Source organism: Capricornis sumatraensis, chromosome 12 (assembly GCF_032405125.1).
Source record: "Capricornis sumatraensis isolate serow.1 chromosome 12, serow.2, whole genome shotgun sequence".
NCBI lineage: Eukaryota > Metazoa > Chordata > Mammalia > Artiodactyla > Bovidae > Capricornis > Capricornis sumatraensis.
Genome location: NC_091080.1, coordinates 15,177,677 through 15,321,855, shown reverse-complemented (window position 1 = coordinate 15,321,855; position 144,179 = coordinate 15,177,677). Strand labels below are relative to the sequence as shown.

Genomic DNA, 144,179 nt, shown 5'->3' with positions numbered 1-144,179 from the left:
GAAAGCTGAGCACCAAAGAATTGATGCTTTTGAACTGTGGTGTTGGAGAAGACTCTTGTGAGTCCCTTGGGCTGCAAGGATATCGAACCAATCCATTCTGAAAATCAGCCCTGGGATTTCTTTGGAAGGAATGATGCTGAACCTGAAACAACAGTACTTTGGCCACCTGATGCAAAGAGTTGACTCATTGAAAAAGACTCTGATCCTGGGAGGGATTGGGGTCAGGAGGAGAAGGGGACGACAGAGGATGAGATGGCTGGATGGCATCACTGACTAGATGGATGTGAGTTTTTTGAACTCCGGGATTTGGTGTTGGACAGGGAGGCCTGGTGTGCTGTGATTCATGGAGTCACAATGAGTCGGACACGACTGAGCGATAGAACTGAACTGAACTGAACTGAAGTTCTCCAGTGTGGCCAGCGCTGGTTAGGATTAAGGGGTTGTAATTTTAACTTGTTGCTAGTTTGTTCACCGCAGATGGGAATAGACAACATAATGTAGAGCATTTCAAGCCTGTGCCCTGAGACTGGGAACCTGGTGAATGAGCCATAAGCCTTATCCTCTTACTGCTCTAAGGGAAGGTATGTCACTGATTTCCTCCCCTAGTCCTCCATAAGAGCAGCTTAGGGTGTTTCCAATGGCAAACACTTCATTAGCATAATCCCTGGGTCAGGAAGATCCCCTGGAGAAGGAAATGGCAACCTACTCCAGTATTCTGGCCTGGAGAATCCCATGGATTTCAGCCTGATGGGTTTCAGTCCACAGAGTTGCAAAGAGTCAGACAGGACTGAGCAACTTAACTTTCAGTTTCTTTCACTTTAGGTAATAACAGAAGGAATGACAAAGGAGTGGGTTATCTGGCCCTGTTAGGGGCACTAAGAGTATTTTAATAATAAGTAGGGTGGAGCAATGTTGCCAACAAGGGGGCAGAGTCCTGGTTGTGGGAGTTAGTAAGTGGCTTAAGAACAAATTGATAAGAGGCAACAGACCAGATATTCCATAAAAGTGGAGTGGAGATTTGATCCTGGGGTATGTTTGTAACTTTAGGAGAAGGGTAGTAAGGCTTTGGGCCCAAATGGCCTGCAGGTCTAACTCCCAAAGTGGCAAACATTATCCCTGGAAGCCCAGTTGCTTTTGAAGGGATGCCAACAGATGGACTTCTAGCAGGCACTGTGTGCCTGTGTGCCTGTCTCCTGCCCTAGCGGGTTCACTGAGAGAGGCTAATATTGCACATGTTGTAGGAAATATGGAGGATAAAGGTATGAATATCTAGAGGGATTGGATATCATACAGTATTTCCCTCCCAAGGGCCAACTATTTTCTGGTTGTCCCTCCAGAAGATTGTAGAGGCAACATTATGGGCCTGGAATGGGCTCAGGAAAAGAGCATGAAACAGGAGGGAAGGGGGCAGGGCACAACTTTTGAAAGAATGACATAGGGCAAGGGCATAACATAAACTGATTAAAATCAAATGGGTCCAAGATAACAAGTCAAATTCAACTAAACTGTGGTCCCCAAACTGCAAGCTAATGACACATCCTGGTGGCAGGACAGTTCCAAGGCTCAAAGATGGAGGAGTGGGTGGTTCCCCAATGGTTGGGATGATCCTCCCACTCATTATCATATGAATTCACCTAGCTGGAAAAAACTAGCCACACCACATTCTTTGGCCAAAGCACTTGCCCTCTGCAATGGCCTACACCCTGCAGAGTGTGCTTCTCTCTATATCAGAACAAATCCACCTCTTACCTATCACTGTTCCCTAACTGAATTTTTGCAATGAGACATCAGAGCCTGAGCTTTATTAGGTCCTGAAGCCAGGCACTTTGGGTTTTGGCCAATCTCAAGTCTTGGGAGAGAGGAGCTGAAGGACAGGAGGAAAAAGTAGTGGGGAAAACATGCCAAGGAATCCCCTTCATAACTTGCTGGAAAATCCGCTAAATACCTGACGTGTGCTCACAGTTTTCATTGACCTGATCCTTGGCACAAAGAAGATTAAGGACAGAAGAACCCCCACTGGCTTAGGTAATAGCTACTGGGGCCCAGCAGATAGTGGAGCCTTTGGGATACACTGAAGAGTAGCCCCTGCCAGAGTCCCACAGTTGCACCCATGGCTGCTTGCCTATTCACGGGGGGTTCAAGGAAGCAAGAAAAGAGAGATTGTAAAGGAATTAAGATTTTGTTAGGCATGTGTCCAGCTGTAGGAGTGGGGATATCCTACCTTAACTGGAGGTCTTCTAGAATCTGAGACTGGGCCACGTGAGATTTCTACTGAGTTTGTTTTTTGCTGTCCTGGTTTCCAGCACTCTGGGCTTCTTGTCACTTCCCCTGCGCCAGGTTTTCTTCTCATTCAGCTTCCACGCGTCTGAGTTGGGCTCCTGCTGTGCTTGGCCTCTTCCTTGCAGGGGCCACGCCAAGGTTGTTTCAGCCAGGTTAAATACGAGTGTATAATTTCCTCAGTTCTGTCTCATGACAACAAAAATTTGAAGCGTCAGATGGACCAGTGTTACAGCTCCATGTTACAGCTCAGTTTTATTTAGAAAGTAAAGGAAAATACATCCTTGAGGTCTGAGGGCATGTCGACCCAAAAGACGTGAAGAGAAGAGAGTCCCCCAACCCAACTGTGGCTCCACTTTTATATGTTTTTTCTCCTCCCCCTGGTCCTGCCTTATGTAAATTGAGCTAGCCAAGAGTGCTGTTTGTTTTACCTGAGATCCTCACTTCCGTCTTTGGACCTCCCTTTGCCCTATTTTCTCAGGCTTTTCCCTTCCTTGTCTTTTAGCCACTGCCATTTCTGAACACCTTTATCCTACTCTAACTACCTAACATACTCATGGAGGAACTTGAGCAGAGGAGAATTCAGCATAGAATTGGGGCAAATGTCAAGAGTCAAAGCTTTAGCTAATTGAAATCGTATCCCTGGTTTCACATCCATGGATACAACCAACTGAGAATGGAAAATATTACAAAAAAAAAAAAAAAAATTGCAAACTGCAGAACTTGAATTTACTGCATGCCAGAAACTATTCACATGACATTTATATTCTGTTCACAACTATCTACAGAGCATTTACATTGTACTAGTATTATAATTTCTCACGTCCACTGTATAATCATAAGGGATTTGATTTAGGTCATACCTGAATGGTCTAGTTCTTTTCCTTACTTTCTTCAATTTATGTCTGAATTTGGCAATAAGGAGCTCATGATCTTAGCCACAGTCAGTTCCTGGTCTTGTTTTTGTTGACTCTATAGAGCTTCTCCATATTTGGCTGCAAAGTATATAATCAATCTGATTTTGGTGTTGATCATCTGGTGATGTCCATGTGTAGAGTCTTCTCTTGTGTTGTTGGAAGAGGGTGATTGCTATGACCAGTGCATTTTCTTGGCAAAACTCTATTAGTCTTTGCCCTGCCTTGCCCTTCCAAGGCCAAATTTGCCTGTTACACCAGGTGTTTCTTGACTTCCTACTTTTGCATTTCAGTCCCCTATAATGAAAAGGACATCTTTTTTGGGTGTTAGTTCTAAAAGGTCTTGTAGGTCTTCATAGAACCATTCAACTTCAGCTTCTTCAGTGTTACTGGTTGAGGAATAGGCTTGGATTACTGTGATATTGAATGCTTTGCCTTGGAAATGAACAGAGATCATTCTGTCATTTTTGAAATTACATCCAAGTACTGCATTTTGGACTCTTTTTTTGACCATGATGGCTACTCCATTTCTTCTAAGGGGTTCCTGCCCACAGTAGTAGATATAATGGTAATTTGAGTTAAATTCACCCATTCCAGTCCATTTTAGTTCTCTGATTCCTAGAATGTCGACGTTCACTCTTGCCATCTCCTATTTGACCACTTCCAATTTGCCTTGATTCATGGACCTAACATTCCAGATTCCTATGCAATATTGCTCTTTACAGCACTGGACCTTGCTTCTATCACCAGTCACATCCACAACTGGGTGTTATTTTTGCTTCGACTCTATCCCTTCATTCTTTCTGGAGTTAGTTCTCCACTGATCTCCAGTAGCATATTGGGCACCTACTGACCTGGGGAGTTCATCTTTCAGTATACTATCATTTTGCCTTTTCATACTGTTCAAGGGGTTCTCAAGTCAAGAATACTGAAATGGTTTGCCTTTCCCTTCTCCAGTGGACCACATTCTGTCAGACCTTTCCACCATGACCCACCCGTCTTGGCTGGCCCCACATGGCATGGCTTAGTTTCATTGCATGATCAGATTGACTAGTTTTCTGTGATTATGGTTTCAGTGTTTCTGTCTTCTCACAACACCTACCATCTTATTTGGATTTCTCTTACTTGGATGTGGGATATCTCTTCACAGTTGTCCCAGCAAAGCACAGCTGCTGCTCCTTACCTTGGATGGCCGCCCCTCCTGACCTTGAACATGGAGTAGCTCCTCTCGGCCCTCCTGCACCAGTGCAGCTGCCACTCCTTATACATGGGATAGCTCCTCTGGGCTGCCACCCCTGACCATGGGTGAGGGGTAGCTCCTCTTGGCCATGCTTCTGCGTGGTCCATCACAGCCAGTGTGCTTCTGGAAGTGAGAAGTAGATTTAAGGGACTAGATCTGATAGACAGAGTGCCTGATGAACAATGGAGGGAGATTCGTGACATTGCACAGGAGACAAGGATCAAGACCATCACCATGGAAAAGAAATGCAAAAAAGCAAAATGGCTCTCTGAGGAGGCCTTACAAATAGCTGTGAAAAGAAGAGAAGTGAAAAGAAAAGCAGAAAAGGAAAGATATACCCATTTGAATGCAGAGTTCCAAAGAATAGCAAGAAGAGATAAGAAAGTTTTCCTCAGTGATCAATGCAAAGAAAGAGAGGAAAACAACAGAATGGGAAACACTAGAGATCTCTTCAAGAAAATTAGAGATCCCAAGGGAACATTTCATGCAAAGATGGGCTCGATAAAGGACAGAAATGGTATGAACCTAACAGAAGCATAAGATATTAAGAAGAGGCGGCAAGAATACACAGAAGAACTGTACAAAAAAGACCTTCATGACCCAGATAATCATGATGGTGTGATCACTCACCTAGAGCCAGATATCATGGAATGTGAAGTCAAACAAACCTAGTGGAGGTGATGCAATTCCAGTTAAGCTATTTCGAATCCTGAAAGATAGTACTGTGAAAGTTCTACACTCAATATGGCAGCAAAATTGGAAAACTCAGCAGAGGCCACAGGACTGGAAAAGTCAGTTTTCATTCCAATCCCAAAGAAAGGCTATGCCAAAGATTGCTCAAACTACTGCACAATTGCACTCATCTCACATGCTAGTAAAGTATTGCTCGAAACTCTACAAGCCAGGCTTCAGCAATACATGAACCATGAACTTCCAGATGTTCAAGCTGGTTTTAGAAAAGGCAGAGGAACCAGAGATCAAATTGCCAACATCCGCTGGATCATGGAAAAAGTAAGAGAGTTCCAGAAAAACATCTATTTCTGCTTTATTGACTATGCCAAAGACTTTGACTGTGTGGATCACAAGAAACTGTGGAAAATTCTGAAAGAGATGGGAATACCAGACCACCTGACCTGCCTCTTGAGACACCTGTATGCAGCTCAGGAAGCAACAGTTAGAACTGGACATGGAACAACAGACTGGTTCCAAATAGGAAAAGGAGTACGTCAAGGCTGTATATTGTCACCCTGCTTATTTAACTTACATGCAGAGTACATCATGAGAAACGCTGGGCTGGAAGAAGCACAAGCTGGAGTCAAGATCCCCGGGAGAAATATCAATAACTTCAGATATGCAGATGACACCACCCTTATGGCAGAAAGTGAAGAGGAACTAAAAAGCCTCTTGATGAAACTGAAAGTGGAGAGTGAAAAAGATGACTTAAAGCTCAACATTCAGAAAACGAAGATCATGGCATCTGGTCCCATTGTTTCATGGCAAATAGATGGGCAAACAGTGGAAACAATGTCAGACTTTATTTTGGGTGATTGCAGCCATGAAATTTAGACTTTTACTTCTTGGAAGGACAGTTATGACTAACTTAGATAACATGTTAAAAAGCAAAGACATTACTTTGTCAACAAAGGTCCGTGTAGTCAAGGCTATGGTTTTTCCAGTGGTCATGTATGGATGTGAGAGTTGGACTGTGAAGAAAGCTGAGCACCGAAGAATTGATGCTTTTGAACTGTGGTGTTGGAAAAGACTCTTGAGAGTCCCTTGGACTGCAAGGAGATCCAACCAGTCCATTCTGAAGATCAGCCCTGGGATTTCTTTGGAAGGAATGATGCTAAAGCTGAAACTCCAATACTCTGGCCACCTCAAGAGAAGAGTTGACTCATTGGAAAAGACTCTGATGCTGGGAGGGATTAGGGGCAGGAGGAGAAGGGGATGACAGAGGATGAAATGGCTGGATGGCATCGCTGACTCAATGGATGTGAGTCTGATTGAACTCCGGGAGTTGGTGATAGACAGGGAGGCTTGGCCTGCTGCAATTCATGGGGTCGCAAAAAGTCAGACACGACTGAGCGACTCAACTGACCTGAATTTAACAGGGAGTAGATAGTGGGAAGGGATGAAATAGGAGTTTGGGACTGAGACATAAACTGCAATGTACAAAGTAAACAAGATAATATGTGTCTATTTTACAACACAAGTAAAGATAGTCATTATTTTATAACTTTAAATGAAATATAATCTATAAAATATTATATCACTATGTAGTACACCTGAAACTAATATAATACTCTAAAGCAACTATATATCAATAAAAAAAACAATAGGGCTTTTGTTTCTGTGCATTTGAAAAGAGAAAATAGAAAAATCTATATAGCACTATTTGAGTTTAGATTTTTCCTTTGTATTGATTTGACATATTACATTAGGTCACATCATGTATCTTTTCCTTATAGGATGATTATGATAATGATGATGATGATGATGATGATAAATACTGAACTTTATTATTACAGCTTCTGAGCTAGGTAATTTGCATTCAGTAGCTGATTTAAAACTGATATATCATGAGGTTTATTTTTTAATAGTGTTGGTTTATTTTATTAGATCAATACCACTTACTTCTATTTTATATTCTAATAATAATAATAAAAACATTTATTTCTCACATTACTTGTCAAAACTTGCATCAAGGTTTTCATATCTGATAGGTCATTAGCTACTTAAGGAACACACAGGCACAGACAGAACGAGAAAGTGGCCTGCAGTAACAGAGCAAGTGAATGGTGAGAACAGGGTTCACACGGGGGAAAACTGGCCTCATAACCTTCAGCCTGAAGCATAAGCTCAGCTGTCTCATCCAGCATTCCCCCTGTTACATTCTTAACATAAAGTAAGGAAAAATAAAGGGCTTCCTAGGTGGCTCAGCAGGAAAGAACCTGCTGCCAATGTAGAAGAGGTGAGTTTGATCCCTGGGTCAGGAAGATCCCCTGGAAAAGGAAATGGCAACTCACTCCAGTATTCTTGCCTGGGAAATCCCATGGATGGTGGGCTACAATCCATGGAGTCTCAGAGTCAGACATGATTTAGTGACTCAACAACAACAAAACAGCAACAAAAAAGGAAAAATTATAAAATAGATTCAAAATGTCATGAATCCTTTGGTTATACATCTGATAGCTCTGTGACACTGGGAAAGTTATTTGATCTCTCTGATCCTCAGTTTCCTCTTTGAAAAATGAGAATAATAATTTCTGATATATCTATTTCAGACGAGTATAAAGTGTTTTATAAAGTGATAGAATTTGAGTTCTAGTTAATATCATATTTACCATTATTGCCCCCTCCAAATGTAAACACATAAATAAAAGTAAAAATTAGTCCAATAGGCCCAGAAAGTTACAACTTAACCCCTCAATTTTCAGTGGGGAAGAAATGCTTCATTTTGGCCTTAAAAAGTGAATAAGTGCATTTAAATATATATTTAAGGCTAAAAAAAACTATTTTTGCATTATTTAAAGTTTTTTTACATTTATTTCAGGTGTTTAAGCTCAATAAATTTATTTAATTCAATACATTGAATATTGTATAAGCAGAGCTGTGTTTTTTTTTTTTTTTTTTTTTTTCCTTTGGGCTTCCCTGGTGGCTCAGACAGTAAAGCATCAGCCTGTAATGTGGGAGATCTGGGTTTGATCTCTGGATCGGGAAGATTTAGATCTTCTTGATAAAGATTTGCGGCTTTATCAAGGTACCCAGTTTTACACAGACAAAAGTTTTTACTAAAAAAAGACAAGTCAAGCATATAATTTATATTTAGAAATGCATGTATTTATCATTCATAGTTGTTCAGTTGCTCAGATGTGTCGGACTCTGCGACCCCATCGAACACAGAACACAGGGCTTCCCTGTCCCTCACTGTCTCCTGGAGCTTACTCAAACTCGTGTCCATTGAGTCAGTGATGCCATTGAACTGTCTCATCTTCTGTCTTCTCCTCCTGCCTTCAGTGTTTCCCAGCATTAGGGTTTATCTAATGAATTGGCTTTTTGCATCAGGTGACAAAGTTTTGCAGTTTCAGCTTCAGCATCAGTCCTTCCAAGGAATATTCAGGACTGATTTCCTTTAGGATTGACTGGTTTGAGCTCTTTGTAGTTCAAGGGACCCTCAAAAAACCATCGATTCTTTGGCACTCAGCCTTCTATACGGACTCTCACATCCATACACGACTACTAGAAAATTAATTCCCTCTTATGCCTTTGAAAAAAAAATTATTTAGGTCTTGAAAATTTACACAAGGTATGCAGTTAGGCCAATACTTAACATGGACCAAAAGATTACAAGATGGAGGGTAAGTCGTGAGAGTAACTGGAAACTCAGATTTTCACAACAGAAAGGGAGATCATGGCTCAAAAAGTAGAGGGTGTTAACTTCTACTGTTAGCATCAGCAACATATTAAGGGGATTTTTAATTTACAGGGGTCATGGTCTGCCATAAGTGTAGGGTCCATATTACAGTATGTCATATTCCTTTATACTTCTGTGCCACATTCCACATCATTATAACTGTTTTCTTAACCATCCCCTTCCCTCTCCAGCATAAAAGCCTACTGATATCTCAGCCTCTCATTTTGCCTTTCTGTAAATCCATCCTTATAGCTGCTAGGGGTGATCTTTTTTTAAATGTGGGCTTACAAATCACATCCCTACACAATATGCTTCAGCATTCAACACCCTGGCATAGTACAGCAAATTTTTCACAAGATTCTCCTTACTTTATTGGTCTCATCTTTTACTGTTTCCTTTCTCTCATGCATGATCTAACCATTCCAACTACCTCTGCATGAATCAGAACATTTTATCAACACAGGTCCTTCTCTTCTAGATCTAGAAAATTGCCCTCTTCTGGGTAGCTTCCCAAACTGAACATGTCTTCTCACAGGTCTTGTGCCTTATTACCCTGAACGTCTCCAGGTGGGGGTGGCTTCTCAGCAGGAACTCTGAGCCCTCCTGCACTGGGCTGACAAGCAACCTAAAGGGATAAATTGGAAAAGTCGCAACTCATGGGACTGCAAAATTCCGGCTTCCCTTGTGGCTCAGCTGGTAAAGAATCACCTGCAATGCGGGAGAACTGGGTTTGATCCCTGGGTTGGGAAGATCTCCCGGAGAAGGGGAAGGCTACCCACTCCACTATTCTGGCCTGGAAAATTCCATGGACTGTATAGTCCATGGGGTTGCAAAGAGTCAGACACGAACTGAGCGACCTTCACTTTCACTTTCAAACCAACAAATGTATCAGCAAATTCACTGGCAGTTTTTTCTGTTGTCGAGTTTCTCCTTGATCCCACTCTGTTCTTAGTCATTCTACATTGAATTCAAATTAATAATTTATATCTTTGCAATGAACTACATTTAAAGAAACTTCTGTTTTGAAAACTGATGAATTTTCATCTTTAAAAGATGTTGCATTTGCATTTAGTTAAAGCGATGAGTGCTTCCCAGGTGGCTCAGTGGTAAAGAACTTGCCTGGCTTGTGATCCTGTTCCTCCCTGTTTGAAGTCAGCAACATTGGGCTAAGTCTTCTTACACACTGATGCCTCTATGATTCTCTCTCTGTTGACTCTTTTTTCACTTATAAGAACCTTTATTATTACATTATAACCACTGAAATTATCCAGGATAGTCTATTTTAAGGTCATCTGATTAGCAACCTTTGTTCCATTTGTAAACTTAATTTTCCTTTGCCATATAGCCAAAAATATTGACATTCTGGGGATATGGGCATTATTCCTTTTACCATAGCCTCTCATTTGGGGTTTTTCCAGTATTTTCTGGAATATTTTCAGTAGGGATATCGCATATGCTGCTTCATTTTATTGCACATCAATGCACAGCACACAATATCTATTTGTTCCTTTATTAGTGGTATTAATATTAATCATTTGCTGATAATAGATCAGCCACTGTAATATTAATAGATTTTGTTAATGTTAGTGATTTTGTTAATAGATAACATTAATGCTGGTAATATATTTTGCCACTGTAATGTTACTTATTAACGGTAATAACTACCTTTGTGAGATTGTTATATTCCTTCTCCAGGGGATTTTCCTGATCCAGGGATTGAACCCAGGTCTCTTGAATTGCAGGAGGATTCTTTACTGCCCGAGCCACCAGGCAAGGCTGGTCTTTATAATCTACTACTAACATTATTTTGATACTCTAACCTATCAGTTTGGCCAGTAGGAATCTATTCAACTTAACTTTACTATATCCCTATCATTCCTTGGTCATTTCTTTACTTTCTTACAAAACAAAATTTGTTTCAGACATTTGTCTCTACCCTAGACCTAGAATCAACCCTTTCTTCAATGATTTCTTAATTGGAGAGTGATACCTGAAGAACAAGTAGGAGCTAGAAGAGCTCACTGATACTGAAGTGTCATATGCCCCCGGCTCTTTTGATGGAAAAGTTGGAAAATGAATATATGCTGATAACCATGAAATCAGTGCTTACAATTTCACTGCAAAACTACAGAGGTCACATTGCCTTTACCCACTTCCAAATTTATGGTTTCCTTGCTGGACTGAGAAATAGAACTCCCGTTATTTCAGGCCTTTTGAGTGTAGCCAGTCTTTCACTGATGCGGGGCTCCAACACCTCACAAAGGGTGGCTCCTATGTTGACTTAAGCCTGCCTTGCCCAGGGCTGCCTACCTCATTTGAGTATGCATCAGGAAACACTGACAGTGGAAGAAAGGAGGGAAGCAAGGAGAGAGGAAGATAGAATGATGTAAGAGGGAAATGCTGTTTAAAGAGAGGGAGGGAGAACAAAAGAGGAATAAGAACAATCTATCTTGCGTTTGGGAGAACTTTTTGTTAATGCCTATTGATTTTTATAAATGTTTACTTAGAAATAATTTCAAACTTACAGAAACATTGCAACAATAACAGTGGTACAAAGAATATTTATATATTGTTTACTAGATTTCCCTTTTATAAATATTTTACAATATTTGTTTTCTTATGTTCTTTATACGGCACATCAGTGCAAACAAATTCATCTATATAAGCATATATGTATTATATATACACATGTGTATACAATCTGTGTATACACACACTTTTTCTTTCTAAATCATTTGAAAGTTTTATATACCATAGACATTTATTTTCTGAATATTGTTATGTATCTTTTCTCAAAATAAGAATATTGCCTTACATAACCCTAGTACAGTTATTGGCATGAAAAAAATGTAACATTGATACTTTTTTGTCTAATTGACTATATGGATTCCAGATTTGTCACTTTGTTCAATAATAGCTTTTATAACATTTTTAAAATTCAGTACAGAATCAGAATTCTGTCTAGAATCAGAACCAGGTATTACAATTGTCATGTCTCTTTAGTTTCCTTTAATCTGAATTATTTCCAAAGCCTTTCTTTGTCATGTATGACATTGACATTTGTGAAGAATATAGTTCTCCTAACTTTTTAGTGTGTGTGCTTAGTTGCAGAGTCTTATCTGACTCTTTCTGTTCCCATGGACTGTAGCCTGCCAGGCTTCCCTGTTCAAGGAATTTTCCAGGCAAGAATACTGGAATGAATTGCCATTTCCTCATCTAGGGGATCTTTCTGACCAAGGATTTAACCTGTAGTTCCTGCATCTCCTGCATTTGTAGGCAAAATCTTTACCACTGTGCCACCTGGGAAGCCACATATCTTTCTAGTACATTATATTTTTTTATTAAAATGTACATCCCTTTCAGTTCAGTTCAGTCACTCAGTCATGTCCGACTCTTTGCAACCCCATGAATTGCAGCACACCAGGCCTCCCTGTCCATCACCATCTCCCAGAGTTCACTCAGACTCACGTCCATTGAGTCAGTGATGCCATCCAGCCATCTCATCCTCTGTCATCCCCTTCTCCTCCTGCCCCCAATCCCTCCCAGCATCGGAGTCTTTTCCAATGAGTCAACTCTTCGCATGAGGTTGCCAGAGTATTGGAGTTTCAGCTTTAGCATCATTCCTTCCAAAGAAATCCCAGGGCTGATCTTCAGAATGGACTGGTTGGATCTCCTTGCAGTCCAAGGGACTCTCAAGAGTCTTCTCCAACACCACAGTTCAAAAGCATCAATTCTTCGATGCTCAGCTTTCTTCACAGTCCAACTCTCACATCCATACATGACCACAGGAAAAACCATAGCCTTGACTAGATGGACCTTAGTCGGCAAAGTACTGTCTCTGCTTTTGAATATGCTATCTAGGTTGGTCATAACTTTTCTTCAAGGAGTAAGCGTCTTTTAATTTCATGGCTGCAGTCACCATCTGCAGTGATTTTGGAGCCCAGAAAAATAAAGTCTGACACTGTTTCCACTGTTTCCCCATCTATTTCCCATGAAGTGATGGGACCAGATGCCATGATCTTCATTTTCTGAATGCTGAGCTTTAAGCTAATTTTTTCACTCTCCTCTTTCACTTTCATCAAGAGGCTTTTTAGTTCCTCTTCACTTTCTGCCATAAGGGTGGTGTCATCTGCATATCTGAGGTTATTGATATTTCTCCTGGCAATCTTGATTCCAGCTTGTGTTTCTTCCAGCCGAGCGTTTCTCATGATGTACTCTGCATTTAAATACATCCCTTTAGATATAGCTAATTAACTTCTCATAAATATATTTTGTGTGAAAATATTTCCACATATATAGAAAAATATATTAATAATTGTGTAAATTTCAATACTTTAAAACATCAAAAGCAATCTTATATCTGCTAAGAATTAGTTATACTCTAATAACACATGATGATGTGTCACACAATAAAACTCAATGTTCTGCTATAGAAAGATGTGCCTGATTTATCATTACTTAGAGAAAAATAAGTGATATAGAAGTGTGATTAGTACTGTAATCACATACCTACCCTACCTATTATTTGAAAAGACCCTGATGTTCATTAGAGAAAATGAAAAGACTCATTGGAAAAGTCTCATTAGCAAAGACCCTAATACTGAGAAAGATTGAAGATGGAAGGAGAAGGGAATGACAGAGGACGAGATGGTTGGATGGCATCACTGACTCAATGGGCATGAGTTTGAGCAAGCTCTGGGAGATGGTGAAGGACAGGGAAGCTTAGTGTGCTACAGTCCAGGGTCACAAAGAGTCAGACATGACTGAGCGACTGAACGACAACAATCCTATCTATATGGTATATCTTACCAATGTGGTATGGTGTTGCTGCTTTTATAAATACTATGACTGAATTACATTTCAAAATATTTTATATTGATATTATTTTGTTCTAAATACTATTTCATATCAAACATACAAATGTAGAATATTTTTCAAATTAAATTTTAATTCCAATCTAAATAATTAAAACTTCTCATTAAAAACTTTAGAAATTTTACTATTTAGCAGTTTTCTGACATTAGATACCTCTAAGAATTTTAGTGACATCTAGAAATATTAATATTATCATAACCTCAAGTACTTGAATCAACATAGGGTTTCTGATAGTAATTCTTCTTACAAATTCAGAAAAAAAATGTATTCACTAGTGTTTTGGAATATGTAAGGTTATTATTAGTTAATCTAACTGATAATTTTTAATAACATGTCCAGTGTATAGCACAAATTGCATGCTGAAGATAAATGTCTATGTGCTAAATGTTAAAACAATATGCAAAAGTTATCTTTTGAATCAACTTACAGATATTAAGCAAAGCAAGCCCCGTGTAGAAATGCCCTCTGTATAATCAAGAAACACGTCAATCCCCATCCCCCAGAAAGAGTCATGCAATAGGAGCAGAATATTGTTGTTAATTAGTATATGTTTTTCTTCTCAAAGTGAAAATTCTAACCTTTTACTTGACAGATGTTTGGGTAAAATGCCATGTAACATTTTGAGAGCTTATCTGTGCTCTTTACAGCTATGTTTATGCTTCTACACATGCAGGAGCAAACAATGAAAAAGTAACCAAAAGTAAGACTGTGACCTACTTAGCTCTCTACAGATAATCATAAATCAAAAGCCAGTTACTTTCAAATACGTAAAATATTTAGTAGATAATCTAATAAAATATTGACCTAGAAAGCACATTTCTAAACATTTGGAACACTTGAGAACAAATGACCTGTAGGATTATCAGAAAATTAGCAATTATAAACAAATATAATTCTAGATTATTACAAGCAACTGTATGCCAATAAAATGGAAAACTTGAAAGAAATGGACAAATTCTTAGAAAGAACAAGGAAGAAATAGGAAAAAAAAGCACAGATCAGTCATAAGTACTGAAACTGAAACTGTGATTAGACAACTGTCAAAACCAGAAGTCTAGGAGCAGATGGCTTCACAGGTGAACTCTATCAAATATGTAGAGAAGAACCAACACCTATCCACTTTAAACTGTTCCAAATGATTGCACAGAAAGAAACACTCCCACAATCATTCTATGAGGCCAACATTAGCCTGATACTCAAACCAGACAAAGATACCACAAAAAAAGAAAATTACAGTCCAATAACACTAATGGACAGAGACACAAAATCCTCAACAAAATATTAGCAATCCTAATCCAGCATATACCATGATTATACACCATGATAAAGTGGGATTTATTCCAGTGATGCAAGGATTTTTTTAATATCTGGAAATCAATCAATGTGATATATCACATAAGCAAATTAAATAATAAAAATCATATGATGATCTCAACAAATGCAGAAAAAGATTTTGACAAATTCCCATACCCATTTATGATAAAAGCTCTCCAGATTGGGCATAGAGGGAATATGCTGCTGCTGCTGCTAAGTCACTTCAGTTGTGTCCGACTCTGCATGACCCCATAGATGGCAGCCCACCAGGCTCCCCTGTCCCTGGGATTCTCCAGGCAAGAACACTGGAGTGGGTTGCCATTTCCTTCTCCAATGCATGAACGTGAAAAGTGAAAGTGAAGTTGCTCCATCTCATCCTACTCTTAGCGACCCCATGGACTGCAACCCACCAGGCTCCTCTGTCCATGGGATTTTCCAGGCAAGAGTACTGGAGTGGGGTGCCATTGCCTTCTCTGAGACGGAACATATCTCAACATAATAAAGGCCATATATGACAAATGTACAGCTAATAAACTTAACAGTGAAAAGCCAAAAGCAATTCCTCTAAGATCATGAACAAATCAAGGATGCCCACTATTATCACTTATTCAACATAGTTTTGGAATTCCTAGCTATGGCAATCAGAAATTAAAAATAAATAGTAGAAATCCAAATTGGAAAAGAAGAAGTTAAACTGTCACTGTTTTCAGATAACATACTATACATCAAAAATCCTAAAGATGTTACCAAAACACCACTAGGGCTCATCAATGAATGTGATAGTTTCAAGTTACAAAATTAATACACAGAAATCTATTGGATTTCTATACTCACAACAAAAGATCAAAAGAGAAATATAAGAAACAATCCCATTTACCATCACATCAAAAAAAAAACAAAAACAAAAAAAACCACCTAGAAATAAACCTTCCAAATGCATGGTGATGAAAGAAATCAAAGACAACATAAACAGATGGAAAGATATGTTCTTAGATTGGAAGAATCAATATTGTCAAAATAACTATAATATATAAGGCAATCTTAGGTACAGACTGAATGCCATCCCTATCAAATTTCCAATGGCATTTTTCACAAAACTAGAACCAAAAAAAATCTTAAAATGTGTATGAAGGCACAAAAGACTCTGAATGGTCAAAGCAATCTTGAGAAAGAAAATGGAGCTGGAGAAATCAGGCTCACAGATTTCAGACTATATTACAAAGCTATAGTCATCAAAACAGTATGGCACTGGCATAAAAATAGAAATATAGATCAGTGAAACAGGACCGAAAGCCCAGAAATAAACCCACATACCTATGGTCATTTAATCTATGACAAAGTAATAAAGACTATAAAATGGAGAAAAGACAGTCTCTTCAACAAATAGTGTTGGGAAAACTAGACAGCTACCCATAAAAATGAAATTAGAACATTCTTTAACACCATACACACAAAAATGAGCTCAAAATGAATTAAAGACCTTACTAGGAGACCAGATACTATAAAACTTTTAGAGGAAAACAGGGACAGAACTATCTCTGACATAAATCACAATAATATCTTTTTCAATCAGGTTCCTAGAGTAATGGAAATAAATGAGAACTGATTCAACTCAAAAGCTTTTGCACAATAAAACAAAACACAAACAAAACTAAAAAACATCCCACCAAATGGGAGAGATATTTTCAAATGTCATGACTGACAAGGATTAGTCTCCAGAATTTACAAACAGCTCATGCAGCTTTATATCACCAAAAGAAACAATTAAAATTAAAAGATGGGCAGAAGACCTAGATAGACATTTCTTCAAAGAAGACATACAGATGGCTAAGAAGCACATGAAAAGATGTTCAGCATTGTTAATTATTAGAGAATTACAAATCAAAACTGCAGTGAGATATCACCTTACACCAGTCAGAATGGCTATCATCAAAAAATCCACAAACCATAAATGCTAAAGAGGGTGTGGGGAGAAGAGATCCCTTCTATATGGTTGATGGGAATGTAAATTGGTGACACCACTATGGAAAACAATGTGGAGGTTCCTTAAGAAACTAAAAGTAGAGTTATGTATGAGTCTGCAATCTCACTTCTGGGCATATAGTCAGAGAGAAAAGCATGGTCTAAAAGGATACAAGCACTTCAGTGTTCATTGCAGCACTGCTTACAGTAGCCAAGACATGGAAGCACCCTAAATGTCCATTGACAGAAGAATGAATAAAGAAAATACAGTACATATTCAGGGCTTCCCAGGTGGCTCAGTAGTTAAAGAATCTGACTGCAATGCGGGAGATGCTGGAGATATAGGTGTGATTCCTGGGTTGGGAAGATTCCCTGAAGGAAGACATGGCAACCCAATCCAGTACTCTTTTGCCTGGAGAATCCCATGGACAGAGGAGTCTGGCAGCTACAGTCCAGAGGTTGCAAAGAGTCAGACACGACTGAAGACACTGAGCACAGCTCAGAACAGCATATATACACAATGGAATATTACTCGGCCATTAAAAAGAATGAAATAACCCCATGTTCAGTGACATGGATGGATTTAGAGATTGTTATACTGAGTTAAGTAGGTCAGACAGAGAAACAAAAATATCATATGACATTACTTGTATGCCGAATCTAAAAATAACAATTTTTAAAAAAAGGATATGAATGAAATTCTTTACAAAACAGAAACAGACTCACAGAGTTAGAGAAGGAACTTAGAGTTACCTGGGGGGAGGGTGCAGGGGAGGGACAGTGAGTGAGTTTGAGACTGACATGTACACATTGGTATATTTTAAATGGATGCCAACAAGGACCTACAGCATAATACATGGAGCTCTGCTCAATACTATGTAACTACTTAACTGGGAAAATAATTTGAAAAATAATAGATACATGAACAGGTATAACTTAGGCACTTTACTGTACATCTGAAACTAATACAATATTGTTAAATAAACTATACTGTTATACAAAATAACAATAAATTTTAAAAATACAATCCTCTATTTTTTACAGAATATCAAATATCTGGTCCCCAAAAATTTGGGACAGAGGAACATCAGATACTTTATTAGTATTTCTGAGATGATAAAATTTAGTCTCGAGAAGTTAGCTGATTTGCTTCCTGGACCAGATGAAACCAGTCTCCCAGTAACATTTTCGACATCATTAGTGAAGCAGTCTATGCTGAACAGTCCACCCGACCCCACACCAATGCTGTTAGAAACTTTTAGGCACAGTTAAGACTGCCAGTAACTCTGTGTAATTTATTATTAAATATGGTTATATTTATGAATGAGTGCTTTGCTGAATAAATTTATCGATTAAAGCTTTTGTTGAAAATGCTCACTAAGACCACATCAAGTGATTAGTGTTGTTTAATTCTTGTGTCATAAATACCTTCACCCCTAAAAGATGAATAACTGTATTCAATAGGAATGAAATGCAGAAAACTGAATTTTAACTATTTAATTCTCACTTTTATAAGAAAAATAACAACTTATTAATATGACACTCATCTAATTGATTCATTAAAATAAATCTATCAAATATTGGACCTTACACAAATAGCAATACTGAGTCATAACAATTAGGATGCCTTATTTGAAAACTTAAGCTACATAAATAACAGTGAAAAGTACTGATTTTTTTTTTCACTTTGAAATCTCATGTTACAGTATACCAAATCAAGGGTTATTATTTCATGTTCATATATATTAATTGTTCTCTTTAATGTTGACTGGTTTCCCAACAATGCACTAAAATAAAACAGAATATTAGTCAAGGGCCTATCCCAAGGATGCTGCTTTTCTACTTAGAGAAAAAATTATTTATGATGAATGCTACAATAGAAAACAAGAGAAATTAATTACTAGCAGTCAGTTGTTTCCTGTAGAATTCTAGTGTTTCAGGAAACTGAATAATTTCTGCAAAGAAAAGACTTGCCAGGTGAGAAGAATAAAAGCAAACATGGAAATTAACATTGTTTATATGAACAAGGGTACATGCTCAGCCACTTCAGTTGTGTCTGACTCTTTGCCTGTGGACTATAGCCCGCCAGACTTCTCTGTCCATGGGATTCTCCAGATTAGAATGCTGGAGTGGGTTGCCATACCCTCCTCCAGGGGATCTTCCTGAACCAAGAACGAAACTCGTGTCTCCTGCATTGTAGGCAGATTCTTATCACTGTGCCAAAAGAGTAAAGTGATTGGAATTAAAGTATTGGTGAGGGTAAATAGTACTACTAGGTTATTAGTGTATATTCTTTTAAAAATTAATTTATTTTATTTGGAGGCTAATTATTTACAATATTGTAGTGAGTTTTGCCATACATTGACATGAATCAGCCATGGGTGTACATGTGTTCCCCATGTTGAACCCTCCTCCCATCTCCCTCCCCATCCCATCTGTCAGGGTTGTCCCAGTGCACTAGCCCAGAGCACCCTGTCTCATGGATCAAACCTGGACTGACAATCCACTTCACATATGATAATATACATGTTTCAATGCTATTCTCTCAGATCATCCAACCCTCACCTTCTCCCAGAGTCCAAAAGTCTTCTTTATATCTGTGTCTTTTTTCTGTCTCACATATAGGGTCACTGTTACCATCTTTCTAAATTCCATATATATGCATTATTATACTGTATTGGTGGTTTTCCTTCTGGCTTACTTCACTCTGTATAATAGGGTCCGGTTTCAGCCACCTCATTAGAACTGATTCAAATGCATTCTTTTTAATGGTTGAGTAATACTCCATTGTGTATATGTACCACAGCTTTTTTATCCATTCATGTGCTGATGGACATCTAGGTTGCGTCCATGTCCTGGCTATTGTAAACAGTGCTGCAATGAACATTGGGGAGCACATGTCTCTTTCAATTCTGGTTTCCTCGGTGTGTATGCCCAGCAGTGGGATTTCTGTGTCATATGGCAGTTATATTTCCAGGTTTTAAGGAATCTCCACACTGTTCTCCATAGTGGCTGTACTAGTCTGCATTCCCAACAACAGTGTAAGAGGGTTCCCTTTTCTCCACACTCTCACCAGCATTTATTGTTTGTAAACTTTTTGATAGCAGTCATTCTGACCAGCAAGAGATGGTACCTCATTGTGGCCTTAATTTGCATTTCTCTGTTAATGAATGATGTTGAGCATCTTTTCATGTGTTTGTTAGCCACCTATATGTTTTCCTTGGAGAAATGTCTGCAAAACACTCTCTGACATAAATCACAGCAGGATCCTCTATGACCCACCACCCAGAGTAATGGAAATAAAAGCAAAAATAAACAAATGGGACCTAATTAAACTTAAAAGCTTTTGCACAATGAAGGAAACTATAAGCAAGGTGAAAAGACAGCCTTCAGAATGGAAAAAAGTAATAGCAAATGAAGCAATTGACACAGAATTAATCTCAAAAATATACAAGCAGCTCATGCAGCCCAATACCAGAAAAATAAACGACCCAATCAAAACATGGGCCAAAGAACTAAGCAGACATTTCTCCAAAGAAGATATAGTGTATTTTCTTTAACATAAATTGTGTTGTGTTCAAAACAGAAAATGTGTATAATCAACAATAGTAAGAAGTTACCCACTGCCTACCACCCAGACATAAATGTTTATGGAATATCCTTACAAGTGTTTGTTGCTTATCTCCCATTTAATTTTTATGTACAAGTATGTATATACAAGTGTTGAGAAAGCTGTAATATTGTACACACTGCTTTATTAAATGCAGTTTAATGTAAATTTCTGGGCTGTTGCCTTTCATTACTTTTTCTTATATTAACTTTGGAGTAGAATGCTAACATACAGCTGTTCTGTAACTTATTTATCCAACCTCTTTGTGTAAAGCCCTGTGTCAAAATGCCACTCCCAAAGATGTCCACATTCTAATCCCTGGAATCTGCAAATATGTTGCAGTATATGGAAAGGGGGACTTCACTGGTGTAAATAAGGTTGTGCTTAGTTGCTCAGTATGTCTGACTTTTTGTGACCCCTTGGACTGTAGCCCACCAGGCTCCTCTGTCCATGGGATTCTCCAGGCAAGAATACTGGAGTAGGTTGACATTGCCTTCTCCAGAGGATCTTCCAGACCGAAGGATCAAACCCAGGTCTCCTGCATTGCAAGCAGATTGTTTACCATCTGAGCCATCAGGGAGGCCTGTAAATAAGATTACAGACTTCAATTTGGGGAGATTGCCTGAGTTACTTGAGTGGACTCAATCTAACAGCATGAGCCCTTAGAAGCGGAGGATTTTCTCCAGTTGGAGGCAAAAAGATGCAACAGATAGGGAAGTCAGAGAGGTTCAAAGCCTGAAAAGAAACGGGCTCTGCTGCTTTGAAGATGGAGAGGACAACGTGACGAGCGATGCAGACAATCTTAGGGGACTGAGGGAGACTCCTGGCTGAAAAGTGGAAACCTCATTCTTCTGGTCACATAGATGTGTACTTGGCCAATAACACTGAATCACAGACAGACAAATTTTCTTGTCTGCGAGGTTAACTATTATAATTCCAGGACCTAAAATGTACATCTCATTTACTAAATCAGTGAATGAATTATATTTCTGCATGTGTAGATTGTTCTTTAATGTCACTTGTACAGGTGTTTGTTTGTTTTTTTTTTCTTTTTTTTTTTTTTTGGTCTCATGTGATGATTCCATTTTTCTTGATTTGAAGGAGCCAGAAGTTCTGTATTAAAGATGTAGTATTGTTAGGATGAGAAATTTAGAAGTAGAATCTATCTTGTAGGAGAAAAAAAATGCACCAAAGTTAGTTACTAGAAATAAGAAAAATAATAATAATCTGTTAAAATCAAGAAACGAATTGCTCAGCTAACATCAAATAAAAGAAACAAAATAGGGAGAAGAAACGTGCATAACTGTGGACATTGCACTTTTACTCTGATACAGGAGAAAAGAAAAGAGAAGGTAGGACTCTGAGTATATGGAGTCAAGGTTTATTTAAGACTGAATGTCACTGGCTGGTTACAGGGAGGAGTGTAGAATGAGTCTATCTAATAAAGGCAGTCATGAGATGAGAAATGTGCATTATTTATAAAAATCTTAAATTGAGTCCAAGTGCTAAGGAGCTTCTGGGGTACTGTAGAGCTCTGTTTTCTACTATAGTTTAGCTCTGATATTTGCCTATGAGTCAAGAAATTCAATGCCACCCCACTCCAGTACTCTTGCCTAGAAAATCCCATGGATGGAGGAGCCTGGTAGACTGCAGTCCATGGGGTTGCCAAGAGTCGGACACAACTGAGTAACTTCACTTTCACTTTTCACTTTCATGCATTGGAGAAGGAAATGGCAACCCACTCTGGTTTTCTTGCCTGGAGAATCCCAGGGACGGGGGAGCCTGGTGGGCTGCTGTCTACGGGGTCGCACAGAGTCGGACACGACTGAAGTGACTTAGCAGCAGCAAGTAATTCAACTTCCAGGCTGTCTTGCTCCTCTTCCCATCAGCTTGCTCTCTAAAAATGTCACTTATCCTACATAGTAGAAGCCCACCCCTGGGACCAGTGGGCTTGGGACTTCAACAAATGTAGCAACTGCTGCTCATTTGCTCTCTCTGCCCACAGGGTGGAGCCCACACAGAGCTGCACTGGGGCGCATGACTTGGAGATAACACAACAATAATTCTTATCATCCTTGAAATTCAAAAATTAAAGGACTATTTCTGACTTGACTTTTACAGTTCACCTGGTAGTCAATAAAATATTTCAATTAATTAAACTGGTTATTTGTTTAGCCCCCAAACCTTTTCCCTCATATTTTCAAGTTTGTTGATCTTCCTCATTTTCCCATGCTATTCTTTGTCTCTTTTACAATTTCTGTTATTTACTATTGTGTTTTATTAATGGATACCCTACACCTGTCATTCTATTTGTTTTTCCTCTGAGTTAATTTCTCTACATTGGCTTCTCTCCTCTGAGTTACAGGGAAAAAACGCTGATCTTTTTCATGTAGTTCTCTATTTTTTTTTTTTTTTTCAGTATTCTTTCCGCTGTTGACTGAACCTACTGTAGTTTTACAAATTGCAGTCATGACTTTTCAAATGTTGTACTGTTTCCCTTACATGGCTACTTCTTCAAATATCTTGGATTCACTATAACCAAAAATATTTTTGAGAATATGAACCAAAATTTTGGAAAGACTTTCTGCATTAGTTCCACTTCACAAGAGAATATATTCTTCCTGAATGTGGTTCTGAAACTCCCCTCTGCAGTACCTGTCTTTAAGAATGATACATTTACCTGGTTCATCTTCACAGAGGGTGAAGACAGATAGACAGCTCCCTAAGAGACTGTGCAGATTTTGATCAGATCCAGACAAAAGCAAAGGCTCAGTCATCTGCTGCAATTCCCAGAACTACTGATAAAATATGCAACCACCCTCTCCCCATCACCTGCTCTTTCAGCTTTTTCTCTCCACTGAGCACAATATTTATATTTTTCCAAATCTCTGCCTCTTACACCCAGGTACATGACTCTGGGAAGCTAAGATTTCAGAAGTTTCCTTCCATCTAGTTCCATCTCAACTGTATCCACAAAATATTCTTTGTTATTCAATTATGTCATTGTTGCCTTTTTCACAAGATGCACACTTTTCTTTATTTTTCCCTTATGTTTCTAATGATATTGTCAATCATAATTTAGGAAGATTTGAGGCAAGGGAGAAATAGGTGACATCCACACATGCCATCAATTCACTTTGAAACTAATATTTCCAATTAAACAAAATTTTAGACTTAGATTAATCAGAAATATTGCCCCCTTTTAATGTATGCATGCATTTCAAAGTACTTTGATTTTCTTTTCTTAAATGCTTTCACTCTTGACTGAAACAACTTGGAGGGATACACTATACTGTCCACAGTGCTCAAGAGTCTTCTAATCTGGAGTCCATGGAGCACAAGGAATTCTATGGGTTTCATCTTTATAAATGCTCCCTTACAAACTATGTACTATTTTCTATGTATGTTTTTATATGAAAATGTGTTGGAAATTGTTTCTAAAGCATTCAGCAGATTTCTGAAAAGGTCCATAACTTAACAATCTAGTGACCACTTTTAGCATATTGCTAATTTATATTTGTTGAAATGGCTGAGTCATAAAATAAACATTCAAATCCTCACCGTGAGTATGTAGTTCTCTAATTGCTTTTGTCTGTTCACAGTAACAGGGCCCTTTACCCCTAACTAGGCAGAATTATATGTCCATCTTTCAGCGGTCAGAGTGAGGAAGATTTCTATATCTCAATGGTCTTTTGGCTGTTAAACCTGAGTAGTAAAATGAAGAGGCTGCTCCCTGGGTAATCTTTTACTTCCCTGCTGCTTGTGAGGATCGTTTGTAGCACAATAGTTACAGTCAATTAAGCTTCCCACTGCATGTGAGGTTTCTGATCAAAGTACAGGAAGCTTTTTCTTTTAAAAAATTGATTTTTCAATTATTAAAATATATCTCATAAAGTGCAGTGCATCACACAAATTCCTATCATTTCTCTTAAAATTTTAATATTAGCAGAGCAAAGCTGCTTTTGTAACATTTTCTAAAAGAGTTATTTCAATATTTGTACACAGTGAGTATGCTAATGAAGTATATACAATTTCTAAAAGTATTTGTGAAAATATTTGTACAAACAATTTATAGATCACCATAAGATTTGTTGGAAAGAGGTTCTGCAGCATTTAGCAGATTCTCAAAAGGATCCTTGTCACAAGAGTTTAATTAACACTGTATGTTATTGATACACTTTCAGAATATTATTCATTTTATTTGTATAAATGACTGAACAGTGCAATAATTTTAAATTCTTTTTTATGCTTTCTTCTGGTTCATATGCCTCAGTCAAATTGTTTAGAATAAAAACATAGATAATCCTAACTCATCTACTTATTATAGCCAATACATTTCAGGATTTAATTTGTCCATTTTTGAAGTTGAGCAGGCCATTATTTAAACAAGTACTCAAGCCTTCAAATTTCTTTTGTTTAATATTATATTTATGGTTGTCACATAACAAACTTACACTGCAGTAACTAATTTTAGTGAGAAATGACACATTGCTCTTTTACCACCAAAGTTGGATTTAAGTTTTTCAGTATTTAATTAAAATACAATACTCCATTATATTTCTTTTATAGTATTGGTAATTTATAAGTGACCATGGCCTTTGTTCTCTCATCTTTTCTAGAAACAGTTAACACTGACTTGGAAAGATGTGGACACTCTCTGAGAGGCTGATGTTAGAAATTAGGTTTCAGCAGCTCCAAAAATCCATCCAGCCATAGTATTTTAAAGATGATTCATTCGAATGATTCCATTTATTTAACATTTAACATGATTTTTAAAACATCACTTCATCACTTGAGAGCAGAAATAATGTTATTAGATATGTACTTGTTTGTGTATGTTTAGAAGGGAAAAGCTAAACAATTTTTCTACCTAAAACAAAAGTGTTATTTCCAGGGTGACAGACAATAGCTGTTTAACAGTGCTCGGTTTTGAATTGAACTGCTCTGAATTTTTAAAAGATAAGGGGAAATAATATGTCTAGCTCACTGAAAAGAGAAATTTGCATAAGTAGGACCTAATTATCCAAGTAAGACCTTGTCACTGAGACTTGGGAGGGTTAATGATTATGATGATAATTAAAATGCAGAGGATTTGTAGAGTACTTATTTGCTTTCTGAAGAGCTCAGTGTACTTCTTATATATTCTATTCTTTTCATTGATCTCTGTGCGATAGCTATACGAAAGGATCTTTAAATACCTCAGAATAATGGAAAGAAACATCTGACCTGTTATAGTAATAAGTGATTATAAGCTTTTGGGTTTTGCCTTACCTGAAAGGCAGGACCTCCAATGACATAGCTTTTTGAAACATCATTTCAGGTCATCATAGCAAAACTGACTCTGAGGAAAGAGTGCCACCTACTGAATCAAATTGCCCCGGTTCCCTCCAAGGGCTGGTCTCTCAGTTTTAGAATTCTCCTAACATGCTTAACTATAAGGTTTAAAATTGTCCTAACATGTTTAATTCAGCATGGAATTGTTGCACCATTCATGAAATAATTATTTTTGTTTTCAGCTTCAGTCATTTTATCTTAACAAATCATCAGTTACATCTGTAAATTAACCATTTCATTCAAAAACTTTTTTATTTGTTTTGAAAACTAGTATACAAAGAATGATTGAAAAAATCTCTGTTCTTTAACGCAGGGAATTTCCTAAACAAATGCCTGTCTTTTTTATTGTCAAAATGGCCACAAGGGGGAGCTAGCATGCAATTTCTTATGGGGCAGGAGAGTGGTGGTTTCACAATTAACTGAACTCTTACTTCTGGCTAAGGCATAAGAAGACATAAATAATGCCATTAGAAATTTATGAAGTTCAAGATAACTTTTCTCAGACTTACATTTTACATGTAATCCAACTCTCCTTTTTAATGTATGCTAATTAATACATTAGACACACTGTAACATATTAGTGCGACAATTCCTGTTTTCTGTATGACCTCTCTCTCAGGTACTCTACACACAAGTACATGCACACATTTTGTTTAAACCACTTCAAATAGTTTGCAACTGTGAAACTTATATACAAAAAGTTTAAATTACCTTCTTAAATTTGTCTCAATATTTTAAAATAAACAGACTAAAATGTATTCAAAAGTTGATCACTGGTGACTAATTTATGAATGTCTACTTCTGATTCATATGTATATAAAATAATGTATATATGTATATAAAATATGTAGCACCAGTTGGAAATTTAGTTTATTATTGTGTGAATTTCAAATTACTAGAAAGTCCAAGTTTTTGTAAGGTTAATCCTGTAACTTTAATTTGACTGTTCTTTGGGAACTTACTTTCTATGTACAGGAGAAAGGTACTGTATGTGACTATATTATATTATATTGTAACATAACATACATATCATATAGAACAGATTCAATATATATCATTTCCTGACAAATTTTTATAGCAAGATTTAATCATTTTAATTAAAATGAGAAAATTTAACATTCAATTTATTATACTATTTATAGATATGCTTTACTCTTTTCTAATTTATTATAGAGGAGAGATTTAATAATCAAAATATTTTAATTATAAAATGTTTCTCTTGAAACTTAAAAATTATACTTAATATTTATTATTTTATTAAAATCATATTTTACTTATCTTTATTCACATTCATAAAGGAGAAAGATGTTTTAGTCATTGTTCTACTAGTAGGATAAATTTGTTATTTATTAAAAGGGGAAGCTTTGATTAAAAGTTAGCAATTTATCAATGGCTGTATGTAGAGGTGAACCTCAAGTATGTCTAACAGACAATGAGAACTAGAGCTAGCTGTAAATAAAAAAGTCACTTGTAATTTTAAATATGATATGGCAATTTCTGATACTTTTAAATCTAAAACAGTTTAGCTGTTAAAGCCATTTTTGAAAATTCTCTGTTAAATAAAAATATATGAAATCAGGTAGTGAAATAATGGTAAAAATGACAGAAAAGGAAATAGTAGGAAGAGAATTTTTCAGTCATATAAACATTTGAAAATAGCAGCAGCAAAGAGTTCTCTTAAGAACTGTGTTTTACTGAATTCAAGAATGTAGCAAGTAGGACAAGTTTTGGAAGAATGTTAAATTGCTGCCATTTTGACAACATGCACAAATTCTTGGAACTATAGCTATAGCTAGTCAATATAAACGTTAAAGAGTCTCTTGGAGGCAAAATTAAGTATCTTCTGTAATTAAAAATCATGAATAATAATGATATTTAATTACTGATTTAACATAGCAGTATTCATCATCCTTTATCAGTCTATAAAAATAGACCTTAATATTTGTTTGAAGCTTTCCAACCCAATCAATTTATTTTAAAACTCACCTACAATATGTTACCTTATTAATTAAATAATGCTATGTCTATGTGAGTATTTCTCAGTACTCTTTCTTAATGATTCATCATGCATCTACATTTTGTTTGAATCACACAAAAGCTTTGGATGTTCGATATATGTGATAATAAAAGAAGAGTACATGGGGCTTCCCTGGTGGCTCAGCGGTAAGGAATCTGCCTGCAATGGAGAAGATGCAGGTTCGATCCCTGGGTCAGGAAGATCCACTGGAGAAGGAAATGGCAACCCACTCTAGTAGTCTTGCCAGGAAAATTCCATGGATAGAGGAGCCTGGCGGGCTATACCGTCCACGGGGTCACAAAAGAGTCAGACGATTTAAGCATTAAACAACAACAAAAGAATAATATGATTTTGGTTTAAGGTTAAGACTATCAATTTTAATTTCAAATCATGATTATCAACCAGTCTTTTCTTGAGAAATATGAGATTCTAGATATCATGAGTTATGCTCAACTTTATGGTCCTCTGGATTTCTTATTAAATTTCATAGGTTCATAGCCTCCTATGATATAAAAACCAATAGGATCTTTGAAATGTAAACAATACTTACATAACCTCATTTTGTTTAAATTGAGCTCAATATTTTAAGAATAGTTAAAAAGAAATTATTCAAAACGATATTGAAAACAGAAAAAAAAATATTTAGGAAAAATAGAATTTGTGTTACAAATTAAGAGAGGAAATGGCAGCCCACTCCAGTATTCTTGCCTGGAGAATCCCATGGACGGAGGAGCCTGGTGGGCTACAGTCCATGGGGTCGCAAAGAGTCGGACACGACTGAGCGACTTCACTCACTCATAGTTTTTAAAATTGTATCTGGTTAAAGGGAAGTCAAACAATGGGAAGTATCATTTGATTCAATTTCCTGTTAAAAGGAAATAGGGATGAGACAAAGATTAGACTTAAAGGCTCCCCTAGTGGCTCAGCGGTAAAGAACTTAGCAACTAAAACGACAAGAAGATGCCTGACATGCAGTATTGTTTTGCTCCCCTTGACTGAAACCCTGGGGTAGTCACCATAAGCATGGTAGTTCTCTTTCCATACACTAGGCGGAGGTGTGACACAATTACTCTGGAGGGGTGATGGGAAAGTTGGTGTCTATGAGGATGTGCTGGTCTTTCTGAGACATTGTGGGTTTCCCCTCATTTGGATAATAGAACATCAAATTAAGAATAATCAATAAATCATATTACCGTTTCCTAGGAAGTTTTTCATTCTCTTGTGTTTGCTTTATTGTAAACCTCAAGTAAGAATATTTTATGAGTTTCCTTGAATGAGTAAGAAATGCAAAAAAAAAAAAAACAGGTTTTTCATATTTAAAAAAGTAATGATTAATAAATGAATGTGTAACCTCTACTTGACGTAAGTTAGTGGCTGCTTTTAAAGCCTCTACACCTCAGATTTCAATATACACACGTTAGGATAGAGTTACTAACCCCTGCTTGAGAAATGTTTCACAGAGCAGTGTGGTTAGGCATCCAGTTGGCAAAATAACCTAGCTTTCAACAAAGCTCTAGCTCTCCTGTCTAGCAAATGAATGTGCATGACAAACTACCTATTCACAAAATGCAAAGACATTTTAGGATTTGAAGGAATGGCTGTAAAAGATTCCTTTTTGCATTTTTAAACTCTGGGGAAAAAAAAAAAACTCTGAAAGATAGTCTTTTAAAGAACTGGTGAACTTTGGATCCAATCATCTGCAAATTCATACTATAGGTTATCTCACTGAATCCTCTGAGAAATAATAGCTCCTTTACCTGAATCTTTAAGCAATTATCCCAGCAACAGTCATCAGAACTTTCTTGTAATTGGTCTGGATTTGATTTCTTTGAAACTTGAATGATTCATATTATAGACTTGTATGTTAGTCATTCACAATTTATAAATGGCAACTTTACTTTAGTATTTATGAATTGCGATAAATACTCTAGCAATCAAAACACTCACCTTTCCTATTTCAATACTTCAGTTTTCTTTTGCATTCTTAACTCTTTCCCATGACTGGATCATGAACAAAGAAGTCCTCCCTCATGGATGTTTGTGATAATAGTTTGGGGAGAATCTCTGAGATGAGGAAGTAAATTTGTAGAAAACGTAGATGAATCAGGAGTGTATTTGTGTGTGTGTTTGTTTATGTATGTGTGTGTGTGTGTGTAGTGGTAGTGGTGGTGGTGTTACTTAGAAAGTACGAATCTTACCGGATTTCCCACTGATTTGTCTTAACGGTTATGTTTCAGTTTCTACGCGTAGAGGCTTTGGCAAATACTATCATCAACATCTACTTGGTCTTAAGGATACAGCATTCAAATTTCCACATGCAACTTTAATAACAAGATCTCGGTAAACAGAAAACCTTGAAAACTATTATGAGTGAGTATATGGATGTCCGCTTTACTTTGAATCTGGGCTGAGATGCTGGCGACTGAAAAGGGTAAAGCTCTAACTATTATTTAGCCAGATTTGGGTTTTAACAAGCTCCAAGCTTGAATTGACCATGAGCCTTTCTCCTTAAAGGAGAGGCGCTTTTTCCTCTGGGGAGACATGGCCTCTCTTTCATTCTGCTTTTCTTCTGAAGCACTTTCATAATCAAGTGACTTTCCTTGCCGGGGGACCGGGGGACCGCTGATTTTTCTGAGGATGCAGAAAGTTACATATTGATTGCTGTTGCTCGCGGTTTGCACCGGCGCGGGCAGAAGCGGGCGCGCCAGCACCCTCGCATTTACACACACACTGAAATACACAACGCACACACCCTGCCTCAGAAACACGTACACACCCCTCTGCACCTCATTTAGATGGGTCCACGCGCAGCCGGAAGATCTACGCCTCCCTTGGTATGGGTGAGTGTACGGTGCGTGCGTTCGTGTGTGTGTGTGTGTGTGTGTGTGTGTGTGTGAGAGAGAGAGAGAGAGAGAGAGAGAGAGAGAGAGAGAGCAGAAGCTCAACAGGAAGACCGCAGCTATCTTATTCTGCAAGCACTCTGCGATTACGGCTTCCGTGTACATCGGATAAAACAATAAATCAATCGCTGTCAAACTTTTTTTTCCAGATTCTCTTTTTTTCCAGAGGAAGACGGAGGAGGCGTTTCTCCCAGTAGTTTAAGACTCGGGGGACCCTGCGGCGAGGCCCGGGGAGCCCCCGCCGCGGCGAGCGCGGGGCTGGGCCAGCCCGGCCGGGCCCCGTCTCGCGGCTCTGATCAATGGCTCTGAGGCGCCGGGGCCACAGGCCCCGCCCCCGCCGTCTGTCCGGCCCTCCCATTGGACGCGGGCTGGGGAGGCCGGGCCTGGGGCCTCGCGCCTATTGGCTGGCGGGGAATCAGTATCAATGTTTAAGCGGCGGCGTGAGGTGAATAGAGTCAGTCAGCGAGAGGCGCTGGGGAGAGAGCGGGGACTGCGAGCCCGGCGGATGCGGCAGCTGAGGGCGGCCGGGGGGACGCCGCTCCAACTGTTGAATTTTCACCTTTCCTTTCCACCGGTGCTGTGCCTGCGGACATGGATTTATTTGGTTTGAAATCCGCACGTCTTTCCCAGGCTGTGAGCTGATCCTGTCAGGCACCAGATTGAAAGAGACCACCCGTGACAGAAAAGGAGGAAAAAAAAAAAAAAAAAGCCTCCACAACGGACTGCACAATTAACTACGCACACCAGTACTGGACTTTGTGAATAGAAAACACTGACAGGAAAATCGTGAACTGTGATGCGGAGCTAAGCTGTGAACAGTCTCTCTAATCCAGATTTTTTTTTTTCTCTTTTTTCCTCACCCAAGATTGAAAGATTTGGGGGTTCCTTTGCGCCTTTATTTTTAAAATAAAAACACCTAGCAAAACAGACGCCTTGCTTTCCAGAGCCTCGGACTCCGGCAGAAAGAGGTAGAGTAAAAGTGCTGCTGGATTCAGCTTCACCTCCCTCCTCCTCTCCCTCCCTTTCTCTCGCTTTTTCTTGTTTTTCCCCCAAAACATGAATCTGGCTTTTCTTTCTGTAGAGTGAGTCAGAGAAAGCGTTAGGAAGAAGCCACAACTAATGTCTATGAAGGGAGGACCATGAGGCGAGAGTGAATTCGATTCGTTCCGCTGCTTCTGACTCATCCGGCAGATCGGAACACCTGCATTTCTGGATGTGTCATTCCCGTTTGTCGAGGCGCCTCGAGAATCCGATAATGTGTAGACAGATCCGTGCCTAGCATCCCCTGGGCGTTAGCTCCCTGGGGCGGGTGCCCTGGCTGGACCGCCGCGGCCGCAGCTCTTCGTCCGCTGCCCTCGCGACTCGCCCAGAGAGACTGCGAGAGCGAGACTGCAGAATGCATCACGCCAAACCTTGATGTGTTCCTTTCATCCAACCCACTCCTACTATAGGAAAAATAATTGAAGAAAAAAGAAAAAGCCCGCACTTTATTCGCTTCAAATATTCACTACTTTTATTCCTCGCCAAGGTTTTCCTTTCTAGATGAAGAGGACTGGGAGGCAGGGCCATTGGAAGGAGATGCTGAATAGAAAGAAAAGAGAGGCACTTGACAGCCCAACCCTGTGAATGCAGAGACTGTTTCCCTTCTAGCGAGAGACAGGGAGAGTGTGTGTGCGGGGACTGGGAGGGTGGCTCCCCCTTCCTTTTTATTCCGCCTCTCCCTCCCCCTTCAAATCTGCACATCCAACCATGAGTTGCCTGTTGATTTCCTTTCGCCTGGGAAGAAAAGCAAACTGGAATTAAACTGCAGGGAGAGAAGTCCTTGCTCGCAGGCAGAGAATGGGATGGTAGCTGCGGCTACTGGCTCAGCGTAGGGAAATCAGAGTGCGTTCTACCAACAGAGGCGGAGATACGTCTCTACATTTTCCCCCTCCCAACAGACTCAAACCGCAAACGCAGATCAGGCTGTGTCTTCCTCGACTTGGGGGAGAGCCTTTTCCGAGGAAGAGAGGGAGGAGCCTCGTGGAGGGAGGAAACTACAAATCCGGACACTAGTTCTTTGCGCTGCATTTCCTCCCCTCCCTTCGGCTGCTCGAAACGGAGAGAGAGAAGGAGGGAAAAAAGAAAAAAAGAAAGAAACACCCTTGGCTTGGAGATGCAGTCTGCCGCCACCGCTGCCTCAGCCGCCAATGCAAGATTAGATCTCTAAATGCAGCAAAACACTGCCTGAAAACAGACCAACCCGAGAAGCAAGCAGACATTTCACAAGGCTTCGGGGAAGCTTCAATATATCTGACTCTTTCTTCGTTGTTCCTTATTCCCATCAATTTCATCACTGGAGAAGAGAAACAAGTAAGGATTTCACTTTCTGATCTGCCTAGAGACACACCTCCCAGCTCCCTCCCCCACCCGATGTGAAGAGTATTCCGGAGGCAAAAAGCTGGAGTGGATTTGCAGCGCCCTAGCGGGAGTGAGGAAAACCTACGGATTCTTCAGCTTATTACCATCCTCCCCAGACGCGATTTCCTTCTTATCGCTGGTCTCATCGCTCAAGTTTGAGTCGCCCGAAGTCCAGGAGGGAGAGACAAAGCCCCGGGCTCGGCCCCAGCCGCAGGGAGTCTCCGCCTTGCTCAGTGCCCCTGCAGCTCCGCTGCACCGCTGCTCCCAGCCCAGTGCGGATGCTGTAGATCAACAGGTTCGGGGAACTTGTGCGGAATAAGGAGAGACCGCCGGGTGCCGCATCCCGGGAGCGGAAGGAAGAGAGGATCCAGAGACTTGTGGCTCGCGTCGGGCGCGTAAGCTGCGCCCGGGGCCCCAAGCTGGCGCGCACTCATCCGCTAGCCCCTCCAGTCCGGCTGCTTCTGCCAACACCCCGCCGGTCTGGGATGTACCTTTCCATCTGTTGCTGTTTCCTCCTCTGGGCTCCTGCCCTGACGCTCAAAAACCTGAACTACTCCGTGCCGGAGGAGCAAGGCGCCGGCACGGTGATCGGCAACATTGGCAAGGATGCTCGACTGCAGCCCGGGCTTCCGCCCTCAGAGCGAGGCGGCAGTGGTGGCGGGCGAAGCAAATCTAGCAGCTATCGGGTGCTAGAGAACTCGGCGCCGCACCTGCTGGACGTGGAAGCGGACAGCGGGCTCCTCTACACTAAACAGCGCATTGACCGCGAGTCTCTGTGCCGCCACAACGCCAAATGCCAGCTGTCCCTCGAGGTGTTCGCCAATGACAAGGAGATCTGCATGATCAAGGTAGAGATCCAGGACATCAACGACAACGCTCCCTCCTTCCCCTCGGACCAGATTGAGATGGACATCTCAGAGAACGCAGCCCCGGGCACCCGCTTCCCGCTCACTAGCGCACACGACCCCGACGCCGGCGAGAACGGGCTCCGTACCTACCTGCTGACGCGCGATGACCACGGCCTGTTCGCGCTGGACGTCAAGTCCCGCGGCGACGGCTCCAAGTTCCCAGAGCTGGTTATCCAGAAGGCGCTAGACCGCGAGCAGCAGAACCATCACACTCTGGTGCTGACCGCCCTGGACGGCGGCGAGCCGCCGCGCTCCGCCACGGTGCAGATCAACGTTAAGGTGATTGACTCGAACGACAACAGCCCCGTCTTCGAGGCGCCCTCCTACCTGGTGGAGCTCCCCGAAAACGCCCCACTGGGCACTGTGGTCATTGATCTGAACGCCACCGACGCCGACGAGGGTCCCAATGGCGAAGTGCTCTACTCTTTCAGCAGCTACGTGCCCGACCGCGTGCGGGACCTCTTCTCCATCGACCCCAAGACCGGCCTGATCCGGGTCAAGGGCAACCTGGACTATGAGGAGAACGGGATGCTGGAGATTGACGTGCAGGCCCGAGACCTGGGTCCCAACCCCATCCCAGCCCACTGCAAGGTCACGGTCAAGCTCATCGACCGCAACGACAACGCGCCGTCCATCGGTTTCGTCTCCGTGCGCCAGGGGGCGCTGAGCGAGGCGGCCCCGCCCGGCACCGTCATAGCCCTGGTGCGGGTCACCGACCGAGACTCGGGCAAGAACGGGCAGCTTCAGTGCCGAGTCCTGGGAGGAGGCGGACCGGGCGGCGGCGGCGGCCTTGGCGGCCCGGGAGGCTCCGTACCCTTCAAGCTGGAGGAGAACTATGACAACTTCTTCACGGTGGTGACCGACCGCCCGCTGGACCGCGAGACCCAGGACGAGTACAACGTGACGATCGTGGCGCGGGACGGGGGCTCGCCTCCACTCAACTCTACCAAGTCGTTCGCCGTCAAGATTCTGGACGAGAATGACAACCCGCCTCGTTTCACGAAGGGGCTCTACGTGCTCCAGGTGCACGAAAACAACATCCCAGGAGAGTATCTGGGCTCGGTGCTGGCCCAGGACCCCGACCTGGGCCAAAACGGCACGGTGTCCTATTCCATCCTGCCCTCGCACATCGGCGACGTGTCCATCTACACCTACGTGTCCGTGAACCCCACCAACGGGGCCATCTACGCCCTGCGCTCCTTTAACTATGAGCAGACCAAGGCGTTTGAGTTCAAGGTGCTTGCTAAGGACTCCGGGGCGCCCGCGCACTTGGAGAGCAACGCCACGGTGAGGGTGACGGTGCTAGACGTGAATGACAACGCTCCGGTGATCGTGCTGCCCACGCTGCAGAACGACACGGCCGAGCTGCAGGTGCCGCGCAACGCCGGTCTGGGCTACCTGGTGAGCACCGTGCGCGCCCTCGACAGCGATTTCGGCGAGAGCGGGCGCCTCACCTACGAGATCGTGGACGGGAACGACGACCACCTGTTTGAAATCGACCCATCCAGCGGTGAGATCCGCACGCTGCACCCCTTCTGGGAGGACGTGACGCCAGTGGTGGAGCTGGTAGTGAAGGTGACGGACCACGGCAAGCCCACCCTGTCCGCGGTGGCCAAGCTCATCATCCGCTCGGTGAGCGGCTCCTTGCCCGAGGGCGTTCCCCGGGTGAACGGCGAGCAGCGCCACTGGGACATGTCGCTGCCGCTCATCGTGACCCTGAGCACCATCTCCATCATCCTCCTAGCGGCCATGATCACCATCGCTGTCAAGTGCAAGCGCGAGAACAAGGAGATTCGCACTTACAACTGCCGCATCGCCGAGTACAGCCACCCGCAGCTGGGCGGGGGCAAGGGCAAGAAGAAGAAGATCAACAAAAACGATATCATGCTGGTGCAGAGCGAGGTGGAGGAAAGGAACGCCATGAACGTCATGAATGTGGTGAGCAGCCCCTCCCTGGCCACCTCCCCCATGTACTTCGACTACCAGACGCGCCTGCCGCTCAGCTCGCCTCGGTCCGAGGTGATGTATCTCAAACCGGCCTCCAACAACCTGACTGTTCCCCAGGGCCACGCGGGCTGCCACACCAGCTTTACCGGACAAGGGACTAACGCGAGCGAGACCCCAGCCACGCGGATGTCCATAATTCAGGTAGGAGACTTTTAGCATCACTGGGACTTCACTTTCTTGCTGGCTTGGGGAGCTGTCCTGAAACCTTTGAAACAGGAAGAGCCACACTGCCAGCAGCTGTGAGAGGGGCACTTACTGAAAAGGATTTCCACTTTGGCCACTGCCTGCACAGCATAGTCTACACATAACCCCTCCCATGTGAATAGTCGAAAATTTATAAGACGTAAAATGTCTTACTTTTGTTGCATTTTAAACGTTTTGTTTTTTTTTTTTTAATAAGTTTTAAAATGTTACCCGGGTTCAGTGTTCACAGTTTATTTTATTTCGCTGGTCTGCATTTCTCTCCACAACAGAGGATTACTAGAGTAGAATATTTTTTTTCAGTTAATTCACTTAAAATTTTTGCATTTCATTAAAAAAAATCTGATGGCATAAGAAACGTATTTCCCAATATTAAGTAGTTAACTACTTTTTAAAAGAAGCTAACTACTTAAGTACAGCATATCAACCAACAAGCCATCAGAATTTTCAGAGCCTGAATCAGTATCAGTTTTAACCACCACCTCCCAGATCAGTGTTTCTATTTAAAAGGTATTCTAAAGGACACAAATCTTATTAATTCTTCAGCTGAAACTGCAGACAGTGCATTAGTGTAGCTTAAGCTTAGAAATGTGAATTATGCTCTGAAGATCTTTGAGAAACTTGAAAAAGTATAGGCTCGAAATATGACTTATATATACCTATGAAAAGTTTATATTTACTTTGTCCTATGATTTTCCTGATCTGTATCCTTACAGTCCTTGAGAGATTAACAGAGTACACTAGAGGGGTGGTCTCATTCTTTACTGTGAAAACAGGAAGCAAAATTGCACTAAAGGCACCTGTACCAAAAAGAATTCCAGGATGCATTTAGTTTGCATACTGCATATTTTCAGTATATCTAAGTGATATTTAATATATATCAGATAGTGGATTCACATTATTGGTATTTGAAAAAAACTAACTGACCCAGCATGGGCGCTAGCCTAACAAACGCAGTTGATTGTACTGTGTTTAGTTACTGCCTAGTTTCTTTATCTACTATTGAGTTGTGTCACTAAACAAACTTAATTTTTGCTTTTCAGTGTGTTGCTAAAGATTACTCAGGATGAGCAATACTTGCAATTTGAAATTGAGTTTACTGAAAGTGACATTTTGGGAGGAAAATTAGTTTGGGGCAAATGAAAATAATTTACTCAGAATTTTGTGCTTTGAAAAAACAAATACCTTTTAGTGATGCTTGACTCAGTAATGTTTTTATTATTAAAAACATTTATTATTATAAAACAGAGTAGTAGAACTTCATAATTTTATCATTTTAAACAGAAGTATAACAAATAGTAAAACTCAGCCAAACAGTGTCTTATAATATTTTAATGTCCTTGTAAATCAGACTCATACTGAACACTACTGAATACTAGAGTATCCACTGTAATTGTAAATCCCATTTTTTACAGTGTTTACTATACACTTGTAATTATGATTTTTGGAGATCTCTATAAAACTGAACAAGAAATTTCTCCCATGAAAAATTATAGTTTCTATGAAAGTCTGTGTGTAAAACTGGTATTTATGATAATTTCTATAAATACACTTGTTTTATACTTTTCTTATAGTTTTACCATTGACAGTTAAGGAGATATCACAGAGGATTAATGCTTAATCTTCCACTTCAAGTACTATGAGTTGAATTCTTATTCAATGTCCAATAAGAATGAAGTTTGTGCAGTGAAATCCTCAGCAAGCCTGATTCCTGATCAGTTAGGGAGGAGCAATCTTGGGTGGAAGTACCCAGGAGGCTTTGATGGACAGGGGTCCCTGTGCAGTGTTTACACCATACTGTTCTTGAATCTGGCCATTGCCCGAGGGACAGATGATGATGATTCCTCTCATTAGCAGTAAAACTTGAGCCAGAGCAAATCACACACAGACACCACACACACACACACACACATGCACAAGGCTGGGGAGAGAGAGTTTAAACAGAAAACAAAGGAGGCAAACTTCCTTGTTTTCCTGCTATTCCCTTTCTTCTAGAATCTTACTTCATGATATAAAGACACAGGATAAGTTTAAGTTCTTGAAATGGTTTCCAGACTGGCTCAGTTGCCCATATTGTTTCTACCTTGGTAGTTTTTGCAGTCTTATAAGGGATGCCTTTTAAGTTCCTAATATGTTAATTTCCTTTCAAGTGTGTCAGGTTTTTCTCAGTGCCTGTTATGGGGAACAGAGTAAATTGAGTACAGTGACCTTGCTTTTTTTCTTTCTTTTTTAAACTAGTGTGCTGCAAACACTTTGTGTTGAAGTGACAAGCTCAAATTAAAGTGTTCAGGCATCCCATATTCTTGTTTCAAGTTCATTTATTAGTGTGTATTTATTTAACACAACCTGCTGAGGAAACATACTATTAAACCCGTGTATTTCTGAAGGAAGAATTTTAAACCACAGAATAAAGATGAAGTAGGAGCTATTGGGTCTGGTTTATCTTTATTTTCCAGCATCTTGGGTGCTGTTTAGAATATTCCCAGTGTATTTCTATTGATGAAATGAAAAAAAAAATCATACTGTTTTGAGATACACTGTTAAAGGGTGGTGAAATGAAATTTAGTAACTTTGGGATTTATAAGACTCATGTTACAACTCAAATTAAAATTTGTCAGAAGATTTTGTGTCAGTTGCAGGCTCTAAAATTTTAGGATTAATATCTATAGATTTTTCAGCATGAATTTTTATTGAGAATAGATGCCGAAAAATGATGTAAGCTGGTGTAAAAACAGTGGTTTGTGAAAAAGTATTGTATTGCAGATTTTCTTCAAGTTGCTCAGCCCATGTGAAGTCAGTCTATAAAATGTTCAAACAATTTGCTAGTGATTAAAACATCCTCAGTAGTGTGAATCAGAATACAATATTATTATAGTGAAATATCTTATTAACTTTAAAGCCACAAAAGTAATTTGGAATAAAACAGGAACACAGATTTTGTGGTCAGTTAGACAAATAGATTATTAGACAAATTTATAAAAGCACTCTTCATCAGAGCAGTTTTCATGTGAATTATTTCATAGTTTAGTATGAGAATCTAAAATCAAGTGGAGGTCATTACTAATTGTCACAAGTTACTGCTAATCGTGACTTATCAAGAATTACTTATTAGGTAACCAGGTAAATTTTCCACAGATATTTTCAGTGATGGCCTGGTTGCGAAGAGGAAGGAGGCTAGGGACTTCTCACTGGTGGGAGAATTTCCAGTTTTGTTTAAACATCTGTGTTTTCAGTTGTTGTTGTTGTTTTTTTTTTTTTTGGTAGCACATAAAATGTAGTCATCTTAATATGCTGTCATAGAAGAAAATATGTTGAGCCAATAGAATAAGATATACTAAAATAAATTTTTGAAAGGAATACATTCTTATACAGTGTTTTACAGTTCAATTCTAAAAGATTCACATTCTGGTTGACTTTAGACTTTTATCCTAGAAGAGGAAATCCTTTTGATATACCTGGATGGCCTTTTCAATAAAAGTGAATTAAACATATGAAAATACCTTCAGTCAATCCAAATATATAAAAATGAGATTGAGGCATATAGGACTCTAGTATCATAATGTAGATAATAAAGTCAGTATCTTAGAATGAAAGGGTGAAAGACAAAATACATCTTTCCTAGCAACATTAACCATTGTCTATCTTATTCCTAGTTCTCTAAGAGATTTTTGGCTTGGGGCCCAGATGAGTTCTCAAGACCACAATTTTCAAAACTTCATACTCTGGTATGGTAGGCATTTCAGTAACAAGCACAGAATATGTGAATAACTTTTTTTTCATTCATGATTTTAAAGAATCTTTTGCAGTGTTATTCCAAGACAAAACCGTTTTATTAGTTACATGCACTTATTTCCATAAACTTGATATGCGTCTCTATTTCTAGGGTTTGTGATGGGCTGAGTAAGAACGGAATATCCCTATCTTACTGCGTGCCTCTAGAATTATCTTGTCCAGTTTCATTTTTTTAAGTCTTTTTTAGAAGATAGGTTTACGTTCTATTTCAAATTCATGTGAATACACAATCATAAAGCATATCTTTCTGTTTTTGAAGTTGAAGTGTTAGTCTCTCCATCATGTCCGACTCTGCAACCCCACGGATTGTAGCTCACCAGGTTCCTCTGTCCATGGCATTCTCCAGGCAAGAATATTGGAGCGGGTTGCTATTCTCTTCCTCAGGGGATCTTCCCAAACCAGAGTTTGAACCTGGGTCACCTGCATTATAGGCAGATTCTTTACCATCTGAGCCACCAGGGAAGCTGGCTTCCTGTTTTTACTATATATTAAAAATAGTATGAATAAAGTAGGGGTAAACTTTAAAAGTTAACTCAGCAGTTAAGGTGGATACGCAGCAGTTTGAGTTTCTTTGGAGAAGAGTTTAAAATTCAAATTATTATCATTCTTAATATGTTATTATTTTTTTCTTAGTTTTCTGTTTGCTTTTGAAAATCTCAGCTGCAGTGTAAATCTGTGTACATTTCTCTATTTTATAATAAATTTTTTTTTAAAGTCATAACATTTTTACTATATGAACTAGAACCCCGAAGCTCAGTTTTAGTATCAGCTGATCTAACTGCTCACGAGGTAATAGTCTCTTTAACCAATATTTTTTAGTTTTCAAAAACATTTTCAAAATATTAACTAGATAGTAGTTTATTATCTTTAAGGTCTTATTCTTACATCTTTATCAGTCTTTTAAAATGTAAAAGTAAGATGATATTTAATTTTATTTAAGTTCTTTGAGTGACTTCTACAATTTTTCTTGAATTCTATGAGTGAATTTTGTAATATCAATAAATGCTATTATATAGAAGTCTGCACAGAGGATTTTATTCTTGGCATCATCTTGTTAGTTAAGGCTGTGTGCAATCATGAAATATAGCAGGCCATAGAAAAGCATGCTCTAAAGTTCCTATTTCAACTACTTGAACATATTTTTAATCAAGAAAATAAATTTACATGTTCTAAAGCATTATCTGTTGCCTATCACTATATTGATCAAGTCAAAGTCAAAAAATAAAATAAGAACATATTTTCTAAAACCTTTTCTTTATAAAGTTGCTCTTATAGTACATTTTATTTACTTTTTTATGATGCATAGATACACATTTATATATGAGGTTAAACTAAATGTTATTTTAAAAATAATCCCAAATATTATCTCTTAAAAGACAAAGAAATATACATATTTAAATCTGAGGATAAATATTTAATATTGTTGAAAAGGGTAATATTTATACTTCATCATGTTTCACTACTATTGTCCAGTTTCAAATTTTTCACTGTTAGTGCTGCTTATGTAATAAATGCGGTAGAAATACATCTATATAAGTAAGAGATGTAAATTAAGAAAATATTTTTTAAAATTTAAGGTTAATAAAGGTTTACATGCCTTAATTCAGTAAAGGCTGGCTCTGCTCATATTTATGAAAATGTGAACAATCAAACTTCCTGGCAAAATTAATGTATGCATGTACATGTGTATATGTCCTTACATTTTCAGTATCATGTATATAAAGGGTCAAGCACAAACATTAGCCCATTTTAATACTTTTTTATTTCAAAGGTAGTTTTCTTTTCTAGGATGAACTCAAACCTTTCTTTTTCCTTGAAAATATTTTTAAACTTGATAATCTCACTGTTTAAAGCTTCAAACATTTTGAAGTTCCTTAAAATAGAGGCAGTTATTCCAGAGTAGTTCAGGAACAACTGGCTTTCAGTGGACAGTAGGTTGGAGTTTATGTAGATTGGGGCTTCCCTGGTGGCTCAGATGGTAAAGAATCTGCCTGCAGTGCGGGAAACCCAAGTTTTCTGATTCTCCAGGTAATGTGGTGGGGTGTCTAGAGGCACTGTGAGAGTATATGCTGGGAGCCTGCTGATGAAACCAGAGAGGAAAGTGAAGCCACTGGAACTGGTCTCATGCCAGTCAGGAGGTGAAACTTAACTCCCCTATGCTGAGAAGTCTTGCAATACACTCAATAGTGGGTAAATTTTTACAAATGCACCTGCTAATTGTGATTTTAGTCATTGCTTCAGAATGTATTCCCCTCAGTGATGCTTCTGTTTAATAAATCCCACTGGGCTAAGCCATCTTTTAGTAAAGTCACTGGGGAGAGGGTATTTTTTTTTTTTTTTTCTATTGAATTCCTTCAACCAATGACTGTCTATTTGCTAGAGACTAACATAATGGTCATCTTGCCTATCAATTTGAAGATAGTGTTGACTTCTGACACCCATCTACAAAACACTTTTAAATCTTCATTGGACCTACACTAACCTATTGTCAACCCGTTTTAGCAAAGGAGATGTTGACAAGAATTCCCTTCAAAGGCACACAGTATTTTACAGTTAGTCATAGCTTTCACCACTAGCTTTGACAGTGATGTATTGCTATCCTTTGGTCTCCTGAAATAAATTATCTCATAATAAAGAAGTTCTTAATGGCATCAACATTCTGTCCTGTGACTAAGCAGAAGCCTGTTCTTGCATCCTTGCTACTGCAGAAGTATAATTTCAATATTTTTAAGGTAAAGCAAAAAAAAAAAAAAAAAAGATGTAACAAAATACAGATGCAAAGTTGTGGAGTGTGGGTGGCACTTTTCACTCTTGTGCACTGTGTTCTTCCAGTGATAGACTGTAAAATTGGTTTCAGACAGTGTTTGAGAGAATCTATTGATACACATGTGACATACTTCTATTTGTTCTGATTACTGGTATTTGTAGGCTCTGCCCTGGATCTATTCCAAGGAGTTCTATTGTAGTGAAATGACTCTTACAGTTCATTGAGCATCTAGCATAACTGTGCTAAAAATGATTGGCATGTTTGCATATATTTATTCAAAAAATAAGACAGTTAAACAGCATAATTATGGGAAAATGAATCATAACAATAAAAGACCATTTAAGTTAACAAGCTTTGTGATCAAAGGATAAATACAGGTTGGATAAATTAGACTTTAGATGTAACTAATCTACATAAATAGACTTTGTTCTGATTAGGGGAATGGAATATATTAAAATAATTTAATGGTATAAGAAATGCATTTTATTTCATACATTATGAAATATTTAAAGATTTGAGTTATTTTCTTTATATTTCTGTTCTCTGAAATGGTCATGAACCATATTTGTGTTGAATGAAAAACAGGCAAGGTAAAGATGGCTATTATCTTGTAAATTTATTTGGTAGAATACACGATGTAAGAAAAATATTTATTTTTTAGGCTTGTAATATTTTTGATTGATTTTTAATTAGTTAAGCATATTAAAGGGCCCATTTAAAGGAAAATTTCTTGTTTACTTCTTTTATCAACTAGAAGCAGCCTTTGTAGAATACGAAAGAGTGAATATTAAAGCTCTATTTCATGTTTTCAAAGCTATATATTCATAATCGTTTCATAGATATATGCTGTTTTCAAGAAACACCGGATACATGTTTGTAAATTTCCAGCAACTGTGGTGCTTAGGTATGCTTTCTTAAGCTTTACTTGGTGGTAACATTAAAAAGGTAATTTAAGCATAAGTCATCAACTGGTATACTTTTACAATATTTATACCTGAGCCAGTAATCATTGTTAAGCAATGATTGGATCATACTTATACCTAGAATTTTCAGGTCCTCCAATTCAGTAAAACTCAAATTAAAATATATACATATATCCCAAATTTTGATAGCTTTTATAAAGCAGAATCATAATTATTTTATTATAGGAAGAAATGTTCACAGGGTCAAAATTTCATTTTTATTTGTATTATCCAATTTTAGACAATCAATGTCTTAGAAAAATTTTTAATTTGTATTTATGTGCAGAACAAACATTTGTATCTGTTTCAAAATGCAAAGCTATAGTTTTCACCCTTGTGATATATTATTCCTTTTATTTTCACAGATTCCTATGTAAAAACCTTTGCTAAAAGCTCTTCATTTTATTTTGCACACAGTATATTTTAACAGAATATACTGAGATTATTTTAGGACTGAATATTTGATAGATTTTTGCTATTTTTCCACAACACCAGAGCAACTGCATATGCAGAACTGATATATATATATATATATATATATATATATGTAAACAACTCACTTATAATTGCCACAAGAGGGATTATCCATCCATAGTATGAGGTTACCAAAATGCACTTTTACTGATGTCCCTATTATAGGTAACAGTAAGAAGTTAGAATGTTTGAGAGATAATATGTTTAAAATCTTAGAAAAACTTGCTAGAAAAAATGTTATCCTTTAGTATTTTTGAAAAAAAAAAAAGATAGCTTCAAAAAGGGAATATTTCCATTTCAAATTTGGCAATTGCTTAGTTATACATCTTTATATAAATATTAGTTATAAAAATTTCTGGGCAACTTGAAAAATAATTAGTTTTGATTTCAATATTCTATCAGCAAAAACCAGGAAACTGCTTGATATTGGTGACTTCTATTACTGTGTCTTCTTAAGACACACAATTTCTATTTTGCTTTGGCAGTTTTGCATCTGTTTTAAAATAGTTTATCCCAAATCAACTTAATGCACTAAGAATGTGAATAAGAGGAGCTATAAACCATGAAAAATGAAAGATAAATCAACCATCTATCATTACAAGCATTCCCATTAAGATAGAATTAAAGATTCTGTGCAAATTTGCCTTCACATAGTTTTAAGGCAAGATGCTTGATTGCTTTATGTTTATTATTTTAGCTTTGGAAGACCTTGTGTAACATTAATGAATTGTTTTTTCTTTTTGTTTTAGACCAACCCTTACTCTCTTACTTTAATCTTGATTGATTAAATCAGAAATTTCTGATTGATAAGAAATGTTTGGAGATATAGGTGACTCTTAGCTGGCATGGCATAGGCACAGAGTGCATTTGTCATTTTAGGAGCAATATATTGGTGCTAATGCATGAATCTAAATGTAGGATAAAGACATTTTATTGCGAGAAGATATTATATGAAAAATAGGAAATATTTTGACATAATACATAGGTTGAAAAAAATAGTTTATGACCTTATACTTTAAGTGTTGGCAGATGCATGGATAGTAATTATTAGATATATTTCCAGATCCTGACCTTCTAGGAAGATAGTATTTATTCTTAGATGATAATAAGGCCAAAAATAAGTGAACTATCTTAGTAAACAAATCCCGCTCCCAGTCAAGATAAGGTTACTGACAAAAGTAACCTCGCAGTGTGGCCCTCACATCAGCTGTGCTAATACCAACAAATGAAGCAAAATGACTAAACTGGGAGAAACAAGACAGGGAATACATTTAAGGAGACTTTTTTTTTTTTTTTTTCTGATTTTGAGCAATAGGTTTTCCATGATTTTTTTTTTTTTATAATTGAGACAATTATATAGTAATTTGGGTTAGAATGCATGCCCAGTTCCCTGTTTCAAAACCCAATTTGTTACCACCTGTGGCTATTTCTATTAAAAAAAAAAAAGAAACATAATTACTATGAGTCTCAGCAGTCTTAGAGTAAATTTTGCAATTACAATGCTTCCCTTGGGCAGATGTGTGAAAATGGCAGATTAATTCCTGCCAGGATCTTTCTGTTCCTTGCGCATTTTTAGTTTTGGTGTTGCCTGCTTATTAGAGTGGCTCTGTTTGGTCTGGTTAAAGGTCATGTCAGTGTTTCCATAATAAATCTCTAGAAATGAAGATTCACAAGTCAGCCATTAAATTTTGCCTTAGGTGAAAAGTTGACATGTAACATCTCAGCAAAGGAGTAGTTATTATTTTCCATCACACTCTGTTGCTGGGTTAAGTTTGAAGTAAATGGTAGCAGGACCATTTGGCAGTGTTGAAAAAGTAGGACTTAGACTAGCAGGCAAAAAGAAAAGTGCAGCCTTTTGACCTATGAAATAATATCTAATCAACAGAAGCTGATGGAAGTGGTTTAATTCTGTGCTTCATCTCTAGCTACTTAATGTATAAGATTTTTAAACAGCCACAATAAAAATATTGAGGCTGGATAGCTAATAAGAGATTTAATACTCCATCAATTTCCGTTCATTCCTTCTTTTCATTATGATGTATTAAGTGAAATTGTTAGACACTCAGTCATGTCCGGCTCTGCAACCCCATGGACTGTAGTAGCCCACCAGTCTCTGTCCGTGGAATTCACCAGGCAAGAAGACTGGAATGGGTTGCTATTCCCTTCTCCAAGGGATCTTCCCTACCCAGAGATCAAATCCTGGACTCCTGCATTGCAAGCAGATTCTATACTATCTGAACCACCAGGGAAGCCCTGAGATGTGTAAACTATATTCTTAATTAAGACCTAATTGATTTACACACAAAATAACTAATGTTATTAAGTTTGAATAGTTTTGAATCTCTGGCTCAGTGTTATAACTCTATTCAACCGCTGCGATGCATGGGGTCGCAAAGAGTCGGACACGACTGAGCGACTGAATTGAACTGAACTGAAAGTTAATTTACCACAAAGTAGTCTAGATAGGAGAATAGTTGAAGACAGTGATCACATCCATCTTGTTTGTCTTTGACAGACCTTAACATAGTTTATTACATAGTAGGCACTTAAAATATGACTTATTTGTGATGTCATATAATCACTGATCAGATGTGAGCTGGGGCTTAGATTCAAACCTAGAAGTTATTCAGGTCAAAGCTAAGGTTGTTTATAGAAACATGCTGAAATATTGATCTGTTGGTAAATAATGTATTTGAAGGTGGCCTATTTGATAATTTTTATTCATAGTTATTACATTTTTAATAACTGCAATGAAAGTCTCTATAAGTTATACTGATAATATTGCCAGTCCATGGGAAAAAAACAGGTGGTCAAGGTTCACAATTTCCACAATATGTTTATATTTACGTCTGTAGGTTTATCAATATGGGCTTCTCAGGTGGCACTAGTGGTAAAGAACCCACTTGCCAATGAAGGAGACAAGAGATGAAAGTTCAATTCCTGGGTCGGGAAGATCTCCAGAGGAAGACATGGCAACCCACTCCAGTGTTCTTGCCTGGAGCATCCCATGGATGGAGGAGCCTGGTGGTCTACAGTCCATAGAGTGGCAAAGAGTCAGACATGACTGGGGTGACTTAGTATACTGGCATACGTAAATATAAATATATATATGTTATCTCTAATTTACATCATATCAACAGAAACAGTATTGGTCAGAATATCTTTCTTTTTTTCTATTACTTGGTACGGTTTATAAAATATCGAAACTATGCAATTCAGATGTTATATGTTATATATTTTAAGGCTTTGAAAACCCTACAGCTGTAGTAAACTAAGAAAGTAGAGATTTTCCTGTCAGTGCAGTGGTGAAGAATCCACGCTATAATGTAGGGGACACGGGTTCTATCCCTAGCTGAGAAACTAAGGTCCCGCACACTATTGAGCAGCTAAGCCTGTGTATCACACCAGATAAACTTAATAAAGACTAAAAAGAGAAATTAATGTGATCCTTTTTTCTATGTTTTAATTTTAAGATAATTATATATATAGACTCCATAAAATATACTTATTTTCTAAATTAATTTTTAATAAAATGAAATTATAGATAAATGGTAACTAGTAAATTTTGATTAAATTTATTTGTATTTATTGACATCTAATTTTATGAGTTAATCATTTTCATACCAGCCATTTGCCGTTTATAAATGGGAGAAGAAAATGACTATGGGCAGTTATCAAATTCATGTAGTAATAATAACCCAATTTACAGAATATTTCTTAAAATTTCAGAATCTATCTTATGTAGGTGATATGATATTTCAGTTCACATATTGGGGAAACATAAACTACACATTCATGTAAACAATATTTTCCCATTTCAGTAGTGTTGTTTAAAATGCATCCACACTCTTCAGAGTTGTTCAAGCCATATTCATTAATTCAAGAGTAAGTCATGAAATATTTTAAAGAGCTCTTAATTGAAATACTTTACTGCCAATGCAGGAGATACAAGAGACGCAGGTTTAATCCTGTGTTGGGAAGATCCTTTGGAGTAGGAAATGGCAACCCATTCCACTATTCTTGCCTGGAAAATCCATGGACAGAAGAGCCTAGTAGGTTACAGTCCGTAGAGCTGCAGAGTCAGACAGACTAAATGCACACATGCATACACACGTTGCTTTTAAACTACTACACGACTTAATTACTTTTTATCTGAATTTTAAATTTTGATGGAAATTTCAGGTCAAACAATTAGGAGGCTTGGTGGAATAAAGGCTTCAAGCAGAATGAGCTTTCACACCATATTACAAATTTAATTATCCTCATTTGACAGAAGAGTCGAGATTCAAAGTTAAGGAAAAAAACAATGGAAAGGAGCATAGAAATATACATTTAGGAAGTTCAGAATTCACTGTCAACTCTCATTTATGAAAAAGCAAAAGACTTTCATAAAGAGTAAACTAACAGTGTCAAATATTACATCAATTAGCCTATGAATAATAAGTTCTCAGAGGGGATATTTATATTCACAATTATATAAACATTATAGTTCAAGTCCATCTGTAAATTCACCCTGGAATATTTGTTATTTGAGGGAAAGAAGGCCCATCAACAGTCAGTGCTATTCTATCCAGATGAGCAGTCAGGCTGGGTCTTGATTCTCGGCACTATTAGATATCAAAGGCCCATGTATCCAGGGCAGACATTCTCCTACACAGTGGATCCAAGCTGGACCTGAAATATTAATATTTCATAATCTGTCTGAATTTTACTTCTTTCCAGAATGTGCTTGTTCTTGAACTATCATACGTGCTTTTTTTTTTTTTTTCTTTTTTTAAGAATACAGCTGAGAAATCCTCTGGAAAGGTGACTTCCAAATAATGTTGGTAGAATGTGAATGTTTTGCAAATATACTAGTTTTCATGAGTTTAATTTCTTTTCACATAAACCAAATAATCTAAACACATGTGTCATCTGTTTATAAACTTCTCAAAAAGTTGTTTAAATAACTGAAAAGTATCATCAAAGCACATAATTTGAGTGAAGCAAATGGAAAGAAATTATTGCTTATATTTTATACTGATCTGTTCTAATTTTTTTCTTCCTATCTTTGCCTTCTGGTATCTTTTCTGTGATATCCATTCAGAAAACATATTTTTACATAGATAGCTTAAGGACCTTCTACATTTATGTATAACTTAAATATTTTTAAATATGTATATTTAATATATTTATATATATAATATATATTTATATATTTAATATATATTTTCATATATTTAAAAGAAATATATATATGTATGTATATAGGTTGAAGAGACCATGGTGGAATTTCTCACCAAATTACTACTTAACTCTACAGTTGCCCATCAGTATCTGTGGGGGGTATATTCTAGGACATCTTGAATTCCAAAATTTAAAGATGCTCAAGTCCCATATATAAAATGGTTTAGTAATTACATGTAGCCTACACATATCCTTCCATGTACTTTAAATTATCTCTAGATTACTCACAATACCAAAGGCAATGTAAATCCTATGAAAATAGTTGTAAATATAATGTAAATGCTAGGTTAATAGTTGGAGCTTACAGCAAATTCAGGTTTTGTTTTTTGGAACTTACTGGAATTTTTTTCCCCAAATGCTTTTTGTTTGAGATTGGTTGAATCTGATGTGTGACCTGACAATACGAAGAGCTGACCATATGTACATTTGGACTTAAGATCATGTAGTTGATTTTACATAGTGGAGCTGTACAGGGGTACATTGAATTTCAGATGGATTGGATTCAAAGTACTATGTTTGGCATCATTAAAATGCACCTCATAGACAAGATACATTTATTTAGTTAAAACTAAAAAGCTTCTTATTTCCTTTAATCTAGACTTGAGTGTATATTTTAAGAAGTAAAGTGTTGATATTCTTTTTATATAAAAACGATAAAATGAACCTCTCCACATGACTCCCTCATTTTGTTCTTCAGGCAAGAGTGTGCTCTATTGAGATATAGTAGAGAAAGGATTCTCCATCTGCCACTCCTGAAAATAGAATGCTTAGCTATTTACCTCTTGATAAATCTTCTTTATTTATTTATGACTATACAAGTCAGAGAAATAGACTAACATATCAGTTCCTAATATAAAGAAAGGAAATTTATAGTTAAACTTTGTCAACAAATTCTTTAAAGTTATTTTCATTTGAAATTTCCTGTTAAGCTTCAGTGAACTGCTTTATTTAAATAGTCATCGTTTAACTAGAGAAATTTAATCTCCAAGGACACATCTGTTATTTAATTATATTATAGGTTGGGTTTTGTTTGGTGGAAGTGTGGGATGCAAAGGTGCTAGGGGTTGGAAAAGAAAAGGGGCTCTAATTCAGTATCCCCAGGTAATATGATATAATAATTGGCAAATGGAGGTATCATTTCAGTTGGTTAATTGTAATAAACCTATTATCTTGTTAGAGGATTAAAGTAGAATCAACATGTTGGGAAATAGATAAAAGGTGCATGAAAGCATTTAAAATTTAATCATTAGATATTATTGCACCCATCTGCTCCCAGGAAATATAATTGGAAATTTGATTCATTGACCTTTAGCTGCCATTTTGGATCATAGTTCCAAAGTCGATGTTTTCAAGTTGGATATTTGAAGTTAATTTGATCAGAACCATACTCAGTACATTTTAAACTCAATTACCTTTTTGAACAAAATTTCAAAAAATAAAATCAGGCTTAATGGCTGGTGTGTATTTGACAATAGCATCAGCATAGTTGTTTAATTCTGAATCTGGTTAAAGCAACTAATGTTCAACTTCATTAAGGTTTCTCTTAATTGAAAGAACTGACAAACTTTTTATGTTGCTTTATTCACAAACTCCTACTTCTCATTAATTATTCTCCAGATCTATATTACACTAATGTATAGTTACAACATCCAATTATACTAAAATTACCTACCATGACATATGAAAAAACAGTATTTAGTAAAACAGGTGATTATCCTTAATTAAAAAAAAAAAATTGGCACTTCTCAAGCCCCTTATGCCAACATAAATATGATGCTACAGAACCCTCCTAAAATATTTCTTACACTTCACTCAGAAGAGTGAAATGTAATAAAATTACATGCCTAACAGAAAAAATAATTATGTAAATTGATCATGATTTCTTGTCAGTGTTTGTACACTGCTCTGTTCACTGAAGTTCATGTAACTTGGAAAAGAATCATGATTAAACAGGTGTTTCTTCAGCCTTTGAGATCAAATTTCTGAAATATTTATATAGTGATGAGCCAGATGTACAAAGCTTAACCTTATAATCCCATTTCGCAGCTTTTCCAAATACTTGGAAACTTGTTAAGTATGAAGCTGATTATTTTGGCAGCATAGTTCCATTAATAGGATTCAGATCTTCCTTATTTACAAGCGAGCGCTGTTAATGTAATCTAGTATATTAAGTTGACATGGAAACTGAAAAAGAATCCATTTAAGGGTTCACTGACAGGGAAGGGTTTCTCTAAAGCTCTTTTTATTATGTGTGTTTTTTTTAAAAATTAACTTCTGTTAGAAAACACATGGTACAGGTGAATGAAGTAAGTGTTTTAGGTACTATGCTACTACTTTGGTGTGAAGCAACTATTACTCTGATTTCTCATACTTTTATCATAGTCTTGATATATACCAAATATGACAATGCATCTGCCCTTTACAAATATCCCCTTCAGCATCATCTCAGTTGTAAAGCCTTGCGTGTCATTTGACATGTGAAATTATTTTAAATGCACTTTTGCTTTTTTTAATGAATAGAGGCAACACAGAGTAATGTAATAATGTGTCATGATTTTCATTTTGCTTATTTATTGGTTCTGCAATAGTAGATGGAGAAATTATTGTTATGCTTTCAGTTTGAGCTGTTTATGCACCATGCAGCTAGGTGCACCATTTCGTATTTGTGACATTCTGTCCTCTCAAGAAAAAAGAGTATCAAGATTCTTAAATCAAATTAGACTAGGAAGAGTTTTATACTTTGTCTTTTTTTTTTTTTTTTTTACTTTATTTTACTTTACAATACTGTATTGGTTTTGCCATACATTGACATGAATCCACCACGGGTGTATACAAGCTCCCAATCCTGAATCCCCCTCCCACCTCCCACCCCATATCATCTCTCTGAATCATCCCCATGTACCAGCCCCAAGCATCCTGTATCCTGTAACATAGACTGGCACTTCATTTCTTGCATGACAGTATACATGCTTCAATGCCATTCTCCCAAATCATCCCACCCTCTCCCTCTCCCTCAGAGTCCAAAAGTCCTTTCTATACATCTGTGTCTCTTTTGTTGTCTCGCATACAGGGTCATCATTACCATATTTCTAAATTCCGTATATATGTGTCAGTATACTGTATTGGTGTTTTTCTTTCTGGCTTACTTTACTCTGTATAATTGGCTCCAGTTTCATCTATCTCATTAGAACTGATTCAAATGTATTATTTTTAATGGCTGAGTAATACTCCATTGTGTATATTGACCACAGCTTCCTTTGTCTTTTTTTTATACTAAGTGCATAGCTTTTATAAACTACCTGACTCTGCTTGAATAATAAACTCATGCTCCTTCAGAGAGAGGAAAAACCTGTTTTTCAAACTATATGTGACCACCCAATTCCCTATTTCATAAAGTAGGAAAAAGGAAACAGACTATCAGTGACTAGAACAATTCTTCAGCTTTTTATCTCTCTTGGGAAATTTATCTATTTCACATCTTATATTTATAAAAAATGTGTCTAATGAACCAAAAATAAAGAGACATAATATTCTTAACATTGCTACTCATCAAGAAAAAGCAAATCAAAACCCTTCAGCTCACAGCTGTCAGAATGGCTACCATCAAAAAGAACACAAATAACACGTTTGCAAGAACGTGGAGAAAAGGGAACCCTATACACTGTGGATGTGAATGTAAACTAGGTGCAGCCACTATGAAAGACAGTATGGAGGGTTCACAAAAAACTAAGACTAGAACTACCACATGGCCTAGCAATTCCACTCCTGGCTATATATCTGCAAAAAAAAATTTTTTTAAACCCACTAATTTGAATATATATATACACCTCATTGTTTATAGATCATAGCAGCATTATTTAATATTGCCAAGATTTGAAAGCAACCTAAGTGTCTATCAACATATAAATGACCGTTAAAAAGAATACATTTGCATCAGTTCTGATGAGATGGATGAAACTGGATCCGATTATACAGAGTGAAGTAAGCCAGAAAGAAAAACACCAATACTGTATACTAACACATATATATGGAATTTAGAAAGATGGCAATGATGACCCTGTATAGAAGACAGCAAAAAAGACACAGATATGTATAATGGACTTTTGGACTCAGAGGGAGAGGGAGAGGGTGGGATGATTTGGGAGAATGGCATTGTCACATGTATACTATCATGTAAGAATCGAATCGCCAGTCTATGTCCGATGCAGGATACAGCATGCTTGGGGCTGGTGCACGGTGATGACCCAGAGAGACATTATGGGGAGGGACGTGGGAGGGGGGTTCATGTTTGGGGACGCATGTACACCCGTGGTGGATTCATGTCAATGAATGGCAAAACCAATACAGTATTGTAAAGTAAAATAAAGTAAAAATAAAATTAAAAAAATGAATAAAGATGTGTAACATGTATTGTATATATACACAATGGAATACTACTTACCCATAAAAATGAATGAAATTTTGCAATTTGCAGCAACATGGGTGAACTTGGAAAGCATTATGCTAATGAAATAAGTCAGAGAAATATAAACTCTGTATGATAGCACTTATATGTGGAATCTTACAAATATAGCAAACTAGTGAAAATCAGCAAAAAAAGAAGCAAATTTGTAGATACAGAGGGCAAACTAGTAGTTACCAGTGGACAGAGGGGCAAGATCGGGGTGGGAGTACAATCTGTTGGGTGTAAGAGATGTTCAAGAATGGGAAATAGTGTAGTTATTGTAAATGGAAAGTGACTTTTAAATTTTTATTAAAAAATTCTTACAGCTCTAAAAATAATCAAAATTGCTTGGAAAAAAAGAAAATCTCTATTTTTACAAGGAGAGGCACCTAGCTATCTTTCATGGCCAAAGATATTAAAAGCTAATTTCCATATTAATTGGCACAGGTCTGAAAACAGATTTTTCTGAAAAGTTAAGTATTTGCAAGTAAACTAGAGAATATTTGTCCAGAAGACCTGGCATACCCAGAAAATATTCAGATAATGACTTTAAATAAAGTTTCAAGAATAATTATATATTTTAATAAAATAAGTGTGCAAATACTGACCAAAAATCCCATATAGAATTAGTAACCTATAAAAAAGAATTCTTCAAGGACAATGGATATGTAAATACATGTTGAATAATAAAGTCTTTGGACCATTATTTTTGTGTGTGTGACATATTAAAAAATACGTTTCTCCATTGAGACTGTGCCTCTATATCTGTGTGGTTAAGACCCAGGCACGGCTGGTCAACTGCCTTTTGGATTTCAACTGCTTTAGAATTGATGCTTTTGAACTGTGGTGTTGGAGAAGACTCTTGAGAGTCCCGTGGACTGTAAGGAGATCCAACCAGTCCGTCCTAAGGGAAATGAGTCCTGAATATTCATTAGAAGGACTGATGCTGAAGCTAAAACTCCAATACTTTGGTCACGTGATGTGCACAACTGACTCATTTGAAAAGACCCTGCTGCTGGGAAAGATTGAAGGCGGGAGGAGAAGGGGACAAGAGAGGATGAAATGGTTGGATGGCATTATTCAATGGACATGAGTTTGAGTAAACTCTGGGAGTTGGTGATGGACAGGGAGGCCTGGTGTGCTGCGGTCCATAGGATCACAAAGAGTTGGACAAGACTGAGCAACTGAACTTAACTGATCATCAAACTGGGAATCTGTAGTCAGCTTCTAGGGACTACATTTCACCACAGGAAAAGTTACTCCCTTCCTGTTTGATTTTTAGCAAGTCACTAGTTTCCATAAGAAGAGAGTTTACTCTTGGAAACAACAACTATTACAAAACCCTGATATGTAAAAATTCAAAGAAATATTAATATGTTTAATTTTGAGTTGTTGTACCAGTCCCTGCTGGGATGGGCAATACATGACATACACACACACACACATATGTGCCCACACACACACAACTAGATTTTTACTTTATAATATTGTAGGCAGCTGTATTTCAATTTTAAAATCTTATATATTCAAAACAATATATTAAAACTGCTTTTTACTCAAATTTATATAAATATAGCATAAATATCTTTCTATGTCCATGATGTATTTTCATATACATGATGGAATTCTTGGCCAATTATGAACATTTTACAATTCATTTAATCTTACTCTCATTGACAGACTCTTTATTTATCCAAATTCGTTTTTATTTATTTATTTTTAGTTTTTATTTATTTATTTACTTATTGATGTATAATTGCTTTACAATGTTGTGCTAGTTTCTGCTGTACAAAGTGAGTCAGCTATATGTATACATAGGTCTCCCTCTCTTGGGCCTCCCCATCTCACTCCTCTGTCTCACTCTAGGTCACCCCTATCCTCCCACCTCCCTCCTGGAGGTCACTGCAGAGCTGAGCTCTTTGGGCTATACAGTCGCTTCCCACTAGCTATGCATTTTACACATGGTGTTGTATATGCGTCAGTGTTATTCTTTCAGTTCATTCCACTCTCTCCATATCCACATGATTGGCAGATTCCTTACAATGAGATTCTAGTTTCAAGGCCTTGGCTTTTAAAAGCAAATAAAACTTGCTTTTCAGTCCAGAGCAAGTTGCTTAACTTCTTTTTTCCTGTTTTCTTACCAAGTGTAATAATAATATTTGTTACTCATCATGCTGTCATAAGTGTTAAGAGTGAAATATGATTGTGCTGAAAAATAATGTTAATGATACTAAATTCCAAATAAATATTAACCCATATTAGTATTTTTGTTAACAGCAAAAGACAGAAAACATTCTGGAGCAGTTAAACTTTGGGCTTTTAATATGTAGACATATTTCCTGCAGAAACAAAATTTCAGTAGGCCTCAATCCTAGATTATTTATGATTATAAAAATGTAATTTTACTGGAATGCAAATTTGTTTTACTGTAAATTTCTATTTTGACCTTTCTAAACTGAGTGATCACTTTTGTTTTAATGTTAGACATTTTAAAATGTGATTGATTTTTGATAGAATTTATCTTGTGAAAATTTGTTTCTAGATGTTTAAAACTTCTTAAACCACCAAAGTAAACTCTGAAGGGGAGAGATATTATTAAGTCTTCCTTAGAATTGTGCTTTTTATTCAGGGAGACCTTGTGAGAAATAAAGCTCACACTGGGTAGAAACTGAAGAGAAGTTTCCATGCAAGAATTGTAGGCACTGAACATTAGAAAGTTAGAGACATATGACAGCATCTGATTTCATTTGCACTTCTTTTCATGTGAGAAAATCGAAGCATAGGAATGTTACCACAGCTTGCCAGGAATAGAGAACTAATGTCATCTGACTCAGAGTTTAGGATGTTTACTCCTACACCAGTTGGGATATCATATTTGACATGCATTTCTATTGAGGTATCTGTAGAGTATGAGAACATCTTATAGCATGAAAATTGCTGCTATGAAGTAATACAACTTACTTCCTAAACTGCATGTCAATTTAAAAGAGAATTAAGGCTTCCACATAGTAAACATCAAACACTCCACTGGAGCCCAGGTACAGCATGTTGTCACAGGGTCTCTCCGATGGGAAACCAGCAGTAGTGTCAAGAGGCTCCCTACTTGTTCCTAAACACTGAAAATACTTTCAAATTTTGGAGACTCTAGAAGCAGCCCTGGAGTCTCATATTTAATCATAGAACTGGCTTTGATTCTTTTATTCTCATCAAAAATTGTCTAGTAGACATCATTATTTTTATTTGTGTTTGATTTCAGGGCTGACCAATTATAGGCATAAAGCCATTCAACTAGATGTGACCTGATATTAGAAGTCTGTAGAGAGTGTTGGTTAACAAGCATGCTTAGAATGAAAATAATCTGTGAGATGTGTCAGACAATGATAAATAGAATAGAACAGAAAGAAAAGGATAATACACACAAAAGCAAGATGAATCATATAGAACTTGCAGGATTTTTATTTGAAAGAGTGCAAAATCTGGAGTCAAAAGAACTTCTTCATATTACTTACTCATACTGGAACCTCTGGCTAGTCTTTCATGAAGTCCACAGGCATCAGTTTCTCCATCCATAAAACAGAAATAATTATAATAGCACCAGTCAGTCAGGCTGAAAGGAAATAATAGACATGGAAGAGTTGAAATACTGTGATGACATCAACCTCTAAAATGTAAAGAAGCACAGGAGACAAAGCTCAGCAAACTGAAGAATTCTTTTCTTTGGGGAGGAATGGGTTACTGTTATCCTTAAGAACACTCTAGAAGAACTTACAATACAGTTCAGGAAACTTCATGCATCTAAGTGCATTTTGCTTTCAAGTGTTCCCATGGTGGTACTGTTTCTGCAGTTTTAAATTGTTTGAAATTGAATATAAACATGCCATAAATCACCTAAGGCCTAAATCCACTTAAAAGTATGATTCGTTTTTCAATCAGGTACTTTCTAAATGCATACTCTGTGAGAAAGTCTGTGTCGCACAGAGGATGAAAATGACTTCTAAATCATGACCTGATGGCTTAGCAGATAAAGAATCCACATGCAATGCAGGAGGCAAAGGAGACACAATTTGATCCATGGGTCAGGAATCCCCTGGAGAAAGGGATGGCTACCTACTCCAGTATTCATGCCTGAAAAATACCCTGGACAGAGGAGCCAGGTAGACTACAGTCCAAAGGGTTGCAAAGAGTCAGACATGAGTAAGCAAGTAATCACATATGTGAAAATGCCTCATTACTATTGATATTTTATATACAGAAGTGAGTAGAGTAAAAAATGTTAATTGTATGTTAAGAACTGAACTGAGTCTTTCTAAGGAGGCTTCAACTTTTTTTTTTTTCTTTTTTCTAATTTTTATTTTTACTTTATTTTACTTTACAATACTGTATTGGTTTTTCCATACATTGACATGAATCCACCACGGATGTACATGCGATCCCAAACATGAACCCCCTTCCCATCTCCCTCCCCACAACATCCCTCTGGGTCTATTCTAAAGTTCAGGGGCAATATGGACTCTGTCACAACTACTGAACTTTGCCATTGAAGGATGAAAGCAGCCAAAGACAACATATAAGTGAAAGGGAATGGTTGAGTTTCAATAAAACTTTATTTTCAAAAACAAAGAATGAGTCCCATAACCATCCAGAGTTCACCAACCAATTTTGTAAGTCATACCTGTTAATAATATTTGTTTTTTTTTTTTTTTCCTATTTGAGTGTCTGTTAAAAAACTGTACTATTTAGACTTTAAATTGTTGTTGTTGTAGTCACCAAGTCATGTCTAACTGTTTTGCCACCCCATGGACGGTAGCCTGCTAGACTCCTCTGTCCATGGGATTTCCCAGGCAAGAATACTGGATTCAGTTGCCATTTCCTTCTCCAGGGGATCTTCCTAACCTAAGTGATAGAACCTGAGTTTACTGCTTTGACAGGCAGGTTCTTTACTACTGAGCTACCAGGGAAGCCCAGACTTTAAATGGTTTCTAACAAAATAAAAATGACTGTTCCTTCAAAACTAGATATTTGATATATTGGAAGAATGCTTTCTTATTACTTCATGAAGTGATTCTCTAGGAAAGAATAGTAGAAAATAAAAATTCTTAGAATTAAAATCTTCAAGCAAAAAAAGAATGGGGGGGAGGGTGCTTGAATTAGGAATTAAGTGACGACCTGATAGAGAGTAGAGATATTTCATTTCATTTTGTGCTAATGTTTAATTAAAAATATGTTAACGTTAGTAAAGACACTTTATTTTAATTTCAGGTAAGAACACTAATCTAAAATAGACTATTTCCTTTGACTCATGCATTTTAAATGTGATACTTATTCTTATATTTCAGAGGGAATTGAAAAATATTCTGATAATCTAATACTCATAAATTTGATTAATAATTAATTTTTCCTCAAATATAGGAATGCTTTTTTCTTTGTAATGTTCATTTCTGAGGACAAGTCTTCCAGATTCCTGTATGTTATCTTCTAATTTCCATAATTGTGCTTTCAAATTACTCTTTTGTTTTCAAGCCAGAAATTCAAATCCAATGGATATTTTTTAATTTACATTTTTATATAATTTTTGTTCTTTGGAAGGAGTTAGTAAATTATCCTTAAATACTTGCAAAATGTTGAAGACTCAGAATTTCTCAAAAGTATATACTAAATACTGTAAAATACACTGTCTGTTTAGCTGGTTGGATGAATCCTTACTTATAAAGAGTTAAAAATTCTCTATGCCTATCAAGTGTTAGAGGAAGGAAATGTGAGAAAGGTGCTACACCATTTAATTTCATCTTGAATTCCTCCTACTTTTTTCTTCTCTTAAAAAAAAAAAAATTGGAATGCACCTATACAGCCAATGACTTGAAAGGCTGATGCAAAATCATATCAGAAACTGATCTTGTTGATAACTTTTTCTTGCATTTGTGAATATAATCATCATTTTAAAAATAATTGACTGTCAATATTTTGAGGTGCAAGACTGGTGAATTGTGCTTACCAAATTATTGCATGCATAAAGTTTTAAATTTTAGCGTATTGTGAAAAAATATACTAATGAAACAGATAACAGCCATAGAGATTGTTTTACTTTTTAGGTTAGTTATTTACTTTTTAGGAATTTTACCTAGTGATTAACTAAATATAATACCTTAAATTTGCACTGTAAAAGTTCAGAAGTGCTTATTTTGACAATTGATAACATATGACTATAATGATGGTAATTATACAGTTAAGCTTACAGTATGCATTATATATTTGATAATAGATGCCATTATTACCTTTTTAGGGCTTCCCTGGTGGCTCAGATGGTAAAGAATCTGCCTTCAATGCAGGATACCTGGACTTGATCCCTGGATTGGAAATATCCCCTGGAGAAGGGAATGGCAACCCACTCCAGTATTCTTGTCTGGAGAATTCCATGGACAGAGGAGCCTGTGTCCATGGGGTCATAAAGAGTCAGATATGACTAAGTGACTGGAAAAATCTAGTCATTAGAATTAAGTATAATATTAAGCATATTAAAATAATTTAATATGAAAGTATAAAAAGAAAGGTACAAATGCCCAAAGAGCCATCTTGTTATCAGGGGTAACAGTAGTACTATTTTGCTTAGTATGTAACAGTAATTTTTAAGATCATTTCAAGGCAATTCACATTAATGTCTCATTAAATTATTTCTGAAAATATTGGAGGATGAAGCATTATTTTTCTCTATTTCTCAGAGAGGCAGTACATTAACCGACGGTTCCTGGCAGTCTTTGGCAAGTGTTACTGTCCTACAATGAATTAGGCATATGACAAGTGACCCTAGGAAAGTCAGCTGTAGTTTTTCTGTTAAAAAAAAAAAAATGTGTACAGTGACTATATTGTGTCTCCTAGGACAACTGAAAAGAATGAATAGTAAATAATAATACTATTTTGTAGATCCTAATGTAGGGCTGCTGCTGCTGTTGCTAAGTTGCTTCAGTCGTGTCTGACTCTTAGTGACCCCATGGACTGCAGCCCACCAGGCTCCTCTGTCCATGGAATTTTCCAGTCAAGAGTACTGGAGTGGGGTGCCATTGCCTTCTCCAGCAGCATACTGCAAATCTCCAAGTATAGAATAGTGATAATAGTGCTGTGATACCATCTACATGCGTTTAGATGCAGTGAGGTAGAGTTTCAAAGCATTTCCATATTAGCTAAGTTAATTGGACTAAAAGTTGGTTTGAATCAAATAATCCAATTTTTTAATATAAATTTATTTATTTTAACTGGAGGTTAATTACTTTACAATATTGTATTGGTTTTGCCATACATCGACATGAATCCGCTACAGGTATACACATGTTCCCCATCCTGAACCCTCCTCTCTCCTCCTCAATTTTTTAAAATTTCCATTTGGTTATGAGCAAGTTTCTCAAAATTAATAAAATTAGATTTTAAAGACATGTATTTTGCAGAAAGACAGCATTCATAGTGATAAGAAGTCAAATAATGTGTCACTAATTTTTCTCCCTCCCTTTTTGTTTTTATCTTCTCATGTGGAGCATTCTAGAAACTCAGGCTTATAATGAATTTCTGTTGGGGATATATATTTGTGTCGTTAGTTTCTTGGAGGCCCAATTGTAGAGAATTTAGTTTCAGATATTCCCTCCGGGGGAAAAATCTTTCCATATTCTTCATAGAGATGGAAAAAGAGTACAATAGGAGGAAAGCAGAGGAGAGTTTCTTAAGAATAAATGTCTGATAAAGAGTTAAAAAGAAAATAAAAGAATATCAAACTTCCTCTGCTGCTTGGAAGAAAAAGGGAACTGCATATTACATAGGGCTGAGATGGAGATGCTTAGCATCCTGAAGAGAATGGATTAATTAGGGATGTTGAAATTAGCAATCTTTCAGTAAACTGGTTAGGATTCCTTTCCTAAGACATCAACTCATGGCCTAATGTGCTGCCCTTGCCAGTGGAATAGTGCAGTTAGCATTTGGTGGATCCCAGTGGTCTCTGGGCTCAAACTTTCAGCAAATATATGAAGAGAATGTGCATTTTTCTCTATTTTGTGCACTTTTCCAGGTAACAAATAGCTCTCATTTTATCTTTTGAGTATTTCAATTTTCTTCTTTCTTGTCAAAGATGACTTTAAGATCAAAAATTGCATAATTAAATTCTGGCATGCCAGCTATTATTAAAGTTATCAATGCCATTTATAAAACGGTTAACATTTTCAAGAGTTTTTCAGATTTAGCCACATCACTTCAAAAATTCATCTAAGTCATCCGAGTTGAATAGTGGACTTAGAATTCTCACTTACAGGATATAGCTTGTTCCCCCATTTTTAAATTTAAAGTAATGTTAGTTTTTGCTCAATGTGGTAAGAATTTCTCTTTTTTTTCCCTTGTGCTTTTAGTAACGTAACACAAGTGTGGACCACACTGTATTTGTATAAAATGTATTATTTTGGAAATCACTGATAAATACAGTTATTGCCATACCTCATGCACTTTAGAAATTTCAAAGCCATAGGTGCTGTCAGATAACTTTATAAGTGGTGGCTTAAAATGTTGTTGCCTATTTCAGCAATGTGTAGAGAACCACACCATATATTCTGTTGAAGGCAGAGCTATCAGAAGCAATGTCAGTATGAAAAGCCTTAAAGTGAATTATTCACCTCTTAACACTCCCTTGTGTTCAGACTGCTGCAAAGAGAATGCTTGTTATCAATGTGAAAAGCAGTGCCTTTGAATTAAGGGAAAAGTTCAACTTGTTTCATTTTGTTTGCAACCCAGTGGCATCAATACATACTATCAATCTTTTGTCCTTAATTCAAAGGTACTTTTAAAATTTCACTCCCCTGTTCCTCTGAATTAGGAAAACACTGATCATCTAAGTATAACTGAAACTATAACTACACATCCAACTGAACATTCACTTTTGAGAAGTTTTCTCTTAATGATGACTTCAAAGAGTCAAGTACACACTTTTGTTTTTCTTCAATAATTCCAATTCTAGATCAATAACACTAGAATGAAAGCTTTCTTTATATTTGTGTTGCAGCCTTTAAAATAATCTTTTTGTATTTGACATATCTGTCTGCTCTCATATGTTATAAAATTACAGGCTGCTGGCACAGATATATAAAGTTTATTCAGATAAACATAAAACATTTATATTATATACACATATATATGTATATGTGTATATATATATATATATATATATATATATATAAAATTGGTGAGGTAGATGCTTCTAGAACTTGGTGCAAAATACTACATCTTTTGTCCCTCATTGTCTAATCTGTTGTCAATATTATTTATTGTATCTTTATTTTCAAATATTATAGTTTTGAATTTTAGTTTTAATTTTTCAATTTTAGAACTTTCATTTTGACCCTATTTCCTATCTTTAGGCCCAAGACGAGGATACCGCAAGAGAGGTTCTTAGGGCTCAAAACTTGAGGCACTTACTCTCAGGGTCATACTTTTACATTCCTGGTCATATTTCCAATATTCTAAGATATTTTAAGGTCCTTGTTGGTTAATTCTGTCATCTTTTTCATGCCAGGGTCTCGTTTTATTGATTGATCTTTCTCCTAGGTATGGTTTATATTTTCCTGGTTTATTGCATGCCTTGTCATTCTTGATTGAATCTCAGATATTGCAAATTTTACATTGTTGAATGCTAGATTTTTATATTGTGCATAGTTGGAGCTAACCATATGCTTCAGTTTACATACTGAACCTCTGTCCCAATGGCCTCCTCTTTGGTAAGAAACAGACATAGAAACACAAAATAATATCAAAAAAATGCCAGCAGTTTTTAAACCACTGTCTTCTGTGTTTCCACAACAACGATTCTGGAAATGCCAGAGCTGTTTGGTTTGTCAAAATTGATCTCTCCATAGGAAGTTTCCTGACTGCCTTATGACTCTATAATGGGAAATGTAAGATATTGCTGGTAAATTAGCACCAAGGTATTGTGTATATATTTATCATATAGTTATTGCACTAATCATTGATTGAGTTCTAGCATCATTTACTTAAATAGTATCTATGATGGTGAAAAATAACTCTGGAGTCTGCTTTCCTAATGCTCACAATGTTTTTTCTCTCCTCCTTTTGTAGGGATACAATTGGAGAATAGTACTCTGATTTTTTCTTAAAGTTCTTTTGAAATGAGACTTGAAATGATGAGGATTTTATTTTTCTCATTCCACAGTTTTCCCATTTTCTAGAAATTCGGTAGTGTTTTACAATTTACTGGACTTTCATCCAGTTATCATCATTTTGAGATTATTACAGTGGTGCTTATAGGATTAAACAGTTTTAAAAGTGGGAATTCCCTAGTTGTCCAGCGGTTAGGATTCTGCGCTTCCACTGCAGGGAGCCTGGGTTCAGTTCCTGGTTGGGGAACTAAGATCCTGCAAGCTGTGAAGTACAGTCAAAAAATAAAAAGTTAAAAAGTTATAACAGGAAAGCTATTATACAACTAAGAATTTTCACATATTATCTCATATAAAATATAAAATCACACATTTTAGATTATTTTATCCTTTGATACCATCAAAGTTGTAAAATTATTTTGACAATTTTTCACACACTTTGGGGCATCTTAGATGCTAGTAATTTCATATTCAGTGTCTTTAGTTTTTAGAAAGATTCACTTATTTACAAATATAGAGTCACTTTCATGAGGTATTTTCTAAATTAAAAGACTCACCATTTCTAAGGCTGGTTCCTACTTCTTCATGATATAGCTACATTTTTTCATGCATTGAAAGGAAAAGCTTCTTTGCCATAAATACAGTCTGAAATCTTTATTTATTTAAATTATGTATTTTATGGCTGGGTAAACAAGAACTACACACAAGAAAATGATCTTTGAAAAAAATGAAAATTAAACTAAATAATTCATATTTAAGATGACTGTCTTATAGAGTGTTGCTTGGGTTTGTTAGTGTGGCCATATAGAGTTTTATATCTCAAATCCCTTTGTAGCCTGTCCAAATAAACATGGGATCTCTACACAGGGTTTTGAAAGTTAACTGTATAGATTTTAAAGACAAAGTTCAGAAATATTCTTTATTGAGACTATTTAATGAAAACAATTTTAGTTTTATAATTCTCTGTGAGACAGAAGTAGCTTCAGTGTGTATGAGATGCAGATGATCACCATATACATTTATACTTAAAATTACCTGTTATTAGCATCCAGTAAAATGAACCTTTTTTGAATGTGTGTGTGTGTGTTTTCATGTATAACTTCATGAAACTAACACCACAGTCAGCATACTAAAGAGTTCTATCACCTTAAAAAGCTTCCCTATGCTCTATCTCTATAGTCAGTCTTAACCCTGGCATCCACTGATCTATTCTTTGTCATAACAGTTTTTGCTTTTTTGCAAAGTCTTATAAATAGAATCATACAGTGTACAATTCTTTTGAGACTGGCTTCCTTCACTCAGCATAATGCTTTTGCGATTCATCCAAGTTGTTGGATCAATTGTTCACTTTTGTTGTTGTTGTTTATAGTTTTCATTCTATATATATACCACAGTCTGTTCACCAGTTGAAAGTTATTTGGGCTGATTCCAGTTTTGGCAAAGAGAACTCTTGAAAAATGTACAGATATCTGTGTGATCATAGTTTTCATTTATTTAAGGTAAATACCAAGTTATTGGGTTAATTTTGGTCTTTTCTTTCCCCTATGGATCATATTTTTGTTATTATGTCAAAGAATTCTGCCTAACACCAGGTCACATAGATTTTCTGCAGCGTTTTCTTAAGTTTTATATTTTCATTTAGATCTGTAATCAATTTAAAGTTTTTAAAGTGTTTTTGTTTTGTTTTAATAAGTTGTTTATTTCTATTGAATTGCCTTTTGCAACCTGGTAGAAAATCAGTTGAATATCTCTGTTGGTTACTTCTGAATAGTCTCCTCTGTCACATTGATCTATGTGTCTTTTCCATTGACAATACTACACTGTCTTAGTGTAGCTTCACAGTATCTCTTAAAATAGGGTAATGTAATTCCTTCAAATTTAATCTTTTTTTTTTTAATATTTGAATATTATAGTTTTTTTGTTTTATTCTAGAATCCTCTTGTCTATAGCTACAGAAAGTCATGCAAAGAATATGAATGGAATTATATTACATGTATAGATTATTTGAGGAACTTTGATGTTTTGATTATGTTGAATTTTTAATCCATAAACATGATATATCTTTTCATTTATTTAGGCCTTTAACTTATTCCATCACTTTTTGTAATGTGCCACATACAGATTTTGTACTTGTTTTTATTTTTATTTTTGTAAATTATCTATTTGTTTAAGTATTTGATTCTCAGGAAAATATTATAAATCTGTTGCTTCAGATATTTAAGTTTCCAAATAGTTCATTGCTATAATATAGAAATATGATTGATTTTTTGTGTGGTGACTTTGAATATGGCAACATTGCTTAATTTATTTGTTGATTTTGAGAAGTTTTGTTTGTTTTGATTTGTCTTGATTCTTATTTTCTGCTTGAGCAATACTATTACGTGAGTATACAACAACACTGTGAGAAAAATTTTTCCTCCTTTTCCAGTTTGTGTGTCCTTCTTTTATTTTTTCTTGCCTTATTGACCATACTGTGGCTTTCGTGCAGTGGTGAATAGAAGTGGTGAATGATTTCAGTCTTTCAAGTTTGGTGTTTGTTATGTTCAAGTCGCTAAGTCATGTTCAATTCATCGCAGCCCTGTGAACTGCAGCATACCAGGCTCCCCTATCCTCCACTATCTAAAATTCCTGTCTATTGTGTCCATAGTGGTATCTAACCATTCATCTTCTGCTGCCCCCTTCTCCTGTTGTCGGCAATCTTTCCTGTCATCAGAGTCTTTCCCAGTGAGCCAGTTCTTCATATGAGGTGGCCAAAGTATTGGAGCTTCAGCTTTAGCATCAGTCCTTCAGTGAATATTCAGGGTTGATTTCTTTTAGGATTGACTGGTTTGATTTCCTTGCATTCCAAGGTACTCTCAGAAGTCTTCTCTAGCACCTCAATTCAAAAGCATCAATTCTTCAGTGCTCAACCTTTGTGGTCCAGTTCTCACATCCATACGTGACTACTGGAAAAACCATAGCTTTGACTAGACGGACCTTTGTCAGCAAAGTGATATTTCTGCTCTTTAATATGCTGTCTAGGTTTCTCATAGTCATGTTAGTTATACTCTTTTTTGATAGATGCTGTTTATACAACTGAAGAAGTTTCTTTCTATTCCTGTGTGCTAAGAATTTTTATCATTAATAGATGTTAAGTTGTGTCAAATGTTGGACATTTTTAAAAATTTCTATTTGTATGCTTCTAATAGTTAAAAAAATCTATTTTGACTCCTTTTGCTATTTTCAGCTCAACTTTTTTATGTGCATATAAGTGGTCATATCAAATTAATCTACTTCCACAAATAAAATGTTTTCCCAATTTCAGGCAACATGGTTCAGCTTTAGTAGGTGCTTTCTTTCTTTTTTTTTAGAGATACTAATTTTTAAAATTGGTATATTATAGATTTATTTTTAGAGTTCTAACTGATGAGCAAGTAGTAGAAAATAGTATATCTTAGGAATAGTTAATCACCACTTACTGCTAATAAAAATTATGATTTCAAGTATCATTTATAATTTACTACAATTTCCTGAGCACTAGAAGATAATACATAAAGACAAATATCAAAGAAACCATTTGTATCATACAGACTTTATCTGCTTTGTTTACTTGATTATTTTTATTTGTTTATGATTTCTATAAAAAAGAATGTAAAGAATATCTAAATTTTTATCTTCATCAAAAATCAATACAAGAAACCAAAAAAATCAAATTAGGAGGGTCAAGCAGTTTTTAAAATTAGTTTAGATTTGTTTTAAGTAATCATTCTGAGCAAATGATCATTTTTTAAAAAAAGTACCAAACATTTGCCATTTTATTTCTGAGTGAAATAGTTTAAAATAATCATCATATCCTACAGTTTAATTCAAAATGTTTACTTTAGAACTTTTCTGTTACTACTCATCAATTCCATAGATCCATTTTTTAATAATAAACAAATTATATGCTTTAAAAATAAATGGTAAAACTTGCTGTGTTCAAGTTTCATTTGAAGGGAAAACATTCTAATGATTCATTTTTATGGAAAAGAATGAAGTTTTCAAGAGTTAAATATATTCATAATTTAATTACTCTGCTGAGACCTAAAAATGTTCATCTTTGACTTCAAATTTTACTTTCTTTCTAAACTTAAAATTTAAGAATTTTAAATGTACAATGTGAAACTCAGTTTTTAGAATACACTGTTGGAAAATAGCTAAAAGCCCTTCTATTTCTAAATTTAGCCCTTGATATATATATGGCTTTTTGTCTTTTTTGTTTGTTTGTTTTACTCTGTAAATACTGTTATTTTATATTTGGATTAATTTTAATGCGTTTTCAGATACCCTTGGAGACTGGATAATGAAAATGTTATTTCTATATTAAAATCACTGTGGTTTTTATAGTGCATTAGTCATAAGTTTGTTAAAGGCTAAATGGCTATTTCATTATGGTAATTATAAACACTCTATCGCTCACATTCCTACCTATTTTAATGGAAAAATGCAGACAGACATTATTAGTAAACTTCTGATACTCTGCTACTATTAAGTTTCAGACTTCTAACATTGTACTTTGTGAAATTCCATAATAATAATAATAATAATAATAAGCCAACTTTTTTGTTTGCCTTTTTTTTAAACTACCCTCATTTCTCCTCCTGTATGTATCTTTCTATTTTACTCTTCCTCCTCTCTCTATTTTCCTCTTGTCTTTCTCCCTGCCTTTATTTTTCTCTCTTCTTTCCTTTCCAAAATTCTTTCTTTTCTAACTGTCTCTTGTTTGTTTTTATTTTCATCAAAACAATATTTGGAAGTATTACCATTGCCCAGTTGTCACAAACACTCTGAGACATACATACAAACATACAAAGACACGTCTGCGCACACACTAGCACATAATTTAAAATAACCCTTCACTTAATTGGAAAATGTATTTTATTTCTTAGTTTAAGTCTCTTATTAGAATTGCTTAGAACTTTGATATTATGCAAAAGTTTTTAGTTACTGTCTCTATTATATCAGGGGAAGAAAAGTTTTCCTAGTCTATCTCCCTGTGTCTAACTAAATAGGGATCCATATTGTATGAAGTTCCACATAACCAAAGCCATTAACATTATAAGATTAGCTGTAATAGCCCTGATATAGCAAATATTAGGGTTTTCCACTTTTCACTTTACATTTTACTCTTTCCGTAATGGGCTTCCCTGGTGGATCAGTGGTAAAGAATCTGCCTGTCATGTAGGACACACAGGAAACCCAGGAGATGTGGGTTTGATCACTCGATCAGGAAGATCCCCTGAAGAAGGAAATGGCAACCCACTCCAATATTCTTGCCTGGAATCCGATGGACAGAACAGCCTGACTGGCTATGGTCCATAGGTTCACACAGAGTCAGACAGAACTGGGCACACATTCTCTCTAATACCCTGGATTCTGTTTCTGATCTAAATACTCAGGCTTAGCTTTCAGCTGACAGCAATAATGGGTTGATTCATTTTCAGCCAATTCAAAAAAATGATTTTAAGTTTATATGTGGAGTTTCTAAGTAATTTTAGTTTTGAAAATTGGCAAAATTCTTTTGCAAACATTTTTGCTCTTGGTGTTGGTTTCCATTACTACTTTAATGGAAGATATTTATCTTTTAAAGATGGATAGCTAGTTATGGAAGCAATTAAGGTGCTTCACAGAATCTGGAAATTTGTAAAACATACTAATAAAATATATGTGCTACCACTACTAGTTAAAATAGATTAGGAGTGAGAAATTAATCGACCTTGTTTACCATCATCTTTGCATTTATCTTGACAAAGGTCATTAGAATCACAACAAGAAACAGATTAAGAAATTTGTGGAAGTTTTTCCTGTCCCCCAACTTCTAGCAGACAGTGAACCTTCGAGAGTACTCTAAGCTATTACTCTCAACAATTTTTTCCAGTAATAGTTTAAAAGGCCAAATAAATTATTAACATGGGACAAGAAAAGAGTCTTATTAGTTTAAATCAGCCTTATTTATAAGGAAAACACATTGCTCTACATTAAGCCTTACCTTGGGTCCTCTGCTTCATGAATTATGCGCTTCTGTGTCACGGATACTTGTATGCTTGATGGTCTTGTAGGAACCCATAGCTGCTTCAGAGCACAATGGTGTGATATGAAGTGAGGCAGGAAACAGGAGAACCTTTGTCGCTGAGTCAGCTGCAAGGAGAAGTAATGTGTATGAATGTACAGTATGGGGAGATCTATGAAAGATCTACTCTCTTTCTCCCAAAAGACTCTGTTCCATGGTACAAGGAGAATTCAGTTCTATTTGGCAGACCTCCATGTCAGTTTGGAAGCAGTAAAAAACAACCACAAAAACAAGTCTTATTTCTCAGTGTCTTTAATTCTCCATGTTTTAAGTAACAGTTTAATTCTCATTTTGATTTCACTTTGTTTTAATAATCAAGAGCTAACACCCCTCTCCCTTGTATTGAGTACAATTTCCAGTGTAAGGATGCAGAGAAGAATGAATCACAGAGATGAGTCCAGTCATAGGTGCTATGCTTGTGTTTGTCACTGGTACAATTTGAAGGAAAGGCCCTATATCTCTTAATTAAGGCGGGGATGACTTTAAACGATGTTACATCAAGGAGGGCAAAGAACCCCAGCAGTTGATGCAAATTTGTTTCAAAATGAGTATTATTAAATAATTCATGTTTTTAATATAGAGAAATTAGGTCATTTTTCCACTCCTCCCACAAATGTTCAATCTTAATATCTAAGTAATGAAACAATACAGAGAGTGTTATCCATCCTGGTACTAACAGAGAATGCCAGTTATGACAGGCTCATTGTTTACTTTAACAGGTAATTTGTGGACTGGAATCATTTAATTGTTCTGAGTACATAATTACATGTCAGCAATTTCCAATTTAATTAAAATGTACAAATCTGAAGATTAAGGGAATTTTTGAATTATTAATCATTTTTCCACTAGGAAATCTTGTTGCTCTGCAGGAGATTTGTCCAGTGTACAACTATACGTATTTTTTTCCTTCTTTTTCGCAGACAGACAATTTTCCCGCAGAGCCCAATTACATGGGCAGCAGGCAGCAGTTTGTTCAAAGGTAAGGCCTATTAAATAACTTTCTCGGCTTCCCCATTTGCATTCGTGTCAAAATTGCTTTGCAAGAGTCTACACTTCAGGTTCAAACTCGTAGAGACAATACTTTCTCTTCTTTTTCTTTATATGTATTTCAGTAGCTCCACGTTTAAGGACCCAGAAAGAGCCAGCCTGAGAGACAGTGGGCACGGGGACAGTGATCAGGCTGACAGTGACCAAGACACTAACAAAGGCTCCTGCTGTGACATGTCTGTTAGGGAGGCGCTCAAGATGAAAACGACTTCAACTAAAAGCCAACCACTTGAACAAGGTGAGTGAAGCCTTCCAATGCTTACCAAGTATAAAGCTTAAGCAATATTAAACCTCAGAATACTAGTTGTAGTTTATCACCTTCGAATGGAGCTTTTATAATATAGCAAAACAAGCAGTAAATCCCAAGGTTGCCTCACACAAAAAGCAATTTTTCAATACTTCAGTAACCACAGAAAAATGAAGTTCATGGATTCTAGCCTGAAATCTTCCTGGAATGAGAACTTTTCCAAAGTCACTAGATTATACTTATTTTTATGAACATTTACTAACCTTTGCTGTTTTGCATTTTAGTAAAGGAAAATATGGTATATGTTAACTAGATATGCACATTTTAATATATTAATATAAAGATTAAATGAATAAATTTAATATATTTAGGTGAAATGAAAACTTGGTTGAAATTGTATAGCTCTTAGCAAGGTTGGTATTATTTTTAGTGTGGGTTTTAGCTCCAAAGTCGTTTTTCAAGAGTCAAATAACAGCTAAGCCAGAGTTCTGGCTCCTTCTTTTGATTTACATCTAAGTCTTCCTGGATATCAAATAGACATGAACTTGTTTACTCTGATGGAGGTAAAAAGAAATGCTTCTTCATGAATATATATGTCTTTTATAAAAGTCTAACTTCAATTTATTAGCTCGATATGTCTTTTTATTAATAGCAATATTTTTATTGTTTTAAACACAGTAGAATGTTTATTAATGATTCACCCAAAGAAAATTAAGCTACTCTTTTGTGTAAGATGCTGTGAAAAAGCTTTTTTATATCCAATTATAAAAAGTAAAAAGAACTGTTGTATAAATTGAATGTCAGAGTTATAAATGCATATTATATTAGTTAATATTAGTTTTCAAAATATTGATGATATGCAAGTATGTTTGATATTTAAGTTTTGAGGAGCTATATTTAAACTATTTGAATTTACTTATTTATTCTTCTAAGTCATTTAATGATAGATGATTCATAGAAATTAAATTTTTGCCTCTAGTGTAATCTCTCCTATCACATATACATCAGCAGATAGCATGCTTTTTAATTTCTCTAATCATGCTGAAATTTTGATTCAAATATGCACATATACACATATATATACATTCAATACAGAAATTAATTAATATATATATTTAAGTTTCTGCACTCAATATAATTACGCTGGCCTTATTTTAAGAATGACCCTCTCCAAAGCCTTCTTTTCTAAGTAATAAGTGCCAGATATTATTGTAGCAAGTTTTTGCATAACAAGGCAATATTGTTTTAAAAGTTACTTTTAACAAAAGTTATTTGAATACTTACCTAATATTTGCAGTTCTTGCAAATTTGAACGATTATTTGATGTGACATACGTGGTCTTTATGGGTTTGACTATACAATGTCATATAAATATTTTAGGCACATTTTAGGTAATGAATGTTTGGATTTTGATATGTGAATACATAGCCTAACAGACTAATCTACGTCTGTGATAAAGTGGTTTGCAGGTAATTCATTGGCTACTGTTTGCAAAGCTGCATAGAGTAAGTAAAGCGTTTACATTTACTGTCATATCTTCATGAGAAAATTTGTTAATTAAAACCAGCCTGCTGCTTACTATGAACTTCTTAATTCCTTTTCATACTCTGAATGAGCAATATAATTGATAAGAATAAAAAAAAAAAAAAACCCTGTAAGGTAAGGACATTTATGTCTGAAAATATAGTTTATACTGAAAACCTGTTATTTTTTCCTATTTTGGTATCAAAAAGTAATGTCTTAGAAGGGTGGCTTTTGTTCTTAAAAGAACATATAGTTGATGTATATTTTAATTAATATTACACATAAAATAACTTCTAGTCTACAAGTAAGAATGCCAATAGAGATGTCTCCTGTAAAAAAAATAAGTAGTTTTCATGTATCCTTATTAACAAACATGAGAAAATTATGAATCTGAAAGCCACACTTAGAAGATAATCTCTGAATTACATAGGAGACTGACTTGTACTTTAAACATGATTTTTGAAGGATTAACTAAAAAAGTATTTCATTGATTGAATGATTGATGGATTTGGCTCATTAATTCATTTAATAAATATCTATTAAATGCTTTCAATAGTAAGGAAAATTAGATACTTTTGGGACATCAGAAATATATTTGATTTCGAGCCTGCCTTCAAGAAACTGTATGTAACTGTGGTAGAGATGGGAGACTCTCTCTGTGTCTCTCTCCTATCTCCTCTCTCATTTACCTGTATCTCTTATCTGTCTCCCTACCTATCTCTCTATCTACCTCCAATCTGTCTTTTTCTGTCCATCACCTAGATCATCTTTTTGTCTCCCTGGCTCCCTTCCTTTAAGTTTTGTCTTTTTCCTATCTATGTATCTTATGCATACATCTATCTATCTACCTATCTAGAGGCAGAGGAGGCGTTTTTACTACTATTGTTTTACTACTATTGTTATTACTTCTATTGTTTTTACTACTTACCGTAAACTATGCTAAATTCATTTTAACGTTAGCTTATTTAACCTGAAAACTCTAAAATTCTAGCATTTGTATCTTACATATAAAAAAACTGAGCTATGGGGAACTTGTTAACTTGCAGAGCAGGTTGGAAGATCTAGATCTGACCAAAATTTATATGTTTTCTGTAGAACTTTATCTCCAAATAGTTGAATTTGCTCAAATATACATTCTGATTCATTGCTATGACTAGATATCAAGTAAACTTTGAAGGTTAAGTTAAAACTTGAGTTCATGTATATGAACCTTGGGGGACAATATCAAAATTACTTATATGCATTGAATTATTAGTGGCTAAAACATATTCTTTTTGGTATTCATTGCATTTATAAATAGATGAATATAGTTCCCCTAACATTTATAGATATTAAGAAACTTTGTCAATGTTCCATGATGTAAGTAGTGAAGTCAGCATTAGAAATAAAATAGCATCCCTCCAGGGTTTGTCCTCTTAACCAATGCTTTATACTATTCATATAACGAATGGTTTACTCAGAAAAATAAATAAATAAATAAATGTTTGAAGAAGCAATCAGCCATTGTCTTGGTCATTGTACTCTGTTAATTTATTTGAAAAGCATCACAAGCACCAATGCTAAATTAATTTAATTCACACCTATAAAGAGTAATTTCCTTTACAGACGAAAGAAGATGACAGCAGTATTCAAATAATTATCTCATGTCCAAGTTTCATATGTTAAACACTAATTTTTAATATCTTAAAAAATCTCCCAGAAAACAGAAATAAATTTCCTTTAAAACAGATATGAAACAAAAAGAAACCTATTTATCATTTTTGCTCATTCTAAAATATTTATAGTAGTGCCTTAATAGTTTTTAAAAAGTTGTATCATGTTATATTTCATATTTTATATTCATTTAGTTGGCTTCTTTCCCTGTTTAAATTATCTCTATTAAGAAAAATGATGCTCCATTTCTAAATTAAAATACTATTTTAACTTAGAAATTAAAATCAATTTAAAAAATAATCTGCATATTTTCAATGGACATTTTCTATGCTAATAATGATTTCCCTTTGCAAATAGCTTACACTTGAAATTTTATTTCATTAACTCAACTGTTGCTATTTTATTTTCTCTTTTGTACCATTAGGTTTTTTCCATTAGTTTTATTCCTGTTATTTGTGTACTTTTACTACCATCAGTTTAAGCATCCCAGATATACAGCACTAGTATGTGTTGCCCATTATTTTAGAAAAAAAAAATTTGAAAGGATTCAGTAGCTAATTGATGGTATGCACTATAGCTGAAGATAGCTTTAAGGACTTTATGTTAATAAACCCTCTTATAGAAAGAAGTTATTTTAGTTTCTCTTAGTGTGATTAAAAAAAAAAAAAAAAACACCTCTCAAAGAATGTACTTAGTTTCTTACTATTTGAGTTCAGTTTTCTGTCTGCCTCTCTGTCAATTAGATTTTCCCCCATATATTCTCCATCAAATATTGAATGTAGATAGGTAGGTTAGTTGTTAGATAGAAAGAGGAGGGAGATAATAGTAAAACAATCTGAATGTTTTGTCATTCATATGGTGTCCATACTAGCATGTTCACACACACACATACACATATTATTTAATGTCATTATCGGAAAATGACACAGAAAATTGATTAAAATACGTTTGATCTTATTCTGCTGATTTTATATTTTGGAATGAGAAAAACTAATTTATATCAAGAACTAATAAAAATGTATAATGTTACTTCAGTAAACAAGAGTCACAATTTTACAAAGAAGAAAAACTCTTTCAAAAATTTGTGAAGGTAATTTACGACTTATACCTCAGAATACCATTTATACTTTGACTTCAAGGAAGTACGGTGCCCTTGAATTTCTATCCATCAGAAACCCCGTAAAGTATTTTGATTGTTAGCAATAATTGCTTTTTTTTTTCTTTTAAAAGATGTAATAAGCTTTCCCTAAAATTCAGTAGTCGCTATTGATTCCCAAATAATAAATGTGCAGTTTTTATAAATGCTGACCAGCAATTTGTCTGAGCTTCTTATTGATAGCTCAGTGACTGTTCTCAATTTTTCAAGGATAATCGGTCTTCTGATATCTTTATAGTTCACTGAAACCAACTCCTTGAATTGAAGTCTGATGCTAGTGGAGTAGCATTGTTCATCGTGAGTACTGATGGCCTGGCTTGTGCTAGAGACTGCAATGGAACACCACCCACATGGAATGTAATACCCTGTGGGAGCCAGATTGTTGGTCCCCTCCCTGATGACTGGACTCCAGAACATTTCAGGAGTTGTTCCTTTCACATTCTTTTTTGTTTCCCATTTTACTTAACTGCCTTATGGTTTCTTTTATTCTGTTCAAGTCTATGTCTCCCCTGTTCTCTCTGCTGCCAGAAAAATCTGACTTCTTAAATTATGTTCTGAATTCAAAACATTTCACAATGGAATCCTTGATTATAATCTAATAAAAATATAATCAGTAGAAAGTTGAGAATAACTGTAATACCAAATAAAGTAGGTTTGCTTTAGTGAATTCAGTTTTAAAACTAATTGCATTCTTAAGGGTTGCCTTTCTTCTTTTCAGAGGACATTCTAGAAAACTACAAAACTAAAGTTAAGGGAATTTTTTTTTTTTTTTTGGTAGCTGTTCCTTTTTTTCTTTAAGTTAGTGTTTAAATGTTGCTTCTGGACCCCATATTTCATAGCAGGTTTATACTAGTTTCAGTGACTGCAGTATTTGTTACATGATTTCAGAGTTTGGTGAGACTCTGAGGTCCACTCCTTTTAATCTCCCTCCCTAATTCACTGCATAATGATTGCAATGGCACCATATTTCTAATTATGTCTGGAAAGGAAACAGTTTCCACAACCTCTGCTTTACCACGAAGGAGCTATTTCAGAAAGCAGTAGTAGGGAAACAGGAGAGTAGAGGTTGAGATCCTTGTTCATGCGAGTGAATGGGGAGCCATGCATTCAGGATCTGGGGGGAGCTTATTGAGACAGAGGACTGGGAGGCCAGACACCAAAGTGACCTATGTTATAATTTCCCCTAGAACTGACCCTGATTAGAAAAGTGCTAGCATAGTACTTGGAGAAGGCAGTGGCACCCCACTCCAGTACTCTTGCCTGGAAAATCCCATGGACAGAGGAGCCTGGTGAGCTGCAGTCCGTGGGGTCGCTAAGAGTCGGACACGACTGAGTGACTTCACTTTCACTTTTCACTTTCATGCATTGGAGAAGGAAATGGCACCCACTCCAGTGTTCTTGCCTGGAGAATCCCAGGGACAGGGGAGCCTGGTGGACTGCCGTCTATGGGGTCACACAGAGTCAGACACGACTGAAGCGACTTAGCAGCAGCAGCAGCAGCACAGTACTTCTATATTCTCAAGCTTCTGCTCTGTTTTCTCTTCTGCATTATGGTTACCTTTGAATCAAGCAGTGTATTTTCCCAGGCCTACCCAGAATAGGCAACAGCAAATCTACTTCTACAGAAGTAAGAACATGAAGATGGTGACTGTGTCCATCTTCTCAGCAGCCATCTGGCAGTCTCTGAAAATAATTTTTAAAAGAAATGTTGCTATAAACAATAGGAAATTTGTCTTAGGAAGGGAATGGAAAATTACAGCCATATATAGGGGACAGGAAGGAACTGTTAAATATTTAATGCCAGAGAGAAATAATTTATGAAATTTTAGAGGAACTTTTGCTTTATGATTTGCATACATGGTGTTTAAGAAATTGTATTATTTGCCAAGAATTCATATTATTTTCAAGCCCTGTGAGTTTTTATTAGGCTGCATCTATCCAAGAACACTGTAATATCATTTTCGCCACCTCCCTGTGCTGTCTTTTAGGACCTTCCAAATTCATCTGGCTTTAAATTTTACTAGAAAAAATGTTTCTCAAACTGTGAGCAGCTTCACTTTATTTTTGCTTACCAGGCTTTGCAACTGTCCCATAGTTCACCTAACTTTAATAGTTTCAATGACATCTCTTTTTCTCATGTGCAAACATCTGCTTCTAGAATTCAGCATCTGGTATCATGAAAATAGAGAGATTTTATCACCCTCACATTTGTTGCTCATCGTAAAGCCTTTCTAACAAGTGTTGCATGATTTACTATAGACTCAATGTGATTTTGAGATTCTCTTGCTTTTAATAAGCACAGCAATGACTTTTACTGAAACATCCCAGTTAGGAAATGTTGGGAGAGTATTTCCCAAACTTTTGAAACTAGTTTTGCCGTATACTAGGGGCAACGGAACCCTCCCCAACCTTAGAATTACACACTCTCAAATATTCCCAATCAACTAGAGGATTTTAAATTTTTAAATAATATTTATAAATAATCCCAATGTATTTTTTAAAATTTTTATAAATAAAATTCTATACAAGTCATATGCATTTTTATGAAACCAGGAGTGTGCCCATAAATGCTAAAAATATAAAATGGTTATCAGCTCCTTTGTTAATTAAGAACTGCAAGAAAATCATGTCATTTGGTCTAAAACCTCCCAGTAATTTCCTGTTATTTCACTTTAATAACATGTTCTAATATTGAAGGTTCTCTATTCTTTTGAAAGCCATATTACAAAACTTCATGGTAGGAATCCTTGAAGTATAACTCCTCTATTGTGTAGATAAGAAAACAGATTGACTTCCATGGGGTCATCAAGCTAGCCGAAGAGGTAGTACTCGTTCCAAGTTTATAATTTTCTGTCTAGAGCCCTTTCCATTCTTCTGTCACTCCTGTGTCACATTAATAGACACCTCAAAATCTCTGAAGAGGCCCTTCAGATTCATCATCATACTTCTTTTCCTTATTAATCTGAAGAAGTCAACTTCCATGCTCCAGAGCTTGATTCTTGCATAGATATTGAATAAATACTTCACATATTCATATATCTTATATATATTGAATAAAAATATTGAATTAAAGTTCCAAAAGGTCAATTCAATGTATCATTCCTTAAGCTATATATTGATGTTTCTGGATTTTTTGCCACCAGGCATTCTGAAATAAATATTCTTTTCAATCTGGATATATTACCTATACCTCTCCTAACTGTGGGTCCTTGATACCTTCTTAGCATGCTAAGAAATGGTGGTGCCAAAAGAGATTTTCATTCATTCATTCAGTATTTTAATAAATGATTGTGTCAGGGATACAAAGATATATGAAAACACAGGCTGGGTCCTCAAGAAGTTCACACTGTATTAAGGGAATCTGACATACAATCCTGAGATTGATGCACTGAGATGTTTGCCCTGAGTATTAATGGAGTCAGGAGAATGGAAACCCTGCCCGGATTTGGAGGATCAAAGAACATTCCTGGAGAAGAAGACATCAGAGCTGATTCTTTAGCATATGTTTAGCTCATTTGGCAGAGTGAAGTTGGGGTGGGTGGGAACATGACAGGCACTCTCAGAAACACAGGAAAGGAAGCAGAGTTTGGCAGGCTGCTTAGAGGCATGTGAGTAGAGATGTGTGAGAATAGTAATGCAGAATAGAGCCTGGGGAGGTGAGTAGAAGCCCAATGATGGGACCACTGAAACGCAGCCCTGGGAGGTAACGGTATGCTAGTTATGGCAGTGTCTTGGGAAATAGGAATACAATTAGAAAGCTGGGCAAGTAACACAACGCAAGACAGTATGAGGCCTAGAGTGGTAAAGAAAGAAATGGAACAAAGTGGAAGATTCAAAAGTTTTAGTATACGTCATTACTTTTATGATTATAATGAATTGCTTAGTATTCACTTGAAATTGATTTTGATATAAGGATTTCTAAAGGAAAAAATAATTTGATGCCCAAGTAAATGGAATATCACTTGAATTATTTAGTGCATTTTAATGCATTTAAGTAAGTCTTATGTAGTATATACCACATATAGTAAATTAACACATAAATATTTGAGATGTTAGCTTTTTCTCTAAAAGATCAATGTTTATTTGTACAGAGGAATCAATTTAATAAAGAAATTTACCATTCAAGAATGCTAGACAGAAAAACAAACAAGGAGAAAACTTCAGTTTGATACATCTTTGAGAAAAGTTTCAGAAAGCAGTGAGGTAGTATACAACTTGGTGTGATAATGAATTTTAGGATTGTGACTTGGGTAACTGAGTTTTAGTAAAGTGGTAGACACAGGGTGAGAGTATCATGGGGAAAGCATTTGGAAAGTCAAAACCATTTAGAAGATTAACAGAGAGACAACTTAAATTACCATTTGGTAATGAGAGGAAAAGACCCTGATGCTGGGAAAGATTAGGGGTGGGAAGAGAAGGGGACGGCAGAGGATGAGATGGCTGGATGGCATTACCGACTCTATAGACATGAGTTTCAGTAAACTCCGGGAGCTGGTGATGGACAGGGAAGCCTGGCGTGCTGCGGTCCAACTCAAAGAGTTGGACATGACTGAGCGACTGAACTGAGCTGAATGAGAGGAGAGGTTGGCGATATAAAGACAGAAACCATTGACGTAGTATCATACTTCAAGTAAACCGATGACAGGGATTATTGAGAGAAAAAACAGTAGGATCCATGCTAGAATCTGGCTAAAACAACAGTAAGAAGTTGGGAAAGAGTAAAGTTCAACAGTTGTTCAATCAGCAGAGAGACAAGGCATAAGCTGTATGTTCTATGACAAGGCAAAATCTGGAGGACAGCTACATGAATTATTTGACTGAAGCCAAGAGTTTTTAGATTTCATTTCCAACCATCATAATCGAGAGACAAATTAAATCAATTCACTAAGCCAATCTAGACAAGTCTGATTTTATTCAAAGCAAAATCTGAGGACAGTTCCGAATACATGATCTCACATAGCTGGCATAAATGTATGATTCCAGAACTCACCACTTTAAAAAAAGGAACATTTACCTGAAATCATATATTTTGAATTTTTACTGTAACTCAGTATTTTTTGTGTATTTATTGTGTATATTTATTATGCATTTCTTATTTATGATGTGTATGTGTATAGTATATGGGGAGATCCCCTGGAGAAGGGGATGGCCATCCACTCCAGTATTCTTTTTTAAAATATTTATTTATTAAAAATTAATTAATTTGTTTTAATTGGAGGCTAATTACAATATTGTAGTGGTTTTTACCATACATTGACATGAATCAACCATGGTTGTACATGTATTCCCCATCCTGAATCCCACCTCCAACCTCCCTCCCCATCCCATCCCTCAGGGTCATCCCAGTGTACCAGCCCCGAGCACCCTGTCTCATGCATCGAGCCTGGACTGGTGATCTGTTTCACATATGATAATTTACATGTTTCAATGCTATTCTCTCAAATCATCCCACCCTTGCCTTCTCCCACCAAAGCAGACCAAAAGACTATCCTTTACATCTGTGTCTCTTTTGCTGTCTTGCATATAGGGTCATTGTTACCATCTTTCTAAATTCCATATATATATGCATTAATATACTGTATCGGTGTTTTTCTTTCTGACTACTTCACTCTGTATAATAGGCTCCTTCTTGCTTGGAGAATCCCTTGGAGAATCCCAAGATCCTGAGGGATTGCAGTCCATAGGTTTGCAGAGTTGGACATGACTGCAGTGACTTAGTATATATAGTATATGACACTGTCTTAGATGTTCTGCTGAATATTTATTCAACAAATATTTGTTAGGTTTCTGGTATGTGTCAGGAACTTCTCCAAATGCTGAGGATGGAATAATAAGCAGAATAAATATTCCTGTTCACATGAACCTTATATTTGAATGAGAATGTGATTCTCAGATGAACCCTCTTCAGAGTCATGACCCCAATTCTCATAGAACTTATAGTCAGAAAATATAAAATGTAGAAAGTAACATGCTATTGATTAGGTATAAATAAAAGTGTGAAAGTTTCAAAAGGAGGGATAGAATATTGATCATTATTCCAGGAAGACTCCATACATAAGATGAAATGAGCTAGGGTTTAAGGAATGAGCGAAGTTTTTACTTTGAGATAGAAGAAATAGAACAAATCCATAAAACAACCATAAGATTCAGAAGTAATATTTAGGGGATAATGAATAGTTCAGTGTATCTAGAGGAAAACCTATAGAAGGAAGAAAATATGCAAATGGAAACAGGAAAGAGTGGCTAGTAAAGAAGGGGAAATAGGCAGTGATAGTGTCACAGTGGTCAAAGAGACAAGAAGCGTGTTGACTCTAGAGAAATTAAAAAAAAAAAAAAAAAGAAGCTCACGGACACCTGTTCAATCTGATTACTACAGGTCTATCTAGGTTTCCATGAAAGAAGTTATGATGGGGTAATGAAAAAGGGAAACAGATTTTTAAAGATTATACCACTGAAGCATCATCAGGAAATGGGGATAGACATTTTTCTTATTTCAAGATAATAATGGAATAAGAGAAAGAAAGGGGGGAAAATATCTAAAGAAGGTGTTATTATAGATGGAAATTGCTTTAATTATTCAAGGTAACTGAGTATCAATATACTGAAGTAAATAATCCACTTAGAAGGAATTATTGAAGAATTGAATTAAATAGATATTATTTGAGCATAAAAGGGGAGGCTAGCTTTAAAGTGAAGATGAACTCTTTTTCTGTAAGGGAAAGATAACAGAAGATTTGAAAAGATAAACAGGAATGTAGAGGCCAAAGTAAAGTAATTGTTGGTTCTGATCTTCTCTATAAAGTGGAAAGCAGATTTCATTAAGCTCATTATTTCACAGAAACAGTTGTATAATATAAATGACACTCGGATTTGTGAAAAGCTAGAGGAGTTCAGACAATTACCAAGATAATCTATTGCAAGATGAACATCTGTCAAAAACAGATACTGCTATTATTTCATATTTATAATTGTTGAAAAAATAAGACCATGTATTATACCAACCCGAAGACATTACCATATTTAAATTATCTCCTCATGTACTTTTCAATTTTATAGCTTGCTTGGAGTTTTCCAGAAAGATGTTTTGATGTGTAAGCCTACAGTCTAGATTTTTCTAGAATTATATTGTTTCAAATTCCACTTAGAAAGATGATATATTGCATATACCATATTTTATGTTTTAGCCCCACTGCGATCTGTGCCAGTACTTGCAATTAAACACATTATCAGTTTTGCAGTCAAAAGCCTTAAATATTCACACTAAATGGAATAAATGAATAATATAGATAAGCCTATGTCAATTCAAGTTTGTTTTTTCCACCAAATGAGTAGCAAAATAACATCCAGACCTGAAATGGTTTTCTGATTTCAAAATGGGCAAGAAATTGTAGGCTTGTACTCAATTTGCATATTGGAGCTTTTCATTCTTTAAACTCTTGATAACTAATAGTATTGATGATGATCCCAGTAGTAACATGATGATAAATATATATATATATATATATATATATATATATATATATACAAGAGAAACTATTTAATCGAGTTTCCTATTAAGTAATAATAGAAATCTCCAATGGGGGGAGTCTTAAGATCAAATGGAGATTAAAATATTCTATAATCATTTTCATGTGATAAATACTTACTTTGGGAAGGACACTTAAATGTTTAATCATATCATAAGAAGATTTTGAGTAGTACTTTTAGGATTTGTAGACAGATAACAAAAGCCCTCCTACCTCTGATACAGGATATACTTTTGAAACAAAATACATATTTCATGGAGATTGATTCCTCTGCCCTGGATTTTTTTTTTTTTTGAGGTTTTGAAAATTCATACTGAGAGATGAAACTCTGTTTTGTTTTTGCCCTGAGTCATTTCCTTCCTAATTTTAATTACTGTGTTTATTACATAATATCCTTTTATAGCCATCTGAGCTTTTACCTCTAAAAGCTGACAGTTTTAAAGATATTTAAAATAAGGATGGCACGAAAACTTCAGAAAATTTTAATATGTGCAGAATGCCTTCATGACATGTGTTCGTCCACACGGTTGGAAAACAATAGACAACATATTGAATCTTAAGTAAATATACCTGATAACTTTATTTTTCACTCTTTGAGTTGTGACTCCTGTTCAGGAATGACTCTCATTAGCATTAATATATGAATGAATTAATTCCATACATTTTATTTCAGTACCCATGTATATGACTGTGCCTTCAAGGTGTTTAGTTTTTGAAGTTGTCATTCCTCTGTCCATCTAGGTATAGTTCCATTTGTTAAATACATAATATATGTAATAAGTAAAAATAGAATTAATTCTGCTGGAGAAATGAATAGAGAATTACTTCATGAATTAGATGAGCCTCTAATAGTGTCTTGTAAGTAGAGTAGGATTGCAGGATATAGGTGAATTGAATGTCTGAAGATAGGATAACAGCAAGATCCAAGATCATGCTAGAAATGTCACAAGTCATAGCATGATCCAGGTTTCCCTGGTGGCTCAGACAGTAAAGCTTCTGTTTGCAGTGCAGGAGACCTGGGTTCGATTCCTGGGTTGGGAAGATCCCCTGGAGAAGGAAATGGCAGTCCACTCAAGTATTCTTGCGTGGAGAATCCCATGGACGGAGAAGCCTGGTGAGCTACTGTCCAATGGGTTGCAAAGAGTCGGACATGACTGAGCAACTTCCCTTTCAATTTCTTTCATAGCATGATCCAGGAGTGGCAGATAAATAGGGATATTTTTATTGGAGTTTGGTGTATAGAGTTATAATGGAGAGTAGTTGGACCAAATAAAAGGACTAGGGTCAGATTATGAACACCTTAAATGCTATACTAAGAATTTTGAATCTAATTATATAGGCCATTAAAAACTTTGAGTAGAGTTACTTGATCAGAATTTTGTTGTAGATGATTCAATTAATATTATACCAGAGAAGGGTTGGAAATCAAAGGAAATCAAAGGCCAAGACTAATCATCCATCAAATTTCAAAGGGACAGTAGCATGTTTAATATTTTCTAATTTTTGTGTATTGTAATGTAGTTTAATTGCTGAGCTCAAGAGTTTTCATTGAAATCATTCTGAGCAGTAAATGTAACTCAAAATACAGATTATTCACTTCAAAGGACCATCTATTTGTGTCTGTCAACTATGAACAAAGTTGATTTTTCTCTTTCATTTTTATTTATAGCAGAGCTGAACACTCTACCTTAAATATCTATCTTAATGAAACCCTTAAAAGATTATAAATGTATAACAAACTGTATAGACTTATCCAATCAGATGACAAAAGAACAGCTAATAGATACAGGTCACTAAAAAGAAAATAAACAGCTACTGTATGTCAAGGACTGCACCAAGCACCTTTATGCAAGTTTGTCCTTATGGCAAGTTGGCGAAATGACTGTTATCTCTAATAGATGAAAAACCTGAGCATAAAGGACTGAAGTAGCTTACCCGTGGTTGATGCCCTCAGCAGTGTAGCACTTGTCGCCCAGATGTCATGTGTGTGCTCTCTTCATTCTGGTCCTTTTTGCTTATTTATAGTCTTCAATAACAATGTGCAAAGGAGAGTTCACAGGGAAGTTATACTAGTATTTCTAAATTGAAAATAGGATATCTTACTTTTGAAAGTAGAGTTGAATCTGATGATGTATGTCTAAGTATACAGAGATATGAGCGGCTCTTCAGCACCACATATAGTCATCTCATTGCCATCATTTTATTATTATCATCATTATGACTTCCTCTGCAGTGGTATCTGATAGTGAGATGATTGTTTTTTCATCCTTATATACACTGTTTGTCTTTACCCCAAATAATATTTATTTCAGCACTACAGATCCTGCAGTTAACCTAGTCATTAGACAAAAGACACAATACTTGCCATGCTAACATTTTAATGCTATTTGAAAAAATACTTTGCATATACTTTGAAAAATCACCTTCATCTGTGAGGGCTATTTTTTTGTATCAATGTGTAATTGCTGTTAAACAAAGAATATAACAAGATAGTTCCAGATATGTGTTCTACCTCCCCATTCATTTCCATCGTTTGATAAAAAAGATACTTTTACTATTTTTGAGTAATAAAATACGTTTTGTTTTTAAAGTGCTATCTGTATCAAGCTCTAGCATTAGTTTACTTTTAAGCCTATGACAGACTACTTCAAGTTATCTATTATAGACACGAATTTAATCACAATCCATAATTTGTAAAACACTAGAGTCCATATACATTCTTAAGAAATGTCACAGTTCTCTAGATATTAGATCAAAGTTTTTGTTCAATTAAAATGGAGCAAAAATGGAACAAATTCTATGAAATACTGGAGACAAATTAGCAAAATGAAAGCTTATCTTGTGAGTGAGTGCAGCAACCAGACCAAGGTTGGGCAGGTAAAGATTCCATAGGGCTTAGAAGTGTTCCTTCATATCACTGGGCCCAGAGCTACATTTGCAGTAAAATAATTAGATTTTAATCCCAGCAGGTAGTGTTCATTTATTTGTGAAATGCTGATGTGTGCATGCATGCATACATATTAGTCGTATCCCATTCTTTGCGACCCCATGGATTATATCCTGGGGTGAAAATACATGGTGAAAATACATTGTTGGTGAAAATACATGTACTGATTTTTAATAGTGTCAGTTTACATAAATCCACCTAAAGTAATAGAGATGTGGTAAAAATAATAGTGGAAATGAAGGCTTTGCCAAAAGTGATAATAGATGATACTAAGAAAAGGCATGAAAGTACTCATACATTGAATAGTTACTAAAAAGAAGAGAAGGTGTAGTTCTTCAGGGCATGATGAGTGATCCCCTTGAATTCATACAAGAAAATATATTTAAAATAATAAAGGTTAAAGAAACAACACTCTGAAAGCCAAAGTCTTCTAGATTTCTTCCTTGCATTTTACTGAGAACGCCAGTAGTATGTTTTTGCTCTCTCTTTGCTTCTATAAAATATTGAGATTTTTTAAAACTAGGCTACATAAAACTCCAGAGGTTAGGAAATACACTTACTACTAGATTTTTTTATGGGATATAACTGTGACTTTCTATCTTTTGATTACTAAATTTATTTTCTGTTTTATACCCACAGAAATTTATTTTCTGTTTTATACCCACACATATTTGTATGAAAACATAGGTGAGTTTGTGTTCACCTGTATTTATCTTCAATATTTAAATGACAAAAGCTTATTTTTTAAAAAATTACACTTAGCCTATATCCATGAGAATATCATTAACTTCTCCAATGTATTGTAATTGTGCTTGGAAATTATATCAGGTTACTAGAGACTTGTCCTTGAAATTACAAAATGTACGAACAATATATAATGTGTCTTCAAATAGATTTATTAGCACAAGAGTATTCAAAAGCCATTAACAACCTAATTATTTCTATGTCCACATGACAATATTTTATTAACCATCATTTACAAAATTTTGAATGTGGAAAAGAATAAAAAGAGAAGCTTATTAAAAAGCCATAAGGCAATTTACTGATTTTTAGGTTATGAATGTACATTAGTTGCTCAGTTGTGTCTGACTCTTTGCGACCCCATGGACTATAGCTTGCCAGGCTCCTCTGTCCATGGGAGTTTTTCAGGCAAGAATACTAGATGAGTTGCCATTTTCCTCCTCCAGTGGATATTCCCAACCCGGGGATCAAACCCTATCTCCTGTGTCTCCTATATTGCAGACAGATTCTTTACATTCTGAGCCATCAGGGAGGCCCTTTTACGTTTTGAGTAATATGTTTTTATGAATAGAGGTTACATGTTTTTCTTAATTTGCTTTTGGAATTGTGTTTTGAATATAAATATGTACATTCATTTCAGTATATTTATTACATCCATTAATTTTAACACTCTGGATACTTTTATTAATACCATTAAATCAGCGTTTGAGTGATTTGCTATCATTTCCTTCAAATATAACCAGTTTTTCTCTGGTATTAATTCAATAATGTTAAACTACTCAATTTCACTTTAAAAATAACACCGTATAGTCAGTAATTCTATATTGGGGAGGAACCTATCTGTATCATGAATTACTTTAAAAGAAGATAGATTTCTATCTTGTTTTAATTCAAAGATGTACTGAAATTCAAATGAGTCAATAGTATGTTGCTATATAAATCCTTATTAACATCTTCAAAGATAAGTAGATGTGATAGATAGTAATTAGTGTGTTATCTATAATTTGTGTCTAATTTAAGGGAGACTAAAAGTAGTTTGTTCCTTTACAACTATAAGTACCCTTTTATAGTTCTGCTTCTGTTCTTAATGTTCAATATCCATTAAAATATTCAAAAAGGTAAATAAACCTACTCAGTAATAATTATATTAATGTACACTTGGTAATAATTATATTGATGTATAAATTAAACTGACACCTCAAAGTGATGCATATGTTTTCTATCTTCTCAAATATAGTTTATATTAAAGGAGTAAACATTTATTTGTTCCAGAAACCATACATGGCACTAGAGAAAGACATTATACACAAAACAAACCTAAGTCCTGATCTTTTGTTGCTCACCTCAGTAGATGTTTGCGCAATTAAAAGTTCTTGGAACATCTAATTTGACTTTTTGTTACTGAGACATATCAGTCTGAATACACAACTTAGATCTACCATGTGAAAAATCAGCAGCTATGTGGAAATAAGCTTTAAAACTTAGGTGAGATAAAAGTATATCTTACCTACACCTGGGAAAGTTGTAGGATGGAATTTATATTCCCTTCAAATCGATAAAAATAGTGAAGAATGATATCCTGCATGGAATCTTTGAAGAGAAAAATGGCATGAGGTAAAATTTGAATAAAGTATGGACATTATTTTATCAGTAAAATAATGATGTTAAGATAGGCCCATTTTGTGAGAGATCCATGCAACTCTCTAGTATCCTCGCCATTGTTCTGTAAATCTAAAACTTCTGAAATTTTGAAATTATTTTAGAAATTATTAACTTTGGAAGAGAAAAAAATGAGGATACCAAATTGTGCAGAACTTTAGATATTAACTGAAGTATTTTAGCATTTTTAATGACAAGTAGGGGGACATTGAAAATGTGTGGGCAGGAGACTAGTGTAATTAATACAATCACTTGGAGACACCATTTCCTACTACTGCACAGACAAATTGTAGGAAGGGAGTGGTGATTTCCAAAAGATCAATCTGATTCAGTAATTTCCATACAAAGTGATAAAGGCAGAATTAATGTGGTAGTCAGTATGACTGGAAAGATAAAGATTTGACACAATACAATCAAGTAATTAACAGTATTTGTCAATTTATTAGATATGAAACCTATCAGAGAAACAAAGTGTGGGTGATTTAGAGGAGAGATGTATGACATCATAAACTGCATATAGAATAAAACTAAAATGTAATTTTAGACTTAGAAATTACAATTGCTGATAGTGTTATATTGGTTAGAGTAAAGGAAGATAAATTTGAGTTCCCAAGGTTAAATGAAAATTTAATCATTTCCTACAGGAATATCCTTTGGTTAAATAATTTGAAATCTCTCAAGCAATGAACAAAGAATGTTTGGAATTTTTGAGCCTAGAATGTCACTGTGGTCTGTTTTACAACTTTTTTTTGTTATGATAATGATTGGTCTTTTATTTGAAATATTCATATTTCCTCATAAGCGCATCATGAACCATACCTCTTAATGCATAAACTAAGAATGAGGAGTAAAATAGGAAAATTTCCAGTTGCCAGACATCTCTTAATCAGTAATCTCTAATACATATTCAGAATATTAATTAATGGTTATAAAGAAGTCTAAGAATGGCACACTGCTCCTATTCCAAATTCATTTGATGAAATGAAATTTTAGGTAGTTAACTTTTATTTTATTCTCATTTACATCTCTACCTTTGATTATTAAAAGTAATTTTATGTTCTGTATTTCACAAGTGGAAAATAAATTACTTCTGAAACTTTTAAAGAAAGGAAAATGGTTTGGAATTAATCGAATTTGAAATTGACCCACAAAACACCAGTAATGACTTGGGAGAGGGCACTGAAACTTGTATTCTTATTGTTTGGAACAATAGGAATTGTTTGATGTCAATATTGTTTGACGTCTACCAAGTTTCCCAGAATGTTTTTGTAGACCATTTAAAGTCTTCAAGTTAGAAATAAATTTTGATTAAACACAGTCTCAAATGGATTTAAATTTGTGTTTTATAGACTTGACTGGCTCTTTAGGGTCATTCTTATGAAAGAAACCAACTCTTCATTAACAAAAATTCTAAAGTAGCATCACCAAAAGAATAGTTATAAAATGATTCTCTGAATAATAAGGCAAATGGAACAAATTGTTAAAACTGGGCAATACTGTGAAGGACATGTGGGAGTTCTTTGTGCTATTTTCAAAATTTTAAAAGTATTTAATAATAATTTTTAAACAACCACCACATAACAATGGGAGCTTTTTTGTTTGTTTCATTTTGACTTTTGTGTATGACATAGATTCCAAATGCTAGCTAATATTAAGAATTGTGTGAAAAGCCTACATGTAAGTTCTCAGGCCTGGCTCCAATCTACTGAACTAAATCTTCAGAGAATGGTCTGGGAATCTCAGGTGTTATGATGTTTGGAAAACATTACCTGATGACTTTGACAATAATTTTTTCACCAGTCTAAGTTCGATACAGGATATAGGATGCTTGGGTCTGGTGCACTGGGATAACCCAGAGGGATGGTATAGGGAGGGAGGTGGGAAGGGGATTCAGGAGTGGGAACTTATGTACAACTGTGGCGGATTCATGTTTATGTATGGCAAAACCAATACAGTATTGTAAAGTAAAAAAATAATATAATAAAAAAAGAATAAATGGAATAAGACAAAATGAAGAAAAATAAAATAAAATTTAAAAACAAAACAAAAAAAAAAGGAAAAAAATGATAGTCTGGGTAGGGGAAAGGGCCTCACATTCATTGTTGCTCTGTATCAGTTCAGTTCAGTTCCGTTCAGTCGCTCAGTCATGTCTGACTCTTCGCGACCCCATGAACCGCAGCACTCCAGGCCTCCCTGTCCATCACCAACTGCCAGAGTCTACACAAACTCATGTCCATTGAGTTGGTGATGCCATCCAACCTCATCCTCTGTCATCCCCTTCTCCTCTTGCCCTCAGTCTTTCCCAGCATCAGGGTCTTCTCAAATGAGTCTGCTCTTTGCATCAGGTGGCCAAAGTATTGGAGTTTCAGCTTCAGCATCAGTCCTTCCAATGAACCCTCAGGACTGATTTCATTTAGGATGGAATGTTTAGATCTCCTTGCAGTCCAAGGGACTCTCAAGAGTCTTCTCCAACACCACAATTCAAAATCATCAATTCTTCGGCGCTCAGCTTTCTTTATAGTCCAGCTCTCACATCCACACAAGACTACTGGAAAAACCATAGCCTTGACTAGATGGAACTTTGTCAGCAATGTAATGTCTCTGCTTTTTAATATGCTGTCTACGTTGCTCATAACTTTCCTTCTAAAGAGTAAGCATGTTTTAATTTCATGGCTACAGGCACCATCTGCAGTGATTTTGGAGCTCCCTCAAAATAAAGTCAGCCACTGTTTCCAATGTTTCCTCATCTATTTGCCATGAAGTGATAGGACCAGATGCCATGATCTTCATTTTCTGAATGTTGAGCTTTAAGCCAACTTTTTCATTCTCCACTTTCACTTTCATCAGGAGACTCTAGTTCTTCTTCACTTTCTGCTATAAGGGTGGTATCATCTGCATATTTGAAGTTATTGATATTTCTCCCTGCAATCTTGATTCCAACTTGTGCTTCCTCCAGCCCGTTTCTCATGATGTACTGTGCATATAAGTTAAATAAGCAGGGTGACAATATACAGCCTTGATGTACTTCTTTTCTTATTTAGAATCAGTCTGTTGTTCCATGTCCAGTTCTAGCTGTTGCTTCCTGACCTGCATACAGGTTTCTCAAGAGGCAGGTCAGGTGGTACGGTATTCCCATCTCTTTCAGAATTTTCCACAGTTTATTATGATCCACACAGTTAAAGGCTTTGGCATAGTCAATAAAGCAGAAATAGATATTTTTCTGGAACTTTTGTTTTTTCGATGATCCAGCGGATGTTGGCAATTTGATCTCTGGTTCCTCTGCCTTTCCTAAAACCAGCTTGAACATCTGGAAGTTCATGGTTCACATATTGCTGAAGCCTGGCTTGGAGAATTTTAAGTATTACTTTGCTAGTGTGTGAGATGAATGCAATTGTGTGGTAGTTTGAGCATTCTCTGGCATTTCCTTTCTTTGGGACCAGAGTGAAAAATGACCTTTTCCAGTCCTGTGGCCAGTGCTGAGTTTTCCAAATTTGCTGACATATTGAGTGAAGCATTTTCACAGTATCATCTTTCAGGATTTGAAATAGCTCAACTGGAATCACATCACCTCTACTAGCTTTGTTTGTAGTGATGCCTCCTAAGGCCCACTTGACTTCACATTCCAGGATTCTGGCTCTAGGTGAGTGAGCACATCATCATGATTATCTGGGTCATGAAGATCTTTTTTGTACAGTTCTTCTATGTATGTATTCTTGCCACCTCTTCTTAATATCTTCTGCTTCTGTCAGGTCCATACCATTTTTGTCCTTTATTGAGCCCATCTTTGCATGAAATGTTCCCTTGATATTTCTAATCTTCTTGAAGAGATCTCTAGTCTTTCCTATTCTATTATTTTCCTCTATTTCTTTGCACTGATCACTGAAGAAGGCTTTCTTATCTATCCTTGCTATTCTTTGGAACTCTGCATTCAAATGGGTATATCTTTCCTTTTCTGCTTTGCCTTTAGTTCTCTTCTTTTCACAGCTATTTGTAAGGCCTCCTCAGACAGCCGTTTTGCTTTTTTGCATTTCTTTTTCCTGAGGAAGGTCTTGATTCCTGCCTCCTATACAATGTCACAAGCCTCTGTCCATTGTTCATCAGGCACTCTATCAGATCTATTCCCTTAAATCTGTTTCTCACTCCCACTTTATAATCATAAGGGATTTGATTTAGGTCATTCCTGAATGGTCTAGTGGTTCTCCCTACTTTCTTCAATCTATGTCTGAATTTGGCAATAAGGAGTTCATGATCTGAGCCACAGTTAGCTCTCAATCTTATTTTTGCTGACTGCATAGAGCTCCTTCATCTTTGGCTGCAAAGAATATAATCAATCTGATTTTGTTGTTGGCCATCTGGTGATGTTGATCTGTATAGTGCTTTACATTTAAATTCAGAAAAATGTGACATAATTTTATGATTGAAATGGATAAAAGATGTATACTTTTGGACACTAATTTCACCATGAATACATGAAAAGAGTAATGGGACTTTTGTTCACACAAGAAGATGAGTTACAGATACCAAAGCTGTGAATTGCACTCTCTTGTGCAGGAGGCGATCCTGGAGTATTCTAGATTATTTTCCCTAATCAGATGCAAATATAATCAGAATGGTTGAAATCTTGTGAGAGCACTTGTTCAGGATAAGCTGCGTAGAGAGAGATTGTCCATTTAATTCACTTAGAGAGCAGTGGGTTCCAAACAGAAACATTTCCTTTGCTCAAAAAGCTTGGTTCATTCACCACCACTCCTTCCATTTACTCTGAAATCATTAGAGGTCATGGACTTATCTTCCTTCACAGTTAGGTAGTTAGTGTATTTAAAAATTCTATGGAGAAAATTACACAGCAAGTATAATAAAATGTCCATTTTTATACTAGACAACATATACGAACTCTTTGTATTTATCTATTTTTTTGTTTAAGAAAAGCAAGGTTATTCACTATTATATTGAGAATGATCTTACTCTTTAAATCAAAATTTATTTTTATAGTTTACAAATATATACTTTGACATTTAATTATCAGCTACAGTTGCCTAAGTATTTGCAGAAATGCCATATACTAAATAATGTTTTATTTTATCATCAAATACACAGAAGATGACTTGAAACTTTTAAAAACATTGTAATGAATGTTGGACCAGGAATCAGTAGACTTCAGTTCTAGTACTGGTTCAGTAATAATACTAGTTGCATATCTGTGTCTTGAACTATGACCTTAACTTGAAAGTAAAAGTGAATGTCACTCAGTCATGTCTGACTTTTTGCTACCACATGGACCATACAGTCCATAGAATTCTCTAGGCCAGAATACTGGAGTGGGTAGATTTTCCCTTCTCCAGGGGATCTTCCCAACCCAGGGATCAAACCGAGGGTCTCCCACATTGCAGGTGGATTCTTTACCAGCTGAGCCACGAGGGAAGCCCAAGAATTCTGAAGTGGATAACCAATCCCTTCTTACCACCTTACAATGCTGTATTACATACCGACATAAGAAAACTGAAAAGTAATGACAGCTCTACTTGAAATCTGCTGATTATTTTCTCAGTGCAGAAATATGATTAATTCTACATAGGTAATAACAATAAGCATCTATTAGAGAGGGAATTCATTTGTACCATCCAAATTTTCAAAAACCTATTGCTGCTAACAATAAGGATGATAATATATTAATAAATATTTCTAGGCAGTAAGGTTCATTTTCTTAGGCTCAAAAATCACTGCAGATGGTGATTGTAGCCATGAAATTAAAAGATGCTTGCTTCTTGGAAAAAAAGCTATGACCAACCTAGACAGCGTATTAAAAAGCAGAGATATTACTTTGCCAACAAAGGTCTGTCTAGTCAAAGCTGTGGTTTTTCCAGTGGTCATGTATGGATGTGAGAGTTGGACTGTAAAAAATGCTGAGCACTGAAGAATTGATGCTTTTGAACTGTGATGTTGGAGAAGACTCTTGAGAGTCCTTTGGACAGCAAGGAGATCCAACCAGTCCATCCTAAAGGAAATCAGTCCTGGATGCTCATTGGAAGGACTGATGCTAAAGCTGAAGCTCCAATACTTTGGCCACCTAATGCAAAGAACTGACCGATTGGAAAAGATCCTGATGCTGGGAAAGATTGAAGGCAGGAGAAGAAGCGGATGACCGAGGATGACATGGTTGGATGGTATCACCAACTGAATGGACGTGAGTTTGACCAAGCTCCAGGAGCTGATGAAGGACAGGGAAGTCTATCCATGAGGTCGCAAAGAGTTGGATATGACTGAGCAACTAAACTGAATTGAAGGTTCATTCAGGTAGCATGTTTTTATTGTGTGTCTACAACTGAACAATAAGCCAGGTACATTTTAGAAAGAGCAGACATAAGTCCTCATGGAAAATATGGCTTTCTAACCACCATATGGAAGGAATGGGGCAGTAGAGCCATGAAGGAAGTGATACAGCCAGGTGGCTCTCTAGGGAAGAGTTCCAAGCAGAGAGTGACCTGTGCAGTTCCTGTCAGCCTGGTGTATGGAATAAAAGGGACCAAGTCCAACGCTGCTGGGGCAGAGGAGGTGACTTTGAGGCAAAGATGTTGTCAGATGAGGAGGATAGAAAGTGGTAAATCGATAATATTAGGGCCGTAGGGAAAAGACACAATTCATGCTTATTTATCTTACTGATGATGCTTATGACCTGTTTATTGAAAGAATCATTGAAATAGGGTTCTCTTATATTAAAATATAAGATTTTTGTGGAGTTATAGAGTAAATCAAACCTGCCTGGACCTATTTGTATAGTTTGCTGATAGGTGTCTTTGAATGTATCTATCTATATCTCTATGTCTAATCTATAATTGTATACATCACAATTGGATTCATCCAATATTTAATTTGTACATTCCCTTTAACACTTAGCAATATGTCTTGAACAAATCCCTGATCCCTTACTTTCTTCCAAAGTAGTAGTCTAATTCAGCTCCGTATTTAAAGTCAAAATTCAAATCTTTGATTGAACAATTCTTTACTGAAGCACAATTGTATTCGGCAAATTGTATATAATACATAAATACATATACTTTATAATTATTTTGATATTTAATGCACTATTCTAATTACTCTTACAGGCAGTGTACTGTTGAAGATATCTTTTATAATAATATATTTTATTATTTTCCTAAGAAGTGGTCCTAGGAGCAAATTACTGTTTCAAAGAACATAACTTTTCTTAAAGTTTCTTGATTAAAAACTAAAACTTCATAGAATTTAAAATAAAATAAATAAGCTATAGATTTCTCAAATTTTTCACATTCAAAACCAGCCCATTGTCCATTATGTCCACAGAGGAAATATTCTGGAGGAAATATAATTGGTTTGTCATATTTCACTAGACTTCAAAAATCATGTATGAAAAAATAATTATTTGAATTTTTAAACCAGTACTTTAACTATTCATGCTGAGTTTTTATTATATTGTTTGTCTTATTTGGACAAAAATGTTTTCACAAATTAGTTTTAATTATTACTGTATATCAGCTTAATGTAATAGAGTTTAGTGGATTGTGTTCAAAGTCTCTTTATACTATTAGAATGAAAAGAGATCATTTAATGAAATAAAGGACTTTTGTTTTTAGATACTGCAGTTTAGAAAACTTAAACATATTGCCATAATATTCATGAACGAATATACCTTATTTTATCAAATTATTTAGCAGAACTCAAATGAAAAAGGTGAAGATTACTAAAATCATGAATTTTTAGTAGGTGAAAAATATATTCAGTATATATCTATTATCAGATAATTTGACTTCTGAATAAAACTGAAAATCTTCATGAGCAAAAAATGATTCAATACATGAGTCATAGTACAAATCTTTATAGTAAGTGTCCAGATAGCATCATTTATGTGTGATGCTGTGTAATGTATAAAATGTGAAGTCGTTACCTCTTGCCAGGTACAAATTTCAAAATAATCTAGCCAGAGCATGTTCACTAATTGCATTATTATTATATGTCCTTCATCACACAGTGTAGCTATATAACCTTTGAAAATCGTGTCTCCTGAGATTCTTAAATGCTGAATCATTTCATAGACATTTGAGTTTAATTCATTTGAATTAAAAACTATAGTTTCTGAAAAATGTCTACAATATACTTTTAATTTCTGTCTTTCCTTTCTTATTTGAATTATAATAAGTTAATCATTTTTCATGGCTATTTGCCAAGTCATTAATCAAAAATGTTTCCTAAATTGAATACTAACAATTATGGGCAAATATTTAATTTCTGTTAAATGAAAAAAATGGAAAAAAATGAAACAAACATTTTTTTCATTTGAAATTAACTTCATTCATTCATTGATTCATGGCAGAATTTAGTGGGATGACTATACTATTTGTTATCCAAAATGGTTCATTTTTTTAGGATGCAAGGGGCTTTTTTTTACTTTAATTGAGGTAGATTTTTTAAGATAAATCTGAATTTATAGAAGTGATGTACAGGAATTTTTTTTTAATAATGGGATAAAAAATGATTATGCAAAAAAATCAAAATATAAGTAGAATGGAGAGATTACAAAAATGAGAAGTAAAGATTGATATTTTTCTATTTGGCTCCTCTATGATGATTTTTTTAAGTGTTAAAGTTTTCAACATTTGAATTTTAATTTTTAAAAAGAATGCTAGCTTTATTTGTTACTCTTAGATGTAAAATGTATATACATCAATTAAAAGTTTAATAGCTTTACCCATTTCCCTGTGTGTTTAGAAGTGAAAATGGGTGATTTGAAAGGGAATCCATGAGAAAAAAAAAATATTTAAAATTTAAATTGTAGATAAAACATGTCTAGAATAAATTTAGTTGCTACCAAAGTGAAAGTGTATTGCCCTTACATATGTTGCCTTTGCCTAAATCAATAAATATATTAATATTATGGCAACTAATAAAGGTAATTTATTTTTGAATTAAAGGCAAATCCTAATATGAATGCTTATTAGACTGTGTCTTTCTTTGAATATATACTAGAGTTTATTAATTTTTAATACAGATAAACCTATTGAAGGTGACTTATAGTTTAATAAATGCCAGTGAGAACAGGAAGTTTAAAGGCTTATAAAATTCAGGAAGATAATTTCAACTTGATAATGTTTCACAAGGAAGACTAGTACAACTTTCTGTTATCATTCATTCACTATTTCCTGGTGTACAGGCATTGATATTTTGCATTTTCATGCTTTGAGAAACAGTTCTATGCTTATTGTTAAGTTGTCTGCAATTTTGTGAATTGATAAATGAGAGTTCCTCCATTTCTCAGCCATATCCAGGAAGCATGCTGGCAGTTTTCACTTCCATACATCAACTGAATGCTGCTTTAACTAGCTTCTCTGTTGGTTTATCAGCAGTTAAATTTATCTGTGTCGGTTTACTTTTGCTTTTTACATTTTTAATATTGTAATACCTTTTGAGGTTAGCTAGGCTGATATGTGGTAATTTTAAAAGTCTTTTATTAAAATGAGTTAAAATAAACCATAAACTGGTTTAGCTACCTCTATAGCAGCTTACATATTTTACTTCATAAAGAAAATTTACTTCTGGGCATTCTACCAAATGATGTATGTATTTCACGTATCTTTGGGACATTTCTAAAAGTAGCAGTATTAGATGAACTAATCTAGAATGGTGGGGAAGAACACAGAGTAACGTGTATTTTAAAATTCATTAATTCTAGATGATTATTTTTCTTTCTGTTTTTTCCCCTATTTTAGATTTCTATTCAAAGAGGAAAAATCTGTTTAATTTTTCCAATTTTGATTATAAAAGTAAATTTCACTTTCAAAATGACTGTTTCAAATTAAAAATATGTATACACACATATTTATAAAAATGTATATATTTGGCAGTAATTTAATCTGTGTGATGCAGTCTGGATTATATGAGTTTATTTTACAATCAAATTATTTTATGTTAATTTCTCACATACAATGGAATACAGATTAACATTTTTTTATTTCAATAATTCATTGAGAATTGAAATATTCAAAGTAAATTTTTAAAAAGGGAACACACATTCACTTTCATATTTTCTCAAATAATGTTCAAATTTCAAGATTCAGATCTACTAAAATTTTTGTTTTGCTTTTTCATGGTTAATTTTTTAAAGCTTCAGCATATTAGTAGAAGAACTACAGGTAGATCAGAGTGAAAGTAGATTATGTGTATTTTATTTGGTAATAATGAAATAAAATTGTGTAAAATCACTTGCATTTATTATTTTAAATATAATAATTCAGCATTGGTAAGTGCCTTAGTTTTAAGTTTTCAGCTACAAAGAAATATATTTTAAGAAGGGTTAAACTATTACATAGCACTTTACTCCAAATAGTATTTTTTTTAATTATATAAAGTACTTTATGTTGCTTTTTTCACATTTTATGATCTCTTTATTGTTTTTGGAGAGTGTACATGTTGTCAGAGACAAACTAATACAGTTTTATAAATCCCTGATTTAAGAAGAAAATAAAAAACAGTGTATTGAGTTTTTGTAGTTTTATGTCCTATATTCTTTTATAACAAATAATTCAAATCATGTCTTCAGAAACCAGTTAAAGTCAAAATAGTTTGTAAGAATGCTTCCAATGTATAAACTGTAGATGAATGAATTATAGAGTTCATATTACAGCATTCAATGATTTTCTTAAGGCAATCTACATAAAGAATGGCATATCAAGGAGGCCCAGATAATTGATGGCAGTAGGTTGTGGATGTTTCATACACAAGTTTTATGTTTTTTTTCCAGATCAAGCTAGATGCAAAATGAAATCAAGCCTACCTTGGTGTGGCAAAAGTTGACTCATTTATTGAGATAGGAATGCAGTAAGTAGATAAACCAGCCTATGTATATAAGTTATATGCTGTGTTTTTTCAGCAAAAGGTGTTCGTTGTTAAAAATGCCTGATAGAGAAGGATTGTCTCTCCATAGGGGTTGTCTATTTGTAAATTTTAGGGCACATTCTAATTGCTACCTGAGAGCTACCTGCTTATCTGTGGAATTATGTCAGCAATGACTTGCATTCTCACCATAGAGAGCAATTGTTAGTATCCAGTAAGTAATGAATATGAAAAGGATTCAATGAGAATGAGAGACTTTTTTTCCTATTCAGTCTCTTATATGCTGGGCTTTGTCCTGTGAAAAGGAGCAAGTTCAGCATTAGGAAAAGTGTTATGAAGCATTAGCTAACTCAGAAGTGAGAAACAAATGTTTAATCTTCCAAAATAAAATCTATGTGAGTTCATTTGTTGTTGAATAAACACATTTAATATTAGTTTCACTACCTAAAATCAATATCATGAAACATTTTATGTTTATTTTTACATATCCTGAATTGAAATCTCTCCTCTTGAAATCAGCATTTGATTATTAAAAAAAAAAAAACCTTTTGTTTAGAAAAATTTACCACAAATTGTAAAACAGTAGCAATATATGATAGTATAATTGTTCCATTTTAATAGTGTCTATTTTTTCCCCCAGTCCTCAGAGAAATCCTATGTAGGCCATTGCCAGATGCATCATTCTAGAGTATATTAATCAAGGATCTGAATCGGATGGCAACTCCTGTGTGTCCAAAGAGCTGGGTCAGGATGTTTCTATAACTCCCTGATGAGGAGTAGAAAGATATTGGCCTTTTGCGCTATATAGACTTCAGTGTTTTCTATTTTATTAACCGCTTGATTACTGCTCAGTGTACCTGCTAAGTAGGACACACTTTTGTGCCAATAAGTGAAAGTCTCAGTGTATGGTTGAATGTAATTTTTAGAAAAGTTCCCCACTGGCTGCAAGAAATGAAATAAACTATGTTTTCCCTTTCTAAATAAATTAAAATCAAGGGTATGGGAGAGAAAGGAATTGAGTGGGTTTTTCTCTATCATAGAATATCTGAATATCTGGTATAACACAATGGCTCCAAGTATGTTGATAATTTGCATCTTAAAAAACAAATTCATAAAAAACAGAGACATGATCACATTTAGTTTGTTTGTAAATGATAGCCTCTCATTTAGGAATTCCAGCCTAATTCCTTGGCTATGACATGCTGCCAGAAACAGGGTTTTTATGTAAAAACATACAAGATAGGTTGAGATTACAAATGGAAGCTAAGAAAAGAAAGAAAAAGAAAGGAAAGAAGGAAGGAAATAAAAGGGTAAAGGAAGGGTGAAGATTGGTTTCTAAAAGTAAATTATGTCTTCAGGTGAAATTATATTTACTGAAATGATTTTAATGAAAATAACCCATTTCTTAAATTATAGTCTGTTATTTCTCCCATCAAAATAATCTTGTCTGCAGCATGGTAAATTTTGGTTAGAAAAGTGAGGTTGAATTAAAAATTATGGACCAATGCAGTGGAGTACGTATCTGCCATTTACCACCTTCTCTACTTTGTATCCAACCCTTTATATACATCAGCACTGTCCTCACAGAAAAAAGCTCTGTAGTTTAAGTTGGTTGCAGGTTACCAAAGAAGAGGTTATGAATCAGCAAATATTCTTGTAGTTAAGACTGCTCAAATTATCTTCATTGTTTCCTGAAGAAATGGACATGAAGCAGAAAGCCCAGGTGCTGGTTCATTTCTGCCCCTTGTCCCTTTAACTCTGGATTGTCTTTTGAAATTCTCCTTTAAAGATGAAGTTTAAGTGTACTGTTATCTGTAAACACGATTTAAACTCTCTCTATATACATTGTTATTGTAACAGCTGTTCTTAGTAGGAAATAGGAATAGGTTGATCTTAATATTTTATTTGTAATTATTATTTTGGTTTTCCAAACCAGTCAGCATTTTATGAAAATACTATCTTGATCCTAGAAAGCAAAAAAGAGATCAGATCGTATAAAATTATTTAAATCTTCAGTTTTAGTCAAATTGTCCTTATTTTACATCTTAAAAAACTAATTCATAAAAAAGAGGGACATGTCACATTTAGTTTGTTTGTAAATCGTAACCTCTCCTTTAGCAATTCTAGCCTAATTCCCTGGCTATGACATGCTGCCAGAAATAGGGCTTTTAAGTAAAAACATACAAGATAAGTCACTTTAAAAAGAGTGGACTTGCAATTTTATATAAGCTAATTGTATTTAGTCCTAAAATTTTAAGAAATAAACCAAACAAATGATAAACATATTAAAATAGAATATCAATAAAAATGTCAGTGTTACTTTAAACAGATTATTTTAACAAAGGAAAACATACATAATACTTTTTGCAAGGAATATGAAAATAATTATTTATAGTTTTAAACTGTATCCAGCAAAATATACTACATATTTCAAAGCATTAATAATGATATTTAAATTTATTTTTATCATTTATACTGGAAAATGGAAGTAGTAGTTCTCTATTCCAAACAAAATATGATTTTACACATTTTGAGCATTAACAATAAAAATTAGGTAGGGTTTATAACTTGAAATTCATGATGAGAAAAAAAATATTTTCCTTCTGAGTGGTAATGAAACTGCTAAAGTTTTTGTATGTGTTAATATGAGAAAGGAATCATATATGAATGTTGGCAATATTTTTATCTACTTAAATTCTCCCACATTCACAGTTGATTGACGTTCTCAACAAACTGATAATAGCCCACTTGATTTGTTTAAATAATTCTTAATTTTTTTGAATTTTCAAGTAGACTTGAAGAAATCATTAGGAAATATTGCATCAAGGGTAATCATTTGTCTGTGATCTTATTTATTTATTTATTAGCATTTTACTTTTTTAGAGCAATGATTTGCTGTTTTATTCTAAAGTGGGGAAATCCATCTTCTAAGGAGACATCCTTATAGTTTTTTTAGGCACCTGCTTACATTTTCAGATGATTCTCTCTCCATTGAGCTCTATGTACTTATTTTTATTAAGTGAAAACCCTATGAATACAGACTGGTTTTTCACTCTTTCTAGAACTTTATGCTATACGGAATAGTTCTTATTTATTCATAAAATAAAATGTTTTTTATGCATATTAGCCATGTTGCAGAAGTACAATTTAGCAAATTTTTGCATGAGTGTTTTGTGCCGGAAATCTAAAATAACTTATCCTTGACAAGATGCTAGGTTTTTTAACCCAACATTTATGTTTGTGTTGGTTAATGTGTTTAACATCCACTGTGTACAACTCACACAGAAAAAAAATGCAAATATCTTGCCAAATAAGCAAAATAGGAAATTATGTTAAAAAGCTAGCTGTCCCTTATATCCAACATGAATAGCTCAGTTATATTCTTCTCTGTTATTTATTTAGGTTTACTATGACATGTTTCTACTAAAAGTGAACTATAAAAATGGTGTTACCAAATTGCAAGATGAGATGAGAATGATTGTCTTTATATCCTCTTATATAGTATTAAAAGTCAAATATTCTAGAAAGTTGGGTGTTTTAAAAGATTACAAATGAGCTTCCCAGGTGGCTCAGTTGTAAAGAATCTGCCTGCCAATGCAGGAGATGCAAAAGATGTGGTTCAGTCCCTGGGTTGGGAAGATCCTCTGGAGAAGGAAATGGCTACCCACTCTAGTATTCTTGCTTGGAAAATTCCACTGACAAAGACTTGTGGACTGCATTCCAAGCGATTGCAAAGAGTCAGACAAAACTAAGCGACTGAGCACTGCGAATACTAATAATGTAATGAAACCCTGAACCCTGGAGTCTATATGCTTATTAGCATCCTTATCCTGTAATCCATAACAAAGTGTTTTTTGTTGCTGTTAATCTACAAAGAAAGTTGGAAAAGGGGTCAGAATCAAAATGAACAAGACTTTAATTCTGGAGTACTTCACATTAAATTAATTTAAAATATTTTTTGTTATATGAAATCATATAGATCTTAATTCTATTTTGGGTTTTCATCATTCTTTTAAAAATGTTAAAATATAGTATGCTTGTGGGTGCAGACTCAGTTGTGTCCGACTCTTTGTGACACCATGGACTGCAGCCTGCCAGGTTCCTCTGTCCATGTAATTTTTCAGTCAGGAATACTGGAGTGGGTTGACACTTCCTTCTCCAGGGGGTCATCCCAATCCAGGAATTGAACCCGTGGCTCTTGTGTCTCCTGCATTGGCAGGAGGAATCTTTACCACTAGTGCCACCTGGGAAGTTAAAAAAGTATAGCATAGTATCCCAGATATTCTTGGTTCCTTACATGTATAAACAAGTCATAGCAATGAGGCATCTAAATTTAATGACACTAAATATCTGTAATCTTGGAAAGGAAGTAAAATGTAGATTTGGGGGTAAAAGTGTTCACATAGATTTCATCAAGTGGATTTTTACCTTGACCTGATGTTCTTTGTGACATCATAGCCCAATAAATGTTCTGGATTGAATTATTGCTTTTCAGTATATAAATATGGGGAGAATGTATAGAGGAATACATATAAAAAGAGGAGAGGATGCTTTGTTTATTTTTTAACAGAAGATTCTTTGTTCATGCACTTATTTTTGGTGCCTTTACTGGAAGATAGATTGTTATGGGAACAAACTTTTCTTACTGACCTGATAGAGAAATTTAAGCTACACAGCATATGTATAGAGTCACAGTTCTGACACAGTTTTGAAGTTAAATCAAAGTTGAAATGTTGGTCTTTAGTGGTTCATATATATCCTACTTCTTTCTCTTTATTTTTATTGATAAACAGATGCTGATTACAGGGTTCTGGTAATTTTTCCTCCCCATGAAATTGGAAATACTGACAGAGTGTTATGTTTCGCATAATTTCAATTAGTAATTTTGAGCACTGTGTAGTAAATTGAATGTATCTAGTGTACAGAAATCTTTGAGTAATATGATGCTCTTGAAAAATATTACATATTGTCTTTCATTCTGAAGCTGATTCTTTCAGGCCATAGAGATAAAATTATCAGAGATGTTGCCTTGTAGAAATGCCTTGACACCACCAAACCCAACTTTCAGAGCTAGAGAACTCAAATGAAGGTTCACCCTCATGTTACAGAGCATATATTTCTGAGGAAAAACAATGACCTTTGGCACCTTGTAGAAAATCAATATGAGATATAGCAGCTAATCATTTTTTTTGCCAACAATTGAAAGGAAAAAAAAAAATTTAAAAAGCCTTGACATCTTTGTCCCCCACTCTGATTCATTTCTATGTAAACAGAGCCCCATTTTGACAACTGTTTAGCTCAAGGCACAGATTTGAAGCATTAGAGATAATGGTAGATTTATTAGATTAACTTTTGCCAGCATCTCTTAGTGTCCTAGATAATTACTGGCCATGGTACATCTGAATGGTTTCAGCTTGTATGATTGTAATGCATGCATTCCCTTGCAGGCATTGAAGTTGTGTCAAAAGAGATATTAGAGTTCTATATTTAGTTATGTTTCATTGATTTGGGTTTTAAAAATGTGTGTATGGGAAATAATTCATATATCTGGCTTGTTTCATCCTCAAATTAAAAAATGCCAAAAATTTCTTTCTATTAATTTTCTGAATTTTTAAGAAGCTATTCTCTTAGCTATCTTTCTAATTTCATTATTGATCTGTCATTCTTTGATTACTCAAGTGAGCACCATCAGAATTCCTTCATCAAATTTGTACATTTCATATCTTTCTTTGTATGATTAGTTGACGCCTTCTCTTTACATACTTACATTTTTCTTCTGTATCTAATGCCTTTTTGTCCTTTTATGTTTATATACTGTACTTTCCTTGCTACTTTCTCTATTAGATTTTTTATAAGACATTTTCATTACTACTTTTTATAGCTTTTAATTGATTTGAAGTTTTTTGATTAGGTTAATATTTTATATGATTTTATTAACCATTCCCCCATGTTTGTTCATGGTGGTGCGTATTGTTTCTCAAATAAGCAGTAAATATTTCCCTACTGCATTTTTCTGTGTATATGGATGAAACATATTTTAATGCAGTCAATAAATATACAATTATTTTCCAATTTTAAAAGATAAAGATTTATATTATTTTCTAGACAAAATGTGGATCCCAAATGAAATTTTTGTTTTATTTTTAAATGATCTTGGAGCAAATCAAAGATTTCTAAACTTGTTCTTTATCTACACTCTGGGTAGGTCATGGTTTCCTCAAAAAAACATCTCTGTCTATACCTATTGTCCAGGCATAATTATTAATAGTGGCCTCTATCTCTTTCAAAAACACTCTTGTTTGGATAACAGATTATGTGATGGCCATAGTATAGGTGACTACAGTAAAACAAGAAGAAAAATACTTAGATATGGAAATATGGGGAAAGAACTCTACTTGGGATCAGGAGAATAATTTTTGTTTTGCCACTGTCTACTCTGAAGCTGTTTTCCTGCCTATAAAATGAAGAAATTTTTTTCTTGAATGAGCTCTAGTATCCCTCTCATTCCTAAAATATAAATTATCACACCTAATTACACCTCTTCTGAGATTTAAACTGCACAAAGATGGAGTATACATATAAAAATAGGTACAAGGGATGAAGCTTAGATGAATATGTTTGATTTAAGAGATGGCCTGATTGTAGGAGTGAATATTTGTTTTCTTTTGTTTGACATTTGTTGATATTGCCCAAATACCTTTGGAAAATATAAAACAAATTTATTTAATAATGTAACCATCATTCTGTATGTGAGCAGTCAGTCATACACATGGAAACCTGAACTAGATCCAGGAAAAAGTTCAGGCCAAGCAATTCTATAAAGACAGTTATTTCTACAATGTTCAATAAGAGTTAAATAAGATGTACTTTTCCTGTGTCATCATTTCTTTGAATGGCAATAAACCATAAGTAAGTAATGAATAGAAGGCCCAACTAAAAATAAACCTTTCTCATTATTTTCTTCTAATAGTAAAGATATAATGGAAAAGAATTATTAAAATGGAATTTAGTTTACTAAAAGTATCAAAGAAAGCAAAAATTAGCATCACTTTTTCTGTAGTTTATCAAATTACCATATCTCAGTATTGCTTTATCTCTTTTGACTCCCTGATTTTTGTCACATAAATTGTAAAAGTGGAGGGTGGGGGAAAAACCCTATATTGTAGATGCGGGACATTCCGTCTGACCTCCAGAAGGTCTGCTTCTAATTTGCATGTGGCCCATGTCACATTCTTAACCTCTCTGGTATTTCTCAGATGTTTTCACTGAAAGATAGTAAATGTATGATTATGAGTCATCAAGTGACTATTAGAGGTGTTTGATTCTCATGTTCTAATTTTAAAATACCCATAATTTTGCTGTTTCATGACAATATTTTTTTACAGAGCAGTCATGATTTAAATTATTTTCCATCTATTAATATTTTTCTTTGGGAACATGTATCTTGCCTATTTCTGCTTTTGTGTATTTGAACACACTTTTCTGTTAGAAAAGCATAGCGATACAGCTCTGGGATTCTGATTCCATCATTTCAAAAATCATTAAGAGCAAAATAGTACCGTGCATTTATGATCTTTTCACGTCAACTGTAAACTAATATCACCCTCAGAAGTCTAGGGGCTTCCCTGATAGCTCAGTTGGTAAAGAATCTGCCTGCAATGCAGGAGACCCTGGTTCAGTTCCTGGGTTGGGAAGATCCACTGGAGAAGGGATAGGTTACCCGCCCTAGTATTCTTGGGCTTCCTTTGTGGTTCAGCTGGTAAAGGATCTGCCTGCAGTGTGGGTGACTCTGAGTTTGATCCCTGGGTTGGGAAGATCCCCTGGAGAAAGGAAAGGCTACTTACTCCAGTATTCTGGCCTAGAGAATTCCATGGACTGTATAGTCCATGGGGTCATAAAGAGTTGGACATGACTGATTGATTTGCACTTTCACTTCTCAGAAGATTATGTGTTCTGTTCATTCAATGCTTAAATTGAGATGGTAAGTCATATTATAGTGAACATATTAAAAGCACCAATTACATGTTTTGCTTTGTGATTCTTTTAAAAGAGTCCAAAAATGAGTAGCTCTTACCTGAAAAAGGCTCTGCCTTCAAACTTAGGTGTCCAAATTGTGTTATACTTTCCTTGACTTGCTGATCCTGCCATAGTGTTGTAACCTAATTCTAGAGTTCAGTCAGTGGTTCTGTGAACTAAGTGCTTTGCCTGCATCTGCTCATTTAACTCCCACAATAATCCTATGAGGATATCCCCATTTTATAGATGAGAAAGTGAAAGAGTAGAGAATTTAAGGGATTTGATCCAGAATACATGTAGTAAGTTTTCAGATCCAGCTCCTGGGTTTGCCAAATTCAAGTTCTGCCCTTCCTTAATAGTCCAGTTGATAAACACAATTGACACTTATAAGAATCCAGCTCTAGAGACTGAAATTTTCATGGCCCTCAGGGATGGTGTCAGTATTCCCTCATGGGCTCAGTTATGCTCTCTGAGTACTGAATGGGTCAGTTGTGCATATGCAGTTGTGTGTAGCAAGACAGGCCTTCTCTGACCTATAAATTTCCCACATGCATGGAAGGACACTCTCCCTTCCTCACTGTCTTTGCCACATTCTGAACCCCTGCTGCTGTCTGCATTCAGAGAGCCATAAAAGGAATTAGGTGTGGCTGCGGATGCCAGCAGACTCTCATGTGACATTGCTTTTCTGTGTCTCTGCAAAACTGCATGTGCATGTGTGTGCAAGTGCACATGTGAATTTGTGTAGTCTGTCTTTATTTTGTTTTTATATCATCAATTTACTTTTATGAATATTTCACAATTAAGACATTTAGCACAGTTTTATAAGTATATAAGTGTTCCCATTTTTGTAAAGATGTGATCTCTTTGGCCAAGAAGCTACCAAAAAGTTCAGTAAAACCCCCCTCTCTCTTTTCCCCCTAAATTTTGAGAGAATTAGCAGTAAATCAAATGAATTTGAATATATTTAATCAGATTGTTTTTAGGTATAACATATGCCAGATATCAACTGCTTGGCATGAAAGAAAGTTCTCTTGAGAAAGGAAAAATCTATAGGTAATGTGGGGGAGTAGTGAACTTATGGGGAGAGTAAATTGGCCAAGGTGATACTCCCAATTGGGAAAATGAAGGAGGTCAAATAAATTTAGGGATAAGAGAAAGTGTGTTAAATGGAGAAAAGATAAGGAAAGGGAAGTAAATGCAGCTCACTTCATTTATCTTCACGGAATCACCTCTGTGTCTTCGAAGAAGGGAATTAGGTGTTCTTTCTCCACTTCTTGTTATATTCTATTGCTCCCTATTGCAAGAACTTAAAATTAAAGCCAAGGTTAGTAGTCATGGTATTATTGTCCAACCACACTGTAGCTTTAGCAGTTTTAGTTTTTGTAAACTAAACCAAAAATCTATTTTATTATGACTTTTAAATATAATAAAGTATATTTTGAATTCCCAAGTAAGTATAATGAATAAATTTTCAGAATATAGCTCATTAGCAATTGTGGAATATATATGTGTGTGTTTGCATGTGTGCATGTGTCTGCGTATACACTCAGTATTTTCAGTTGCATGGATATTCACTAGTGTTGCTTGCTTTCTGTCATAAGAATGCTGACTCATCTTGTTCTTTTTACTGTTATTATTATTGTTTTAATGTTATCATTGTTGTCTTCACTGAAGAAGGGAATGGCAAACCACTTCAGTATTTTTGCCTTGAGAACCCCATGAACAGTATGAAAAGGCAAAAAGATAGGATGCTGAAAGATGAACTCCCCAGGTCAGTAGGTGCCTAATATATGGAGGAATAACTCCAGAAAGAATGACGGGATGGCGCCAAAGCAAAACAACACCCAGTTGTGGATATGACTGGTGATGGAAGCAAGGTCCAATGCTGTAAAGACAAATATTGCATAGGAACCAGGAATGTTAGGTCCATGAATTAAGGCAAATTGGAAGCGGTCAAACAGGAGATGGCGAGAGTGAACGTCAAGATTCTAGGAATCAGCGAACTAAAATGGACTAGAAAGGGCGAATTTAACTCAGTTGACCATTATAGCTACTACTGTGGACAGGAATACCTTAGAAGAAATGAAGTGGCCCTCATAGTCAACAAATAGTCCAAAAGGCAGTACTTGGATGCAATCTCAAAAATGACAGAATGATCTCTGTTCATTTCCAAAGCAAACCATTCAATATCATAGTAATCCAAGTCTATGCCCCGACCAGTAATGCTGAAAAAGCCAAAGTTGAACGGTTCAATGAAGACCTATAAGACCTTTTAGAACTAACACCCCAAAAAGATGTCCTTTTCATTATAGGGGAATAGAATGCAAAAGTACGAAGTCAAGAAATACCTGGAGTAACAGGCAAATTTGGCCTTGGTGTACAGAATGAAGCAGGGCAAAGGCTAATATAATTTTGCCACAAGAATGCACTAGTCATAGCAAACACCCTCTTCTAACAACACAAGAGAAGACTCTACACATGGACATCACCAGATGGTCAATACTGAAATCAAATTGATTGTATTCTTTGCAGCCAAAGATGGAGAAGCTCTATACAGTCAGCAAAAACAAGACCGGGAGCTGACTGTGGCTCAGATCATGAACTCTTTATGGCCAAATTCAGATTTAATGTGAAGAATATAAGGAAAACCAATAGACCATCCAGGTATGACCTAAATCAAATCTCTTATGATTATAAAGTAGAAGTGAGAAATAGATTCAAGGGATTAGATCTGATAGACAGAGTGCCTGATGAACTATGGATAGATACAGGAGGCACATATAAGAAAAAGAAATGCAAAAAGGCAAAATGGCTGTCTGAGGAGGCCTTACAAATAGCTGTGAAAAGAAGAGAAGCTAAAGCAAAGCAAAAAAAGAAAGATATACTCATTTACATGCAGAGTTCCAAAGAATAGCGAGGATAGATAAGAAAACTTTCCTCGGTGATCAGTGCAAAGAAATAGAGGAAAATAATAGAGTGGGAAAGACTAGAGATCTCTTTAAGAAATTTAAAGATACCAAAGGAACATTTCATGCAAAGATAGGCACAATAAAGGACAGAAATGCTATGGACTTAACAGAAGCAGAAGATATAAACAAGAGGTGGCAAGAATACACAGAAGAACTGTACACAAAAGATCTTCATGACCCAGATAATCACGATGGTATGATCACTCACCTAGAGCCAGACATCCTGGAATACAAAGTTAAGTGGGCCTTAGGAAGCATCACTATGAACAAAGCTAGTGGAGGTGATGGAATTCCAGGTGAGTTATTTCAAATGTTAAAAGATGATGCTGTGAAAGTGGTGCACTCAATATGCCGGCAAATTTGGAAAACTCAGCAGTGGCCATAGGACTAGAAAAGGTCATCCTTTTCTAGTTTTCATCCCAATCCTAAAGAAAGGCAATGCCAAAGAATATTCAAATTACCACACAGTTGCACTCATCTCACACTCTAGCAAAGTAATGCTCAAAATTCTCCAAGCCTGGCTTCAACAGTACATGAACTGTGAACTTCCAGTTGTTCAAGCTGGATTTAGAAAAGGCAGAGGAACCAGATATAAATTTCCAACATCTATTGAATCATCGAAAAAGCAAGAAAGTTCCAGAAAAACATCTACTTCTGCTTTATTGATAATGCCAAAGCCTTTGACTTTGTGGATCACAACGAACTGTGGAAAATTCTTCAAGAGGTGGGAATACTGGACCACCTGACCTGACTCTTAAGAAATCTGTATGCAGATTAGGAAGCAACAGTTAGAACTGGACATGGAACAACAGACTCTTTCCAAATAGGAGAAGGAGTACGTGAAGGATAATGCCACCCCGCTTATTTAACTTATATGCAGAATACATCATGAGAAACACTGGGCTGGAAGAAGCACAAGCTGAAATCAAGATTTCTGGAAGAAATATCAATAACCTCAGATATGCAGATGACACCACCCTTATGGCAGAAAGTGCCTCTTGATGAAAGTGAAAGAGGAGAGTGAAAAAGGTGGCTTAAAAGTCAATGCTCAGAAAGTTAAGATCATGGCATCTCGTCCCATTACTTCATGGCAAATAGTGGGAAAACAGTGGAAACAGTGACAGACTTTATTTGGGGGGGCTCAAAAATCACTGCACATGGTGATTGCAGCCATGAAATTAAAAGATGCTTGCTCCTTGGTAGAAAAGTTACGACCAACCTAGACAGCATGTTGAAAAGCAGATACATTATTTTGACAACAAAGATCCATCTAGTCAAGGCTATGGTTTTTCCAGTGGTCATGTATGTATGTGAGATTTGGACTATAAAGAAGCCTGAGCACCAAAGAATTGATGCTTTTGAACTGAGGTGTTGGAAGACTCTTGGGAGTCCCTTGGACTGCAAGGATATGAAACCAGTCCATCCTAAAGGAAATCAATCCTGAATATTCATTGGAAGGACTGATGCTGAAGCTGAAACTCCAATACTTTCGCCACCTGATGTGAAGAACTGACTCACAGGAAAAGGTTCTGATGCTCAGAAAGACTGAAGGTGGAAGGAGAAGGGGACAACAGGGAATGAGATGGTTGGATAGCATCACCTATTCAATGGACCTAAGTTTGAGTAAATTCCAGGAGTTGGTGATGGACAGGGAGGCCTGCTGTGCTGCAGTCCATGGGGTTGCAGAGTCAGACACGACTGAGCGACTGAACTGAACTGATTGTATTTGAGTGGAGGAAATTCACAGAGAAACTTTCAGATAAGATCTATTCTGTTTTAGTTGGATGTTTAAATGGTTTTAGATACCTGTCTTCTAATTTAAAGACTAAAAGAATGAGAATTCAGTCATGCAGGTTTGTGGTCTCTGTGATTTAATCACAACTCAGTCTGTAACTCTCCTTGTGCCATTTTGTTTTATCATCAAAGTAATATGAATTAAATTCACTCTCTCTTTTCTGTAGCATTTGTCAAGGATAATTATGATAGTATGGCTATTATGCCCTCCTGACATTTTGGAAGGCATTACAGGTTACAAAATTTACTCACTGGAGCTGTCATGGAGTCAATAGAAATTCTGTAGAAAACCCAAAGTGTATTGAGAGTTTTTCTCCATTGATTACTATTCTGATAATATAAATCTGCTTTTAAAAACTAATTTTACATCATATTTCCATATCTGTATAATAATTGAGAACCAAATAGCAGGATAAAATTTAATTGTATAGCTGTTTCCTATTGTAAAGCCTGGCTCAGTGACTAAAGTTTCTACCAAGAACCCACTGAAACCTAAATGTGGCATGGTACTTAAAAGACATTATTTGAAACAAAGTGACAGGGGGTAATTTGCTATGCTACAAAAAACCATGCATTGATTTTCACTTAAAGAAACTGAAATAACACAGCAAAAAGATTCTACTGTGAAAAATATCAGAAAACAAAAGATATATTTTCTTGCATTGTATGTAAGACACCAATGTCACTTTTTAATACATCCTTAGATTCAGTCACTTTTACAGAACTTATGTAACTTGGATGGATTGATACTTAGGCTTTGAAATTGCAAAGGAAACCATAAATCCCAGTAATTAACATATATATGTATTTGTGTATATGTACATATGTTTGTGAAGACTTCTGTGGTGGCTCAGATGGTAAAGAATCTGCCTGCCATGCAGGAGACTTGAGTTTGATCCCAGGGTTGAGAAGATCCCCTGGAGGAGGGCATGGAAATCCACTCCAGTATTCTTGCTTGGAGAATCCCATGGACAAAGGAGCCTGGTGGTTTACTGTTCATGGGGCTGCGAAGAATCAGACATGACTGAGCTACTAACACAGCACACAAAAATGTATCAAGTTTTTATTATTATTACTTATTAGTTCCATGACAGATCAATTGAAAAATATATTCAATTTCTTTTTAGATCTATGACTTTCAGTCTTCTCCCCTCCCACAATATTGATTTTATTTCATGAAGTAGAATGCTACTATGTACTGAAGGTTTGTTTGTATCTCACTGCCAAATTATTTCTTTGAAACCTAATCCCCAAGCTGATGGTATTTTGAGGTGAGGTCTTTGGGAGGTGTTAGATCATGAGGTTGGAGCCCTCATGAATGGGATTAATGCTCTTGTAATGGAGGCCTCCTTCATCCATGTGAGGACACAGAGAAAAAAAAAATACCTTCCCTGCACCAAAAGCTGGATCCTTTTCAGACTCTGAATCTGCAGGTACCTTGATCTTAGACATTTTCTAAGCTTCCAGAACTGTGATAAATAAGTTTCTATTGCTTATTAGCTTCTAGTCTGTAGCAGTTTGTTATAGCAGCCCAAACAGACTAGGACAAGTGCCTTATACAAAAGATTTATTTATTTATTTTTAATTCTTTTCTGGGGGGCATGCCGTGCTGCTTGCAGAACCTTAGTTCACTGAATGGGGATTGCAGCTTAGTTCCCTATGGCAGTGAAAGTGCTAAGTCCTAACCACTGGATCACCAGGGAATTCCCCCCCAAAATGAGTTAATTTTAATATATTGAGACATAAAGCCCTAAAGAAACACAATGTGCATGTGTATACTGAAGTAACTTTAAAAATGCCTTTGCTAACAATGCATATACCTATTGCTAATGTACAGTATATTTTAGTGAAATTCAGTATCATATTTCTTAAAGGAAATATATGTTTGCCTTATTTTTTCTATTTGGGTGAAAAATGTAGTCAACTGCCTTTTGATCCATGTATAAAAACTGAAGATTTTAATGTTAATACATTCATTTTCCAAAGGTGTAGGAAATTCATTAATACATGGTTTGAGATAATGCTGAGTATCTGTGGATTTGAATCATCTATTCCAGCTATCTATAGTAAAAATATTCTCACTAAAAATATGCATGTATTTGAAGCTACATTTACACATATGAAGATATACTTTCTTGTAAGACACTATTTCTTTTTTCATTGTTAATCCAAATACTCATGTACATAAGTGCACATTTTTTTTTGTTTTGAATCATTTTTATTTTTTTATTTTTATTTTTTATATTTTAATTTTTATTTTTACTTTATTTTACTTTACAATACTGTATAGGTTTTGCCATACATTGACATGAATCCACCATGGGTATACATGAGTTCCCAAACATGAACCCCCCTCCCACCTCCCACCCCATAACATCTCTCTGGATCATCCCCGTGCACCAGCCCCAAGCATCCTGTATCCTGCATCAAACATAGACTGGCGATTCATTTCTTACATGATAGTATACATGTTTCAATGCCATTCTCCCAAATCATCCCACCCTCTCCCTCAGAATAATAGTCCCTAGTATACATGGGAATTTTAAGCAAATTTTCCATGCAGATGACATTAAAATATGATTATTATATATAAAAAGTTGAAAGTAATATAAGTTGAGAAGCTAGCAATCTGAGGAAATAAGGACAAAGAGTTACTATTTAGCAAGCATTACAAAAAATTCTGTTTCACAGTTTTTGGTAACATTTAGAACAATCTTGGAGAAGGCAGTGGCACCCAAATCCAGTACTCTTGCCTGGAAAACCCCATGGATGGAGGAGCCTGGTAGGCTGCAGTCCATGAGGTTGCTAAGAGTTGGACAAGACTGAGTGACTTCACTTTCACTTTTCACTTTCACGCATTGGAGAGTGAAATGGCAACCAATTCCAGCGTTCTTGCCTGGAGAATCCCAGGGATGGAAGAGCCAGGTGGGAGGCCATCTATGAGGTTGCACACAGTCAAACACGACTGAAACGACTTAGCAGCAGCAGCAGCAAAACAATCTTACACACATATTTTTCCTGGGTAACTTCAGTGTAGACTTCTACTCCTGGTATCAGTTTTAGTGATTTAGGTACTAATCTCTGATACTAAGTTTAGCTTATTTATAAGCCATAATATTGAAGACAACATTTTAATTTATTCATATCAATCTTGTTTCACTTTTCTAGAATCTACATTTTATTTTCCCTATTGTCACTCTGGAAAGGTATCTGAGTATTCTATATTTTTTAAGTTAAGGGGACGACAGAGGATGAGATGGCTGGATGGCATCACTGACTCGGACGTGAGTCTGAGTGAACTCCAGGAGTTGGTGATGGACAGGGAGGCCTGGCGTACTGCGATTCATGGGGTCACAAAGAGTCGGACATGACTGAGCAACTGAACTGAACTGAACTGATAGGCTTTTTTTTCTTTTGACGTTATGTATTAGTTTCCTAGGGTAAACATAACAAAGTGCTACTGATTGGGTGGCTTCAAACACAGATTATTTCTCATACAGTTCTGGAGACCAGAAGTCCACACTCAAGGCAGCAGGGCCATGCTCTCAGAGCCCTTGGGCAGGACCATGCCTTGCCTCTTCCTGGCTTCTGGTTCCTGCTAGCAAACCCAGACGCATCAATCCTGTGTCTGCCTCCATGGTCATATCGTCTTCCCCTTGTATGACTGTCTCTGTATCTTTCTCTCTCTCTTTTTTTTTCCCTATATTAAGGACACCAGTCATTGGATTAGGGCCGTTCCTAATATTAATGGACATCATCTTAAGTAATAATGTCTGCAAAGATTCTGTTTCTAAATTAGGTCACATTCTGACTTTTTAGGGGGACATGAATTTGGGAGAATGCTCTTTTAGCCCAGTCTACCCTCTGTCTATCCAGTTTGAAAATCCACTACCCCCTTTCAACTTCACCCCACTGTCATAACCCTATCCAGGATGAACTGTAAATCCTGAATCTCTTCTAGATATCAACTTGAGAAGTCCAAATATCAGCATCTAAATCAAGTGTGGCATGGTCCATCCTGAGGCAATATTTACTTCTTGCCACATACCTATCAAACTAGAAAACAAGTTGTCTGCTTCTAAAATAGTGGTGGGAGAAGCGTAGGGTAGACACTCTCATTCTGAAAGAGAAATTGGAAAGAATAAGGTGTTGCTAATCTAAAGGACCTGTGTGGATCACAACAAACTGTGGGAAATTCTTCAAGAGATGGGGATCCCAGAACACCTTACCGGCATCCTGAGAAATCTGTATGCAGGTCAAGAAGCAACAGTTAGACCTGGACATGGAACAACAAACCAGTTCCAACCTGGGAAAGGAGTATGTCAAGGCTGTATATTGTCACCCTGCTTATTTAACTCATATGCAGTGTATATCATGCAAAATGCCAGGCTGGATGAAGCACAAGCTGGAATCAAGATTGCCAGGAGAAATATTAATAACCTCAGATATGCAGATGACACTACTCTATATGGCAGAAAGTGAAGATGAACTGTAGAGCCTCTTGATGAAAGTGAAAGAGGAGAGTGAAAAAGTTGGCTTAAAACTCAACATTCAGAAAACTAAGATCATGGCATCTGGTCCCATCACTTCAAGGCAAATAGTTGGGGAAACAATGGAAACAGCAACAGACTTCATTTTCTTGGGCTCCAAAATCACTGCAGATTTTGACTGCAGCCATGAAATTAAAAGATATTTACTTCTTGGAAGAAAAGCTATGACCAAACTAGACAGCATATTAAAAAGCAGAGACATTACTTTGCTGGCAAATATCCATCTGGTCAAAGCTATGGTTTCTCCAGTAGTCATGTGTAGATGTGGGAGGTGGACGATAAAGAAAGCTGAGCACTGAAGAATTGATGCTTTTAAACTGTGGTGTTGGAGAAGACTCTTGAGAGTCCGTTGGACTTCAAGGAGATCCAACCAGTCCATCCTAAAGGAAATCAGTCACGAATATTTGTTGGACGGACTGATGCTGATGCTGAAACTCCAATACTTTGGCCACCTGATATGAAGAACTGACTCACTGATAAAAACCCTGATGATGGGCAAGATTGAAGGCAGGAGGAGAAGGGGACAACAGAAGATGAGATGGTTGGATGGCATCACTGACTCGATGGATATGAGTTTGAGCAAGTTCTGGGAGCTGGTAATGGACAGGGAAGCCTGGGGTGCTGCAGTCCATGGGGTTACAAAGAGTCAGACAGACTGAGTGACTGAACTGAATCTAAAGAAAGCTGACAACACACCAGGGGAATTTCCATTAGGTTTCAAGGCCTGAAAGTAATCATCTGTGTTTTTAGTGTGTCTTAATGCTTTGTTCTGACCCTCTACAATCAGCCCACCCTTCCTGGTCCCTGCGTCTGTATTCTCAGACACACTGTCCTTGCATTTTATCTCATATCTGTCCCCTTCAGTTCGAATTGCAGTGTTTCTTGTGGAATGTAATTGACAAAAATATTTGTCTTCTGTGTATGTTGATGGGATCCATGCCATTTGATATACATCCATAGATTATTCCTTGATAATCTCATTCCTAATTCTGACTTCTCTTGAGACGACTGAGTGGATCCATCACTTATATTCCAAATATCTGTAGCAAATGACTGTCCACCATTGTCCTTATTTCCAGAGCATGCTATCTGGATAAACAGAGACTTTTCCAAATCAAGTGGTGGTTTCTTTTTGCTTGAAAGTCCATTCCTATTAATCTCTTTCACATTGGATGATAACCAGCAAGGAGAAAACCAAACCACACCTAATGCACTTTGCTTGGAAATCTCCTCAGCTAAATATCCAAGTTCATTGATTATACATTCTACTTCGCACAGAATAATTTGGCCAGGTTTTCTGCCACTTATAACAACAATTGCCTTCCAGAGTCCAGTAAATTCCCATATGAGCTCTCACAAGAAGCAGCTGTACTGTTTGTACTTTTATCTACATTCTGTTCATGATAACACATAGATTTCCTCTAAGATGACAGATGCTTTCTGTACAGCTCTCCTTGGCTTCTTCCTGAGCTCTCGGCAAAATCACCTTTAATGTCCATATTTCTTCCAGTAGTTTCCTTAAGGTAATTTAAGCTTTTTAAAAAAGATAAATTTCGAAAACTTGCATCTTCTATCCGTTGCCCAATTCCAAAGTCGCTTTTACATTTTTAGGTTATGTGTTAAGAGTAACACCTCACTTCTGGCACCAAAATCATTATTAGTTACCTAAAGCTGCCATAACAAAATACCATAAACTATGTGGCTTAAATTAATAGAAAGTTATTATCTCCCATTTCTGGAGATTAGTGGTCCCAGATCAAGGTATCTTAAGGAGGAAATGGCAACCCACTCCAGTGTTCTTGCCTGGAGAATCCCATGGACAGTGGAGCCTGGCTCTCTACAGTCTGTGGGGTCACAAAGAGTGAGATGTGACTGAGTGACTAAACCAACTAAGCCAACCAATCAATCACGGTATCATCAGGGCCCTGCTCCCTGATGGCTCTGGAGGAAGGCTGTCTCTAGCTAGCTTCTGGTGATTGCCAGCAATCTTAGACATAGTACTCCAAACTTAGCTTCCATTTTTACCCGGTGTGCACCCTGTGTGACTGTCCTCCCTGTGTGATTGTCTCTGTGTCTTTTTTTTTTTTTTTCCTAAAAAGACAGCAGATTTTGGAGTAGGGCCAACTATCATCCAGTATGACCTCATCTTTAATTACATCTTCAAGTACCCTGTTTCCGAAGGTCATAGATTCTGGGTGGTAATGAATATTTGGGGTACAATATCCAATCCAGTGCATAACCTTTAGCTTCTTTATCCCTAATTTGGATGTGGTGCATTTTTCTGAATAAAAAGTCTATACTTTATGTGACTTTGGTTATAGTATTTTAAAAATATAAAATATGTTTTGAATATATCTGAAAAATGTTAGATGTTGATTTATTTATTTATTTATTTATTTTTGGATTATCATTAAAGTGCCTTTTACACAGTAAAATGGCCAGTGGATAGAAAAAAGTTAAGACTGTGGTAGGACTGAAAATTTAAAAGAATCACGTCAACTTTATAAAAGACAAATGAACCTGGTAACAAAGTAAGAATAAATGAAGGTTGTAGACTGTAACTTTTTCTCATCTATCTTCAGCAAGAACTAAATTGTCTTTCCAGAATTTTCAATGGAGTACATAACAAGATGACTTAGAGATTAATTCTTTTTCCCCTAAACAAATACTCTATTCTGTATTCTCTTTACTGTGCTAAAAATCACAATAGGCATTATTTAAACATGTGCATGAGGCAGACTTATTTTCAGGTGTTTCCATCTGTTGTGGGAATATACTTTAAGAAAAAGAGAGAAACATATACAAATTAAACATGAAGACAGAAGGGAAAAAAATGAAACATCTGTAGGGCAACAGGGCAAAAAAGTGTTTGAGCTGTCCATTATTAACTACTCAGTCTGTTTTACATTGGATTCTGCATAATTATGTTGTGGAGGAGGGGCAAACAACAGATGTTGAATAAAGGTTGAAATAAGAAAATGAGACAATTTAGAAAATAAAGCTACTTTGGTCACCGACAGGCTTTTTTTTTTTTTGGCAGAACTTTTAGGCAGCAATCAGTTTCATATATTAACTGCACATTTCAATAACAATGCAAATGAAATGTTGTTTTTTTAGTCTAAGTTGATCAATATGTACCTAAGTTAGGCAGAAGTTCAGAAAAAGCAAAACAAAACCCCCCAAAACCACATTTCCTTAATTTTATATTTAACAACTTCCTTTACAGTGTGTGGAAAAAGAGTAGAAAATGTTACAGAAATGCATATGTTCATCATTAGTACTGTCAGTACATTCTAAAAATCAAAAGTTTCTAGGCAACTGAGTAAAGTGTTAAATATATTACACAGTCTGTTGTTTCAAGTACCAAACAACATATATTGTGTAACTAACATTAAGAAAAAAAATGCAGTTAAAACTATTAAAGCCTTACTCTCTAGGGATATTGGACAGTTTGCAAGTTTAATTTTGATTCTTCTTGTTTACACCTTCTTTATTGAAGAAAAGTTTTTATTTTATTTAGGAAAAATGACTCTATCAGCATCACAAGATTATTTTCCCTATTGCCCTAGGCATTCATATAGTTAATTTGCATGTTTCTATCTTATCTAAACTGAAATACTCCAAACAAGAAAGTTCCTTCCAATAAGACTGTCTTTTGTATTTGGGGAAATGCCAGTAACCATGTCCATAAGGACTGATCCATCTAGAGAATTGTAATATAAAATTTGAAGTCAGTAGAGAAGGATTCGTGATTCTATCGGCCCTATTTTCCAGCTTGGCTTTTCTATTTGTTAACTAAAAATATTTTATTTTTCAAGCATTCCCGACTTTGCTTTCCTTTGCTATCCTCACCCTACACACCATCACAAGTAGACTTCAGTCTGTTGATCTGCCTCCTCCAGGTGAGCAATTTCTTCATCTGCTAGCTTTCTTTCTGTAATCCGAATTTTACTTGTTAAATGATGGCAGTCAGAGGACTAGACACACATATGTTTTATATATATACATATATATATATATGTATATATATATATGTATATGCTTACACATATATGTATATATATCCAGGAAGAACTTGTAGACTATTTTTAAAGGAAAATAGCATAGTAAATAAGTAATTTATCCTGTGATATCTGCAATGGTACTGTTAGTATACCAGGAGAATGTATCTAATATTAAGGATTGAAAAAAGAATATAAATATTTGTTTATATTGTTGTTCATATTTATTATTTTTATGTGAGTTTAAGTGGCTCAATTCTTAATTATTTAATATAAAAAAATCTATGACTTGCACTAATTTCACTTAGGAAAGCCTGTAGGTAGGAAAAACAAAGTAAGAAATTGATGGAATGAAAAGTAGATTGGGATAAGAAAAAGGAACTGATTATTTTCTTTGGATGTTATATGTGGGTATAGAGCAAACTTTCGTTGTTTGGCACTGAAGAATTATGCTTTACCTGAGAAACTGGATCCCCAAATTCTTGTTTCCTTTTGGAAAGACAATTTCATTTTGTATTAGATAAGTGTTATTTTGTAGAAATGCTTTATTTTTTTTTTTTTATTTTGTAGAAATGCTTTAAAGTCTCCTTTACATCTTACCTTGTAAAATGTTTACACATCACACTAATACAGATTTTAATACATATATATATATATATATAGCTGTGCTTGAAAAATATATGTGTATGTTATAGCAGTCTGACTATCACTGTTGTATTTATTTGTGTAGCTTGACTGATGCCAGTAAAAAGATTGCATCATTTTTGCATGGAAATGAATGGAGTTTGGAGAGAAAATATAAAAAAAAGACCTTAGGCACAGAACTATAGAGTCAAAAGGTTATATTTGTTCCTGATTTTGGAGGGTGAACTGGAAAGTTTGACAATGTAGATGTGCAGACATCTCTCTCTCACACACACACACACACGTCTATAAAAAGTCTTTTTTACTACCCTTAAATAGTTGTGATTTCACATTCATTAAATTGCTATCCACTTGGGTAAAAGAGTTTTATTTTCCAGTCCTGTGAAAATTGAATCAAAGATAATATTTATACCCATACAGCAGTTCAGTTTGTAAAATGTACATTTCTGTTTGTTACTTTGTATATTCTTAAAATTCTTTCTGTCTCAATCTGAGACCCACTTTCTGTTCATGTATGTGGGTGTGCTCCCCGTGACTGTATGTGTGCGTACACACCTGTGCTTTCCATGGCCAGCTTCCAGCTTGAAACATGGAGCCATCTGGGCACTGTGACTGAACACCAGGAAAACCAGTAGGTGATGTTACTTGGATTAGACCGTTTTTGTTTAATATTCACTAAATGATTCTTGAAGATTTGCGCCCTTAAGCAAGTTTCCTTCCATTCATTTCCATCTGATACAGGAATGCAATCCTTTATTGTGTGTACAGAGGGTGCATGCATAATGGTATGCACAATTGCTTTTCAGTTGTATTTATTTTTTGATTATTATCAGACATATTGGGGTTATCTTACTCTTTCTAACTTATATAGTTCTTTTAAAGTATCAAAATAGTGAAGCTAGTATAAAATTCTTCAGTTTAGAACTCAACTATGGAGCTCACTGAATGCAATCTTTTCTACTTTTATATAGAATATACATATTTCCTTTATTATTATCTACAATTATTATATGTAATACAATCATCATATATATGTAAGTTATTCAGTAATCAGAATAACTCTCTTTTTGTTAAATCACTACCTCCAAAATGTGTGGTTTCTCTCTTTTTTTTTTAATATTTATTTATTTGGCTGGGTCAGATCTCAGTTGTGTCATGAGGGACCTTTTATTTTTATTGCGACTCACGGACTCTCTGGTTACAGTGCACAGACTTATTTACTCTCTGGCATGTGGGATCCTAGTTCCCCAACCAGGAATTAAACCTACATCCCTTGCATAGCAAGGCAGATTTTTAACCACTGAACCACTGGGGAAGTCCTGAAAGTGTGTGGTTTCTATAGCTACAGCTCTTATGTTTACGGATAATAAGTAGTTCAGTGACCTAACATTAGACTGCATACTTTTAAAATAAATGCTTAATCTCAAAACACATCATTTATATTTGAAATTTTATGCAAAATTATTTACAGATATATGTTTTTAATAATAAAATGACCACCTAATAGGTAGGAAAGTTCTATTTTTCTGCATACTCCTAATTTAGAAGTTTCCCAGTGTGTAACAGTACTTAACACTATAATCATATTTATAATAATTAGCTAGATAATTTTCTTTTGTGATCATGTATATTTTTATTGATTCAATTAGTAAACATTAAAACGTTTTATTAGAAATTTGCCAAGTTAGATAGTAAAATTTAGTTTTAATTTAGCCTGGACGTTATATTTTAATACTAGGTAATATTAGGTTGAGAAACATACTCTTCTGAACTTCAAAAATGAAAATGAGTCACCTAAAAATCTAAGTCACCTTATAGCAGAAAGTGAAGAAGAACTAAAGAGCCTCTTGATGAAAGTGGAAGAGCAGAGTGAAAACATTAACTTAAAACTCCACATTCAGTAAACTAAGATCATGGCCTCTGGGCCCATCACTTTATGACAAATAGACGGGGAAACAGTGAAAATAGTGTCAGAATTTATTTTGGGGGGCTCCAAAATCACTGCAGATGGTGACTGCAGCCATGAAATTAAAAGACACTTGCTCCTTGGAAGGAAAGTTATGACCAACCTAGACAGCTTATTAAAAAGCAGAGACATTAGTTTGCCAACAAAGGTCTGTCCAGTCAAAGCTATGGTTTTTTCAGTAATCATGTATGGATGTGAGAGTTGGACTATAAACAAAGCTAAGCGCTGAAGAATTGGTGCTTTTGAACTGTGGTGCTGGAGAAGACTCTTGAGTCCCTTGGACACCAAGGAGATCTAACCAGTCCATCCTAAAGGAAATCAGCCCTGAGTGTTCATTGGAAGGACTGATGCTAAAGCGGAAGCTCCAATACTTAGGCCACCTGATGTGAAGAGCTGACTCACTGGAAAAGAATCTGATGCTGGAAAAGATTGAAGGTGGGAGGAGAAGGGGACAACAGAGGATGAGATGGTTGGATGACATCACCGACTCAAAGGACATGAGTTTGACTAAACTCCATGAGTTGGTGATGGACAGGTAGGCCTGGCGTGCTGCAGTCCATGAGGTCACAAAGAGTAGAAATCTACTGAGCGACTGAACTGAACTGAAAAATTTAAGATTAGAGTCATACTTTCTCAATTCAAGTTTCCTCTCCTTTGAGCAGACAGTTTATATTCCTGACTATGTGTCAGTGACAGATTGTATTAATACATTTTCCAATTGACTTAAATCCTATAATGCTCTAAAGGAATGCTAGAGTTCAGTTACAAAATCGCTGCCATTTCCTAAAGATTACAGAGATTTGCTGAAAAAGAATGTGTGCAGATTAGACTTGTTAGAATTTGTTTGTTGTTGGTGGTGGTATTGTTGTTTTCCTTTTTTTCTTCTTCTTTTTTTTTTTTTTTTGATAGAATTGTCTAGCAAGTGTGTTTGGGCCAGATTAAGGAGGGCTTTGAACAACAAAGTGAGTAGTTCAGATTATGACTATTTTCATTATGACCATGGAATTGTTAAGCAGCTACTCAAAAATGACTTTGACAGTACAAAGGATCACTTCTTTCTGAGACTGAGCATATGCATTTTTAAAGGGAAAAGCTCAAACATAGTATGCTCAATTTTAAAAAGACTGTCTCTATGAATTTCTCCTATGATTTTAATATGGATTTCCTTTTGGCCTAGATTACGGGTCTGAAAATAAAATAAGTTCTCATATACTTACAGTTATTTCCCTGTTATTATTACTCAGGCACTTTAAGTTTATCATCTGTTCTATGCTTTGGGTTTAGTTGATTATTAATTAAATATCAGAAAATGCTCTCCAAGATAAGAAAGTACTTAAAACACCACTATAGACACCTTTTGATGTTTATACTGCATTATGTGTGCATATATTCATATCCTTTTAAAACACGTTTTAATCTTTGTTCTGATACAGAATAGCTTTTTCCAATAGTGTTTTGACACTCGGTTTCATTACATATCAGGGTGACCCAGAAGACCCTGTATCCTCTCTTTCTGTATGTGAGTTTCATACTTTTGTCCCCAATATCTTTGCTTCAGTCTGTTCTAATGATTACAAAATGTTAAAGCTATTACTAGAAAAATGGCCTCTTATTGCCAGTAAAACCCATGATAACATGCATTTATGTATATTTACTCTAGAACATGGATATGAGTATATTTACTTTGCTTATATATTCATTCTTGGGGTTACCTACTCTTACAGAGTAAAAAACACCAGCTTTGTAAACTTGCAGTTATAATAAAGGTAATAAGAACTAACTTAATGATTTTAGAGATGTAATTCTGAGAACAGGCTTTATTTAAAATGTCAATTAAAATGTCACTGTCTCTTTTCCTACTGTTTATATGTTTTGAACTATAATAATAGTAGCACTTATAGTGGTAGTATTAGCACCTTCGTGGTAGGAGTTGTTTTAGTATGATGAGGGCCAAATTGTTTTGATTCAAAAGACCTGTTTGTTTTTCTGAATCTACCTTGACTCATTGTCATGTTTAACAGTTCTCTCAGAAAGATTTCTCTAATAGTACACTTTTTTGGTGAAAATACATATTTATTGTCATTTGTGCATCTAGATACATTCATATTGAGGATATTTAGATTCAATTTATTTTAAATGATTGTAATAAGTAATTTTATAGGAATTATATATATATTGATAATCATAGTTTCACCTATTTTCACCAGTTTTAAATCTTAAAAGAAAACATGTTTTTTATTACTTATTTATTTTTAAAAATTACATTTTAAAAAATATTGACTTAAACAAGACCCTCATCTGTTCTTTTGGAACTATGTCCACCTAATTGAAGGTAACCAAATTGAAACTTTAGTTCTATCTCTAGAGTAGAGTTCTGAGAATTTAATGAATAGCTTTTGGAGATCAGAACATCATTAAAATATAACAGTATTAAAATCTTTTTTAAAAAATCCACCTTCTGGGTCTCCCAAATCCTACTGTCAGGCATTGATTACTAAATAATAAGTAGGAGAGGATTAGTTGCATCTGAGTTAACTGTTTTCTGAGAATGCTAAAAATGATACCAATTCTGTTTATTTGTCTCTAGCAATTAAAAACAAACCAATGATAGAAACAAATGAACAGTGAGACTTACACTGGTAAATAGATGTTTATCTGAACAGAAATCAGATAGCAGGCAGGAGAGAAAAACACTAAAAAGACGATCTTGCTTGCTTCTTACAAAGAGTTTGGCTTAACATGCGTGTTTTCATTGACTTTCTTTGCAGAATTACCACTTTGCTAGGAGAACGACTTGAATTTTAGATGTATTCATCCATGTCATCAACAGTGGTGTCATTATCAGAGATACGGTTAGTTACACAGGTGATAAAACAGAAGGAAAATGTCTCTTCCATAGTAGTATATTTGAATAGTCTTGGGTCTGAAATTCACAGTATTATTTAAGTTGCTAGAAATTTAAATTTGTCCTTGTAAACCAAACAGCTTTTACTAACTACTGCATGCCAGAGTGTAGGTTTCTCACTGCATATAAATCAGGAATTTTAGAAGTTGCATTAACCCTTTTAAGAATCTAACATTACAAAGACTTATTAATTAATTCATGTTGATGGAAGCTATCAGATACACCATAAAACACTGAGGCATCTACCTTAAATCAAAAAAGAGAAACTGGTACATTTGACCCAACCATGCAGTAGGAAAAAAAAAAAAAAAAAAAAGACAAAAGGAGAACCTAGGAGAGAAGAAAAAAACTTATAGATGCTGACATGTAGGTTTTTGTAGAATACTCACTGTTTTTGTAATTTAAAATTTAAAGAGATGATTATTTAAATATAGATTTTAATGTCAATAACAGTATCACTAGTTTAAAAAAATTATCTTAAGTGGAAAATATTCTGACTTCCATGTTTCAGTGCATATATGTCAGGTAAGATTTGCTTATATGATTGAAAATGGTGCCAATAATAATAAGATAATTCTCAATAATAAATAGAGACCTTTGAATTTTATATAAATATGTATTTAACAGATCTGATGTTACTTTAAGTACTGTGTATCTCATAGCAGAAGCGAGCTATTATACATAATTTTGTTAGGTCCTGGGATTGTTCTGAAAACTGACATTAGATTCTCATAAATGAGCTGAGTAATTTGTAAGGAGTGGTCATTTGTATTATAGATAGCCAATAGTATTTGATACTTTTTCAATTTAATCTTCCTTTACATTCATGGTAGCATTCTGTTCAAATTCAGAAGTGAGACTATTGAGTGTGTTTTCAAAGAATAGAGAGTGAAAGAATATACCAGGACCTCAGAGTCTTGATCCTCAAGGAGTGTAGGGAACTCAATGAGGCAAATAGATTAAAATATAAGAGGCATGGAGTAATGCTTGAAAAATAATACAATAGGAAAATTGAGGCATTATCTTTGTTCAAAATAGAAATGTATTTTGGAAAGTGTTTTCAGAAATTTTCATTATTTATTTTCTAAGTAGCCAGAATAAATTTTGAAAAGTTTCTGACATTTAACATCTGCTTCATTTGTAACATTTTCCTTGCCTTGTTGGAGTATTATTACTTCTCTTCTAGATACCTATAATGATCTTATTTCTTCTAGCCCTTCCATCTTCTGACCTTCCAGAATATTTAATCTTCTTGATATGGGATCATATGCAATCTTATGGTTGGTTAATAAATAGCAGTTAGAACTGGACATGGAACAACAGACTGGTTCCAAATTGGGAAAGGAGTACATCAAGGCTGTATATTGTCACCTTGCTTATTTAACTTATATGCAGAGTACATCAAATAAAATGCCAGGCTGGACAAAGCACAAGCTGGAATCAAGATTGCAGGGAGAAATATCAATAACCTCAGATATGCAGATGACACCACCTTTATGGCAAAAAGTGAAGAAGAACTAAAGAGCCTCTTGATGAAAGTGGAAGAGAAGAGTGAAAAATTTGGCTTAAAACTCAACATTCAGAAAACTAAGATAATGACATCCAGTCCTACCACTTCATGGCAAACACATGGGGAAACTATGGAAACAGTGACAGATTTAATATTTTTGGCTTCCAAAATCACTGCAGATGGTGACTGCAGCCATGAAATTAAAAGACACTTGCTCCTTGGAAGAAAAGCTAAGACCATCCTAGAGAGCATATTAAAAAGCAGACACATTACTTTACCAACAAAGGTCCATCTATTGAAAGCTATGGTTTTTCCAATAGTCATATATGGATGTGAGAGTTGGACTAGAAAGAAAGCTGAGTGCTGAAGTATTGATGCTTTTGAACTGTGGTGTTGGAGAAATCCCTTGGACTACAAGGAAATCACCAGTCAATCCTAAAGGAAATCAGTCCTGAAAATTCGCTGGGAGGATTGATGCTGAAGCTGAAACTCCAATACTTTGGCCACCTGGTGAGAAAAACTGACTTATTGGAAAAGACTCTGATGCTGGGAAAGATTGAAGGTGGGAGGAGAAGGTGACGACAAAGGATGAGATGGTTGGATGGCATCACCAACTCAATGGGCATGAGTTTGAGTAAACTCCAGGAGCTGGTGATGGACAGGGAGGCCTGACGTGCTGCAGTCTATGGGATCACAGAGTCAGACACAACTGAGTGAAAGAACTGAACTAAATAATAACAGCAAATTTGAGAAAGCAGGAAGAGAGATAAAGTAGATGTGGGAAGAAAAAGATATTTTTCCAAGTCAGAATTATGAAATGCAGGATTTATGTTGTTAATATAAATATCTGTTGACTCATAACACATTAAGGCTTTCTTTAGTTTAGAAGTGGGATGTAAGCAGATTGGGGTAGCCCTGGAGTTGGAATGATGGTGCCAGAGTCATGCCAGGTCCTTGGTACTCTGTTGGAAACATATCCTGGTTGCAGCCAAAACGATATATATTTGTTTCCAGAAATAGTGTTGATTTGAGTACTACTTGCCTTCTGGCCATCCCAATTTTTTATATTCATAAGTGTTGCTCAGGAGTTTTCCAATCAAGCTCCTAAGTATTTTAGAAATCTTCTGTTCCATGCAGTAAACTGCTCAGATACTTACATTAGTGCTCCATGGCCTGCTGCACTAAATTTGGTCCTTTATTCGCAGCTTTGCCACTTTCTTTTAAATTCTAGCCAATTGTTCCTATGTAATTTTATTTTTGGTATTACAGTCTATGTCCTTCCACCTATGCAGCTGGTCTCTCATTATCCCATGAAGCGCACATTTCTCTGTGTTGACTGTTGCATGTTCTGCTCTCTTTACCTAGATCACCCTCTCCCTGCTCTCCACCGTCTGTTGAAACCATGATCATCTTTTGAGTTGCAGGTCAAGCACTATCTCTTGTAGAAAGCCTTTCACAATATTACAGTCTATGCTTTTCTGTGCATTTCTGTCGTTTGTTTTCCTATCAGTTCAGTCAGTTCGGTCGCTCAGTCATGTCTGATTCTTAGAGCCCATGAACTGCAGCACTCCAGGCCTCCCTGTCCATCACCAATTCCCAGAGTTTACCCAGACTCATGTCCATTGAATCGGTGATGCCTTCCAACCATCTCATCCTCTCTTGTCCCCTTTTCCTCCTGCCCCCAATCCCTCCCAGCATTAGGGTCTTTTCCAATGAGCCAGCTCTTCTTATCAGGTGGCCAAAGTATTGAAGTTTGAGCTTCAGCATCAGTCCTTCCAATGAACACCCAGAACTGATCTCCTTTAGGATGGACTTGTTGGATCTCCTTGCAGTCCAAGGGACTCTCAAGAGTCTTGTCTTCCTATAACATATATGTCTTCCTATAACATAGTTTAAATTATAATTGCTTATGAATTATTTTCCCTATCCTAATTTCAAATCAAGTTTCTAGCTTCCAGTCAAAGTGTAAACTCCTTGGTGAAAAGATACAGCCTTCCAGATTGGTGAATTTTAGAGGTGGATAAATATGAGTTCATTTAGCATGCAGCTTTACTTAACATAACACCTATTCCACAAAATTCTATCGAAGATGCCTTTGCGTAAAAACTTCCAATGCACAAAGTCGGTGTTTGGTTCGTTCTTACCTTATGAATGATTGAATATACTTTATTTTTTTTTTAACTGCTGAATCACACACATCTACTACTCTAACTGAATTTGAGCTGTCTTTAATCTTGTGGAGCATTTGAGTTGTATTGTTTTCTCTTGTGAGGTCATGTCAGAGTCCTTTATTCAAAAACCAAAAGCAAAAACAAACAAACAAACAAAAAAAAACACCTTGTTCCAGTTACTATAGAATTGAGCTTCAGAGTCAGTTCTCAGGGTACCTGTTAAGAAAGAGAAGGCCCCATTTGTCTGTAACTTCACTTCCAGGGTTCTGCTTCTGCCCCAGGTGATGACTGCATCTGCAGTATGGGATCAGGGGAGGGGAGCAGCTATGTTTTGAAAGTTAATTTCAGAACAGTGTGCCACAAGACACAGTCACATTGGTTCCCAATGCATGGTCTAGACTCTCATTTTTTGTTTTTTAATTTCTGGTGCTTCCATATTAGATTTCCTATAAGGAAATAAAATTCTTTTGCTTTTATCCCTTAATTTCTTTTTTCTTCATCTCAGAGCATTATCTGTGATTGTCAACATTTATACCAGAAAATTCATTCTGGGAGACCTATTATTAGGTCCAAAGGGTCACAAACACTCGAAACCATCCCTGAAGGTGTGCAGGTGCATTGAATAGTAAATATGAATGCTCCAGGCACTCCAGAGACCCAGTTGCAATTGGATTCAGTTGAATGTGATATAGATCAGTGGTTTCTGATATCTGAATGGTTTCTGGTATCTGAATGAAGCCAGGACAATACATTCTGAAATGTTGTGTGATGCAAGTGCTCACCGGAGGACTGGTACTTCAAAGCTATCGCGGTTTGACTATTTGACAGCATTATACCAACTTCCTCTTCAAAATGTGCTCTCTGCCTATCAAAAGCAGATGAATGGCATTTCACAACTGAGGTAAAATCTGGAAGCCAAATTGGCAGTGCACCCACCTAAAATATATACGTTTATCTCATAGTATTTTTATTTTGCAAACTATGTTTCTAAATCCTGATCACTTATGGCCAATTATTAAGAAACAATTTAATTCCTGGAGTCTATACACAATGTTATATCATGATATCACTGGCAAAATGTAACAAGCATCCTCAGGAAATGAGCAAATGAGCATGTTGTAATAAAATACATGATCTTACATTAAAAAGCAAAAGAAGCAAAAACACATCCCACATCTATGTATTTGTGTATTGTTATTTGATGAGTAGAACAACCTAGATCATTGTGCACAAGTGAGAAACACGGGAAATACAAGGCAATGGATGAAAGATCACTTAGATAAAGAAAAGTGACTGTTCTCTGATGCCACATTTTTCCCTTTTCTTCCGTGCATAAGAGATACACCAAGCGTATTAAAAATTGTGCTAAAATTAATCCTGGCAGTCATGTGAACACTAGCAGAAAAAAAAGTGTGATAAAATTATTAGGATACTCATTTTTTTCCCTCGACACAGAGAAAGATGTTTTGAGACAACTTTCCAATGCAGTCTTGAGAAATAATATTCAAAGTGGAATTTTTAGCCCCTTCATAGTTAGATAGAGGGAAATCAGAAGGTTTATTTTTAACTAATGTGCTAGTAAATGAAACATAGAAATCATAAATGAAAATAATCAAATGAATAGATTGTTAAAGTGCTATTTATATGGCATGACTCACCTTATCATTGTAAAAAGTGTAAGGAGTTTACAGGATGGTAAATGGAAATAAGTGAATAATCATCAACATTGTCCAAAAAGGAGAGAACGGTTTATGGTAGAAAGCTGCCAGTTCACAGGATGTTATGAATTGTATCAATTTACTGAAAGATACATTTTATTTGAGGTTATTGAACTGTATTCTGACTAAAATTTTAGTTAGTATTGGTGTTTTGTATTGGGATTCAGTATTTGTATTTTAGTGTTGGTGTTTTTTTCTGTTGGAATGTATTTGGAGTAATTGTAATTTGTTGTGTTCATAGAGAAGTGTGCATGTTTGTGTGAAATTTTGTGTATGTGTGTGTGCATATGTGTGTTTGTCCTGAAGAAAGAAAAAAACAGCAAAGCAAGATGTGGTTACATCATTAAAAACTTTCAGTAGAAAACTGATATATGTGAACTGTCTGTCTAAGGTTCTCTTTTGTCATTGTTTACTGACAGATAATCTGTGAGAGGGGTCAATTTAGATTCTGCAGAGTTCATCTCCAGAACACTTGGGCCAGCCACGAATATAGATGGGTGCCAGCTCCTTACTTTCCCAGACAACTAATTAGCTGTTATAAAAGCTTACATTGGTGAAAGAAGGTCAAGTAAGAAGTGAAGTCTCTCAGTCCTGTCCAGTTCTTTGCGACCCCGTGGACTGTAGCCCACCAGGTTTCTCCATCCATGGGATTTTCCAGTCAAGAATACTGGAGTGGGTTGCCATTTCCTTCTTCAGGGGATCTTCCCGACCCAGGGGTAGAACCCAGGTCACCTGCCTTGCAGGCAGACGCTTTACCATCTCAGCCACCTTCGAAAGAAGGTAAACTAGAAATAAAAAAGAAAACTGAGAACAAATGAAAAATGAACTTCCATTTATAGAGTTGTCTACTTGGAAACAATTTTAAATTTAAGATGCTGTTAGAAACAGGAGCAACCACAACACTAACAGAAGAAGCACTTTTCCTATTTAAAGCTATTTACAAAACAGAAATAAAACTATTCTGTTGACAGTCATGAAGCACAGAAAACTCTTTCAAATGGCCTTCCCCCACAACCACAGCCCTTCAGAGCTTCCTTACTTAATGTTCTGATTTATGGATTTTGGTTTTCAGATTTCTATGACAGAGACTTTATTTTACCATTAAAAAAATAAATCAGATGCATATGTGAGACTCCTGTTCCAGAAATAATATGCATGTTTTCAGATGTACAAATATGTGGGATCCAGAGGCAGCAGGCAAAGCTGAAACTAAGGGGAGGAAACCCTTTTATGTTTTCTAATATTTCCCTAAGTGTTAACAAATTAGTTGCTAATATCTCTCTTTGGGCGGTGTGGTATAATGCTTTGAAGACAGGGAAAATAAGCTTATCTTATAATTTACTTCTTGAGTGATATAGATTAAAATAAAGAGATAGATTTACTCTGAAGTAAGAAATTTTATGGACTGGTTCCTTAACATGTTTCCTTTGCGGTGAACACTGCAGAGTCACAATGCGCAAGTGTTTTTTCCTCTGACTTTTCCCAAAATAACTATATTCAACATACGCTCCTTAATCTTTAATAATCCTTGCTGGCTTAAATAGTGTTTTGACTTCAAAGTTTAGTCTTATACATGGCGATTGTTGACACCTCTTGCCCATCTTGAAATGGCTGTGCACTCTTAATGATGTAGTGACATCACAGTGTTAAGGTCACGTTATGAACATTAAGTTCTGGTAACCTTTGTGGAAGATTGCTAAAATCCAATACTTTGGGAACAGATAATTTCATGTATTACCTAAATCTTTTTTCCTCACACATATGTAACTTTCACAGTGACTGTTCCTTTGAAGGTATATTTTGGCAGAAAGTGATTGCTTGCCTAATATCTTTAAGATTAAGTTGTTAAACAGCTTAGTCTAGGTTTAAAAAAAGATCGAAAGAGCTTTCAAATTTGTCAGCCAATGTGAATATGCAAATTTCAAGCATCTTTATTTCTAAATCAATTTGAATTATATAAAATTTTAAAATCAGTAGTCAAGTTGTTTATTCAGTCAGAGATTTCACACTCAGTTGAAGGGAAAAGAGAAAGATTAAAATATTGTTTATTGGCGATTTTAAATAAAAAGATTTATGCATGTAAATTATATATAAAGTTTTGTAAGTTATAAAAATGTTCATATATATATGCTTATAGATATATATCTTTTATATTACTAATACATTACTTTTATATTACTAATATATAACTTTTTGTGCATTTTATTCATTCATCTGTATTTCTCTTATGGTAGTTACTGATTTTTAATTTTAAGGGATACATTGGAAATGCATTTGAGTTTTAAAATTTTGTTTGGACTATCTGTTGGAGTAAGCTCAATTTTATTACACACATACAAATAGAGATTTGTACGTGTGTGTGTGTGTCTGTGTGTGTAGTTTATGGTGGCAGCTGAATTGCAAGTACTTCTAGTAATTTGAGTGACTATATCTTTTGCAAAAAAAAATAATATAAATTAAAACTGACCTAATTAAGATGACTATGTTTAGATCCCTCCCCTTGGGATCTTATATAATAGCAGATGTGATTATAGTGGTAAAGAAAGTGCTACTTGCTCAGCCATTTCCAATTCTTTGTGACCCCATGGACTGTAGCCCACTAGACTCTTCTGTGCATGGAATTCTCCAGGCAAGAATACTAAAGTGGATAGCCTTTCCCTTCTTCAGGGGATCTTCCCAACCCAGGGATTGAACCCAGTTCTCCTGCACTGCAGGTAGATCCTTTACCATCTGAGCCACTAGGGAAGTCCATAGTAGTATAGAAAGTGATTCTTAATAGTAAACAGGAATTTAAATCATGCAGATGTCACACAGTCCTTCAGATAATTATTCATTTAAAAGATTAGATGCTGTAAACTTTCTCTACAGACAGAATTGCCCATATTTCCAGCTATTGGACTTCAGAGTTGTTTTCACTTTGCAATAGAAACATGCTTACCTCTCGGTTACTCGCATTTGTATACCTTTTGGATTATCCGATCTTTCTTGGCAAAGGGTGATTTTGTGAAAGAGTTATCATGTTATATTGAGGAAAGGACAAAAATAGGGTAAATGATTTCTTTGTAATACCAGATTGGCCCAGAAGAAAAAATGAATCTTGGCTCAAAGTTCTCTAAGTTTATTTTCTGTCCAGGATGCCTACATTTTTTTTTTTTTTTTTTGGATGCAAATATCTAAACTCTGTAAATAGTGGCTGTCTATGTAACTTGTTTCTTTTTTCATTTTTATATTTCATAATTCAACATATCTATTCTGGAATTCATTTCCCCACGGTACAGAAAGAAGTTTTATCATCTACCTCTAAGGCTCTAGAGCTGGAGAAAATCCTCCACGTTATTATCCTTTATTATACAACACTTAGTTTATTGAGGGGATTTAAAAAATTATAATAGAAGGTGTGCATAGCAAAAATCCTCCCAATATGACTCCTCTTCCCTTAAGCCTCTAATTCCTCCCTCCATTTCTCTCTCCTCTTACTTAGCATTCCTTTTTTCCTCTCTATTTCTTTTTGTCTTGCTGGTCAGTTTTTTTTTTTTTTTTCTTTTCTTTTTTTTGGTCTAGCTGGTCATTCTTTATTTACTACCAATGTCTCTTTTATGTACCAACCTAATCATCTATTTATTTATGTTATTTCAGAAATAATTTGACTTTTTTTATAAATTACTTGACCCTTGGCAATTATAGTTCACTTTATGCTCACAGTTTCTGCTGTTTATACAAAAGTGTCAATTTAATTTTCTTCACCATCTGTGAACTGCTGCTGTCAAGTCTATTGCTCAGTCGTGTCCGACTCTTTGTGACCCCATGGACTATACAGCCCATGGAATTTTTTCAGGCCAGAACACTGGAGTGGGTAGTGGTTCCCTTCTCCAGAGAATCTTCCCAAACCAAGGATTGAACCCAGGTCTCCTGCATAGAACGCAGATTCTTTACCAGCTGAGCCACCAGGGAAGCCCAAAAGTGAAGCTGTTTCCACCCAGTTTCCAAACGGAGACCTTGCACATGTTAGGGTAACATGATAACCACTAAACTGGGGAAATGATAGAGCTGTGGTTTCCTTAGTGTAGTGGCTGCTATCAAAATCACAGTCTAATCCCAAGGTAAACAGCATGTAATGTGTCATAATCAGTACTCGAAATTTTCTCCCTCAGTTGTGACATGAAGTTGAGTAGTAGAACTGCAGAGTTTATGTTGATGGTTTCAAATCCAAGGTTGACTTATACTTTCATACATCTGCATTATTCTATCTTTTTCACTGTCTTCTTAAATTCATATTAAATTCATTCAGAGCTGGGTTATCCAAATTGCTGAAACTAAGACCATTCAATATTGAAAAATAAAACTATGTTAGTGTATTTCAAAGAGAGCATATGAGTTGTAAATAGTTTTTTAAAATCACAACTCTAAAAGATACAGAAATATTACCAAGTGAAATGGATGGTAAAGTTTTTCACTGGATCTTTGAAGAATAAAATTAGTTGAGTGAAATGATATGTATTTTTTTTCTAAAACTTACTGACACAGGTACAATATTGATGATTTACTTTCGGAATACATAAACAGACACCTGATATTAAACATTTTCGATATCCTGTTGTTTCAGTCTTACTGTACTTTAATTCTGCACAGGGAGGCTTTCCAGGAAATTTCCTAGCTTCTTCTGCTTCTGTTTGTGTCCATCTGTCTGCCAACCTTTCAAATCATAGATAGTATTTGAGTTTGTGAGTAGATAGTAGGTACTTTACTTTGAGACTACATTTCAGCATTCTTGACTGCTTTACATAATAAGCTTAACATATTCTTTTCACTGCTTACGTAAATGTATTTTAAGAAGAAAGACAATTAAAATAGGGGAAAGCCACCTAGATACTTCTTTTTAACATTTCATGTGTGCATGACACATGCTATGAAATATCATAGAATTTTTGTTCTGTCAAAACACCATTTTGATTCCTTTCTAAGAGTTTAGTTTCATAGAAAATTATTTTATCCTAAAATCTTTTAAGGTAAGTTAAGTTGTGGTTTATTTTATTTTATTTTTTCTTTTTGGATAAGGAATGATTTATGTGTTTTAAATATAAACAGATTTTGTGCATGACTTAAATGCAACTGTATAAATGTATCAGTGGTATTAAATTTGCTGATTTTCCCCTTCCACATAGGACACTATACATTATAGAGATCCTCTTGCATCAATTAAATGGTAATCCCAAGAGTTCCCAAATGTGTAGGGAATTCTATTCCCATCACATAGAGTTAAATTGTAAATATCCTCTCCTGAAAAAAAGTCCCTGTTTTAAAAAGGATCATTAAACATAAGGAGGACAATCATTTGTTGATGAAAGGGAAAACTGGGAAGATATAGTTCAAAGTTATAGCTTAAAATATTGAATTCATGCACTGTTGTCATAGTGAAGGAATTTTCTTTCATATTTTCTTGTTCAGCATCTTTGAAACAGTGGTAATTAAAAGAATGGTTTATTTAGATTATCTACATGTTATCGTGAAAGAGAAGTGAAATTCTCCCAGAGCATTACTGTTTAGGAAATCAAGATTTGTCATTCATTCTGAACTATTTCTCTTGACTAAATCCATTTTCACTTACACCAAAAACAAAACAAACAAAAAAAATCGAAGTGAGGAAACCTGATTATGTGATCAGTCTGCAAATCTACTACGATAGGACTATGTACATTTTTGACAAGATTGTTTATAACATATTTGGATAGAGAATTCTATTTGCTACTCTCAGTAGGAAAAGTAAGCTTTTAAAGGAAAAGTTTTATTTCATGACTGTTACCAAAATAACAATTACAAGCAAAAGAGGGATAAAACATGAAAAAAGAAAATCAGGTTAGGACTTGGTATGGAAGTTTGCAATTCAGTTTCTGTACTGTTATTTGATTTGAAAAATTAATCCTGGTAATCCTTTTTGAAGTTCCCCGTTTCCAGGATGGATTATACAGAACAAAGACAAACTGATATCCCCAGGAGATTAGTTTACAGTGATGTTCTATTCTACTGAGAATGATTCTCCAATGGCCACTTTTTACTTCTTTCCAGGCTATGGGAATTCGTTAATATCTAGAGAATAGACTTAAATAAAACCATTGTCTCAACCAGCAGGTTTATGCAACCATCCTGAAATGTTTTAATTATTGTTTTCTTTTCTTTTTAATTAAGAGACCAGAGGTCAAGCAAACCCAGGGAGAGTGGATCACAGTCTCGGTAGAAATGTAAAGGCGACCCTAGTGATTGGCTTTGCTGTCTTTCTTTTGTTTTGCAGAACCGGAAGAGTGTGTTAATTGCACAGATGAATGCCGAGTGCTTGGTCATTCTGACAGGTGCTGGATGCCACAGTTCCCTGCAACCAATCAGGCTGAAAATGCAGATTACCGCACAAATCTCTTTGTACCCACAGTTGAAGCTAATGTTGAGACTGAGACTTACGAAACTGTGAATCCCACTGGGAAAAAGACTTTTTGTACATTTGGAAAAGACAAGCGAGAGCACACGATTCTCATTGCCAATGTGAAACCTTATTTAAAAGCCAAACGTGCCCTGAGCCCTCTCCTCCAAGAGGTCCCTTCAGCATCAAGCAGCCCGACCAAGGCATGCATCGAGCCTTGCACTTCCACAAAAGGCTCCTTGGATGGTTGCGAAGCAAAGCCAGGAGCCCTGGCTGAGGCGAGCAGCCAGTACTTGCCCACTGACAGTCAGTATCTGTCCCCCAGCAAGCAACCAAGAGACCCTCCCTTCCTGGCTTCTGAGCAGATGGCAAGGGTCTTTGCAGATGTGCATTCAAGAGCCAGCCGGGATTCCAGCGAGATGGGCACCGTCCTGGAGCAACTTGACCACCCCGGCCAGGATCTGGGCAGAGAGGCGGTGGATGCAGAGGAGGTTGTGAGGGAAATCGACAAGCTTCTGCAGGACTGCCGGGGAAATGACCCTGTGGCTGTGAGAAAGTGAAAAAGAACAAAAGGCATTGGCATCTTCCTGTTTCTTCTTTTGATTGAAAAGTGATCCCTCCTGGTGACAACCCCATTGTACAGGGATGAAGAAAGACCGATGCTGCTTTCAGGCTCTTAGTGAACATCTGAAGTGCCCACGAGTACGTTCTTTTCACTGCTGTTTCTTTTTCAGAGATAACGATGGTTTTTTCTGACCAGACTTATATTAGGACAGAATTAACGATGCTCAAAGAGGAAAGACAAACAGAGAAGAAAAAGAAGAGGAGTTAAAAAAGGATGATGAAGCAAGTTTCCTTTTGACAATCTGTTAGGAAGGTATGCAGAGTGAGAATGGAAGAATTTTTCTGATTGCTCTAAGACTGTCCTCCATGGTTTATGCTGACGTAACTGTTTACCTATAAACCCCAGTCAAAGCAGGGTCATAATTTTTGATCTGTGGTAGAATTTCTAGCAGTCACCACAGGCTTCTACTGAACGTCCCGAAAAGACCTTGCAGTAGTCCAAGCTACACCAAACATTAACACATATTTGTGGTAAACATTTCTGTATAAAGTTACCTGCCACACATATAAACACAGAGAACATTCCGTGTCATTAGTCGGAAAAAAAATTAAAAACTGGGTCATTTGTAAAACGCCTCATGTCGTATAAAAGTTAAATGTAAAAAGATATATTCCATTTTGTCCTGCACACACATAGCCTAATTCACTTCATGAAAGGAGAAGTAAATTTAAAGGTTTAAAATGCCTCTTTAGCATTTTAGTGTCCAACAAACATACACATAACAATGGATATGTTTTAAATTTGCCCTAGAAAAGTTCTGAAAAATAGTTACCATTGAGTGCTGATATTCAGAGACAATTAACACGATTGATATGTTTTATTCATTTGTGGACACTAAAATAGCTCAGGAACGTGAAAATGTTTTAGACATACACAAATCACATGACCATTTAAATGTGCAAATGTAAGAAAATTAAATGTGTTTACATCAAATGACATATTTTTATTGATTTATTGCAGATTCAGTGCATATGAGCCAAATTGTTGAGTGTATAAGAGCTATATTGTGTATTTTATTAAATTAATATATAGTTGTGTTGCAAAAATATTTGGGCTTATATTGTAAATGGCAAGTGTTGCCTCAGTAGCTGTCGAACTCTATGAGTTTTGTTTTTTCCTGCTTCCTTTTCCCCATGGAGTGTTGGAAGCAGTGCCTCAGAGCAAAGTCTCTTGTTTAATGTATAGTCTACCAAGTACTACAGTACATAATCTGTTCAAAATGTGTTTGAGTGAGCTGATGGAGCTAACTGAAAGGTCAGAAAATACATCTGTCAGTCATGGTTATGTGCAAATCCTTTGTGGAAGCTTTTATTAAAGTCATGCTAAATCACAAGAATTACATTTGTACCAATACCTGAAACTTCTTCATGTTTTTCAATAACTTGCAGCTTCTGCCTATGTAGATATCATACTGTTGATTGGTTCTCAAAAGTAACCTAAGTGGTTCAAGATGTGTGTTCCCATTATATTTCAAAACCATGCAAAATGCTTTAATGCATGTGTGGTACCAGCACTGGTTACTTGCATTGTGTAGTGTTTTATAAGAGGTCTTGGTCTTAACAAAAGGTTTGCCTTTTTTTTTTTCAGTGCTCTTCTGCCTCTTTTTATCGCTGTCCTTTGAGAACAATACACCTTCTATTCCTTCATTTTGTTGCACCTTTCCTTGTGACATTTAGCAAGTTTCAAACTTACTTCCATATGAGGCTAGGAAACCTCAAATTTCAGGAATTGGGAAAAAGTAAAATTAGCACTTGCAGAAGCAGCAGCAGATGGGAAAATGCCTTGATTGACATTTTCCTTCAGCGTTTAAAAATTTTGGCATTTTACAGCTTCATGACAAACAGTTTCCAGCCCATACCTTAGAATATGTGGTGCTGAGTTAAATAAAGGCTGTTTGTGCACTGGAGCAGAAAAATGCATTATTTGCAAACTGGTGGAGAATTCTGTGCCTTCTTTCCTGGCCACCAAGCCAGTGTAGTAACAGCGTAAACGTCATAAAATCCTTATATCAAAAACAAAAGCAAAAACAAACACAGAGGTGAATTCAGTTTTGTAATTTTAAACCTCGAAAAATCCAACTGAAAAGATTTCCGTCCAATGCTGTCAAGATTTGAGATTGTACCTCGTTTGCAGAACTTCTTTGAAAGGGAAGAGTGGACAACTCCCATCAGCCTTATTCTCTTGAGAACTGTATTTGGTTCCTAGTAACAGCCTTTCCAAAGCTCTACTCTTGGTTTTTATTATTCATAAATGTTTAAATTAGAAAAGAAAGGATCTTGTACATGTGAAACTTAATTGACTCTCTATATTTTGGACAATTTATGTATCTGAAATGTGTCGTCTCTGTTATATGATGTTATTTTTTGCCAGGAGACTACAGGTTGATTTAGCTTGATAGCTGCGATTTGATGGAAAACTGATTTCCATTTAGTCTTACCAAGTGTTGCCTCTCTCTTACTAGACAATAGCCAAGTAGTAAAATCTAAGGCAGTATGTAAATGAAATCAACAAAGAGAGTAGGGTTTATTTTTTAAATGTTCTTAATGCTGAGTAACCAGTTGTTCAATTTATTAAAAGTGTCTGAATACATTAAAACACTATCAGATTTTAAGAATTGGTTGTGCCAGTGTGTGAGGGATTACCTTTAGGCTCTCTGTCACCAGTGATTTACTAGCCTTAGCTGTTTAACACATTATCTGTATTTAGTAGTGATTATTTATTTACCAGTTGGTGGTAATTCAGCAGTCAGGACTCTAAGCTTTTATAGTTGAGTTGAAGGGAATCTTGCTTTTATTCATTTGGCTGGCAAATGCCTTTATCACAGACCTCTGGTGCTTGGCTTCCATGGAAGTCTCTGAGATGCCAAAATTACCCCTTTGGGGAGCAACTTGCTCCAAGGGGTGATGCAGTGATATTTCAAGGGGTTTTTGTCGCAATTCAGAATGTGAAAAATTATCTTAATTCATATGCTCCAATTACTGACCCCTCAAAAAAATCCCCTACATTCAAAATAAATAAAAATACTTTGTCTTTTAAGTCCTTGAATAACTGTATCAAGCACAGAAAAAAGAATCTATAGAATTTTTTCATAAGAAAGTCAAAGTTCTAAAAATTGTTTACTGATGAACTAAAAAAAGTACCTGTAACAAAGCAATGTTTCCATTAAATGTTAATGTGTTAATGATAAAAGATCTTTTCATTAAAATTAAAAGTAGTGAGAATCAGTGTTAGTTGTACCTATACCAAAGTAAACATAAAAGAGATGTATCACACAATTTCAAAGAATGCTTTCATTTTATTTCTTAACCTGGCATACTTAATCCTTACTGCAAGCAATATGCAAATATTGGCTCACTACTCCATAAATTAATTGAATTCCTGGTTGGGAAATTGACTTGTTTTGTTTTTCTAAGTTAGCTGAGATCTTGTAAAACATGACTTCCCTTTAAAGGATCTAGGTACTGCTCAATTTAAAAAATGATACCATAAAAAAGAAAAAAAAAAGTAATGTCGTGATGGAGCAGTATGCTTTATTAGAACCAGGTTAAAAGCTGTTTGTTGCCTAATGGAGTAGAAGTTGCTGAGGTCAACAAGTAGACTGAGATTTGGCATAATATATGCCCACTCATTATTGTCTAATTATATTCTTTTGACAACACACAACACTTATCGGAGCATTAATTCACATGAGAGTTTTAGCTATCAAGATGTGTTGATTCGAAATGTAATTGAATGAGACCTGAATAAAGTCTGACTTTCCTGGCTCCAGTGTTTCGTAGGTTGGCTATCCCCATTTATCAGCCCCATTGCTCCATAAGGTTCGTAGCTGCACCAAGTGATTGGTGAACAAGGACAACAACAAAGCAGCATACATTGTATGGATTTATCTCAACGCTATTGTTTAATGGCTGTGTTTAATGTGACCTATCTGGAAAATGAGGACTCTGAATAAAAAGCTATTACTAATAGTGGTGTTGCCTTCCCTTGCATTCTCTAATACACTGTGTACCGCAGGGACCCTGATCATAATTATTTTGGAAAGCAATTGTGATGTCACAAATGTTTGTGCTGTTCCTTTATTTGCCAGTAAAATAAGCTTTTGGAAAACTTATTTAGCAATAATGTCACTCAGTGGGAATTCATTACCAGGCTTTCAGATAGCCTGATAAGTTGGATAGTCAAATACTTACCATGGAGTCATAGCCTTATGATACTAGTGGCTTTTCATATTTATGATTGGTTTGAAGATACTTTGGTACAAGATCCTAAAGGACTTCAGAAAAGTCATTTTTATAAGACCTCTCATAAGCTTACATGACTGATAAAACCACCTATTTATAAATGGCATTTTAAAGTTAGTACGTGTTTATTGCAGCATCTTAAAATAATAAGCCTCTCTTTCTACTTACTAAACAAATGTTTATGAATTCCTACTCTATGTTTTCCTTGGGCAATTATGCCCCGGGAGTAAACAGTAAAATCCAAATGGTGCCTGAGTCACAGTAGTCGGCTGGGAGAAACAAAGAGGTAAGTTCAGCTCTTTATGAACTAGAATTGTTTGTTGGCATTTTCCCTCAGCTAGACCACACATCCCATATCTCTGCTAGTTCACACCCAGTGAATAGCATCTTGTAAATTACAGACCAACATAATGTTCTGCCCTTGTTGATTTTTTTCTTTTAATTTTACTTTTCTTCTGACAGTATAAATTACATCAAGAAGTGTGCATTGCTTTTCCATATTTAAGATCTTTGTGGTTTAGACTTATTAGAATAGACTAAATGTCCTATCCATTATTTTGTTTGTTTATTGGTTAACATGTCTGTTTCTTTTTCAATGAGCACCACTTAGGTGTTAGGTTCCATACAATGGTCCTAAGGTACAAAAAAATAAAATAATTACATTTTACCATCAGACCTTGTACCTAGGTGGTATATGCTAACATAGAAATTGATCTTATATTGCCTTGAATTATATTGCCTCATAGAAATTGAGCTTATATTACCTTTTATAATAAAAATATTTCTGTGTTAAGTAGAGCAAAACCATATGGTTATCACGTCATTTATTGCTTTCAAGTGTGTTAATTGACTCACCTGAACCAGTTGACCAGTGCTGAAGGATTTGGAAGTCATTCAGATGAACAACTCTATCTGGCCAAGTTACAGTGAGGAGGAAGTCATGTGTGCAACATGTATCACAAGCTTCCGTCATGTCAATGAGCTATCAAAGCCCCTCATATTAGGGTATATTTTAAGTAGATATGTCCCAAAGA

General features: G+C 35.7%; 1 protein-coding gene across 1 annotated transcript; it reads left to right on the top strand.

The window, feature by feature from the left end:
* Positions 1 to 33,742: 33,742 nt before the first annotated feature.
* Positions 33,743 to 138,839, top strand: PCDH17 (protocadherin 17). Its single transcript, XM_068984729.1, has 4 exons — positions 33,743 to 36,313; positions 71,183 to 71,241; positions 71,375 to 71,547; positions 138,157 to 138,839. The coding sequence occupies exons 1-4, from the start codon at positions 33,743 to 33,745 to the stop codon at positions 138,837 to 138,839; spliced, it is 3,486 nt and encodes a 1,161-aa protein (XP_068840830.1).
* Positions 138,840 to 144,179: the final 5,340 nt, after the last annotated feature.

Excerpts from the sequence above, each read along its gene's own strand:
- PCDH17 (XM_068984729.1), top strand. The coding sequence starts at position 33,743 with ATGTACCTTTCCATCTGTTGCTGTTTCCTCCTCTGGGCTCCTGCCCTG. Across the intron at positions 36,314-71,182 it reads CGCGGATGTCCATAATTCAG|ACAGACAATTTTCCCGCAGA; the intron begins GTAGGAGACTTT and ends TCTTTTTCGCAG. Across the intron at positions 71,548-138,156 it reads AAGCCAACCACTTGAACAAG|AACCGGAAGAGTGTGTTAAT; the intron begins GTGAGTGAAGCC and ends TTTGTTTTGCAG.